This window comes from Lissotriton vulgaris, chromosome 7 (assembly GCF_964263255.1).
Source record: "Lissotriton vulgaris chromosome 7, aLisVul1.2, whole genome shotgun sequence".
In the NCBI taxonomy this organism is placed as follows: Eukaryota; Metazoa; Chordata; class Amphibia; order Caudata; family Salamandridae; genus Lissotriton; species Lissotriton vulgaris.
In genome coordinates, this window is record NC_141695.1 from 1,740,511,486 (window position 1) to 1,740,655,664 (window position 144,179).

The following is a 144,179-nucleotide window of genomic DNA, read 5'->3' on the forward strand; positions in this document are numbered from 1 at the left end:
CTCCAGCCGCCCAAGGAATTAGGAGGGGTTAGTGTTCCTAATCTTAGACGTTACCATTCTGCATTCATCCGGAAACAAGTTTGGACCTTTTTATCTGATTCTTCACATACACCTTTACTGGTTTGGAGCTCTTTAGAACAAGCCCAATATGCATCATTCTCTTTTACTACAGCCACTCGGTTATCTCAGCCACCCAGACGTTTCTTATCGCCTACTTTTACACATTCTACAGCAGTCGTAACTTCCTTGCTTAAAATTCATCTTTCTCTTTCAGATAATTTTGCACATACTCCTGTCTGGTATAACAAACACTTAAAGATTTAAAACAGAGCTCTATTTTGGAAGGAATGGATTAGTAAAGACATTATGACATTTGAACATTTGTTAAAAGATGGGTCTCTTATGGACTTCCTGATATCCAAAGGAAGTATGGTATATCACTCCTACATTCTCCTCATTATTCTCTTCTTAGATCATCTATAATTCACCTCCACTTCCAGAGCTCTACCTTAGTCTCACTCGATCAGACATCCACTCTCTCACTAGATTTCTCTACTCAGTTCAAGGCATCTGATATATACAAGATATTATCTAGCTCCACTGATCCTAGAACCAAATCCAATATAGAACTTCTTTGGGAAAAAGACTTGGCACAGGAATTTTCGTTTCAGACCTGGGGCTCCATCTGGACATGTATTCACACCTCCTCACGCTCAGCAAGTACAATGAAGACCTTATACTATTTCTTATAATAGACTTTTTCTCACCCCTACAGATCTGCATGAGTTCAACTTGTTGGATTCCACGAAATGCTGGTCTTGTCCACATGTAAATAGTGATTAACTTCACATGTTCTTTGTCTGCCCTCTGGTTAAGAGTTTTTGGTTACTCATTTGGAAGAAACTGAATGACATTTTATCTATCAATGTTCCTTTTGAGATTGTGCACGCTTTTCTGAGTGGCTTCTCTTCTATATGGGATACCCAGGGAAATGTGGGTACATTTATTTATCTCTCATTTTTGGGTCCCAGTCTCTGGAACAATCTGCCTGCTATCCTCAGGGTATGTACTAATCATTTAGCTTTCAGGAAATTATTGAATACCTTTCTGTTTTAATTCCAGCGTCTCTTTCTTATTCAGATCGTGAAAGCACTGTTTCTCCTGCCTGTTGGTGAACTAAGCGCAGAGATACTCTTTCAGGAGTCGAGTCTAGCGCTATACAAGCCTATAACTAATAAATAAATAAATATATCACCTGCGTCCCCCACACTTCCTACACTCGTGAGTTAATGCACTACACCAGATGAATTCTGGTTGGTGCAATGGAGAATGGTGACTTGTGTATGTTCAGTGCTACGTGGTCCCAGTCTGTGACAGAAACACTTTAAACACATGTCATTATCTTACACTTGCATCACATGCAGCATATGACAGACTGCTACTAAATGCACAAGATTTAGGATTACAAAAGTTCTGATAAAATATAGATTTTAGTAACACCCAGACTGTACATAGTGCAATTTATTGTAACTGTGTTATAAAAACGCACACTTCAAAGGTTAGCTGGCAGCTCCCTTACAGTAACTCTCAAAAAGAATAAATGTGTGTCACCTGAAGCTTCAAGTGATTCCATCAATCAAAGCCAATACGGGCTTCCAAGCACCCTCTACATTTGCAGATTAACCAGTTGCACACATTTACTTTTCTTTCCTGCAACTCGCACCCTGGCAAGAAGGCTTGTTTAGCTGTCTGCCCCTCCTTCGGTTTCACAACACAGGAGCCTTACACTTCAGCTGAAGCTTTTCAACTGTCTGGGGATGGTCGTCTTTTCTCAAAAAATAGGGGAACTGTTTTTCTAAAATTAAAAAAGTATGGGCATGTTGTGCCCCTCAGATCCCCGCCCCACACTTCGACCTCTGGGGGTACAAATCCTGTCACTTCTAGGACTGGAGGGTCAGAGCGGACTTGCAGAAAATGACTGACCCACTCAGATCCGGGACTGCAGCTGCTCAGGGAATGGAAGGGGTGCTATAGCGTTTCTACGGAGCTTCTAAGCGCTGTACTAATTCAATTACGATACAGAGTCTGTCGCCGGTAGTATTGGATTTGCTCAGCGGGTACAGACATTGCCACGTCTGGATATGTGTGTGGTCAGTGGAATGTCATTCCACTGAGCCCACAGATGTCACTGTAACCGGAAGCGGTTCCTCTGAGCCCACACGTGTCACCTCTTGGTCAGGAATGTGCCTAGAAGCAGTGGGGGTGGGGGTGAGTTCCTCCGTGATCCTGCCCCAGCCCCGCCCGTCTCTCGGCCGTGCCGGAGCTATGACAATCCAGCCGGTGCACCCAGGCACTTGGCGAGGGGTTGGGCTGCTATTGTGTGTCAGGCCGGTGGGGGTGTCCAAGCCAAACCCAGGCAGACCAGTCTAACAGGTGTGAACACCACAGACACACCTGCCAAGCCTCCGAAATATGATCGGAAGGAAAGTCCCGGCCGCGCGGCGCAGATCTCAAGAGCGGGTCAGGGAAGAGAGTGAGCAAGGAAGCCGGGCGAGGGGGGCAGAGTGTGGGGAGACATCCCCAGGGGAGGGGGGCAGCCAGCGGACCCTACCGCCCCGTGGGAGAGGGGCGTGGGGGAGACACCCACAGGTGAGGGGGACAGCGGAGCTTACAACCCGCGAGAGAGGAACGCGTCTAAGACATCCGCAGGTGAGGTGAACAAGGTACCCTCCAAGCCTGGAGTGGAGAAGACATCCACAGGTGAGGGGGACATCGTACCCTCCCAGCCTGTGGGAGAGGAGCAGACATCTACAGGTGACGTGGACAGCGTGCTTTATAACCTGTGGAAGAGGAACGTTACAACACGTGGGAGAGAGGAACGTGTCTAAGACATCCACAGGCGAGGCGGACAGCGTACCCTCCCAGCCTGTGGGAGAGGAGCAGACATCCACAGGTGACGTGGACAGCGAGCCTTATAACCTGTGGGAGAGGAACGTGTCTAAGTCATCCACTGGCGAGGGGAGGGCAGCCCAGAAGAGTGGTGAAGATACCCTCAGGTGAGGGAGACAGGCTGGCCGGCTGCAGAGGGGGCTGTCAGGACCCACCCCCGGGTGAGGTGGGCTGCCTGTCCCGTGGAAGAAGAAGGTGTGTCACTGCGGAGCCTCCTGCCTCGGCGAGGAGGCCGCGGGAGAGCGCCCCCCTTTGATCTGGGCATCGAGGCCACCCACGGTGGTGACGTGGAGTTCACACTCGTGGAAGGGCCCGTGAAAGGGACGCGAGCGCAGCAGAGCTCACCAGCGGAGCACAGAGGCAGCAGGACTGCGCCAGGTGAGTGAGTGTGCGGGGCGGAAGTGGGCGCCAGAGGCGGGCAGGGCGGGGGTCGAGCGGGCACACAGTGCCAAGGGGCACAGCACCAGCGCGATCTCTCATTCAATGGATACACAACTTTTAATTAAAACAATTCTAACTAAGATTTGCTTTTAATGCATGCCCACTTGTCCAGTTATAATCGTCCCACAGTCCGTAGTGCAGTACTTGAAATACCCCAGCATGGCCCTATCAGCTACAGGACAAAGTTTGGTCCCGGTCAGAGTTCCTAAGTGGTCCCTCCAGACCCAGGAATGAACCTCCACGGACATTTGCCACCCCCACCATTTCTAAATCGATAATTAGGTTTAGAAATTATTATTTATTGCAATTTAAATTGGTCGTTTTGAAATACCAGCCCAGGGTAGGAGGCAGTGGTCCCACGAGCCCCTGCACGCTCTGACTTAAGTTTTTCAAATTTAAAACACATTTTTTTTTAAAGCTGCCTGTTTCTTTAAAAACAAATCTGTCTGTTTAAAAAACATCTACTTTCAAAATCTTTCACAGGGACGGTGGCTTGCTGTCCCTTTTAGGCCACCATCAATTTGGAGGGAACCAATCAAAGGAGCCTGCCCAGTGAATATTAATAATGTTATTCCTTGATAGTGCCTCTCCCCGATATTCAGGGAATACAAGTGTTACTAATTCTGCTCAAGATGGGATGTAACAATTATATAGAATGTTATGGTATGGCCTTGCAGCAAAACAGACGTAAGACAGAGCAGACAATGGACTGAATTTTTAAATATTTTTTAATAAGGAGGCGGGTAGAGAGCTTGTAAAAAAATAATAATAGATAATACATAAAATCCATTACATATTTAGATAAACCACAGTCCAAAGTGATTAGCAGCATAAACATGCGATCAAACACAAGACCAGAAGAACCCTATTACCAGTACGAGAAACTTTGAGTATAAAGTTTCAAACTTAAACTGTACTGCAGGCTCAGGTGATCAGATGTCGCTAACAGCGATAAAAAAGTAGGAAATTAGTTGAAACTTGCCTTCTTCCTTTGTGATATGTCCCAGCAAATTACATCCCCATATTCCAGCAACAGGGCCATAAAAGGCCAGTTGAAGCCAGAAGTTGTGCCACAGCGGGGAGTGGACCATGTTACTAGGGTCTTCCAGAAATTTTGAAAAGTCCTAACAAACATGAACCAAAGATGTGACCAGGTTTAGATTGACTGTTTTTAAATGGACCAGCTGAAGTCAGATTATTAGTAATTTTAACGTCATGGCTTCATCTGAAAATGGAGAGGAAGGCGCTCCCAGTCCTTGTGCATCTTGGCTGCATGTTGAAAAGAACGACACGTTGTTTTATAGATACGTTATTAAATTGATTAGTGAACTCGCAGGGCACGGTTACAGCCAGGATTCCATGTCTTACTGAATGAATGAATGAAGGATCGCTGTGAGAAAGAATTCTTTCCACTGCATTTGAGATGAGTCTGGAAAATGCATGTATTAAAAAGCTGTGATCACAGAAAAATGCGGCAAGAGTCTCGCCAGCAGCCACCAAGGAGTTGAACCCCCTTATCAAGGCATGGCAGACATTTATAACAAATGCTGGAAGCTCTGGAATAGTGTCACACGATTAACTTGTTGATACTCTAAAATTTTAGAATGAGATCTGAAAAGCAATCAGACTCAGAGCAAATGTCTTCAGTTGTATCGAAACATGAAGCTCTCCCCCATCATTTTGCAAACAAAGCAGTTTTTGGAAATAACTCATCTCAGATGCAAAATACAACTTTGGTCTCTCTGTGAGGAGAGGACTTCCGGCTCATACATTCATGAGACCTAGAGAAAAAGATGTCTGCTGCAGGTTATGATTAAACTTGCCTTGATTTGAGTTCTACACAATTTCTGTGGCACCCACGGGGTGCTGCAGGGCTCTGCGATTAGCCCTATTCTTTTTAATATCTATCTGCGGCCCCTGTTCCCCATTATTAAATGCTTCGGAATTGACCTGGTCAACTATGCTGACAACACCCAATTGGTGTTTTCCCTGGAAGGGAAACAGGCGGTGTCCATGGATACGTTCCAGGAATGTGTGCGTCAGGCCACTAGATGGCTCAGGAAAAATTCCTTGCAATTCAATGGGGGAAAAACAGAAGTGGTATACTGTTCCACTACCAGAATGCCTCAGCTTCTACAGTTGGAGTTCAAGCTTACCCCCGAGGATGAATCCCTGGCTCCTGTCAAGACGGTGCGCGATTTGGGGGGTCTTGATGGATGATAAGCTCCAAATGGAGTCACAGGCTAACAAAGCTGCTAGCGTGTGCTTCTCCCTGTTGTGCATGCTACGGCAGATTCTTCCGCTACTGCCTAAGGACTCTCGATCCTTTGTAGTAAGGTGTATAATTCTGAGTAGACTGGACTACTTCAACTCCCTGTACTTGGGAGCACCAGAATACATCCTTCAGGGGTTGCAGAGAGTCCAGTCCATGGCAGCAAAGCTGGTGTTAAATAGGCAAAACAGATCTTCTACAACCTTGGCCTTGAGAGTCCTTCACTGGCTGCCTATTATGGAAAGAGTCTGTTTTAAATCTCTCTGTATTGTGTACAGAGGAGTGCATGACCTGGGCCCAGTCCCACTGCAGGAGAAGCTTACCCGGTATAATCCCAAGAGGTAGCTTCGCTCCTCTAGTTAAAATCTGATAATGACCACCAGATGTAAGCGATCGAGGATGGGGGGCAGATATTTCAGTGTGGCTGCCGCTCGCCTATGGAACGAGCTGCCCCAGAACATTAGACAGGCCAATTCCCGGACCGTTTCAGGAAGAGTCTGAAAACCTGGCTGTTCCCGAGGGTTGAACATTAGACTTCCACATCGATAACCTGGTCTGCTCTTGTGGTGGCTATCTTTAAGTCTAAGCACCAGGATACCCGTAGGGTGGCAGTTCGGGCTATATAAGAACCCAATACAATACAATACAATACAAGCGTTGACAGCAAAGTAACAAGTGCATCTTACGAATTAGGTAACACACTGTACACACGTCCTTTTGACTAGAATGTCAATGTCACAGATTTCCTGTTTTTGTTGCTTCATTCGGAATAAGCACCTAAACACACTCTTAGTCGAATTACGAAACACATTGAAAAATGTATTAAAGCAAACGCGTTTTTTGGACGAATTGCTTCCCTGAGGTAGGAGTTGGAGGGGTGTTGTTGACTTTTAAACTTCTACCTATTTGTGTGTGCTTTCTGTAGGCCTGTTTTCAGGACACAGCTACTTTGGGGGATGTTGTTGCTGATTTGCAGCCTGGGGAAGTGGGTTTGTGTGCTCCCCTCTAGAGGCAGGGCACATGTTGGGGATACACAAGGGTAGATGGCATCCACCCAGTATTTTCACAGGGTGGAGGCAGTCCTCTCTGCCAAGAAGTTTCGACTCACTGAAATATACTGAACTTGTTCCAGTGTAATTTTCTGACACCATGACACATTCAGCAGCGGACGCACACTGCCTGCTTCCCTTCCCAGCAGCAATGTGCAGGCAGGCAAGGGGGGTTTCCTATTTCAGATTCTAGCTGGGCCCAAGTTTAAGGAACCATCAGGCCTCCTTTAGGTTGTGTAACCTTGCTGGGAGCTACCTGGAGCCTCATAACTAGATGCAAGTGCCATGGAGGGGAGACAAAGGCGCCCAGCATGTTTTCACTTCACCGGTGGTTGAGAGAGGCATTCTTTAGACTTTGTTCAGTTCCTCAATATAAGAGATATACATGCACTACAAGAACGTTGGGTGTGTCGGTCTGTCCTAGTATTCATACATATAACAATTTAAATACCACCATTTTGATTTATTTCTTTTATAGCACTACTCATCTCAATGTAGGGTCTTCAGAGTGCTTTTCATCACTCATACATATTATACTCATGTATGTATGTTAGGCTTTTCAAAATCAAATGGGAATTAATCACTTGACCTGAGTAACCAGGGTTTGTAAAGTTTGCGTGGTACACCCATAAAACAAACCCTCATTTATGGGTATACCACGAGAACTTTACAGACCCTGGTTACTCAGGTCAAGGGATTCCTTCCCATTTGATTTTGAATATTGTTGTAAGGAACCTGAATGGAAAACAATTCATTCGTTCCCCCTCCTTCTGATTTGATATATGTGTGTTACTTTTGTCAACTTGAACCCTTCATTTTATGTTTGGTCAGTACCACAGATTGATGCACACTTATTTGCCAACTTTTAGAAATCACCTGTTTGCTTAAGCTCTCATTTATGCTGTAACTGAGCATTTTTCTCTTCAAATAAGGGCTATCTCCTGTAACCCTGCTTGCTTCTCCATGACCCCAAATATTTCAGTTTTGTGCAGAAGTATCTAAATCCATCATGGCTCAAAAAATATTTTCCAACCATTTGAAATTATGTGCCTTATTTATCAGTTCCCATCACTAAATGCTGAAGAGCTGTCTTTCTTGGAAAAAGACAAGTTGCTTTTTTTGTAGCTCTGGAAATTCGAGAGTGCTGGGCATGGCTGTGTTAAAGTTTGCCAAGTCATTAACCTGCCGGGGTATGGCTGGTCTTGATCTTTGCCCTTCTCACACTGACCTACTGCAGCAGTGCTGCGAAATTTGTAAGGTACTGTGCACAATAACACAGGGTAGCTTAGTTGTTATGATGCTCTCAGGTCTGACAGACTGATGTAATTCAGAGTTATGGTATGTATGAGATGAAAGATCATATGTGCTTACCTAGGATTCGCTCTTTCGGGATGAGGGTACAGTGACTATGCAGCACCCACCAAACAAGAATATAGGAAGAGTATTAAAATCTATCAAAGCGAAATTAAAAAGGCACAAGCTCGTACTAAGGAGAAAAAATCGGTCTTGCAGCTAACGCGCCGCAGGAAATTTTCCGTATTGTTAAAACTCTCGCTAAACCCCTGCGCCACAAGCTATCACAGACAGCGCTCTCACTCATTGCAATAACCTGGCAGAATTCTTCTACAAGAATATTCAGGACGTATATCTTACATTCCCGTGTTCAGAAGATCACGTTGACCGGTATACTTCGGATACGCATTCCCCGCTGGATCATATCCCTCTTCTTGATCCTAATTCTCTAGAAGCCATTCTGGTCCAGGTTAAATCAGGATCACCCAGGGATCCAGCCCTCCTGCATGTTCTGAAATTAGCTACTGGTACAATTCTCCCAGTGATTCAAGAACTCAACAACACTTCCATCTCCTCGGGAGTGGTTCCCTTACTATGGAAATGTGCCATAGTAAAAGCATTGTTAAAAAAAACAATCTGGACCCAGGGACCTTGGGGAACCATTGGCCGATTTCCCTACTCCCAGTAATTAGCAAAATCTTTGAAAGACATGTAAACTCAGTTTTATCTGAGCTTCTGGAATTAAATAACTTGTTTCTCCCTTCTCAGACGGGGTTCTGGTCCCTTCATGGAACAGAGACAGCACTTCTAGCGGTGGCTGAAGAGTCCAAGAGGATCCTGGATCAGGGAGGCGTGGCGGCCATCACCCTCCTGGATCTCAGCGCTGCATTTGACACTGTTAATCATGAAATCCTAATCCACAGACTAAGGAGTTTGGGAGTCTCAGGAGGTGTTGTCACATGGCTACAATCCTTCCTAGAAGACAGATCCTTTCAGGTCTTCGAAGGAGAAGTGGTGTCTTAGCGTATGGCCCTCAGCTACGGTTTGCCTCAGGCATCTTCCCTGAGCCCCACGTTATTCAATATATACCTGAGGCCGCTAGCTGAGATAGTCCAACCATTTGGTATAAAAATTGTCACATACGCCAATGACACACAACTTATCAGGGCCTTAAACCTCCCAGAAAATACATCTGCAAGCCTAGGCCCCTGCTTAGAGCAGGTCGCCAAATGGATGGAGCTCTCATGTTTAAAACTGAACGGAAACAAGACGGAGCACATGCTCCTAGGCAACTCCCCAACTTCTAACATAGGGTTACTGTGGCCAAATTGTTTTGGCCCTGCCCCACCACAAAAAAATCAGATCAACAGTCTGGGCATGTGGCTGGACCGCTTCTTGACTTTTGGATACCAAACGGCCAAACTGTCTGCGACATGCTATGACATCATGAGGATGCTTCGGAAAGTTCTTCCTCTCCTCCTGTTCCTTGCAAGAAGGATAATGGTCCAAGTGCTCATTCTCTCACGAATGGACTATGGAAATGCACTTTATCTAGGAGCTCCTAAGGCCACGATAACCAGCCTACAGATTATTCAGAAATGTGCAACCAGTTTGCTCCTGGGTTTCCTTTATCGGCAATCGGCCAAACCTGCTTTGAAAACTCTCCCCTGGTTACCAATATCAGAAAGAATCAAATTCAAAGTACTCTGTATTACCCATAAGTCTCTCGGGGGAAGGGACTGGTGATCAACCAATCTATGATCATCCCTTATCAACCAAACAGAGGCCTCCGCTCATCAAACGTTGCTCGCAACAGTGCCAAAAATGAAGAGAGTAAGAAGCGGCGGCTGCTCCTTCTCCTATAAGGTGACTAGATTGTGGAAAACCCAGCCCGCCCCCCCTCCCCCACATACAACAGGAAACCAATCCTCTGTCTTTCAGGAAATTAGTTTAAACCTGGCTCTTCCAAATCCCTGTTCAGTAGAGGTTTTCTCTCAGTCTACTTCCGCAAACAACACTGGAATGCTTCAGGGTAGCTATGCGCTCTATAAATGTCTAATTCATTCAGTCATTCAGCACTCAGGTCAGTATTGTTGCGAACAAGTAGGTCAAGTAGGCCTTCTCCAGTGCTCCATGTTGACAGTGCAACAAGTCTAGGATGTGCAAAGTTCTCGTAAGCGAGCATAGTCTAGTGTGGATTCTGATTACTGGCCATCGTTTGTGGCGGCTCTTGCTGTTCCTACATCTCCCCCCATAGTAGCTTCACTGTACAAGCTACCCGTTTTTCTTGTGACGGCCAATATTATATTGAAAGTGCTAGTTGGGCTGGAATTTTTGTTTTCTTTGTTGTGAGTGAACTTTATCACCATTTCCTTCTCATTCTTGGGTACTGGGTGACTTGCACTTATTTTGATGTGGATCTGATGCCTCTTACTGTGAAATTTATGATTCATTCTTTGTGTGGGTATTCTGGTTGTGTTGATATCAGTATAAGTTGTCATGTTGGGCTGGTGAGTGCGAGGGTGGTTTAGATATACTTATTCCAACAAGAAAAACTTGCAAGATGTATGTTGCTAAATGTTGGAGGTGACATTTTGAGGGGCAGTGAGTGATTTGTAAAAACAACTTTGCCCCAAACATTTTCTTAGGGCCCAATCACTGAATACCAGGGTTGCCATAACATTTTTCTTTCTCTACCCTACATTTTCTCATTCTTACAGGTTCTTTTTTCACTCCCTTTTCTGCTTTCATCATTGTTTTCCTATCTCTCCTTCTCCTTTCTTCCTTACCTCTCTTTTCCTCTTGCTTTGGCCCATGGCCTGTTGGTGAAAATGAGCCCCAGTCTCCTAAAATGAGTGCAGGTGCCCATCACAGACACATTAAATGGTTGGTAGGATGAGTAAGCATACTTCGCATCGGAGAGCGGTCTCACCTTTGGAGAGCACAGGCAGCCAAAGCAATCACATCTACAAGGAAATGTGCTGCATATGAAATATTATGATTATTGGAGTAGGCTGAAGGTGGAGTTAGTTAGTACAATCCTTGGCTAAAGAAAGTTTCACACACAAAAGGCAACTTTGTTTTATTTGCAACCTGCAAACGCATCAGTCTTCTACCTAAAACATAAGTGTTTGCGTATACACTTCTTGTCCCTTGGCTTTCTAATCCACTTCACAATCTCTGCAGGTGTGCTGGATGGGTTCGAAACATGGCAATGATGGAGCTCAGTTCGTGTCCCATGCATTTGCCACTGATCTAATTGACACGTTCAGCGCTGTTTTCTACAGTTACTAGGGCCTCGCTCCAGTCAATTATACCTATCTCATAAAAGTAGATGTTCCTAATTCAACTCTGTTTATCATTACATCAATTTTCCTCAATGGTGAAAGTTTGAGGTGATATGGTTATGATAAAAAAAACTTGAATGCTGCACATAGGTCTCTTTTAACTCAAACAGCTAAACGATCAGTTCACCACTATAAGCCTTTTAGGGTTTTAAAAATCCCCCACTGTTTTAAAGTGTACTTTTTTTTACTGATGTTGACCACTTGATTCTTGGAAGCAGAAATCTTTTTCAGTACTCTTTTACTACTTGTTCTTATGACATTGTAAGGTGTGGGTTTAAAACTGAAGGAGCCGTACCCACAGAGCATGTACGAGCAACTTATGTATGCACGACAATTGCTGGCTGTCCATGTCCGTAAGGTCCCCGGCTACACTAATGGCTGCAGAAACACCCTTGTAGCAGGTCCCTCAAAGAAATTAATAGGAGACTAGTTTTGAGTATGTGTAGTTTGTGTTAGTGTATAGCCCTATGCAGGAGAGTTTCTCTTAATGATATCAGAAGGTTTCAAAGACTATATTGACAATGATGGGAATGAGATTACAGAACAACTGCAACCTGTTATGAGGGCAATAAACATATTACAACTGCCTTCAAGCGACTGTGAAGGAGGTTTCAGCACCATTAGATCACCCTTACCGTCTGGACCCCCTCTGCCTCTTTGAAATCCATTGCCATATGTTAATAGAGGGCGGACTGCTCCTCGTGGATGATATTCAGTCTAGAAATGTAGATCTCACTGCCCATCACAACCAAAAGATAGCTGATGTGCAGGATTTTTTAAATACATGTTGGGGAATCAGTGATGTAAAAGGTCTTACTAATTACTTGTTTCTTTTGGGTAAACAGCCTGTGATCGTATAGCATGACCCAGAATGTCGGAATTAATACGTGCAAAATATTCAGTTATAACTGTACCGTTCTCAGGGAGTTTAGTTTGACATGATCAGAATACCAAATTCAATGAGCAAATTTCCTGGGTTTTCCTTATCGGCAATTGGCCAAACCTGCTTTGAAAACTCTACACTGGTTACCAATATCAGAAGGAATCAAATTCAAAGCACTCTGTATTACCCATAAGTCTCTCTGGGGAAGGGACCTGTGATCGGCCCTTACCACCCAAACAGAAGCCTATAATGGTGGTATGTTAGTTAGGTCAATATATGTTGTAGTTTTGATATTCACAATTGCGGTTTCAAGTATTTTTAATGCAATGTATGAATTATGCTTTGTTCTTGATGTCAAGTTTAGTATGCCTAGCTTGTAGCACTTAGTGGTTTGTCTACTGTAGCTAGCCAGACACCAAACGTCAAACACTATTTGGGCTGTTAATTACTGAAGCAGGGAACTACAGTCACATGCTTAAATACTCATCAGCTTTCATTTGTTAATTCTCAAAATGTGCTCAAATGTACTCATGATAGACCTGTTAAACATATGTGTGAGGTATTACGATCTAATGGTACTTCTTGTGATGACACTTCCTGTGAGGTAATGGTTTGTGATGTCACTTCCTGTGATGTCACTTCCGCATGCATTGTCACACTCTCTGATGTCATGGACCGTGATGTCAATTGCATACTGCCTAACTTGGTTATTCGCCCCACCTATTTTTCTAAGACTTGTGCCGTGGCTGGGGGTGTGTTCCAGACTGGACATTGGTCAGTAAGAGAGGGTGGTAGTGTGAGGGATTTGTGCACACTGTTTGATGGGTGACACTATCATCTTTAGGTGTGCACGGAATGAACGCTGGAGAGTGAAACAGTATTGTATGTACGTTTGTGTACACAGGGTGAGCATGACAATATCCTCCATGTAGCACTGGTGTCTGAGACCCATTTAGTTCTGTGAGCGGGTGAGAGGTTTGTGAGCCCACTGGGTGAATGGTGAGCCCCCGGCGGTGTGAACAGACTCCTCTGCTATCTCTCCAATCACCTCTTACCTCTATCTTTGCCTTCGACACTGCACAGCACTTCACTGTCTTTGGGCTATTTATTTATTTGAGAGTTTTATAAAGCAATAGCTAGACCCAAAGGTGGGAAACAGCCTCAACAACGAATCCTTAACAACAAGTGTATTAAACAACGAATCCTTAACCACGACCTTTACCAGAACCGGATGTACCATGTTACAACGCATACCATTACGACTACCTACTGTTACAACGCGACCATTACAACGCATACCATTACAACGCATAGCGCTTTGAGGTGCTGGATAGTGGTAAGTATAATTTACTATTCTAACTCCAGTCCCCGTGGACACTAGGGAAGGTGTTGGATAGTAAATTATACTTATTCCCTATCCTAGAGCGCCCCCCAGCGCAATGCGTTGTAATGGTATGCGTTGTAAAAGTTGCGTTGTAACAGTAGGTAGTTGTAAAAGTTGCGTTGTAACAGGTGTATACCCCAGAACCACAAACTCACTATAAGCGAATATCACCAGGGCCCAGCTAGTAAAACAAGTGTGTGGAAGTTTGGCTGTAAAGCATTATACTTACTACAGGCATGCAAAGAATGAGTGCCGGTCACTGAGGCTTAGTCAGCACTGTGAGTGTGGGAAATGTATGCACACAAAGAAAGGTGTGTATGGTCCACGGAGCGCTGGCCAATGAGACCTGGTTAGTACTATGAGCGTGAGAGATTTTCACTCACACCTTTTGAGGGGTGACCCTATAAGCTCGTCGAAGTGTGTGCTGACCACTGAAGCTCTGAACTGTGAGTGAGCTAGAGGCTTGTTACCTTTTGTGCACACCCTCGATGAGGGGTGACACCGTCTTTTCTTGGGGTGGGTGCAGACTAAGTGCTTGTTTCTGACAATAAGTTATCCCTATGAATGAGTGTCTGAGTGCACACAGAGTGAGGGGGATACACTGTGTCCTTTCTCTATGGTACTGTGGAGGTGCTAAATGTTTGTGCACACTCAGGGTGACGGGTGACACTATCTTCTCTGGCGGTGTGTGTAGGCTATGCGCTTGTTACTGATGTTAAGTTAGACCTATGGGTGTTTGTTTGTGGATGTGGTTTGTGCACATACAGAGGGAGGGAATATGCTGTAGGTTTCTATCTGCTACTGTAAAGATGCCAGAGCTTGGTGCCCAGTAGGATGAGGGTGACACTGAATCCTTCTACAGGTGTGTGACCTCAGCCCTGCAGACGAGCTGCGAGTCATTTACCAATGGAAGGAATGACTGCATTGTAAGAGGAGAGGGGAGATGGAGAAACAACAAAGGCAGGGCACTGGTAATGTGCATTCCTCACTGCGCGAGGTGTGGTGTGGTGGCTGTGAATTGAGTGTATGAGGCCAGTGTGAGTGAGTGAGACTCTATGAAGGATTTGAGGGCTGCAATGAGGGATGAGTGACTCCAATCATGTGAATTTAGATGTACCATGTACAGCATGAGTTATGAGAGAAGTTGATGAAGTAACTAGCTCCACTGGCCTGCTATACCAAAACAACTTAACTTGGGGATGAAATAGGTTTCTTGAAGCGTGACAACATCCTATGATCGGGGAGTGTCTACTGTAACACAGTACAGAGCAAATATTTTCATTCTGTGTTTTTCAAATGCAGAGAAGTCACACGGTGTTCACATCCTGGTACATGCAGCCCAGTGTTTGCTCTTGGCATGATTCCACTGACAAACCAGGGTAAAAAGACACAGTGAGAGTGCACAATTGGCCTCTCTAGAGCAAGCCGATATGAGAAGAGAGGAGTCTGTGATGTTGAGTGGGAGGCCGTTCCACGCTTTAGGAGCGATGTAAGAGAAACTCCCGTCCTCCTGATCTGGTTCTGTGCATGTGTGGAATGTGTGCGAGTAGGAGTCCTGTTGTGCAGAGGTGTCTGGGTGGTTGGTTGAAGGAGATGCAACTGTTCAGGTGGATGGGGCCTAATTGTGTGTGTGAGGAGTTCGAATTGAGCACATATGTCTATCGGGAGACAGCGGAGTTCCCTGAGGTGGGGTGTGATGTGAGTTCTTTGTGGGAGTTTGAGGATGAGCCTGGTTGCTGAGTTCTGAATGGTTTGTAGATGTCTAGTGAACCGTTTGGTGATTCCAGCGTAGAGGGTGTTCCCATAGTCTAACTTGCTGTTGACAAGGGCGTGAGTGACATTTTCTCTAGTGCTGCTTGGGAGCCATTTGAAGATCTTCCAAAGTATCTTCAGGGTGTGGAAGCAGGATACATTGACTGCATTGTCTTGTACGGGCATGTTTTCTGTTGAGGATTATTCCGAGGTTCATGACGTGATTTGTGGGTGTGGGTGCACGTTCGTCTAGCCACTAGTTGGAGCCCCATAGTGAAGTGTTCTTGCAGAAGATCTCTACTTCCATCTTGTGTCATTGAGCTTGAGACAGTTGGTTTTCATTCAGGTTGCGACTTCAGTCGTGCAGATGGTGAACATGTTTCTTTTGTTCTTTTCCAAGAGGGAGGGCATAAGCTGTTTGTGGTTGGTGTAGGAAAGGATCTTGATGTCCTGTGAGCGATGACGTTGCCCAGAGGGATCATGCATGTGTTGATGATGGTGGAGCTGAGTGATGAATCTTGGGGCACTCTGCAGATGAGTTTGCGGACTTGCGAGGAGTAAAATGTCAAGCTGACACCTTGTGCTCTGTCTATGTCCTTTGCTTAACCCACACTTTCCCTTCAGGTGCTAAGTCCAAACGTTCAGTCTCTGACATGGTGTGTAGGAGCTGGCGCTTCTACCAAGGTTCACGCCTTTCTTTCTGGAAACTTACATGAGATGCTATGACACGGCACTTCAGTCTTTGTCTCTGCATACCTGGCTGGAGCCAATAGAGCACAAGGAGTCACAACAAAAACAGGCTGGAGTTAAAGAGTGCAAACAGCATTACAACAGAAGTCAAGCTTTCTCTTTTACATATCAGAGGTCAAGAACTACACCCTATCAATCCAGCCTTACACCTTCTGTCCTGCAGTTTAGAAAGCGATTGAAGACCAGCTCTCCATAGAGCAGATCCCCTCATCAACCTTTGACAAAGGCCTGTAACCCAGCACCAGAGCTCACACCCCACCCTTCCAGAGCTGTGTACAGGATCCTGTTTCATTCACCCTTCTTGGCCAGTCTGCTGCTCTCTGATATGTACAAGGCTCTGTTGCTTCTCACCTTGTCTGGTGCTATGTAAATAAAAATGAGTACAGATATAAATAGAGAAGGGCTGAGGAAAAGAAAAGCATGTATATATTGACAGTTAATAGAAACTCACATAGCAAGCAGATAGTGCAGAATAGAGAGCCAATGACAAAGACACATACATTCGGTGCGTATTTAGACATTGGCAGGCTGTAGTTCATTGTGCCAGGGTAGCAATGGGCAAGGCTCCTCTGCCCTGGTGGACTTTAGCCCCCCAAATTAAGGGTTCTTTGCCAGGCAGGTCTCTGTGCCTTCAGAAACCTCCCTGTGCGTTCAGAAGAGGCGCCGCCTTTGCCACTACTCTGAAGGAGCTGAAGATTTGCTCTGCAAAACCGTGATCAGTGCACCCATACAGCTGTTTTTTAAAAACAAAAAATAAATGCCTCTTACATGCTAACGGTTTACTCCATGCATGTGGCCATCTGCTTTATGTAGGGGAAGGTGGGCAGTAATGTCCATCTGGAAGTCAGTCAAATGTATCCATTGCCAATGAAGGCTCTTCTAGCAGAAACGTGGTGATTCTCCTGACTCTGATACAGTGGGGGAAGTTCAAATTTGATGGACAGGATATACCACCATGTTTGTGATTGACTACCCTGTCCTTCAAACTTCAAATAAGGCCCATAGGGCCATATGTATCATCAAACCAATTTGCATTTCCAAAATAGCGAATTTTAAGGAATCGCTATTTTGGAAATGCAAAATGGTATGTATGAACAAAATCGCTTTTATATAGCGATTCCTTACCATTCCTAATTTGCGATTAGCAAATTGCTAATCGCAAATTACCCATTCATTTCTATGGGCCAGGAGGCCCATAGGAATGAAGGGGCAATTTGCGATTAGCAATTAGCTGATCGCAAATTAGGAATTTTTTCAAGGGTGAAGGGGTGTCTCAAGAGCACCCTGCTGCACCCCTGAAAAAGACATTTGGGGGCATATGGCGCACATACATGCCCTAAGGGCATGTATGGGCGTCATATGGCACCTTTGGTTTGTTTGAAAAAAGCATTATTAAAAGAATTTGCAACTTACCACCAACTAGAAGTTGGTGGTAATTTGCGATTCCTTAATAGCATTTTTTGCATTTTTTTTCTTTGATACATTGCATTTAAGGAATCGCAAAATTTGCGATTCCTTAAGTGCAATCGCAAAATAAGGAATAGCAAATTTTGCGATTCCTTATTTTGATGCAAAAATGTTTGATACATACCATTTAGGTATTTAGCATTCGCAAAGGCCGAAATTCACGAATGCTAAATAACTTGATACATATGGCCCTTAGTCTTTTGGACTCCAGGGCAAATCTGCGATCTCAGAGTGTTTTGTAGGGTATGGGGGATACAAGGTGGGTGTCTGGGTGCACTGCTCAGGTTTGACGTGTTCTGCTGATTTTTCCGTACTGTATTCATGCCTTCCCATCCCACTGTGAATGCTTCGCTTACCGTAGCATGATAACGACCCATTGCCCTGATCCCGGTACTCCTACCTTTGCCTTACAAGGCATGACATTTTTCGATTTTTATTTTAATCCACAATTTCAGGCTACTTTTGTTTACTTCACACCAAATTCGACACTTTTCTCAGGCAAAGCCGCCATCTAGAGTGAGCTCAGTAGCAGTGTGTGTAGAGATTGCGATAAGTAGCAAGTTTTTATTGTGCTATTAATTATGAAGGTTTTCTTGTGTAAGAGTTGTGGGTCATTGAGGCATGTGGCATGCGAAATAGTTATCAACTGCTTGGCTTTGGGAGATGATTTTACCAAGGGATCCAGCTCCAATATCACTAATATCAGAGCACTGAGCTTAGGGAAAAGCCGACAGACATGGCTGTACCCTGATTGGGCACTGCCAAGATTTTAAAAATGACTTCCAAAACCGATTGAGAGGTAGACCCCTGTGCATTTCCCAGTCAGTGAATACTTTCTGTGTCTTTTGGTTCAATGTCTCATGATGCTAATGAGGTCCGGCTTTCCTGAAGGACTTATGTGGCGCCCCACAAGTTGTGAAAGAGAACCTATGTGTCCATTTCCTACAGAGCTAGGGTCAAGCTGGTGCAAAGCTCTGCTCAAAGGACAGGTACATTCTGTGGTGCTTGCAAGTAGTACAGTGGTAGTGTAGAAAAACAGCCATCCAAAATACAGAATTAGGGAGGGGTCAAGTTGAATGTACTGGATTGTTGAGTGGCACTCACTTGTGCTCCTTGTTCACAGATGCAGCCGTAAGTTGGATCTGTGTAGATCAGGGGAGATTGAATGGTGGTGCGTGCCTCATAGTTTGGCGAGCCTGGGTGGATACCTCAGTGTTGCTATGTTGTCTGACAGTCTGTTAGACCTCTCTGAGTGGCTGAAACATGGGGGAGGAGCTTAGCTTAGGAGCTTCCTGACTGCAAACAGGCGTCCATTGACTGGATATGACGGGGAATGTTTTCTAGTGCCTAGCGCATCTGCTATCGGTGTTAAGTTTACCAATAAAGGGGGGGTGGCGGGGTTGTGCTAGCTGCCAGCAGGAAGAACTATCTGTTTATCGAAGTCGGCATCTCAAACTGGGAGTGTTTTATACCTGCAAGATAATCACGTTTATCTCTGTGGGTAGAGCTTCCTGTTTTGCAAAGATATTTCAGTTTAATCCGAGACCACGTTGTATTCATATTCTGCGTTAATGTGGGCTTGTACTGAGCGAGATGACTTGTGGAGTAATGTTGTGGCGAAGTGTGGTGTTATATGTACAAATAGAATCATAGTGGTATCAGTTGCTTTTTAAAGAGTTTTTGATGTACAATTACATATTTACCTAATACAATCACAATATTACACCTCAATTGTATATCAGATCAGACCACTAAATGATTAGGCATTCTGCAGTTATAACTAAATGTTTGAAGATATTTTTTAAAGAAATAATTTGCATTTGTACATTTACTCCTGGCCTAAAAATGATCCACAGAATTAAAATATGTATGGCGTATCGTATTAACAAGTCCAGTCGCCTCTACTTGAGTGTGCAGCTCTGTTCATGATTGCCAAATTGGGCAGTTCATTCTCCCATTTTTCCATTGCACTTTTTTCTTTTCTTAAGATAAGTTTCGCAGCAGTCATTAAGGCCGTCTGAATCCACAGTTTCTGTATCACAGGTGGCAGTCAGTTTGTGTACGGTGGAGAGTTGTACCGTGGTGCCACCTGGTCAGTTTTCTTTCAGGTGTTGTGTGTGGAGTTTCGAGGAGGGTCAGACTAGCCTATTGGTCACTCAGGCAGTTCCCCAAGAGCTGGTATGAGAGGACAGTGCGTGGGTCGGTCTGTTTTTTGGTCTGCTTGGCCGGTTTTTACTGTCTTTTCCCTGATATTACCACAAACATTGCCTGCAGCAAACCAAAATCCAGTCTTGCGTACCTTGCAAAACACGCATACAGCGTCTTTACAAGTTCAAAACGGACCCAATTTGCAAACATGGGGCACTTTTTACCTTTCTAATTCATTAATGGAGGCCACTTATATGTTGGTGTCTGGGTCTATGATCTGTCTCAGTCAGACCCTGGTTCGAGGACAGTGGTATGAGAGGGTTTGTGTGGAAAGAAAAGGCCTGGAGAGATGTGGTGATGTGTGGAGAGTGCTGGTGTGGCCCAGGGTGGGGTAATCTGTTATGCTTGGGTATTTTAATGCAGGATGCATTGGGTTGAAATTTGATGCTGTACTGTATTTTGGTATAAATTGTATTTGCTGTGGAATATGTGGTGTGATGCGGTAAAGAGATGATATGCTATGGCTTAATCTGATGTTATGATGAAGTGAGGATTAGTGAATGGTGGATGGTATGGCACACCACATTGTGGTGTTGTGTGATAAAGTGTGTGGTAGGTATGTTATTGCCTGACGTAGAAAAGGGAGTATTATGTGGTTCCCAGGATGTCATATTGTGTGCTATTATGTGGCAAAGGGATGGGAGCACTGTACTGCATGCTTTGATATGGTGTGGGGTTGGATGCTGTCATGGGATGTATGACGGTACAACGCGTACCGTTACAATGCGTACCTTTACTATGCAGGTTTAACAACGCAAGTCGTTACAACGACTTGCGTTGGGGTGCGCTGGATAGTGAATAGTTTAATTTACTATTCCAACTCCAGTCCACGTGGATATTCGGGAAGGTGTTGGATAGTAAATTAAACTATCCCTTATCCTAGAGCGCCCTCCAGCGAAAGTCGTTGTAACGACTTTCGTTGTAAATCCTGCGTTGTAACGGTACCGCGTTGTAATGGTTACGTTGTAAAGGATGTTTCCCCTATCATGTAGTGGTAATGGAATTAAACATGGTGGATTGCTGTGAAGAGGAGTGGTGATGTGTAGCCTGACCATATGGACGGGTCTTCTGGGCTGCCACAACACACCAGATTCTCTTGCTGGTTCATACCTTTTGTGATCCTGGTTCTAGGCTGCAAAGCTGCCCCATCTGATCTCCTCCTTTTATTCTGGATCAGGTGATGTGCGGCTCACTAGTTGAACTAGGAGTCAGGTTGAGGGTGGAATGGTTTGGGGCTCAGGATCACCTCAAAGCCAAACAGGAGCTTAACGCATAGAGCCTGGTGGCTTATTGTGCCATCTGTGTTGACAGCCGTGCAAGGAAGCCGCGGGCCCATTAAAGTCTGCATACATGCCAACATTTTAGAACAGGGAAGTGGAAGGTTTTGGAAACAAAAATAGGGGGAATATTTTTAATTAAAATTTTAGGCATCAGACAGCTAGAGGTTGACGAGCAAAGAAATTAACAAAGAGAGCTGAGGCAAGGTTCTGGCTTGGGTCCTAGAGCCGGGGTACAAGTCGAGTTCTGAAAATGTTTGCTTTGTGAATCATACAACAAACATCACTTAAAATATGGTGAAGTCTCTTCAAAAAAGCATTTTTTACCAATGGGAGCTTTGACATTAATACGTCACATTAAAGCACTGCATTGAGAAGAGCTTATTAAAAATGATTCCTTTTAAACATGAGCGTAGAACCGTTCCTGTCCCCATCTCCACACTGAAGACTGCACCATTAGTGAACTAAGAGGCGAGATAGTTGTCATGTAAAACTTGCTGTGGGCCAGATAGTTAAAGAACAACATTATAGTCTATTAAATCAAACACAATAGGTTTTTGTACAGCTGGTATTCTGAATCCATGCATTGAAAGAGCTTTCATACACAATTTTGCCGAAAATGTACTTTCAGCTAAATTAACTATTTTCCTGAGATAATACAATTTAAGCAGGAAAGTCGCGATTCATCCAGGTATTCTGACCTCTCTGAAGAAACTGGCAAAACCTTTTGGAACCCAGAAAGAAACTCCGTCACAACAACGGAGTGAAATAAAGAGATGTATTACATGCACTGGAACATCAGTTGAGTGCTGAATGCTCGAATAAGCAGAAATAGAATACAAGAATATATAGTTGCAAAGCACATGTTTACATTACAATATCTCATGCTTAACAGGACATGGGCGGGGCCATCATATTCCGCAAGGTGGTGAAGAAACACATTATGCTTGGAAATTTACAGTACAATGTTACACAATAATCGATATGGAAACCACCTAACATGCACGTGACAAGTCCCTTGTCTCTGAGGGCCCGATGTAGGAGCCCTAATACCGGTCGGAAACGGCCGAATTCGGCTTACAGATTCGGTATTTACTGAATCAGAATTACCTACATTTCCCCCCTCTAATTTACCACTTCTTAAATACTGAATCGGTATGATTCGGTATTTTAGAAGTGGTAAATTAGATTTACCTACATCGGGTCCTGAATCCGAACAGTTAACAGTTACATTACTCCCAAGTCCAAGCAATAGAGGCAGGCAAACCAGAATGGTCTACATTATCTTCTGTGTGTGTCTGGATATACTTCAGAGGCCTCCAGGGCCTGCTGCTAAGGCAAGCAGGCAGAATGCAGTAACATGGAAATGTACTCTTTGGCGCAAGCCTTGCAATGTGTTGCGTTACCTGCAGTTTACTGTCAGGCAAAGTGCAAGCTGTCTATCAGCGCTGCCACAAAAGCTCAAGCAAGGATTATACATTTGTCTACAGTTTCCATCATCATTGATGTCAAGTTAAACAAAAGGGATGCCACACTTGTTATCTGAACTTAACTTCCACACCACTTTGCACAAACCAGCCATTGAAGTGATACTGTCCCTCTTTTATTTTATTGCTTCATTTTTACATCTATGTACATTTCTTTTGCAGTTTTTATGCAGCACAAACTCGGCTTAATGGCATTGGAGCACTTTACAGAAGCACCATTTTTATAACACATGGTCACTTTCATTTTTCTTTAAAGAACACAGAGATAAAGTGATTTGTCCATACTCACAAGAAATTCAGGAGGCGCCGAGACTGGAAACCAATTCCCCCCAGTTCCAAAGTCAGCAGCTGAGGCCATACCATCACTCCCTGGGAAGAGGAATGATGGCAGGCAGAAGACACATGAAAACTTGGCTTGGTATGGGCTCGAAGTTTTAACAGGACCTTGAGCTGAGCCAGAGCCATGCTTCAGGCTCGAGCCTTCCTCAAGCTTTCAGTGGCTCCCAGCTAAAATAAAGCAATTTTTGGCGTAAACAATCGGGTGTCTTCCGCCAGAATTGGATTAGTTGGTATATATGGGTGTTGACCCTGGCCAGGCAATACTAGGGTTCCTGATTTCCAGGCGTTGTGGGAGCAGGGCAATAGGAGTTGGTTGGTAGTTGCTAAAGAACTGACGAGTAAGTAGTGTCGCACATCGATGCCAAAGTTGCAGATTGCACATGGCTGCCAAGGTTGCAGATTGCACATCGATGCCAAGGTTGCAGATTGCACATGGCTGCCAAGGTTGCAGATTGCACATGGCTGCCAAGGTTGCAGATTGCACATCGATGCCAAGGTTGTAGATTGCACATGGCTGCCAAGGTTGTAGATTGCACATGGCTGCCAAGGTTGCAGATTGCACATGGCTGCCAAGGTTTCAGATTGCACATCGATGCCAATGTTGCAGATTGCACATGGCTGCCAAGGTTTCTGATTGCACATCGATGACAAGGTTGCAGATTGCACATCGATGCCAAGGTTGCAGATTGCACATCGATGCCAAGGTTTGAGATTGCACATGGCTGCCAAGGTTGCAGATTGCACATCGATGCCAAGGTTGCAGATTGCACATCGATGCCAAGGTTGCAGATTGCACATGGATGCCAAGGTTTCAGATTGCACATCGATGCCAAGGTTGCAGATTGCACATCGATGCCAAGGTTGCAGATTGCACATGGATGCCAATGTTTCAGATTGCACATCGATGACAAGGTTGCAGATTGCACATGGCTGCCAAGGTTGCAGATTGCGCATCGATGCCAAGGTTTCAGATTGCTAAATGTGACACTTTCATAATTTCAGTGTCATTATGAGTGACATTATAACGACTGAGTGACACTTTCTCTCATGTAAAATCAAGCAACGAAGTTGAGGGAAACATATAAATATCAGAAATGACACCCACTTGAGCAACAGGACTCTGCCAGCAAAGTAAAAGATCGTAGCATAGCAAGTCAGTGCAACAGTAGGAGCTCCTGTTTTAAACTCATTGTTGCCAATAAGCCATCTTGTAGATTTGGGTTCAGTGCTTCTCGTGAATCATGGCAGGCGGTAGCCTTCATGTCATTTGTGTAGGGTCATACTTTGTGTAGGGCGTGGGTCTCTAACAGGCAGGACGTGCCTGTCGACTTCTGCTGACGGCCTCTCATCAGCCCCGGGCACCCAGCTCATGTCTCCGGCTGTTGTGGAACGAGGCGGCGGCCTTTCTGCCTACGTGATTGTTTTGAAAATCTTTGATATGGCAAGAGTAAGGCAACGGAGGCAAGAGCGAGCCCGAGGCAACACGCAGAAAGTTGGGAGTCAAATGAAAAGCGTCGAGGGGTGATTTTGGGGCTCCTCTGCATCAACTATGAGTGGGGCCGCAGATATTCAGCAAATTGAGTTGTGATGCTCTCTGTCAGTGACTCTTTGCATTGGGGGTGAAAATGTAGCACTACCGTGAAGGGTGAGGAACGAATGATCCGCTCTTCAGCCATTTGTTCCACTCGGAAACAGGGGTCGTGAGGCGATAGATATCCGGAAAGAAGTGTTTCCAAGACACGAGCCCTTTAAACAATGGACAATCTGTCGTGGCATATCACACGATTGCACTGGTGCGTCTCTTCATACAAATGATATTGGCGCTATTAAAATGATCCTAAAAAAAGAACAATAAAAGAATGATACCTCAACTGCCTTTCTCCTTCAGTTCGATATAGTGCCAAATAACATTTGTCCTGTCCCACAGGGCTCCCAGCTGGTATTAAAGACACATGCTCAGGATCACACACACTGCCCACGTGAGAAGCCGGGAAAAGAACACATTTGCAGTCCCGAGCATACTCATGCTTTTGGAGCATCAAAGAGCCTCAAATATATTATTTAAAGTTTAAGTAGGTATATGTATATGTGCGTTGGCAGCAGGCTGTCACCTGGCTCAGAACGTTACTTACTGTTTATTTATTTTTTAATGCGCTATGTATTATGCGTGACCATGCATTGCAGTGCAGTGATGCAACCGCCACAAGGAAATGCCTTAGTCTAATGCATGATGTGTGGTACTTGGCAGGGCTGGTTGCATGTAGGAGAAGGCGGGCAGGGGGGTACCTGGCTCGGACTCTAGGCGTAGTTTCTTGTCCCTTCTGCCCACTTTCACCCAGCCGTTGTACACCACCTATTCTCCCTCTCCCACCTCAGAAGAAGTGCTGGCGTTGACGCCAGTACGGTGTTTCGTACCTTTCATGAAATGAATCCAATGTCTTCGGGCCCCATGGCATGACATCTGTCAGTGGTCCCTGCTTCCTCGAGTCTCTGTTTGCTTTGCTTCCTCACGTGCAGTCATGTCTTTTGTCCTCAATGACATGACATAATGGCATTTTCTGCAAAAAAAAAATAACTGCTACACTTATGCTGTTGTAGTATGATTGGCCCGTGCTCTGTGATAAAATCACAGGCATATTCTTTAGTAGTAACCGAATGTCCGTTTTCTTTGGCTCTTTTGATTAATTTTGTAGGTCTCGCCTGAGCATGCGCATGCGCCGCTCTGGCAAAACATTTAGTAACTAGGTTTTTTGAAAGTGCTGCCAAAGGCTTTTCCTGGCCTCAAGCGTGCGGTTACGCGCGCGTGAACGTGCACAGCTGCCATTTGGCTTTCTGTAATGGCTCATTAAGCCTTACAGCGCGTGAATCCCCTCCCCTACCCCCTCTCTTCTCGCACTCCCACCTTGTCAGCTTCATTTTCCTTTTCATTCTGCCTCCACCCCTTGCTCTTTGATGTTTCCTGTTTCTGTTCCCCTTCTTCCCACCCCCCTTTGTTCATGTTTACTTGATCGCTATCTGTTTCACTTTTACGGGCGGCACTCCGTCTGAGCACGCTGTCCTTTTTGATGGGCACGCACACATGGTTTCAGCATGTTCATTATTGCGGCCGCACCACCCATCCATTGCTTGCTGCCCTCACCCCATGTTACTTTGGCACTGCCCCACCCCGTCGTGTGCACGCGGCCAATGCTTGTTGTGCCATGAAGTGAAAACGGGTGATGCAGTCAAGACTGTATAAAAGAAAAGACAACGTTTCACACATAAATGCGTGGAGTTTGTAGCTTTCAATGCATCATATTAAAAAGGTTTCTGCCATTTTCTTCAACAATAACAAAAAATCAAACAATAATCCCCAGTCCAGTCAATATATGTTTCGCCAAGGATTTATTACTACCCCCAAATTATATGTCCTGTGTCAGGTCCTGATTTGCGGTCACCTTTTCCTCACAGCTGTCTTCTTTTCTCCTCTTCTTTTCTTCTCGTTCCTTCGTCTTTATCTATTTCTCTTCCTAACCCTGTTTCGTATTCCACCTCACCCTCGTCGCCTCCACCCCCCACCCCTCTTCTCACCTCTCTCCTCCTCTCCTTTCTCCTGGGCTCTCGTAAATGCTTTCAGCGTGTTCATTATTGCAGCCTCACCACCCCCTCCGTTGCTTCCTGCCATCTCCCCTCCTCGTTCCTCACCCCTCACTCCTGGTTACTTTAGCACTGCCTCGGACCATCGTGTGCATGTGATTTTACTTTCTGCCGCGTTCATCATTGCGGCCACACCACCTCCTCCATTGCTTGCTGCCCTCACCCTTCCCTCCATGTTACTTTAGTACTGTCTCACCCCGTTGTGTGCATGCAGCCAATGCTTGTTGTGCTATGAAGTGAAAACGGGTAATGCAGTCAAGACTGTATAAAAAAAAGACAATGTTTCACACATAAATGCGTGGTGTTTATAGCTTTCAATGCATCATATTTAATAGGTTTCTGCCATTTTATTCAACAACAACAAAAAATCAAGCAACGCTCCCCAGTCCAGTCAATATATTTTTCGCCAAGGATTTATTATCACCTCCAAATTATATGTCCTGTGTCAGGTCCTGATTCGTGGTCACCTTTTCTCACAGCTGTATTCTTTTCTCCTCTTCTTTTCTTCTCGTTCCTTCGTCTTTATCTATTTCTAGCCTCTTCCTAACTCTGTTTCGTATTCCTCCTCACTCTCGTCGCCTCCTCTCCCCCACCCCTCTTCTCACCTCTCTCCTCCTCTCCCTTCTCCTGGGCTCTCCCCATCCCGTCCCAGCCGGTGCGCTCCCTGGCTGCCGCTGCTGGGCTCTGTGTGTGTGAGGTCACTTCCTTCCAACATGGCGAGTGCAGGTCGCTGCTGATGGTAGAGCCGGCCATTTCCATGTACCATAAATGCCCTGTGTAGCCCAGACAGCAGAGGCTGTGTTTTTCCCAACTGTAGTGAACCCAGCTTTGGCACTTGTGCACATAGTGTGCACAAGTGCCAAAGTACAATCGTTTCGATTTCCATACACACATTTATCGGCAATTATATTTATTATGGAGGGCTTTTGTTAGTCCCAAAATGGTTTTATGCAATTTGAAATATAAGTGTAGGGAAGAGTTATGGCATACGGGCCAAAGCTGCCGACTTTGAACCTGGGTAACCAAGTTACATTCCTAGCGCTTGTTCAACATCCTGTGATTTTGGCCAAGTTATTTAATATCCTTGTGCCTGAAAGAAAACTCGGACCTTGTGTAATGTAACCGGTGTTCATGTAAAGCGTCTCAATGTCCAACACAATTCCTGATATATAAAACTCCCCCCACAAATGTATTCTGATGTGTACAGAACCTTCCTGTAGACTCTTGCATACTTTATGTATGTCGTAGCCTAATTGCATGGCCTGGCTTTGTCGATTCGAGAGGCGTCAGGGAATCTTTCTGTATGGTACACGCATATAGATGAGAAAAAATATTCAGAAAAATATACAAGTCTATTGGAGGCATTTTGTTTATTTAGAGGGCAAATACGGGTGGCACACTCCAAATAAGGGTGAGCGGAGAAGTATGAAAATAATAAACAAATGAGACTGCCTGTGAGAAACGGTATTTCTAATGACTAATTCCCTATACCCTCGGGCAGCTTTAAACTGATCGATACAGATGATTTCTAGCAGGGAGAACTAATGGAGAAATCCCTGCCTCCATTAAATGCATCATTCAACTTCTCAGCATGCCGCACAGCAGTCACACTTCTCTACAGCACAGCTTAGAAACATTGGCAAAGTCAATAGCTCTAACAAAACACTTATAAGGCCCCCACAATGCATAGCCAATAGGTCTTGCCTTTGGGACATTAGAAGGGTTTAGTTATCCAACACAATATCCTTCATTAAAAAACATCAAGTGTTGCACGGCTAATCACTTATAAGGTCCCACAAGTGAGACCTATTGGCTATGCCAATGCTTGTTTAATCTTCCAATTGCACCAGAAGAGGGCAATTTATTTTTTGGTGGGGCACATGGGCAGGCAGTGCAAGTCATGCTTGATCGGACTGTAAGACATAGGAGCCCCCTTAAATCATTTCTGAAGGGGCACTCTTCCTCTGCAGCCTCCATCACCCATTCTTCGCACAGTCCACCTTTTTTGGGAGGGGGGGGATTGCACCTTGGGGTGGTTTAGTCTCGGCCAATAGAGAAGACTAAATTGTGTACAACCAGTGGGTTTGAGGGAGGAGAATACTTAATTGTGTTCTACCAGTGTGCTTGGGCGGCGAATAATGCTGGTGATGTTTTTTTAATGTGTCTGTTGTGCAATAGGAGGATGTGAAACATCTCTTGCATTCCGTAGGGCTTACAACCGGGCCAGGGCGTACCATTATGTTTTTTCAGGGCGCTCTATTTTTAGCTCTCGCCTACACAGAGAATGCTCTACGCTTTGAAGTATATTGTTTAATATTTCGCCTCCAGCAAACCATTAGTTGTTTTTGTTGTCACTCTCATTTGCGTTCTTTCAATTGCTTAGCTTCCGTAGGCTTTCATTCCTTTTTGTGTTAGCTCCTCCCTGGAGCGAGGACCAAGTATGCGTTCTTCCTCGTCTTTTTGCAATGCACTATTTTTTTTTCTAAGCGTTTTTGTGTTATTCCTGGATTTCCAATGTGCTTCTCCTAATTTTAACTCAAGCAAGTGGCTTCTTATTCTTATTTATGTTGCTTTCAGCCTATCTTCCATCTATTCTATACCACTCCATACAATGGCACTCCACTCAATGCCTCTTCACTCTATAGCACTCCACTAGCGCCACTCTCCTTTACACCACTCTGTGCCATGCCACTCTACTCAAAAACAATCCACACGTGCCACTCTACTGCACTCTACTCCACTTGACGCCACTCTACTTATGCTACACCTCTCACACCAATCCACTCTATGCCACTCTACTGCACTTCACCCCACTCTATGCCATTCTGCACCAATCTATTCTACCCCACTCTACGCCACCCTGCTCTACGCCACGCCACTCTACTCTATGCTACTCTATTCCACTCCACTGAACACTATGCCACTCTATACCACTCCTCTCTGTACCAATGTACTCTACACCCCTCCCTTCTACGCTACTCCCCTATTTCCCACTGTACCCTACACCACTCGATGCCACTCCACTCTACACCCCTCCACTCTATGCCACTCAATTCCATTCCACTTTACATCACTCCACTCTATGCCATCCCGCTCTACTCCACCCTACTCTACGCCACTGCAGTCTATGCCACTGTACTCTATGCTACTCTACTCTGTGCCACTCTAATTTACGCCACTCTACTGTACGCATTCCACCACGGTATGTCAGGCTACTGTACTCCACTCTACCCTGTGCCACTCCACTCTACGCCACTTCACACCACTCCATTCCACGTCACTCCACACCCCTCTCCTTTATGCCACTCTACTCTACGCCACGCTGCTAACTTTTAACCATGCGGAACAGCAGCCACACTGCTATTCAACATGGCTAAAGAACTCACAAATCCCCCAGCCTGTCAGCCTCCGCCCACTGAGTCCCAAGAATGGGTTAACTCTCTTTCATCTTTTTTAATGACAAAATTAACGACATTCACAAAAAATTCCTCCAACCCACTGGCACAACCTTAACCAACCTCTCGTCAGAGCAGATAACGAATGAGCCTTCTTTCCCCAGTCACTGCTCTTAAAGAATTTCACACATTCACAGAGGTAGAAGTAGCCCTCACAATTAATAGAATTAAGCCATGTTCCCCAGCTGACCCAGCCTCCTCTCAATATCTATCTAAAATTGCGCCGGCTCTGCTTCCCGACCTGACAAAAATCCTTAACCTCTCATTGTCTCACTATTGCACCTTCTCACTGGAAAGAGGCCATAATCAGACCGAGTCTAAAAAAAACACTGCTGACCCTAAACAGCTACTCAGTTATCGCCCAATTTCCCTTCTGCCATTGTCCGGCAAGGTCATGGAATCCTTAATAAACCGACAATTGTACAAACATTTTGAAGAAAACAAGCTGCTAGATCCATCCCAATCTGGATTCAGAGCGTTTCAAAGCACAGAAACTGCCTTACTTGAGATCGTAGACAACATAAGGCTGGCCCTTGTCGCAAGACAATCCGCCATGCTGATCTTGCTCGACCTGTCGGCTGCCTTCGACACCATCTCACACAGCATTCTCTTAGGACGCCTTGCTGAGGTTGGTGTTGAGTGCTCAGCCCTACTTTGGATCAAGAGCTACCTAACTTGCCTGCGCTCTAAGGTCCAAATAGGACCTTCTTCTTCAAACAGCCAGGAAATTGACAAGGGTGTCCCCCAGGGATCTATACGGAGTCCAACACTCTTTAATTTATACGTATCGCCACTGGCAAAGGTAATCAGAGCACACAGCTTTGAAACCGGGTCCTACGAAGACGACACACAGCTGCTAATTACCCTCGCTCCTGACCCTACTGACACTAAATTAAGATTTCAACAATGCATGCTGTCAATAAGGGACTGGATGACCAACAACTATCTGTTGCTCAACGCCAGCAAAACAGAGATACTGCTCTTTGGAAATGCTCACAAATACTTGACAGATGAATGGTGGCCGCCGGCCTTGGGACCCTGCGCCTCACCTAAGTCCAGAGCCCGGAACGTAGGGATTACAATAGACTACAAACTCTCCATGACTGACCATATTAACAAGGTAGTGCACACCAGTTTCAGACTGACGCGCAGCCTTAAGAAAATCTTTAAATGGATCCCCCTTCAGTCCCGCATGCCCTTAGTACAGGGCTTAATCATAAGCCGTCTGGATTATGGCAATGCACTGCTCGCCTCCATCAACAAAAGCCTTTTGACAAAACTCCAGGTCTTGCAAAACACCGCGGCCAGGATGGTACCTAATCTCCCCCCGCACCCTCTCTGTACCCACTCTTAGGACATTATACTGGCTTCCCATTAATAATCTAATCAACTTCAAACTGTGTTGTATAGTCCATAAAACCCTTAACGGTCAGGGGCCAAAAATACCTAGCAAACAAACTTACGGACTACCGCCCGGCCAGAACCCTCCGATCCACCAGCAAGCACCTCCTAACTATCCCCAAAGTCTGCACAGTTAGGAATGGCGATAGATCCTTCTCCAAAATAGCCCCAGAAACCTGGAGCACTCTGCCTCTTTACATCAGGTCAGAACCCAATCACCAGAGATTCCGAAAGAACCTAAAAACCTGGCTCCTGTCCACCCCCCCTGAGTATCTGCTAGCGCTATGAGACCTACAGGTGATTTATGCGCTCTACAAATACCAAATACAAATACTGGGGGGGCTCGTTTACTCAGAAGCCCCCAATAATCCACCGGTATCAGTGGTGGTCGCGCCTGTTCTGCTGCTCAGGGCTTTTAGACAAGGACTGATAATGTTACAGTGAGATTCACCAACCACAGAGGAACCGCTGCAGTTTAAACTCTTGGAGCCCTGGAGTCCCCGTGCTGTGGCAGACACAGCTTCATCCTAGTAGCCTGTAAGTGAAGCAGAAGGCTATACATATGCCCCCACAGCACCCCCGGGTGAGGCATATACCCTTCATGCTCTGGGCAGGGATGCTGGAAGCAGCCTGGAGCTATAGCCTAGGGCGGATGGACCCTGGGCCCTACCAGGACGCGCCAGGCTGTGCAGAACAGGACCACAAGGAGCATGGAGGAGAAGGCCTTCTCTGTGGCCAGGAGCCCTTGGCACGGACCGGTGAAGCCAGGTAGTGCTGGAGGCCTGCTCTGCAGCCAGGAGCCCTTGGCATGGACAGGTGATGCCAGGTGGTGCTGGAGGCCTGCTCTGCAGCCAGGAGCCCTTGGCATGGACAGGTGATGCCAGGTGGTGCTGGAGGCCTGCTCTGCAGCCACGTGCCCTTGGCATGGATAGGTGATGCCAGGCGGTGATGGAGGGCTGCTCTGCAGCCAGGAGCCCTTGGCACGGATAGGTGATGCCAGGCGGTGCTGGAGGCCTGCTCTACAGACACGAGCCCTTGGCACGGACAGGTGATGCCAGGTGGCGCTGGGGGCCTGCTCTGCAGCCAGGAGCACTTGGCATGAACAGGTGATTCCAGGTAGCGCTGGAGGCCTGCTCTGCAGACAGGAGCCCTTGGCATGGACAGGTGATGCAAGGTGGTGCTGGAGGCCTGCTCTGCAGCCAGGAGCCCTTGGCATGGATAGGTGATGCCAGGCGGTGCTGGAGGGCTGCTCTACAGCCAGGAGCACTTGGCATGAACAGGTGAAGCCAGGTGGTGCTGGAGGCTTGCTCTGCAGCCAGGAGCCCTTGGCATGGACAGCTGATGCCAGGTGGTGCTGGAGGCCTGCTCTGCAGCCAGGAGCCCTTGGCATGGATAGGTGATGCCAGGCGGTGCTGGAGGGCTGCTCTGCAGACAGGAGCCCTTGGCATGGACAGGTGATGCCAGGTAGCGCTGGAGGCCTGCTCTGCAGCCAGAAGCCCTTGGCACGGATAGGTGATGCCAGGCGGTGCTGGGGGCCTACTCTGCAGCCAGAAGCCCTTGGCACGGATATGTGATGCCAGGTGGCGCTGGATGCCTGCTCTGCAGCCAGGAGCCTTTGGCACGGATAGGTGATGCAAGGCGATGCTAGAGGCCTGCTTTGCTGCCAGGAGCCCTTGGCACAGATAGGTGACTGATACCAGGCGGTGCTGGAGGCCTGCTCTGCAGCCAGGAGCCCTTGACACAGATAGGTGATGCCTGGTGTTGCTGGAGGCTACCTAAATATCTAGCTGATGGCTGCCGAAAGGTTCCTCGAAGGCAGAAGATGCAGCAGATGGCCTGAAGCAGTAGCTTGTATTGCAGCCATGGACCCCACAACACCTGAGATTTGTGTTTATGGGCCTTAGAGCACTGACACGGTCGGTCAAGGCTTTCACCATGCTGATAACAGCGTTCAGTAGGATAACCGGAACTCACCGCGTTGTTGGACTAGAAGCACTGACCGGTGAAGCCAAGACCCCCTGAGAGGGGCGGAGAGGCAATGGTGGCTGTAACGTGGAAGTATAACTGATGGTTGAATGAATGCATCCTGAGGAGTGAGTTCACATGAGTATGCTCTGAAAAGTCAATGAGCAGTGTCGGCTCCTAAACTTAAGAAGCCGCATAAGATAATACGAATGCGTAACTTGAAGAATACGGTGCATATGTAAGTGAGCTTACTATTAGACTTGCAATGTATTTATGAGTAAAATCATTTTCGCATTTTTGATGTAACATTCTTTAGAAAAAAAATGTTTTCTTGAAAAATAGCACCTGACATGCATATTTACTAGATCATACCTCAAACAAAGATCTCGTTGCCATGTAGAAGTAGTAGCGTTAGAAGGGTAACTTTTAAAATGCCTTTTTCATTCAATCAAGTAACCTTACCGCCCCCGCTTTCTGTTGCTGCTGAGAACGGGCTGAAGACGGCTGGAATGCCAGAAACCGGTCCTCGGAAGCTTGTTTCCGGTCCAGGGAAGGCATGGCTTGGCAGTTCGGGCTGGACAGTTCCCATGAGGCACAGGGTCAGACTGATTTGCATATAGCCATGTCTGAACTGGGGTGGCAGAGTGGGCTAAAGAACGGTGATGGATTAAACCCAGATCCTTTGACTGGGTGTGAGTGTTTGATTGATTCAGATGCTCCGTCCATCACCACCCCCTTTTGTACCGCTTTTGGCCGCCATAAGTGTGGCAGGGTATGCTCAGACGTGAGTCCCTTGCTCACTTTGCCACTGGATTCGAGCAAGCCGTCCTGAAGATGGCTGGAATGCCAGAAACCGGTCCTCGGAAGCTTGTTTCCGGTCCAGGGAAGGCATGGCTTGGCAGTTCGGGCTGGACAGTTCCCATGAGGCACAGGGTCAGACTGATTTCCATATAGCCATGTCTGAACTGGGGTGGCAGAGTGGGCTAAAGAACGGTGATGGATTAAACCCAGATCCTTTGACTGGGTGTGAGTGTTTGATTGATTCAGATGCTCCGTCCATCACCACCCCCTTTTGTACCGCTTTTGGCCGCCATAAGTGTGGCAGGGTATGCTCAGACGTGAGTCCCTTGCTCACTTTGCCACTGGATTCAAGCAAGCCGGGCTGAAGACGGCTGGAATGCCAGAAACCGGTCCTCAGAAGCTTGTTTCCGGTCCAGGAAAGGCATGGCTTGGCAGTTCGGGCTGGACTGTTCCCATTAGGCACAGGGTCAGACTGATTTGCATATGGCCATGTCTGAACTGGGGTGGCAGAGTGGGCTAAAGAATGATGATGGATTAAACCCAGATCTTTTGACTGGGTGTGAGTGTTTGATTGATTCAGATGCTCCGTCCATCACCACCCCCTTTTGTACTGCTGCTGAGAACGGGGCACCTCTTGCATTCCAATGAAAGCACTCTCTCTGGGTGCACCTAATGCTGAATCAGATAGTAGAGTGATGGTGAGTGGACATATTCATCTGAGCTGACTGAGAGTGTGAAGGGCACCATTTTCAAGCTGACGAAGGTTGACCCAAACAAACCAATGTCTTAAAGGGGTTACCCAAAGCCCTCTTCTTATAAGTTTGTTTCCTCACAAGCTGCTCCAAACCTAAATAAGGACCCAAGGCCACTGGTGTCTCCATCTCCAAGAGGTCTTCTGATAGATACTAGAAAGCTTACAGGATTTCCTCAAGATGATGCTATTTTCAACCATCTTTTTGGAAACAATACTGATTATGACTTGTAGGGTGTGATGATAGCAAACGAGGTGAACGTTTCTTAAAACGGTGCCTACTTCAGAAAGTTAGTGACATTTCAAAATTATATGGGAACCACTAACAGGTTTTGCGGTAGAAAGTTTTCCAAAACCTTCTTTTTGAGAGAGAAATTTGTAGGAAAATGTACAGAATATTTTTGCAGCATATTTCACCTGCAGCTGAAATGTTGCATCTGTCACAAACCTTGCAGCATTATGAAGTTGCAAAGGTTGTCAATTTCTCAAATATATGTTGTACAGAATGATAAGTTCCTAAGACCCAAGTTATTATGATGTTTGTGATAAAACGTTTTTTCTCGAAAAGAGCCTCGTTCTGGCTTGGTGTGGCATGACTGCAAACCTTAAGTTCTCCTTTTCGAAATAAGTCTCTTTGAAAGTGATTGATCTTTTTCATTTGCTCTGATCACTTTTGAGGCGATTTATAATTTTCTTTTGCCCATGGCTCCCCTCTCTGGCAGTATTATTGCAGTTTCAGTTTTTGGAAGGGATGCAGATGTCTAAGTGTTCCTACACAAAAAAGACACAAAGAACTCTGGGGCATATTATCAAGAACGGCGATAAAAATGATCGCCGCGTTAGCGGCAGGAGACCACTGCTAAAGCGGCGATAATGGGCTTGATAATATGCCCTTGTGAATTCCCATAGAAGCCCAGGTTAACACCAGAACCTGGGCTTCTATGGGAATTCACAAGGGCATATTATCAAGCCCATTATCGCCATTCTTGATAATATGCCCAGAGTTATTTGTGGTTTTTTTGTGGCGGCGATCATTGTTATCACCGTTCTTGATAATATGCCCCTGTGTTTTAAGAGTTTGAAATCTCTCGCGTCGTCTTCGCAGTTGGCTGATCCTGGCCTGGAGCCACAACCCGCTCTGCCAGTCTTCCGCATGCCATCCTCGCCTCGCCTTTTACCACTAAACCCGGAAAGACCGGATCCTAGCTTGGGTACAACACGCCCTGTCCATGAATGGCATTGTGACCTGCCTGCGGTGCTGGTCTCTGATTCAGCCTCTGTACAACTCCACTCCAGGCAGACAAACAAGACAAGTTGTTTGAAGAAGCCTGTGGTCTCTGAGCTATGGTCTGCAGGTATGCTGGCTCCTGTACCTCTTGCGACACCATCGATGCTTCGACACACTGGACCAAAACAAAACACCTTTGAGTTTTTGAATTTTTAAGTTGGATATTGTTATCTGCTCATTTTATTGTTTTGAATTGGTCCTGTCCCCAATGAGTAGTTACTAGCACGTAAGAAGCAGTGCCCGAGATTGCCAAAAATACAGATTAACTTAAAAGCCTGTATTAGGTGGCTTTGAACGCACCATTACCTTTCTGATTGGTAACTGTGCAAAGGTTTATTGGTGCTTGGAGCGCCACCACGATACCAAGATCAGCATTAATTATAGAGCCATGCAACCCAAGGCCTTGAGGGAGTGGTCCCTCAAGCTCCTCACTGCTCGATGTGAGACGCCGCAATGCTTGTGATCTTGGTGGAGTTGAAGGTCCCGGGATCGGTCTTGGAGCCACTCCAAGCGCTCATAGTCACAGTCAAAGTAAAATGGGGTAAATCCCACAACCATAAGATCAAGAAGTGGAAGAGATTTTCGACTCCGCCACATCTATCAAAGTCATCTGACGAGATGAATGGACAACGGCACTCGAGGTATAGCTCTGTTGTCGCGACTGCAAATGTAAAATGTACTTGTATAGCGTACTACTCACCCGCAAGGGTCTCAAGGCGCTTGTACGAATACCGCTGTGGAACCCATCCTGGCTTTCCCTGTGAGGCGTCCACTCCTGGGCACCCCCAAGGTGGAGGCCAGGCATCCTTAGCGTTGTGGGGGCCGTTGTGGAGATTAAGCAAGCTATTGCCCAGAGTTGCAGAGTGGGACTCCATGATTGGAATAGGCACCGAGGCGAGAATGATCAGGTCCGTGGAATTTTGAGCCCAAGACCCGCCGAGGCAGGGAATTGAACCCTGGTCCCGGGCTAGACCTCTGCATCAGGCTCTGCCGTTCTAACCATTGAGCCACACTTCTCCACCTCTCCACTTCTCCACTTCTGCGCCTCTGCCTTCTCCATGCCTCCCAGAGTTTCCAGGAGCATCCCTTGCCCAGTTATCCCACTGTAAATGTGTCCACTTTATCCTTTTGGAATACTTACATTGATTAAATCAGTGTCCGGCTGGACACGCTTTTGCTTATAGCACACATTGTTGTCTATAATTGATTATTTGCTTCTTGTTTATCATGTTAAATTAAGGACCTTTGTTGCCTTGTAAAACCATCACCCCTGGTCCTTGATTACCTAGAGGGTCCCTTGTCTCTTTAAAACTGCATTGGAGCTATGATAGGGCCTCAGTAACTCACAGCCACAGTTCACCATAGCCTCAGGTATTGAGCAAAATGATGGGCAAACATTTGTCTATTTGCCTGAAGTCTAAAATTGTTTTCTTTCAGAAGCACCATTCACTCATTTACATGACTGTCTGCCTTTTCTTTTAGAGGCACAAACGTGAAAGGTGACTCATTGCTTGACTCGGCCTGTTTTCTGAGGCACATTCCTACCCGTGACTCCCTCTGCCTCAGCCCTTCACGATTTTTAGAGGCATAAACGTGAGGTATGACTGAGTTCCCTTGATCCTGCCAAACTCTTCTGAGGGACACACCTAACACGTGACGGGCTCTTCTAAAGGGCCAAGCTTATCATGCCACGGGTGTGACTAATAAGTGCCGCCTTTCACATGCCCACTTGGCATCACTGACTCTCCCCAAACCTCAGTGGCCTTCGGAGGCACACGCCTAAACTGGGATTAGTTCCGGACCATGCGCTGCCGCCACTGTTCAGCGTCACAAGTTGACGTGTTTTGGGCTGCGCCCTACATGTGCCAGACCGGTTGTGCAGGTGAGTTGCTTTGGGACCTTGACACTTCCAAAACGCATCTCTTTCTGGTGTAACAGGGGAAGGAACCCATAAGATCAGGGCTTTATGTGGGCTGGGTCCTGCCGGTACTTAGCACTGGAGGTTCAAACAAGCATTGGCATAGCCAATAGGTCTCGCTAGGGACCTTATAAGTATTTAGTTATGCAGCACAATATCCTTGGTGCAACAACATCAACTGTTGCATGGCTAAACACTCATAAGGTCCCAAAGGTGAGACCTATTATCTATACCTTGCTGGGGCAAGGTCACCATGGACCAAATGACTACCACCCTCGCCCTGAGACCACCCGCCGACCCCACCAACCCAGACACCGCCGCAACCAACCTCAAACAGTGGATCAACGACTGCGCCAACACCCTCGCCCCTCTCAAAACCTCCACAACCAACCACACCAGCAAGAAAGCCGCCTTGTTTACCGGAGACCTCCAGATCTCCAAGCACACCTGTCTGAAGCTGGAGAAGAAATGGCTCCACGACCGAACACCAGACAGCCACACAGCCCACAAAAGCGCCACCCGCAGACACCACCAACTCATCAGGACCGCCGAGAGGATCGCCTTCAAGGACCGCAGAGACAACAACGCACACAACACCAAAGAGCTCTTCAGCATCGTGAAAGAACTCTCCAACCCCAGCTCCAACACCAACGACATCCCACCATCACAAGACCTGTGCGACTCCCTGGCCACCTTCTTTCACCACAAGATCGCCGACATCCATGACAGCTTCAACTCCGACACCCCCGCACCCACCACCGAGTCCACCACCCCTGCGATCACCACCTGCACCAGCCGCCTGACCGCCTGGTCCAACGTCAGCGACGAACACACCATCAAAACCATGAACTCCATCCACTCCGGATCCCCCTCCGACCCCTGCCCTCACCATGTCTTCAACAAAGCCAGCACAACCATCGCACCCCACCTCCGGAAAACAATCAACAGTTCTTTCGAGACAGCAACCTTCCCGGAAAGCTGGAAGCACACCGAGATCAACGCCCTTCTGAAGAAGCTCAAGGCGGACCCCAAAGACCTCAAGAACTTCCGGCCCATCTCCCTGCTCCCGTTCCCGGCAAAAGTGACAGAGAAGATTGTCAACAAACAGCTAACCCACTACCTCGAAGACAACAACATCCTGGACCCTTCACAATCCGGTTTTTGCAGCAACCATAGCACCGAGACCGCACTCATTGCCGCCACTGACGACATTAGGACCCTGATGGACAAAGGAGAAACAGCCGCCCTCATCTTCCTGGACCTATCAGCAGCCTTTGACACAGTCTGCCACCGAACCCTATCAGCATGCCTCCATGATGCAGGAATTCAAGAGAAGGCCCTGGCCTGGACCACATCCTTCCTCTCGGGCAGGACCCAGAGCGTCCGCCTCTCACCCTTCCGCTCAAAAACCACAGAGATCATCTGCGGCATCCCACAGGGATCGTCCCTCAGCCCGACGCTGTTCAATATCTACATGGCACCGCTCACCCACGTCGCACCACAACATAACCTCAACATCATCTCCTACGCCGACGTCACCCAGCTGATCATTTCCCTCACCGAAGACCCCCACACCACCAAAGCCAACCTCTACAGAGGAATGAAGGCCGTAGCCGACTGGATGAAGGACAGAAGACTGACGCTGAATTCAGAAAAGACAGAGGTCCTCATTCTAGGACCCACCCCATCAGCCTGGGACGACTCTTGGTGGCCCACATCGCTAGGCACAGTCCCGGAACCCACAGACAACGCACGCAACCTGGGGGTCGTCCTCGACTCCACCCTCTCCATGACCAGGCAGGTCAACGCCGTCTCCGCGTCCTGCTTCAAAACCCTCAGCATGCTCCGCAGGATCTTCAAATGGATCCCCCCTACACGAGAAAAACCGTCACCCAGGCCCTCATCACCAGCAGACTCGACTATGGAAACGCCCTCTACTCAGGAACAACAACCAAGCTCCTGAGACGACTACAGCAAATCCAGAACGCCTCGGCACGACTGATCGTCGACGTCCCCCGATGCAGCCACATCACACCCCACCTGAGAGGCCTGCACTGGCTCCCCGTCAACAAGAGGATCACCTTCAAACTCCTCATCCACGCACACAAAGCACTGCACAACACCGGACCTACATACCTCAACAACCGACTCAGCTTCCACACCCCCACCCGAAGCCTCCGCTTAGCAAACCTCGCCCTCACCACAGTTCCTCGTATTCGGAAATCCACCGCCAGCGGCAGATCCTTCTCCTACCTTGCCGCCAAGACCTGGAACACTCTCCCTACCGGCCTACGACAGACCCAGGACCTGCTGGCCTTCAGAAGACTTCTCAAGACCTTGCTCTTCAATCAGTAGCAACCCCAATGCTTGTTTAAAGGGGGCCTCGAAACGGGTCTCTATCGGGCTCTGTTTTGAGCCCTGGCACAGGCGGTCCGTTTTTTTTCCGGACTGAAGTGACAGCAGTTTGCTCTCACTGCAGTCCTGAACAAAGAGCCAGGGCGCAAAACAGCCCAATAGAGACCCGTTTCGAGATAGCAGGCACATCGATGTGCGCTGCCCACACAAGTTACGTCATGACGTCATGCCAGGTGAGCGTTGTGAGGGAAGAGAAATCCTTTAAAGAGAATTTTTCTTTCTGGATTTCCCGTCTCTTCTGAAACGCAAGAGCAGCACCATTGTGGTAGGGTCACCAGGGCTTTAATTGGAAGCTTTTTCAATATTATATGTAACAAGCCATAGTTGCAGCTTATTTATCGTATGCAACTAATAACCATTGACAAAGTCAATAGTCCTTACTTGTTGTAGGAACGATGTTACTTGTTGTATCACATATCTGGATGCAATGACAGAAACAGCAAAATGCAAGTTGGGCGGCACACTGTGCTTAACACAGATTTTTAGCGCAAGTGTTTTAAAGCCAGGCGCCTAATTACACTGGCCATACCCCTTTTAGAGACCCCCCTCCCCCGTTTTTTCATCCCACTTAAAGCCCTGACCCCTAGTAATGGCGGTCATGAGGTGACACCACTAGTGATTACAGAAACGCTTTGTTAGATCCTCCTTGTCAGCAGGGACAGCTTTTTGGAACTAGAAAACAGGAAAAGCACAGGCAGTAGTAGAGTTTTCTTCAGTCATGCCTGGAACAGGCGCATCACAATCAGCAGTAGGAACTGTCTGCTTTCTTCCAGGAGAGTACAAGTACAACACAAGAAGCAAACCCGAAACCTTTACAGACACAGATAACATGATATCACAAAGAGAGCAAAGAAAAGGGGGCGTGATACCGTGTGCGAACTTAGCCGTGCTGTATATATGCCTAACAATTTCTCAATCGACAGAAGAAGCTTTTTTGAGGTTTTAAAAAAAAGTATATAAGGAGTGCATATCACCAGGTGTTTGTTTGAAGATAAGACTTCCGATAAGAGTAGATGCTGCCCTGAAGAAGTCCCATGTGAAAGGGGACGAAACGCATAGGCTGTTTCTTTTTGGAATTGTCCACCTGTTTTATCACGAATAAAGAGGATGAAAAACAATCTGATTGTCAATTGAATTTTTGTATTGTATGACCACTAAATACCTTTTATTGTCAACTGATTTACATATGAGCAATGTGTAAACTATACAAATTCTGAGAAGATCAGTATAGATCCAGTAGAAAAAGAACCTTATTGTGCTCCTCAAAATTGTTGAATTCTACTGGGAGATACATGTTTTGTTTTGTAATAACAAACTCCGACTTTGAGAGTTTGTTTTTAAAAACAAACAACCGTGCTAAGCATGTCCTTGAACACGGCACCCACTCAGCAAAGTCCCCGTGCCTTCAGTGGCGCCACCACGATGGCAGCTCGACGAAGTCTCACCGATCTCCACCCGCCTGGCAGAGCTCGGTAGCCATGGCGGTCATTCCGTGGCATACACCCTTCTGCTGCCCGGACAGACTCATGGACAGGAGGCCATGCTGTAACTTAGACCTTAAGTACTGTCCATATCTGGCTGTGCAGTCTAGATTCAGGAAGGCATGATACATGTCAATTTAAGGATAATCGCAACGTGAATGTTTTTAATCTGTAGTAATTATCACTACATTTACCCCCGGGTGGATCTCCTGAAAATCTGTCACGAATCTAATCATTTTACTGAACTCTGTTGAACATCTCTGATCTGAAGTGATGTAGCAGTCCCAGGAAAAGGCAATCGTGGACTTGCTTACATTCCACTCATATGTCTCATCTGTGAGTTGTAGTGGGTTGAATGTTCCGCCTCTTTCCCTGCTCTCTCTTCCCCCTTGCGGTTCAGCCTGCGTATGTTTGGAATATTGATTATGTCATGGAATGTTGAATGTCTGATGTGAGTCAGTTGGCGTCAGCAGGCTGAGCAGCTAGGAGGCTGCTCCTGTGGGGCGTACTTACAGGCCGACTTACCATCTTGGCTTGGATGGAAAATGGGTCCATTAACTGAGCTCTTGGACCTCCAGAGTAGACCCATGAAGGCTTCATTCATGCTCCAGCTTTGCAGTATAACCTCAGACTGCATGAATGCGTTCCATGTAGGTCAACCGCTCTGGAGATGAATCCTATTGTGAAATCCTAAATGTTGGTGCTGATGCAGCCAAGTAGACTGTGTTGGTATTGAAACCAGCATGAAAATTGCCACACTAAACAACACATCTATTTAGATTTATACAATGTATTCATGTTGTGAGAGCAAACAGAGACCTGGAGGCAGACAGAGAACATGGTGTTGGGGCATGCAAACGACTGGGTAAACCAATGCCCAGTCTAACCACTGTGGCATGCATCAACACACAAACACAATCTGCTCTAAAATGCCAATCTTGTTAGCTGTGTAAGCGTTTGAAGAGTGTTATCTGTTCACTGCCATAGTTCTCTGGTGGATTCCCTGTTTATATATTCATTTCTAATTACTGGTAAAGGCACTTGACGTTTGTCATCTAAGCTACCAGGATTTGTGGAATCTGGCCAACAGGATACACACTAAAAAGACCCAAGCACGCCCTGCTGCACTAGGGCAGGGCTGGATCCAGCAGAACCCGTCTCGCGGCTTCTGGCGCGAGAGTCTTCCTGGCAGCATCTGCACTACACCTGCAAATCAACACCTTTTCATTGTTATGATGACCAAATACCTGTACTTGGTCTTGAGGAAGAGCACCCCTTCTTTGTCCTGCAGCTCTGAAAGTGATATACCCAAAAATAGTTTTCTGGAACTCCTCTCAGTGTCAATAGAGAGAGCTCTACCAGGTCTACACACATCCTAACAGTGCGGTTTCTTGTCATACTCAGGCGAAGGGGAAGAAAAGCAAATGACGAAAACTAAATTCTGGGAACAGCGGAAAAAGTGAACAACTTCATCAGGGAGGAACCCTAGTGAGGCTCATTGCACAGTAGAGGTCTCAATTCTCTTCCTCGACGGCCACAACAAGTTGCTTCTAAAAACAGCACTTTTGTGGATGGAAATTTGAACTCTACTGTTGGAAGCAGCCCAATAGAAGGGTCTTAAAAGGTTTGAAAGACTAAGATTTAATCCCATGAACGGACAGAAGAGTGTACAACTAGATGTCTAAGGAAAAAACACACACTCTAGCAGATAGTTCTTCAATGTACAAAATATCTTCAGGTCTTGGTCTCTGGCCACTTTGTAGCCTGGCACAGCAAGGCTAGAAAGACCAGATCCAGAATCAGGGCAGGATTTAAAGACGATGGGAACACGTTCTTAATCTGCCGCCATTTTCAGATTTTGCGCAGATGCCTTTCATAGACGTGTAATGTTTCTGAGCTCCTGGACTGTAGTAGCCATACATCTACTGACCTCTAGGTCTAACCTCTCAAGAGCCAAGTTCCCGTCAGGGATGGCCGCGTGCTGTCTGAGTGATGGACAGAATTGGAGATAGAATGGGAGACAAATCCGTGGAGGGGAGCCAGACATTTGTATCAGAAGGAGGCCCCACGGATGCCAGTCCCAACTCGAGCAGCCGCAGGAGAGTGGGTTTGTCCCCTGTAGGGCTGGACATCAGGTGTGGGCTGGGACCTGGCGCCGCCCGCCCCAGCAAGTATCCTAAACCTTCTTGTGATTGTTTGGGCCGGGACATCGTCATAGTTCCCAAGTGCTGCCACGTCATGTGATACCTTCACACAGCCTTGGCTTTGTATGCTGACAACAATTAGGGGCAGATTTACAAGCCCCTTGCGACACTTTTACGTTGCTGTTGTGCCACTTTTGTGACGCAGCGGCGGCGTAAACAATAAGCCACGTTGCGACTTATTTACAACATGACGCATCTAGGCAGATGCGTCACGTTGTAAAGCCCTGCGCCACATAAAATCTGCGTCAGGTTTCATGTGGTGCATCAGGTTTCATGTGGGCGTTCTGTCGCAGGGTGGGCGTTCCCTCTCAGGAAAGCCCCGTAAAACTGACGCAGTGAAATCTACAAGATTTCACTGAGTCAGTTTTACGACGCTGCTACGTCAAATCCTTACGCCTGCTTGAAGCAGGCGTAAGGAGTGACGCACCACGTTGAGTATGGGCGGCCCCTGTGCATTGCAAGAGTTGCATCGTGCTTACGACGCGACTCCAGCAATGCGCCGCCATACGCCACAAGATGCGTCACGCATCTTCCCTTCCTTGCACCATGGTGCGCCGCATTGTAAATGCGGCGCATCTGTGGTGGCGGAAGGAGGGGATTGCATGTCGCATCTCTTCTGGCGCATCCCTGCTGATTTGCAGAGATGCATCTGAACATGTAAGTATGCCCCTTAGTGTTTTGGGACTCGCAGTTTCAATGTTATCAACATGGGCTCATAAATCCATTGTGCGGAGAACTCTTGGTTAGATAAGGCCTGGTGCTGCTGGACTGAAGGTGTAGCTGAAAGGGGCCCCCTCAGGAATGTGGCTTTTGGCGGTCCATACTTTGTAGCCAACTAGCAAGGAGTGTGCAGTGTGCTGGAACCCGTAGGCCTGTATTTACTATGAAAAGCGTGACACTGCATGTCTCTGCCTGCAAATGCTGTAAATTGAAAGCCAAGCTGTGATGCAAGTCGTGGTACGAGCCTGGCATAGCAGCCGAGTTTCTTAGGTCCCATGAGTTAGCGGTTAGTCCAGTCCTGCTTTTTTCTCACAATTCTGGGACTTGTATTCCTGGTTTGACGCTGCTTTTAAGATGACTGCAAGTCCCACAATTCCAAGAACCAGCACAGGACCGACCCATCTAGTCACACATGGATTTGGGAATCTTGGCAGCTGCGAAAAGGCCTCACAATAGTGACAATGAGGAATAAGCGTGTATTACTGTGTTGAAAGGCGCTGCTTCCGATACCGACCTCGCTTGTAGGTGCCTAGTCGGCACCTTCAGCTCGTCCTGTTGTTTTAGTCAACAACCTTGTATATACTGGGATGTTTGAGTGAATACGCACATATTTAAAAATAAACCTACAAGTCCCAGAATGCAGTTCTGTTTCAGATAAATTCAGGGCTGGTCGAAGGGGGTTGCCAGGTGACGTCACGTAAGCCCAGGCGGCAGCTCTGCTCACTGGTGGTTATTAAGTCGACCCTTGAAGAATGAAAGGGAAGCCTCAGCGTGACCCCACGTCACGTGCAACGCGCTGACTCTTGACCCAGCAGCAGGCCCTTTGCATGGTTTCTGAGCCCACATCACGTGTAGTCCTGGAGAATGCAAATTAAACTGCTCGTCCCAGAGTGCACGTGCCAGGATTTAGTGATCGTATCCCACGTGACTCGATGCAACTCGTCACACCCGGGTCACCTCGTCGTCTGGCCTGTAACTAGTGACATGTCAGGATCGTGCGCGCTGAGCGCAGGTGGCCCAACCCGCTGAGCACCTTCTCCGGCCTCGCTCTTTAATGACATCTGACGGGGCCTCGCACACGGTGATAAAGCGCCTCTTTCACGTCCTGCGCGCGAGTAATTGATCCGCTGCCAGCTTCAGGAACTCGATCCTTTGCGCCACACCCTGCGCTCCTCTGAAGCCTGGAGAGGGATGCGCGGAGGGCCCGGCTCACCTTTCTGCTTTCGCGCCCAGGGCAACTATCCTTCGAGAGCCTGGAAGGGTGCGGTCATCTGAGCCCTGGAGGTGTAGTCTCACTCTCGAGACGCCATGACGCTTTTAAAGAGACCCTTTGCAGGAGCTGATGAGTGACACGTATGTCATGTTTGACACGGTCTGCTGCAACTTTCTTTTCAGAGGACTGCGCTTACATCTTAGATTTGGGCCCGCAATTATGTTGGAAACATAACTACAAGTCCCAGGATGCAACATTCTGTCAACTAAACCCCCGGAGTGACTGACTGCAGCGCATTTGACATGCCACCGTTTGGCGGAGTTGGTAAGTGATTTATTTGGGGATGTGAAATAATATCAACACAGGGCTCTGAAACCCTCCATGGGGTAAGAGGCTCTATATAGAAGCGAATACTGCAAGGCTACATAGAAAACAAACATTGGCAAAGTCAACCGCTCTGGTTTACGTGTTGAGACCTGTCGAAAACAACAAAAAGCCTGTTGCAGTGGATAAAAAACAAACACGCGTTGGGAAAGCCGATAGCTCTCTCTGTCCTTGAAAGCTAGCGCAGATGCTATTTTCAAACACCATTTTTTTTGTGGTGGGTGGGAGGAGGGGGGATTTTCGGGCTACAAAAAGAAGATAGTTTGCTGCCTAAACATGATGACCGCAGCGTTGCAGTAAAAAAGAAATAGAAAATAACTATTGTTACCTATTTGGCTTGTGTACCTAGAACATTTAATTAAACTTTCCCCATGATTCTTGCACAAAGCAGGAACAATTGATTCCGATGGGTACAAAGAAAATATCCTATTGCCATTGAGTTTCTGTAACCTGAAGGCCAAATGTAAACTGGGGGGTGGGTGGGGGGGGGGTCTCTCAAAGGGGCGTGGCAAATGTAATTAAGGGTGTGGCATAAAAACACATAAGCTAAAAATCCGTGCTGAGCATAATGTGCCGCACAACTGGTATTTTGCTGTTTTCGTCATTCCATTAAGATACATAATACAACAATTAATAAATCCACCTATAAGAAGGCAGGACTATTGACTTTGTCAAGGGTTGTTAGTTGTGTGAGATAAATAAGCTAAATCTGTGGCTTTGTTGTATAGAACATTCCAGCGCCTTGAGACCCTGACGGGTGAGTAGTGTGCTTTATAAACCCCTGATTGATTGATTGAACATTGGAAATGCCTGAGTCCTGAATTGATGAGACTGAAAGAACTAAAACGAGTCTCTTGGAAGTTACATCCCAGGCAGTGAAGTGTGGTCCTGCTGCAGAGATCAGGCTTTTCTTTCCACCCTGAGGTTGGTGGCAAATTTGGAGACATCTACTTTTTAGAACTGCCAGTGCTGAGCACCAGCGGGACCCGGCCCACTTAAAGTACTGGGCTGACCCTGTGTTCCCAGCTTTATGCTGTGCTTGGCAGACACACAATGTGACTGGACGCTGAACAAGTCAGTGGATGAAGAGGGTTGACCCAAAGCCCATCTATATATTTACAGCTGTATGGATATTTATTTCTGGTGGGTTTTTTTTAAACATTATTTTTAATCTATTACAAGGCTGGTGAGATCGCTAGGCCAGACCAAAACAAACGATGGCCTTCAGCATACAATGCATTCATGCAATAACTAATGTAATTTATGAGTCACAATATGTATTCATTTGTAAAATCGTCCACATACACTGCAGTACGAGCACTCCATAGGAAACAGAATGATGCATCACACAGACCATAGCATGACGTGAGAGGGTGCACTCCTCAGGGAGTAGCCAGAGTCCACCATGGACGTCGATTCACCAAATGCAACATATACCCTTTGACCTTAATGATGTCACAGGAAGTGACCTCATATAACCTTTGACCCTACATCATCCCAAGAAGTGATGTCACGTAACTTAAATCCTGTTGACAGCACAATAATTAACATTGTTGTAGTTACATAATTGCATAATTAATATTATATATTCTTCTAAGGGAGAACAAAGGGTGGGGGTTTCCCTTCCTGAGAAAAATTTGAAAAAATTGGCTTTATTCGTGCATTTTAATGCACACTTTTCAGATGTATTTGCTGATAAGCCATAGGCTCTAAGAAACACTCACTAAATATTCAAGCCCTTTTAATGGTGTTCTAAGCTACTGAAATCTGACCGTCCCCATGAGCTCACCAAGTTTTGTGTTTAAAATGTCCTGTGGGTGCCCCCATCATGCCCAACGGCCTTGCCACAGTTTTCTTTCCATATGCCAAGAGTTTTCTCCGATGTGCCATCACCAGCAATTTGCCACAGGTGCCAACTATGCCAATAATTTCCTCCAGGAGTCCAGCGCCTTGCATTTTATTTCATGGGTCCTCCATGCCAAAATTGACCTCCAGCGTGCCAGCAGTGGCATTTTGCAGAGGATATCCCATTTGCAAGTATTGTCTCCAGAATTCCAGTGCCAACATTTTGTCAAGGGTGTTTCTATGAGCCAAGAAGCATGTCCTGTCCAACAGCGGATCTGCACCCTTAGCAACATATGCTCACATACATTCACTTATTCACTCATTCTGTCCTTAGCACTGACTTGTACTCATTTATTTTCACTCACTCTCACACCATAAACCACTCATTCACACTCCCTCTTACTCACGTATACTTACTCACTCATTTTGACACACACACACGCCCACGATCCCATATACAAACGTCCTTGCTCACACATTTGCACGCTGTCTCACTAAACTCACTTGCCCACATGCACGCATACAACATACATTAAAACCAATTTATTTCTCTTATCTGAGATGCCAGTGAAGGTCTAGACCTTGCTGCTCCACTTTATATTACAGTAATAGTGAATAATAAACTATTATTCACTTTTAATGTAATAACAAGCATTGGAAATGCAATAGGTCTCGCAGCATTAGAGTTAGTGCATTTAGAATTGTTTATGGGTTTTTTTGTAAATCTTTAGCATTTTTGTTTCCTGTAGCCAATGCTAAAGAATTAAAAAAAAAAGCCATAAACATTTCTAAAAGCTCTAACTCAAATGCTCCGAGACCTATTGCACTGTGTGAGGGTGAGGGGTTGAGGGTGAGGGTGGGTGAGGGTGAGTGAGGGTGAGTGAGGGGTTGAGGGTGAGTGAGGGTGAGGGTGAGGGGTTGAGGGTGAGGGGTTGAGGGTGAGTGAGGGTGAGGGTGAGGGTGAGTGAGGGTGAGTGAGGGTGAGGTATTGAGGGTGAGTGAGGGTAGAGGGTGAGAGAGGGTGAGGGTGAGTGAGTGTGAGGTGTTGAGGGTGAGTGAGGGTGAGGCGTTGAGGGTGAGTGAGTGTGAGGTGTTGAGGGTGAGTGAGGGTGAGGTGTTGAAGGTGAGTGAGGGTGAGTGTGGGTGAGGGTGAGGGAGGGTGAGGGGTTTAAAATGTTACTCAACAAGTGATTAAATTGCATCCTAAAGTACGTAACAGCTTTTTACTAACAGAGCCCCTTCTATCACTCAGAGTAAAATATTTATTGAAAAGTTGCAATTTGCACTTAGCACAAAAAAGTCTATGTGCACACTTATAATAAAAGGTGCCCCTCTTTTATTATGTGCATTCCGGTGATGATAAGGTTTTTTTCAAGCACAGACAAAAAGCCAGTCCACATTTCATGAATTTGGGGCATTATTACTGCCTATGTAACTGTTTAATCTCATCGGCAACAGCTTGATATCAGGCTGTAACGACCAAAAGATAACCAACTAATATTTGCTATGGGTCTGCCATTGTGTTGCAACTGACTTTGAGCTGGAAACATGTTTTGTTGAAATCTGTAAACTATGCAGCAGATGGCGGAATACATTGGCTAGTATAAAATAAATCCAGAAGATTGAAAATACTGCAGAAACAATAATTTGAGAGGTCCTGCTTACAGTACATAGTGTTGTGCAAATGTTATATTGAGAGATATATTGCTTATCCGTGTTGAGACTGAATACGGTTGTGATATCTTGTTTAGCCGTGGGCGTACCAAGTTGTGAAAGTTATCCCCAAGATTGTTCTTTGGCTGTTTCAGGACGGTTTGCAGTTTGGTGACTAAGTTGAGGATGGTCTGGCCACTTCCTCAATGAGTCTGTGATCCGTGCTATTTAGTTGTCTATTCTATGATTGCAGGAGTCTGAGCTGGACGTTTTCTTGCAAAATTGTTGGTTTATATGTGTGGCGTCATTACACTGGCTTGTAAATTACCGTTATTTTCTCCTCAAGCGAAAGGATCGGAGACACGGCGACACGGCAGGCAGGGGAGGGGGCGGAGCGGGTAAAATAAACAAAAAAGACGGAGGGAAGAGAGGGGAGGGGGGAGGAGAAATGCGACTCGGCGGGAAGGGGAGGGGGCGGAGCGGGTAAAATAAACAAACAAGACGGAGGGAAGAGAGGGGAGGGGGGAGGAGAAATGCGACACGGCGGGAAGGGGAGGGGGCGGAGCGGGTAAAACAAGACGGACGTGCACGCGCTTTTAAGCTCAATGCGCATGCGCATTGAGCTTAAAAGTCACGGGCACTGCAAGGAATCGCCACGATTCCTTGCAGTGGATAAAGAGTGGATAAGCCCCCATAGTCTCGCTTGCTCGATGCGCATGCGCATCGACAGGCGAGACCTAAAAATGAGCAGGAAGTGAGGTTAGAGCCTGACTCTGATAAGGCGAGACCCCCTGTACTCTTGCTGTTCCATTAAGATACATAATACAACAATTAATAAATGCACCTATAAGAAGGCAGGACTATTGACTTTGTCAAGGGTTGTTAGTTGCGTGAGTCGCAAAGGCAGTGCCAGGGGTAGCAAGGGGCAAGCTAGCGGTCTCAACTCTGAGCCATGGCGCCCCCTAAATGACATCCATGGAATCCTCAATGCATACTTTAAAGAATTGGCAACAAAAGATCAAGTGAGCACTGCTCTATCAATAGAGACCTCAAATGTCCTGCTTTGGTTTGGTGCTGATTCAAGGCATCAGGAAACATGAAGTCGAGGTCATCACGTTTTACGTAAGACTCGCCTCGTCATCACGTTTGTGCTTTTGACGGTGGATATTCACGCTGCGGCTCCTTGAGGGCAGAGGTGGTGCTGGCGGCTGCTGGCCAGTTGTGTGTTGCTAAGGGACACATGCTTTCAGTGTCGAGTGATTTTTGTCCTATTGGATAGTATTCCCCAAAGGTTCATTCATACTTAATTGGTTGGTTCTCCCGAATGTCGTGGCGTTGCCTCACCCCATGGCGTATGCCATTGCCTTCTTTGTTTTTGCAGGACTCTATAGCATGTGCAATGGTAGTACCACATGTGCAGCGTTTGGACTTCCTGTCATAGGGTACGGAGTTATCCTCTTGAGGGTTCATAAGAGGATGGGAGGGGGTGGTGGGGGGGGGGGGGGGTTTGGTTCGGTATAGACTTATTCTCACATGTTGCCATATTGGTCAATTCTTAGAATGGGATGCGAGCTACTCACTGTTTAATTCGTTTTATGCAAGCATTACCTTATGGCCAAGTTAGGATTGCAGCTCGGACCTTCTGAGCTATCGATAATGTCCTGGAATGTTCGTAAGCTGAATAACTCTAAGAAATTTAAACAGGTCCTTAATTATACTTCCAGACACAGGATTGATATAGTTTTTTCCCAAGAAACGCATCTGTCCCCTGCGAGTACCACACAGGTTAAAAAAAGTATGCTCTGATTAGGATGTTTAGACTGAAGCCAGAATGTTGGGCCATGGTCTGGTTCTATGGTGCTAGTGCCAAAGCAAGGGTTTGCTGACTTGCAGTTTTGTGTGACACGACATGAAAATGCACAAGCATAGATGAAAAGATCTAGACACGTATGACTCTCTTAAAAATCCATCTTGAAGGTTTTAGCACATCAGTGGTACTAATCACTGGATTTGAAGGATGGCTCAGTGAGATAATGCAGGCAACTGCCCTTTGAGGTGATCTGAAGGTCACATATTTGCATGCTGACAAGGCCATCTCACCTGTCCACCTTCAGAGATTGGTAAATTGAATACCATTAAATTTGGTGATAGTATCACCTGGTACGTATGGCTGAAGCATCAATCTATATGTAAAACACAGTCCGATATTTTGCAGTTTTGCTGTGTTTGGTGCTGAAGAGCAAACAGCCTGTGTAATTGAAAGCAGGGAAGCAATGTGCATGCACTTTTCACAATGTTTGTCTCTCCCAGTGAAAAAGTACTCGGTTTTTACAAGTTCTATTGTGAAATGCTGGGAATCACAAATACTGTTGAAGTGAAGCTAAGTGATCTATCACCAAGTATTGCCCGGTACAAATATCCACCCATCGCTGTCTGAAGAGAATTTCCTTGATGTTCACATTTATGTGGACACTCTTTATGACGAGTTGGAAGGTTTATGGGTGGCAATTCTGCCTCGTGCCCTATTATAGTAAAAGGTAATGGGTGCCTACAAGGGAATTTATTTGCAAAAGACTTAATTGAGTATGGAATTACTTATAGGATTAGTCCATCTGGAACAAACCCTCATGTGTCATATGACAACTTCATTCAATGAAACTGATCAGCACAAAAAACACGGTAAATCCTAGACGGTTAGAGATACAAAATTATTTATATAAAGCACTAGTTAAAAAGGAGTACAAACACATGAATAAAGTCAGCAAAAGATCATGAAAAGAAAGTAAAAATAAATTATCCTAACAATTCATGACTAACAACTATTCCATAACAATACAAAACACGACAAATCTCATAATGAAAATATATGTCGCAAGAGATTTGACACAATTTCTCCAGAATAGAAGAGTAGGTCGACGTTTCGGTCTTGTGGCTTCAGTCCTTCAGACCATCTTCAGGACAATAGTCTTTGCTAGAGCAAGACTCTTGTGTAAAATAGTAAGATGCAGCCAAAAACCAAGGGACAGATCATTGGTCGTAAATGCCAAACTTAGTACTGGCGTCTGTGGTGCGCATATATACTTTTAAGGTCAGCAGAATCATTTGTTATGGGCAGGAGAGCAATCTTCCATGCGTAGTGTTTCTTAACGTTCTTTAGTTTCAAAAGTCAGTCAATAGCGTGGCGTGATGACCAGCGTGCGTCCGGCAATCAGGGCAGCATATTACAGTGTCGACTCTGTGGTGGAGTAGTTATAACTGGTGCATCGGGTGCAGTGACTACAGCTCCCAGAGGTATTTCAGGCCCATGCACCCCAATTATGGCTTGTACTCCATAACCGTGTGTGGGGAACAGGATTTTCTTATATTGCACAGGGCCCATGGGACAGCCCGCTGCTGCTGTGTAGAATATGTGAAACAGACCTGTCGGTAGTTGTTTGAGGAAGCATGGCAGCCCCTCCACCCCTCTTTACTGAATATAATCAGTCGGTTCTTGAGAATATGCTACCAATGCAGAAGCTCGGATGTTTGTGGATGTATAACTGTGCCTCTCCCATGCTTTTGGAAGTTTGGTCGTTTAGATGCACCCATGGTGCCAGCATCTCTTGCTTCTTTGCAGGGTTGTCTAGCACCTGGGTTGTGCTCCTCTTTGCATGCACTCAGCTGGCGCGGGCTCCATGTATGTCCCACTTCCTGCTGCTAATAGCTAGCTACCAGGCATGACACTGCAACCCACCTGCCAGGGTGTCCACACGTCTCACTGTTTCAGCCGAACATGAGCCGTGAAAGAGGTGTCTGTCTGTAGCTAGGAGGGGGAGCTGCGCCACAGGAGGATTCCTGCACAATGTAGCTTCAGCCACAGGTTGTTTCAAGCAATGCTAATTGGGAGTGTAGCTATCTGCATCCAAGCAATCCTGAATGGGAATGAAATCCATGCTGGGGGAGTGGAGAAAAGTGGGGTACGGACATATGCTGGGATATACCCTTGGTGTTTAGTTCTTTCATTAAACCTCCTTTATGTTGCCAACACAGTGACAGTTCAGACGGGCACCGGGAGAGTAGGATTTCCTCCAGGTCAAACACTTATTTCTTAAAGTTGGAAACCTGAGATTGTAATGCAGTGCTGCTTGTTCCAATGGCCATTATTTACCACTGGTCAGATTGGTGATTAGACCAGGAGAGCGTCTACCTCTCTTCAAAGTAATATTGAGTCAATTTTTAACCACCAAAATGAACTTCTTTGCCATTAGATTAATTCTAAATACTGCTAACGTGGACACACATCTGGGGAGATGAGAAATTTCAAAAGGTGGTTGTCCAAGACCACCTAGTTTAGCCAAGTGGTGCGGAGGCTGGGATTTAAAACATGTAGCCTGGTTCCAAAGTTTCCAACTAGATAACTGCTAGTGGCACCATTTATCATAGAAAGGAAAAGGACTACCATGGATAGGACGCTATGTTTGGCCCCGCCGAAATCTATAATTCACAGTTTATTTCCAGCATATTTAGCCAAAGTGGTAAAGCCTGGATTTGATGTTAAATCTAATGGTGGGTTACTGGGCAGTACTCGTGGTTGGTGCTGTTGTTTAATATTAGTGTTTTAGGTCTTAAGACTTTTTCATTCCATTTGGATGATGGAGTTATTCATTTTGTAAACTTCTCTCTTCAAAAATGCAAGTACAGAGCAGTCGTGGCGCACTCCAGGAAGGGGTAAAGTGGTATGTAACTGAAATACAGTAAAACGCAGTAAGGAGATTCGACAAGCTGAATATCCATCCTATATCCATCCCATCTTTTAAAATGACTTAATTGAGCATAAGCGGATTTGGAATTGACTCTCAAAAATGCATGCTGGGACTCATAACCCCTTCCTAATGAACGTCTCTGTTCATGTGTCTGCGCTCACAGTGTGATCCTTCTAAAGCTAAATGTATCCTTAGATGTCCTCTGTAGTTGCAGTTTCCACTTTTTACCACTTGAGGGCAGACCTCGCCTATGTATATCGCGGGTGCGCGCGTGATGTTGCTGCTCCATGTCACCGCGGTAAAAGTGCATAAAGAAAAGATTGGGAGTGTGATCCTTACTACAGTGGCAGCGTGGTCAGCGAGTGGTGGGTGGGCTCAGAAGGATGAAGAAAATAGTCTATTACTATTGGCTTTTCACTTACAGGTAACTGCATATAAAATATAACCAACAATAAGTGCAACTTAAATTTCTTTTTGAGAAATGCATTTTTCTGGTAGGACGTTTTGTCTGTTTGAAGCGAACACTTCAGCTGTTTGTGGGTGTAACTTGGGCCGTCACGGATTTGTATCCAGGTCAGGGCCCTGGGGAAAACAATGACGTGCATTGTGACAGGCAGTACTGTGGATAAACAAGTCATTAGTTTAAATATATATTTGCAACATTATAAGATAGGGTGCAAACAGTGTAAATAGGTTGTCGCAAAATGTGCGAAAATATTTAGTTTAAATGTTTACCGTGCTATCAGAACTTATGTTTTTTAGTAATATTTTGATTGTACCTGGTGCACACCTTTTTTGTTAAGTTTCTTTTCAAAGTACACATTGATAGTTGTTTCCATAGTGACAAAATGTTAATAAAACTACTTTATCAAAAAAAGTACAAATTTCAAAATCTATCAATTAAGCCCTATGTTAACTCCTAGTACAAAAGAGGGTGGTGATGGACGGAGCATCTGAACCAATCAAACACTCACACCCAGTCAACAGATCTGGGTTTAATCCATCACCGTTCTTTAGCCCACTCTACCACCCCAGTTCAGACATGGCCGTATGCAAATCAGTCTGACCCAGTGCCTCATGAGAACAGTCCAGCCCGAACTGCCAAGCCATGCCTTCCCTGGACCGGAAACGAACTTCAGAGGATCGGTTTCTGGCATTTCAGCCATCTTCAGCCAGGTTTGCTTGAATCCAGTGGCAAAGTGAGCAAGGGACTCACATCTGAGCATACCCTGCCAACTTATGGCGAACAAAGCGGTACAAAAGGGGGTGGTGATGGACGGAGCATCTGAACCAATGAAACACTCACAATCAGTCAACAGATCTGGGTTTAATCCATCACCGTTCTTTAGCCCACTCTGCCACCCCAGTTCAGACATGGCCATATGCAAATAAGTCTGACCCTGTGCTTGGGAGTTAACATAGGCAAAAACAACAGTTGATGGACAGAATGCAGAACAATGTCATACATTCACCCCAGTACAGAGATCTGGGCCTAAATCCACAGTTTTTTGCTCACCACACCACCCCAGTTCCGACATGGCCATATGCAAATCAGCCTTGACCCTGTGCCTCATGGGAACAGTCCAGCACGAAATACCAAGCCATGCCTTCCCTGGATCGGATTCAAGCTTCCTAGGACCGGTTTCTGGCATTACAGCCGTCTTCAGCCAGGCTTGCTTGAATCCAGTGGCAAAGTGAGTAAGGGATTCACGTCTGAGCATACCCTGCCAACTCATGGCGAACAAAGCGGTACAAACTGTTGTTTTTGCATTTGTCACCCCGAGTGGGACGGGTATGCTCAGACGTGAGTCCCATGCTCTCCACGCCACTGGAGTCAAGCTATCCTGGCTGAAGACGGCTGATAGCCAGAAACTGGTCCTAGGATGCTTGATTCCGGTCCGGGGAAGACATGCCTTGGCAGTTCGAGCTGGACTGTTCCCATGACGCACAGGGTCAAGGCTGATTTGCATATGGCCATGTCGGAACTGGGGTGGTGTGGTGAGCAAAAAACTGTGGATTTAGGCCCAGATCTCTGTACTGGGGTGAATGTATGACATTGTTCTGCATTCTGTCCATCAACTGTTGTTTTTGCCTATGTTAACTCCCAAGCATCCTCTAGATTTACTGATTAACCAATCATACACATTTACCTTTTCCCCATTAGTAGGCACTCTGGGGGAGAACTTGTTTAGCTTCTTCTCCCTTCTCTAACCTCATGGTAGAGGAGTCCACTCTGCTCCCTTTTCAACCTGCTGCAGGTCAAGCGTGCAGGAGCAGTTAAAAAAAAAAGTATAGGAATTGTTTCGATCAAATTATTAAAGCTTGGAAACGTCGTTGCCACGTCCTCCCCAACTGTGTCGAATGTTGTCTTTTTCTTTGGCTACACTTTGTGTCTTTTTGGTGCTTAAGTTGAGATTTCCATTGATTTCCTTGTTTGGTTGCTATTTTTGTACTCCTTATAATAATGAATATGTATTTTTTAAAAAAAAGATTTGTCGGTGTACATGTGGGGTCCATTGCTCCAAGGGTGCCCTTATCAGAACATCTCTTGGCCATTAACCTGGCTAAATTACTTGGACTTTGAGGCTTGGGTGTTGGATCACCCCCATGGTCCACAAGTCGTAGGACTAACGTACAAGAAAATACTGTTCAAATAGGTAATGTTACCCAGAAGGATCATGCAGCAGCAGGCGCGGTACCTGGCTCGTCCACTCAGGTTATCGGAAGTCTTGTAGCCTCACTCAATAAGCTCCAGCCAGCGTGCTGGGTTTATCCTTCCATTTCAAGGCCTTTCTCCATCCCTCAGCGGATCACATTCATGCGAAGCTCAAGGCTGGATAGTCACTGCAAAGTTTCTTTAGATTATTATTTGACAAAAAAAACAGAAACCTATTGTTTTTTCAAGCATTTGAAATTTGAATCGAAAACCAAATCTGCTGCGACTTCCAGGAGGGATTCTCAAAGGATTGCTTCCTCGCGACCAATGGGTTCCGATTCTCAAAGGATTGCTTCCTCGCGACCAATGGTTTCCTATCGCACTCTTTTTCCTCTTTGTCTCCTCAAATTCCACATATGCAAAAAAATAAGCTGACCCTCAGTTAGTTGGTGAGGAAAATCGTCACCATAGTCAAACAACACAAATTACTAGTTGGCCAGTGTTTCCCAGCGGCTCATTCACTGGATTTTACAAAACCCTCCACAAGCACATGGAATTTTTATGGATGCTCTTTTGATGTTGGGTTTGGGGAGTGCAATATGGTCTTGCGCTCAGTGTTAGGCCTTCGCTGTTTCAATACGTTTCTCCCACTAAGATGCTTAACGAAGGTTAACCATTCCCAGATCCTGCTGCTCTTCAGGTAAGGAGTCCACAATGGTTAACGCCAGTTTTAGATATGATCGACATTCACATCTTCGTCAACAATACCTTTGGTTTCTGGCGGGGGCAGAGTGTTTTAATATGGAGCCTTACCGTTTGGTGTCAGCTTGGCTTCCATTGTTTTCAACAAAGTCATGGCAGATGCTGTTTTGTAGAATGGCCGAGACAGCATAAAATGCGGATTTTGCTTTGTCTGGATAATTCGATGATGAGCTCCTTATCCCCCAAAGTCTTTTCAATGTTCAAGTACAAGAAGCGTTTGTGACCGGAACTGGAACCTACTCAACAACTTCACTTTAGTGGATCGATTCTGAAACATCATGAGAGAAAACATATTCTCCTCCCCAAGATCATGTTTTGGCATTGCAACCACCAATCCAATAATCTCCTTAGAAAAAATAACTGGTTGGGTGGTGATTTCAGAGACTGTTAGGTCTCATGTCTCTATATCCCTTGGCGGGCCCGTGACTTGATTGCTCAATGGTACCATGCAAATAACCCTAACAAATCTAGTCAAGAGAACTTCCCTCTGTTGTGCCGGGAAATGCAACCCTTTCACCGTAAAAGGAAAGTAACTTGGTGATTGTTGAATTTTGACCTTCTGGAAGGATCCTCCTCATTCGTCTGGATCCAGAGGTGTCTCTGGCAACAAGCTCCTGATTTTAAATGTGTGAAATTTTGAAAGATGATCTTAGCAGGATGATTATCTGCATATGAAAACGTCTGTTACTAAAATTGCTCTTTGAAAATTTGAAGGCCTTCCAAGCATCTGTGCAAGACTGCAAGGGCTAATCTATACGGTCAACTCGGCTACTATGTTCTGCATCAGTACGTGGTGAGGGGGGATGGTACCCACTCGTACCGCGTGTGTGACCTGGCATTTATCCCATGGTCCTAGGTGGAAACAATTACATCCCCATGCATGACGCCCATTTAGCCAAAGACCTGGACCCTGCAATGGAGAGCTTGAGCAGGCTGCGATCAACTCATCTCATAGATTGATCTTATTCAACCAAGCAGCTCAAGCCATCTTCCTGAAGTGGGTCTATCAAACCGATGAATCTGTTGGTAGCAGATACGATCTACCAATATCCTGAGTGTGTTTCTCGATAGAGACGGGTTTAAGTTTTGCGTGGAGATGTGCTTCTCCTTCAGGGTAAGGGGCATTGCTCCAGAGCTTTCCTCTTCTCCCTTTTATTCCAAGAGCGGTAACAATTTACAAGTGAGATCTTCATGATAATGATGCTGGTGGTTGCATTTAAATCAAACCGTATTTGTTTGACGTCTGAGCTTGCAACAGTTCTCTCTGGGAATCTCCACTTTTTTGGAGAATATTTCAGTCGTAGGCAGGGCCCTGCTGTGTATCCCTGCTTTCTGGCTCATTATTCCTGAGAATTTGACTTCCGCACCGTTTTGTCTTCTAAATGAAAATTTGAAGATCTAGACGGCTAGGAAGCTGTCTCTATAGAATTCAGGCTAGAGCAAACGATCTAGAATTTGTCACCCAATTCTTGGAAATTAGATTAATCTGCCATCTTGTCCTTTCTAGATAACATGATTTAATCTCTAAACTCAGTCGCAAAAAAGGGAGGGCCCCTTTGGATTGATACACTTCTCACATCAGTCATACGCAGTTCATACACAAATCTGCTCTTCACCAGTACGAAGTCACTAGACACAGGGGATGCAGTCAAAAAGAACAATCTAGAAGAATACAAATCTAGAAAAATACAAATGTGTTCATTAAAAAAAGCACTATACATATCCTGATACATTAAAATTACTGACATGGACTAAATCATCAAAATCAGACCATGTAGTCTGTAACACAATATAATCTAAAAACACATTTGTGTACAAAACTCATTTATACATATAAATACTCGGGAACATCAGAAGGAAAAACGAAATCCTATTTCCAAAAGAAAGCCGGCAAATCATACGTGCATCAGTTGTAACAGCTATAAGTGATTTGTAGAAAATGATGAAATTTGAAACCATTGTCACCCCGGATTTTACACAGTTTTCTTCAAAGAGCATCGACGCGTTTCGGCGGGCGCTTATTTATGGCCAACGCCTTCTTCAGGAAAATCTTTTACACATAAAAGTCCCAATCCCAGTAAACATCTGTAAATTCTGGGAATACAAAAAGTCTCCAGAAAAAACTGCCACCGGGTGCTCTAAATCATCAGTACCTGCAAGCAGATAAAAAGCTCAATATCATGTCTAACGGTCACTGGATACTGGTCAACCGTCGCTATCTCATATCAGGAAGTATGCCAGAACTGCAGAGTTGAATACAATCTGTCGCTGTTAAATAATAGCCACCACAAATTCGTGAGTTGCCGGTGTAGGTTAAAATATCCCACATGGGGATCACGACCACTGGCCCTTTGTGCGCGGTACGTGGCAAACAACGTGGACACAGATTGGTGGGTAATCCTTTACTCCGATCTTTCTTTTAATAGTCAAACCCCCATTGGAGTTGTACTCCAAGAATCCCCAGTGCACGGTAGGCAGCAGGTACCGATAAAAAAACAGTTCTCGGCTTAGATCTGTTTGTTTCCAACTGCTTTACTCGGGGCAGGTACCCCCGACTATCAGCATAAAAAAAAAAGCCTCTAAGCTGGCATGGCAGGGAAGAATATAGACTCGAGTCTACCCGTCTACCATTAGAACTTAAAAAAAAGCCCCAAGAACAAAGCTTAGCTGTGCAAAAATGAACTGCTCTGGAGAGACACTTTGAGGGGCTGCCCCTTCATCCTGCAACTAGAAAACTGCACTTGGTTTCATCAGAGCCGTTTCAAAGCATGGTCAAAGTGGGCGATTGCTCGCAGCCTTTTAACTCCAGAGGTGCCCAATTGTAAAGGGATAGGACCATCCTAAATCCTGCTCTAGTAATGCTGTTTTTAAAATTGATGGTTTCATTTGAGCTTGGTGGACCCTCTGGTAAAGTGAATCCTGTTGTAATAATGGTGTGTATACAAATTGGCTTATTTTGACAGGTCAGTAGGTCTGTCCTGCCCCACCACAGCCCTCACCTTCTCAGGCAGTTGGTAGCAATCAAATTACAAGAAGTCTTTGTCTCCAGTCTCTCTCCCTACGTCACCACCTTGTGTCTTCCACCTCACCCATCTCTCTTCAATGGTCTCTCTTTTGCTAAATCTCTGTGTACGTTCTCCCTGTCTCTCGATCTTAGTTTTCTCTCCCTAGCTGAACACTCCGCTCTCTCATTACACTTGTCTCTACTGCATCTCACACCCCCACGAGTCTCTATTCCATCGTCCTTGTCAATCTCCACCTCCCCTCCCCTCTTCTTTACTTTTCTAGTACTGTTTCTCTCTTCCTGTCTAATTCATATCTCTCTCATCCTCATCTCGTTTCACCTCCACGTTCTCTTTTCACTCACTTCTCTATTGTGCTCTGTCTTCTCTTTAACTCAGTCTCTACCTTATTTCACTACCTTTCATCTCCCTACCTACTTTTGTACCCCACCTATCTCTATTATTATTAAACACACGGTTTGCGCACTTCAAAATAGATAAATGGCTGCACCATATGGAGGTCTCATAAGTGCTGGTGTTGAGAATTAAGTGCTGGTGCTGAACCCCACCAAACACCGGCTTGTACTAAGCACTGGTTTGCTCCTGTCTGCCTGGCAGTTAAAAAAACAAAACACTAAGGTAAATAAGGGGTTTCTGGGAAATATTTATAGACCAGCGCGAACAGAATCCCCATTCTAACAACAAAGTCTGCGGGTCTGGCAGGCTCTCCGAAAGGAGAACAAAAGCACAATCCGTGCAAGTAAATGACTCCTACTAAAACATGGAGGGAGTCCTATGTAAGAGGTCCCATCACCCACCGAAGTGGCATGCTTCATCATCTGGGATCTCCTCTTGGTTGCAAACCTTAGTGCAACCAAGGGCTACACCCCCCTCACTGCAAGGGAGGAGCTCAGGGATGGTTTGGTAGATCAGATTGTTGGAGCTCCTAAAATCCGTTTAGATGGGGAGCAATTGCAGTGCAAGGAATAATGTGAAAAAAGTGAGTTTAAAATTGGCTACCAAGAGAATTTATTTTTTATTTTTAATGATTGACTCTTGTTGTCAATGTTAAAAGACAACAGTGCAAGCGTGGTCTGGAAAGAATTATCTAGCGAGCAGGTCTACACAAAAGGGTCTAAATGTGTCGGGCATGTTCAATCAATCAGGAAATTTGTAGCGGGCACTACTTACCTGTGAGGGGCTCACGGCGCTGGGGGGTGGGGTGGGGGGGGGGTTGCTGGTACTGCTCGAACAGCCAGGTCTTGAGCAGCCTCCCGAAGGTTAGTAGGTCTTTGGTCTGCCGTAGGAGGATGGGGAGGGTGTTCCAGGTTTTGGCGGCGAGGTAGAACGATTTGCTGCCGGATGTCGCTCTTCAGATGCGGGGGACGGTAGTAATGGAGCGGTCGGTGGAGCGGAGCTGGCGGTTCGGGGTGTAGAAGGTGAGTCGTTTGTTGAGGTATGCTGGTCCGGTGTCGTGGAGCGCCTTGTGTGCGTGGGTGAGGAGTTTGAAGGTGATCCTCTTGTTGACGGGCACCCAGTGCAGGTCTCTTAGGTGGGGTGTGATGTGGCTGTGTCGCGGGATGTCGAGGATCAGGCTGGCAGAGGCATTCTGTATGTGTTGCATTAGTTTCAGCAGTTTGAGTGAGGCTCCCTGGTAGAGGGTGTTTCCGTAGTCCAGCCTGCTGCTGACGAGTGCCTGGGTGACTGTTCTTCTTGTGTCGGTGGAGATCCACCTGTAGATCATGCGGCGCATGTTGAAGCAGGAGGATGAGACTGCATTGATTTGCATCGTCATGGAGAGAGTTGAGTCGAGGGTGAACCCCAGGTTGTGTGCGTGGTCGGTGCTGCTCCTAGGGCAGTCGGACACCAGGAGTCGTCCCAGGCTGAGGGTGAGGAGCAGAGGATGAGGACCTCCGTCTTGTCCAAGTTCAGTTTCAGATGGCTGTTCTTCATCCACTCTGCAACAGCTTTCATTCATTCGTGGAGGTTGGTTTTGGCGGTGAGGGGGTCCTTGGGGAGGGAGAGGATTGGCTGTGTGTTGTCGGCGTAAGAGATGATGTTGAGGTCATGCAGTCTGGCGAAGTGGGCAAGCTGGGCCATGTAGATGTTGAACAAAGTCGGGCTGAGGGATAATCCTTTGGGTACGCTGGAGATGATCTTGGAGGCTTTGGAGTGGAAATGGGGTAGGCGGATGCTCTGGGTTCTGCCGGAGAGGAAGGTGGTCTATTCCAGAGCATTGTCTCCAATCCCTGCGTTGTGGAGGTGTGTGCGTAGGGTGCGGTAACAGACCGTGTCGAAGTTAGCTGATAGGTCCGGGAGGATGAGGGCCACGGTTTCGCCGCTGTCCAGCAGGGCCCTGATGTCATCTGTGGAGGCGATGAGGGCAGTTTCGGTGCTGTGGTTGCTGCGGAACCTGGAGTGGGACTTGTCCAGGATGTTGTTCCCCTCCAGGTAGCAGGTCAACTCCGGCGGAGTGGGTGGGAGTTGTGACAAGCTGTCTTGAGTCCTAGGTTGTCGATCAGGGTGGTGGAGTTGGTGGTGGTGTTGTTTTCGGGGTGGAAGTTCAGGTCTCTGAGGAGGTTGTAGTCCGTGGAGGAGAGGGCATGCGTGCTGACTAATTCGGTGATGGAGTCGCTGAACTGAGTCCGAGGGGTCTGTATATCAGAGTTCCTCTGAGGGTGGTATTGGGATCAGTGTGGATCTGGAAGTGCAGGTGTTCGGTGATGCTGAGGGTGTCGTCCGAGTTGGTCAAGACCTTGAGGGTGGACTTGTGGATGATGGTGATTCTACATCCTACTCCGTTGGTGCGGTCTCTGCGGGGGATCTTGTAGCTATCCAGGATGGCTATGGCGATGTCGGGTGCCGAGGAGTCGTTCATCCAAGTCTCTGTCAAGAAGGCTGACGTCCGGGGGGGATGTGTCTAGCAGGTCCCAGAGTTCGATGGCGTGTGTGCGTGTGGAGCGGGTGTTCATTAGTATGCATCTGAGGTGGTTGCGTGCTGTCCTGGTGGGCGGTTTGGTGGCTCAGAGACTAGTGAAGCTGCAGCTCTAGCAGTAGAAGGATCCTTTGGTGCGCTTCGGGGTGGCCAGGAAGCAGGAGTGCGGTCGTCCGGCGTTGAGTGCGTAAAGGGTGTTGGCGTTGTAGCTGCTTCTGGTGTCATGGCGTTCGCGGGGGCCAGGGGGTCTGGTGCTGGGTGCAGATGGGCTTGTTGCGAGGCCGCGCAGCTGCCGCCATATAAGGGGAGGTGGGAGGGAGGAGTAGCTGGGAGGCGGGAGCGGGGAAGCAGGGGACGCAGCAGTGGGGAAAAACTAGCGGGTAGAGCGAGTGGGGGAAAACAGAAGGCAAAGGGCACAATATCAGAACTACAGTACAAAATGAAAGAAAAAAGGGCGAAAATACAAACCTAAAAAGCTAAATCAGACAGCACAATTACGGCAGAGCTATCAGGGGGAACCAAAAGGCAAAGGGCACAATAACAGAGCAACAGTACAAAAGGGGCAGAGCGAGCGCAATAGCAGCAGCCTTGAACCTACAACAGCGGCAGCAGCGGGCTCAGGGACAGCGACACTCAGGTGGTGCTGTGCGGCGTGGGGAGCGACCTGCCTGAGAGCAGGGTCAAGGGTCGATCAAACAATGATCGCGGCCTTTTTCAGGACCTAGATGACAATTACTACTTCAGGTACTATGTGATGAAAATAATAAAGTGTAATTAGAACGATACACTAGCCAGTTTTAAACTCACTTTTTTCACATTATTCCTAGCACTGCAATTGCTCCCCATCTAAACGGCTTTTAGGAGCTCCAACAATCTGATCTACCAAACCATCCCTGAGCTCCTCCCTCACAGTGAGGGGGTTGTAGCCCTTGGTTGCACTGGGGTTTGCAACCAAGAGGAGATCCCAGATGATGAAGCATGCCACTTCGGTGGGTGATGGGATTCTGTCTTCTTAAATAGGGCTCCCTCCATGTTTCAGTCGGAGTGATTTCCTTGTACTGGTTGTGCTTTTGTTCTATTTCGGAGAGCCTGCCAGACCCTCGGACTTTGTTGCCTGGCAGTTAAGCCAGAACCTGAAGCAGCCTTAGCATGGATGCTGTGTCTTTCTGTTGCAAAGTATGTCTTGTTCATGTATCTCGGACTCCATAAGTAGGCGGTGCTTGTACTTGCATGTCTACTGCCTGATCTCTTTACTAAGGACACTACAGAAGTTTAATCAGCCTAGATCTTTTGCATGGATCAATTTGGCTATCTGGGGCAACTGCCCTTTTTATTGATATTAAGCATTTTACGAACACGAAGAAAGAAGTGATAAACTTCTATAACTCGTGGAACGCTTTCTTGTGTTGAATAAAGCCGTTCACTTTGAATGCTTCCTCCTCCGAAGGATATCCAAGCCTATGCAATTATGGGATAGAGCGGCTTCCATGGTCAGTCACAGGCACACCAATGGAAGTCCTGCAAGACGGCCACCGGAGCTGCATCACACACCTCCTGCAGGCATCACATATCAGCTGTTCCACCAAGGCTGATCCTGGTTCAGGACAGGGCATCTCCGTTTAGGGCCGGATAGCCCTTTACATTAGACTACTTCTGCCTATTGCGACTGGAATCGACCCTTATATAGGATTGAAAGGGCCAAGATACAAGAATACGTAAATGTCACTATCTATCCTTCCAACTAGAGCCCCTTCAGTCCTACTACTTACCCAATCTACCCCGACCACATGTCCCGTACTGGCAATGTGTTAAAATGAAGGGATACCGCATTATTATTACTGAAAAAGCTGTAAAACAAAGGAATACAGGAGTCCCTCCTAAACTACCCTACGTTTCCTCCAGTGACAGCAGCCACAAAGCTTAAGCCTGGTGCGCATTCCATGTGGATTTCCTCCACTCTCTTGTCGCACTGAATTCAATAAGGCTAATCCCGTGTGCGGGTCCCAAGGAGACGCTACATCTGGTGATGTCTTGCAGCCAGCTCGCGAAACCTGTGTAGGCCCTTCCCATGTAATTTCTGGTTGACGGTGGTAGGTTGCAGCCAGTACGTAGCTTGTATCACAGGTGTGCAGCTGACCTGTGCATGAGCCCAGATGAGAGGCCTGCATTGATTTAATTTTAGAGTCTTGGTTTTAACCAGTTTATATCTTCTCTCCATAGATCTGCGAGGCCTGCCGAGTTAGGGAGCCATGGATGGGGAACCAGTGGCGCCAAGCCGCTCACTGCTGGCCTGTGCTACCAACGACACGCTCTGCAGTGAGTATAAACCTGATACACCTGGCGAGGCCACCGTCTGATTCTGTTGTCCACAATCTATCAGCAGACACACATGTCAAGGAAGCAGACTGTCCCAGCTTTGATGGCTTTTAATGCCTGGTGCCCCCTCTCCCTATTTCTAATGACAGCTGCCTGATTCTGCTTGCACTCAGTTTTCTTTCAGTTGTATCTATTTGCTGATCCATTAGATCCAGTGTCTGTAGGATCCTCCTATGTTGGCCATGTTTTCACCTGCTTAAAGTTTATCAATATATCAATGCTTAGTCCCGTCCGTAAGTACCCTCCTTGCTATCTGAGTCTCGCTAACTTTAACTCTTTCTTGATCTGCTCTTCTTTCTTCTTCCTCACTTTCCTTTTTCCTACCCGACTTCTTTCTTCATGTTCTATTTTTCACCCTTTCTCTAGTCTGCTTTTCTTTGCTTTTCATCCTCGGTCATCCTCGGTCGTCTCCGGTCATTGGTTGTTCACTCTATAGAGTCTTCCCTTCATCCACACTCTGTCCACTCTTATCCACTCCCTCTGCCTCACTTGTCACTTTGAGTTTTTGCTATAATCTTTTTTTCTCTAGTTCTTTTAAAAAAATGTTTTTTATTGACTTCCAATTCTCTCACATCTGTCCAAGATTTGACATGTCAGTTTCTGCAGTTATGGGAGATCTCCCTTCTCCAGATTGCTTATCTTATCACCTTTTATTAGTTATCTCTTCCTGACCCTGCTTGTATCCTTTTCAGTGTTCTTCTGTTTCTTTATTACCCATCTCACTCCTTCTCTGTGCGCAGTGTAAATGGTATTCTAAATGTATTATTAATCTTCACAATAGGCATAATCTCTTGAAAGTAGTATAGATAGTTTTTCTAAAAGCATTCATAATTATAGCTGGATACATAGTTGGATTCTTAAACAATATGTAATTTTGAAGTCTAGTCGATGCTATTTGTTTATCTACCAATGAGGTTACATGTTATAGTTGGTCCTAGCACTAGTCGAGCTCAGAGCCCCCGCACTAGCGAGGTGCTCGGCCAGGTCAACCTACCATGCTATGGTAGGGGATATGTTTGAACATCCATTTAATTCGGTCTCTTTTCCGCTCTGCCTTCTCTCCGCTGCAGTTGTGCGTGAGTACCAGTACGAGGTGATCATAGTGCCCGTGCTCCTGGTTGGGGGTTTCCTGATCATGTTGATCATCGTCCTCTGCCTGCGCTACCGAAGTATGAAGTCCAAGGACCAGGAGATAGCGGAAGCAGGTAAGCCGTGTGGGTGCCTAACGTTTTTTTTTACAAACAATATCTGCAAACTTCGCACAGTTGAGAAGGTTCACGGTTTCCTGCATCATGAACTTTGCGACAAACCCCATGTATTTTACAGAAGCTTAATTTTCAAAAAATATAAAGCCTAGGTTGTAGATTTCCTGGCAAGTAATCTGCGTACACTATCCAACTTAGATGGGTGTTGATTAGAGTACAAATTGTCTGGCAGTGCAGTAAATATTGTCTTTGAATCTGTTAAAAACTTTGCAGAAGTAAAGACTGACTTAAACAGGAACTTTTTGAAAAAAATTGTGAAGTGGGGACATCACTGGTGTAAAAGAAAGCATTGTACCGCTCTGTCCATCAACAGTAGATGCTCACACTCGTCTGTGTAGTATGTGACAGTTCTGCTCTTGAAAGGGGACTTGCCCCAGTATTGACACAGGTGTGTGCCTCCAAATCAATGAGACCTTCTCTTCGAAGGAAATGCTTGTTATATTGTACTTACAAATACATTCATGTTATCGATGGTAGCTGCTTCTCTTTGTGAACCGAACTTAGAAGCTACTTTTCCGCCAGAATCACAAATGTTGGGTTAAGTTGTTGCCCAAAAAATTCTCCCATGATTTTCCTCTTTCATAAGCAAATTGCACCCTCTAATCTACTTTTTCCCCAGATTCCTGTCTGCTCAAGCTATTTGGAGATTAAAAATGACCCTACGCATTTACCACTCTGATTGTGTCATGCTTTCGTCACCAACAATGCCTGCCAATAAGCAGATGGTCTTTTATCTGACCAGTAAGGCAAATAACAAAACTGCTCCGCCCCACCTTACTCGGTACTTTTTCAAAGGGTTTCTAGCTGCATGGCTAGGCCACTTGGGTCGCAGAGAAAGAACATTTCTAGGACTCTATGGTTGCACCAAGCTGCCTTTTATTTCACATGGGGCTGAGATCCATGCACAGGTTCATAGATGCTCCGCAGTGGTGGCAGCGTGATGTTTTTGAGTCCATAGTAACAGAAATGCATTCTTACTGTCCGTGGTAGCGAACCAGAAGCCTGCCAGCCTAACTCTCTAAATAGCCACTAAACTGCCATGACCGAGTTCCTTTGCTGGCATCTGGAGTATCAAGGGACTGGTGTTCTGAATCTAGGGCTTGCAGGCCTGTGGTTATGAGACCATTCTGATCCAATTTGGACATCTGCTGATAAAGCTTGACAGCGGATGGAGGGAGAATAACGCCTCCCGAATGAGCACGGTGTGTTGCTGGCGTTCCAGAATCTTTTGTGTTGCACCAGACATTGGGGCGTGGTAGGATGGAAACTGGGCTCACGAAAGAAATGTAGCAGTGACCCTTCAGCCTGATAGTTCCTTCTTGGGTGCTCCCATTAGGATAGATTTAAGAGACTGAGAGAGGGGAGTTGGAAACAGCTGTGCCATTGTAGGTGCAGGATGAGTCATTCTGTCAGTGCCTATCTCTGCCTCTCCCAGAGGTTCTACACCAAAGGGCTGATGGCTGCCAGCTGCAAGGACTTCAGTCCTGCTTGTGTTCTTGGTTGGGGTGCTCTCCCTGGATACATCCCTCCTCACTCCTGTTGAAAGACTGGGTATACACCCGTTACAACGCATCTTTTACTCCGCACTACCATTACAACGTGACTTTTACAACGCATACCATTACAACGCATTGCGCTGGGGGGCACTCTAGGATAGGGAATAAGTATAATTTACTATCCAACACCTTCCCTAGGGTCCACGGGGACTGGAGTTAGAATAGTAAATTATACTTACCACTATCCAGCACCTCAAAGCGCTATGCGTTGTAATGGTATGCGTTGTAATGGTCGCGTTGTAACGGTAGGTAGTTGTAATAGTATGCGTTGTAACATGGTACATCCGAAAGACTGTTACCTGATAACAGAGACTGTGTCTGCTCTGGACAGGAGGGATAACCAACTGAGTGAACCACCTCAGACCAGCTCCTGAAATCCACATTCCCTGGATAGAAAGACTAGAGCAGAGAAACTGAAGCTTCTTCAAATGGATCAAACATTTCTCACTGACCAAAGAGGGGGACGCGATGCAGAGAATCCGGGAAACTCTAGAGACCAAGTGCTGGTTTCGCTAACTGCTAGTCTCTCAGGGGTGAGGGGACATCACAGCAAAGTCCACAATCTCAGGCTGGAGGAGAGCTGAGGGTCAGCTTGGAAAGCAGCCTATGTGGCTTGCTGAGAGAGAGAAGCAGAGGGCACCCCTGCAGGAGGAAGGTCTGCCCACAGAGAAGCCCAGCTGTGGTGTCCTGGAAGGGAAAACTGACTGGAAAAGCCGCCTACCCGGAGAGAGATGGATGGAGCTGACCTGAATGCTGGAGTGGGTCTTCCTGGAACCCCCTGTTTGATCTTGGTGTGCTGTGCTGAAGACTCCATGCAGGACTAGAGCCCATGGTAACCACTAACCAGGAGCTGATCCCTCTCCAGCGGGGGTGTCTCCCTGCATCCCTTTATTTGAGTCTGGCACCCGAGTTGAAGATCCCAAGTGTGGATACTGATCCTGGTCTCATCAAACCAGGAGGGACATCGCAAGACACGGTCGGAGTGGGTCTCCCTGTCCTTTCCCTGTGAACCGAGCCCGCTGATTCAACAAAGAGAAGTCTGACCCCCCTAACGTGGTCTTCCTCATGGTGTGCCATGCCAACTGACACCACCCTTGACCCCCCCAGGCCCACAATGGGACTCACCAGTGAACTATATATCTGGGTTCCCAACACTGTTTGATGGTGCAGGATTTTATTGGCCTGAATTCCACCAACAGAGATTGCAAGTTGGAAGTGGTCATTCTCTCTAGTCACACTAATCTAATAGATACATATCTCATCATAAATAAGAGGGGCTGTGTGTTTTAGTTGACCTGTTTGTTGACCTATTTGTAAAGAGATCATTTCTTGGAGTAAATAAATGGCCAATGCCTATTAGCTTCCAATAATTCTCATATAAGGGTTCTAGAAAGCTTGCCCTCCCACGTTGGGTGTAATTCTATTGATTGACCTCCAAGTCCTGAGGATGGTCTCCATGAATCGCTAATATTGCAACCCGAAACGTCAACCCAATATGAGCTCTGGAGGGTGGTACTGTATTTGTATGAAAGAGGAGATTCAAGCTCTATTTTGTAAAATCATCCGGGCTGGACCACCAGGATATTCTATCCTTTAGTCCTAAAGCATGGAACATATACATATTTTTTGTTACTTTCTCCACATGTCTTGTATTTTTGTATTTCTATTTTTAGAAGGAAGTGGGGGACATGAATAGGGCGCTTGTATATCAAAAGTTGAATAATCAAAATATTTCTCTCTCCTGTTTGAGAATTGTATAGCATAATTTTTTTACATTGATATATTTAATAAATGCATGAGGGACACTGTTGTTGATCTTGATAGTGTTTTCCCAAGTAATCATCATATTGAACATCGATCATGCAGTTAGTCTGCGATTGAGTATGGATCTCAAACCAGCCTCGTCTTCTTTATCCTCCACCGTTCTGCCCCCTACAGCAGGAGAGAAGGAGCAGACCAATGTGCACGGCAACTCCTACATCCCCTTGAGCGAGGCCACGGTGCAGAGTGTCCTGAGCTCCAAAGATCCATCCCTGAAGGAGCTGGAGGTCTCCCGGGACAGGATACAGGCCCAGGCTGAGCAGATCCAGAACGGCAGCTACGGCCCAATCTTCAAGGCAGAGTTGGTGGAGGAGAACCCCACCCGGCCAAGGGCTATCGTCATCAAAGCCTTGCGAGGTATGGAAACCGTGCTCTCTAGAGCTCCTCTCAGACTTCTGCCCTCACGATCCTTCATCAGAACTTTATTTTAGGAGCCTTGCTTGATCCAAGGCGCGCTTTTTAGAACTTATTTTCCCTGGCTCGCTTGTTATATTGTGCATGGGGCAGGTTCTCCTTATGTATGCATTTATCTAATCGTAACTTGTTGTGCTCTTGTTTTTCCACAAATACGGTTGAGTGTTATAAGGGCAGATGTTTAAAAGTTTGTGCCTCCTCCATAAATGTTATTCAAATTAAAATGAACTTAGGTGTAGTGTAAGCCAACGCGTCTGCTACTCTTTTCCAGGGTAGACCTTGTGAGCATGATTTTTTTTTTATCCCACTTAAAGTCTTGCCTCTGTCGTTAGATTCCGCCAGTCTGCAAGAGATTAAAGACTTCCTTGGGCAGATGGCCTTCCAGTCCCAGTTGGGCCACCATGAGAACATTGTGCAGCTGATCGGATGCTGCACAGACCAGTTACCAGTCTATGCCATCCTGGAGGGTGTTGACCATCGGGACCTGTTGACCTTCCTTTGGACCTGCCGCAGGGTGAGTTCTGAGAAATGTTATAATTCTCAGGATAGACCAAAAAGAAAGACTCGGTACCCATGTCATTAGGTTGAGGCAAAGTTATAGTGCATCTGTCATGTACAGATAAAAGTATTTGCTGTGGTTGCACTTTTTGACACAAAGTGCAGACCAGTTTGGGGTTACGATGCTTGATAACTCATTTGTTTAGCAGTCGACTGGTATCCAGTCCTCTGGCTTTCTTACTAGAAGTCAGAACTGTGGGCACTTCTCGAAGTTTTAACTCTCTCTAGAGAATAAGTTCAACAATATGGATGCTGTCTGTTTGTCCTCGCTTTCTTGTTTCCGGTCTCATGTTTTCTTACACTCTCTCACTCTGTGGATGTACTCTTCTTGCCTGCCTCTTTACCATCAACCAACTCCTTGTTTTTATTCTTGGCCGCTTGTAATCACATCTAACCTTATTTTCTCTTCGGCCTTCCTCTAGTCTTCTTTTCTTACCAACAGATTGTGTCTTAATCTTCTTCTTGTCCCCATATCCTTTTACTTTTCCTCCCTACTTCGGCTCTCCTATCATTCATAGATTTTGTTTTCTCTCATTCTCTCCAATTTTTTTATATCCCCTCCACTTTTTCTTCTACTTTTGACTAACATTTGCCTTGTCTATTTCTGGCAATTGCCCCTTCCTTGCTAACTCCCTTGCTTCTGTATATTCTATCTCTCTGAAATTTCTATCTTGTCACCCTCTCACTGGTTCTCTTTTTTTTGTATCCTAGATGTTTTCTTCCCTACTATATAGTCGTACTGTTTTTTTTAAATCATCATTTGTGTTCTTAGAAATTCTCGGGGTTGTTTTCCTCATTTCATTTTCCTCCGTTCTCTCCTTTCACTCCTCTTTCCACTTCAGGATGTAATGACCATAGACGGTATCCCCTTCGACCTCACGGAGCGCCAGGTCTACAACATAGCCCTGCAGGTTGTCTCTGGCTTGGTGAGTCCAATTTTCATGCCCTCTTGATGCTTGTTGGTGCCAGCTTGCATGTTGTCCTAGAACGTGTCTGGTGAGAAGGGACATTTATCGTGTACCTGTGAGGTGGTGGAGAGCTGCTTTGGGCACAGGCTGTAAGGTTGCCACCCTTGCACCAGCATGGAGTGGAAGTAGAAAGGGCAGATGACAACAGTGTGTGAGACAAGGGCAAGATGTGTTTGTATTTGTGTGTTTGTATTTTACATAGCGCCTTCTACCCAGAGGTCTCGTAGCGCTGTATTCATACCGCTGTGGAACCCTTTCTGTCTTTCCTGTGAGATGCCCACTCCTGGGCACCCCCAAGGTGAAGCCAGGCATCCAAGCGCTGCTGGGGCCGTTGTGGAGATTAAGCAAGCTATTGCCCATTGTCACAGAGTGGGACCCATGATTAGACTAGGCACCGAGGCGAGAATTATCAGGTCCGAGGAAATTGAGCCCAAGACCCGCCGAGGCGGGAATTGAACCCTGGTCCCAGGACAGACCTCTGCATCAGGGTCTGCCGCTCTAACCATTGAGCCACGCTTCTCCAAGATCTATGCACAGCACAGTGGAGTGTTGCCCAGCATGATGTAGGCACCGATAAAATAGTATCGCTTTTATTGAAAGCTGCTATGATACGTTGGAGAGCTGCCGAGTTCTCGAAACTGAGTCGGATGAACCTAGTTGTACAAACAGTCAAGTGGATGACCAGTCAACATGTTGTGTGCCTGGGTGCGCTTCACCTCAGGGCTCAGAATACCTGTGGAACAAGAGGAAGGAAAGAGTATGGTACCTACACAGGGAGCATTTGGAGAGGTTCTGCCAGTGCATAATGCTTTAGCACTATACTAGGCGTGTGATAGAAAAACTAATGGCTGCATTCTAACTTCTGAGCAACCCTGCATGGTAAATCTCTATACTACCTGGTGCAGTATTTACCAGGTGCACAATTACTGCACCATTCCAAGTTTTGGACCCTGGAGTAATGACGGTGGCTTACTACTGTAGGCTGTCACGTTGCACAGACTCCAAATGTATGGTGCTTGCCAGCACAATTGTGCCAGGTTTTCCCTTGCCAGAATTGTGTGGGCAAAAACATGTGGGATGCTGTATTACCAATTTGGGTGCACTCTCACACGTGTGCCTGGTGCAGTACTTGCATGGAAGTAGAAATTGGTGCATGGTACCATGGAAGTGCAACACATAATATTTTGTGCTTGTGATAAAGAATGAGCAAACCTAGAATAACATGTACCGGGTCACTGAAGGACCCCGCAAACCCAGCCCTCTTCCAGCTTGGCTCACCCAGACCAGCCCTTTTCCAACTTGGCCCACCCAACCCCTGGTAGCATGCAGCTGTGCCCTTTGAACAATCAGCTAGTGCCTTGGGTGGCTGGGTAAGGGTGTAGGGCTTTAGGTCCATATGGTGGCAGATGAAGTATGGACATGCCAGACCATGGCTATCGGGGGTTGGTTCGACTGTGCCCCAATTGCTAGACACCTGGCAGCCAGCGGTGGGTCCAGGAGCCAGAGTTGGAAATGTGCACTGTGGTAACCACAGGATGAATGTTAAAGATTGCAGGTTGGGCACCTGCAGCAGAGTAAAAACCAGGAACAAAGATAAAATGCTACACAGCTGTGTCAGTGACCATCCAACTAATGATCTGGGTAAACCTTGGAGTTTGCCAGTCTCTGGGCATTTCTCCCCGGGCAGACCGATCCGGTAATGGTCCCCTTAAGGTCATTGCAGTGCTTAATTTGTTTAAAAACAAAAGAAAAAAGCATTTAGCGCCATGACCCTTGCAAAGTAGCCACTGCAGTTTGCACCACACATAGCCACTGCCAGCACTGCTAATGACCGGACTTACACAACTACTAACCATCACACTGCTACAAGTGTGACATTTCAGATTGTTCAAGGCCCCCAAAGCTGTAATAAAGGCTTGGGTGGCAGGTATTAGTAGTTTTTAATGTATATTGAATTAATTAACAACTTGTTGTGCTTCTCTTTAAATTACGCAAATGGCACCACAGCGATCGTAAGTGCTGGTGTTCGCAATTAAGTGCCGGTGCCGAGCACCGGAAACCACCTGCTAAAATTAAGCACTGGGTCATTTGTGATGAAGAATACATTTTCTGGTTCATCTGTGACAGGATGAGGGTTGGATTTGCAACAAAGAATTCCCTAAAGTATATACTGGATGGGGTAGCTGCTGACCTCTGACCTTTCCAGCTGAAAAGGTGCAGTAGTTCCCATCCAGTCAGTCTAAGGAAGGTCTTGTACTCCCCTGGCACCCTTCAGGCTTCTGGTTAGCAGTACGAGGTAGGCAATGAGTCCTATAAATCAGTGGTTCTTAACCTTTTGACTTCTGCAGACCTCCACTTAATCATTATTAGAACCTGGGGATCCCAAATAAATCCTTTTTGGAATCTGGGGAACCCCACTGAGTCAATATTGGAAGCTGGGGATCCCAGCCTAAGCATTTTCAATTAATTGAACCACAAAACAATACACAAAAAAATACAGAAGAAAACATTTATCAAACACACAAATGACTAATATTTTATTTAATTCTCAAACATAAATAAATTGAGGCTGCTCATCCATACTATATACTTTTAGATACACTTGCACTGCTCCCATGAATCAATCCGAGGCTGATAACTTAAATTTAGCATTCAATTTGAAATTCCTTCATATTTAACGAATGTTTAGTTTTACACTTTGCTTCTTTATTTATATACACTTCATTAATCTGTTAATCTTATTTAATTTTCTAAGTAGTTGTGAACCCCTTGCGTAAGCCTCGCGGATCCCGGACACAGGTTGAGAGCCTCTGCTGTAGATGAATAGTAGGTTTGCCACCTTTCCCAGAAATATTTCAGCCATCAGTACACGTTTTAAGATTCTGCACAGGTCCAGACATGATTCTTAGGTAGACGTTTTTATGAGATCATCTCTGTCCGTTTTTAACATGCCCTTTCAGCCTTTGTTTATTTTATCAGTCCAGAGTCCTTAAGGCAGCTGTAGAACACATTTTAAAGTGTTGTCTTCTAACCCATTTTAAAGTATGTATTGATAAGGGAGAAAAATACTGACTTTAGATGATTTTGCAGATTTTTATATCAGCTGGAACATTAAAATTCCAGTCATGCTGGCTTAGAACCAGCAGGTGGCACCCTAACGAACAGCCTCCCCCTGAATGAATTACTGGAGTGTCCCTGCAGCCTGGCTGTGTGTGTCTTCTCCCCAAGGCGACTGTCAGTCAGTAAGCACAGTAGGATTCCCTCACACATCTGACCAAGTACTTGTCGGGTCGTTTCCTCCCCCGGGTTCTGCATTATTCTGATAATGTCCGGGACCACCAGACGGCAAAGGTCAATCGGGGTCATCTCCCCTGTCTCCTTTGTCCATGTCCTTAGGCCCAGTGCTTTAAAAGGGCAGGTACTGTCCGGTACTGAGTACCTGCACTTCTTTAATTTGCAAGGGAGAGTACCTGCACTTCTCAGCGCTCCTGCAATTCATTTAACGGGAGTGTACCAACACTTTTTGATCACAATCAGCTACTCTAAATGTAAGTACCTGCACTTCTATAATTTCATTTAAAACACTGCCAGGCCTCAGCTTTCATGTATACAAGAAAACGTCCCCTCCCAGGAGATATCTGGGGGGAGCTAGTCTCTAAGACCTTGAAGATTCCCTGAGTAGAGGAGCTGTGCAAGGGAATGAAGCAAGGGGAAGGGCAGGAGACTGGGGCATCCCTTACAATAGGCAACAGAGCACAGCACCAAAAATCCTTTCTTTTCTGATCAATTCATGTCGGCTTTATGTTTTAATGTCCCATATACTTTAAACATAAGAGGGACCCTGAAATCTCAATAGGGAGGAAGAGAGCAGGGCGAAACACAGGTTAAAGAACAAAGTCTTCCTCCATAGGATTATACTGTAGTGGGTAACTCATCCACACTATATAGTTAATTGTCCCGCAGATTATGAAAAATTACAACATAATATCAGTTCACATTTTATTAGTTTCAAAAATTAAATAAGGTGGTCACATAAAAACACGTTAAAAATTGTTTGCTTTTTCTTGTGGCAATGTAAACAGTACAAAAACAGAGGCCCATGGTAGAAGTACAAGGCAACATACACAACATTACATCTCTGACAGTGACATGGGAAAAATTAACAATAATAAACACATGACAAAAACAGCATATGCAAACATACAATAAACAACAATACAAAACAAGACTAAACTGTAAAAACGCCTACGCACGTTTCGGTACAAAAACAAACATATACATAGTTCCTTCTTCAGAGCGAGAAAATCGTAGCCGGTATCTGAGGGGCCATCTGTATGCAATCAAAGCAACCACCGGATATGTGGTATCACAAGCCGCTAATTATGCAAAAACAATGCGCCAATATAGTCCAGGGGTCCATGAAAGTAAGCATCAGAAGGGTCAAAAGATCCACAGGAACCACAATGCAAGACACTCACAGGTAGGCCCTAGATCCTAGAGGGCTACAGGCAATAGGAGGACTAAAGGTAGCTGTCCCCGTCCAAGATTCTTAGAGGAACAAACAACCTGACGGAAAGGGTGGGTAAGCAGAGGATGCAGCTTTACAGGTCCCGGATCAGAAATGATAGGTAGGGGAATGGAGGGAGCAGATCACAACCTCGATATAAAGATAGAGGTGCGAAGTCCTCAGGGCCATAGACTGACCTGGTGGAGGGTAATGATCGGTGGAGGGGGCTATCCTGTAGAGCGTTGTAGAAAATACTTCTGAATAAAGTTCTAGTAGTGGGATACAGGGATCCGTGTCGGCCTCTCTGGTCCTGTTGTAGTAGCAATTAATGTCCCATATACAACATAACATGTTCAAATCCAAATAGCAAGAATTTAAGTAGCAAATATTTGTGAGAACAAGTTGACACGATGTTGTTGAAACTCCACAGCTGACACGTGTTTTGTTGCAGGAGCGACTTTTTCAAGGCTTTATAAGATAAGCCTGTATAAATATTACAAATGTATTCTCAGGAGCCACGGAACGTGCTTTGTCTTTGTCACGGCGAAGGCAAAAAATCTTAAAATGTATTTGGTAGTCAAGATCTCCAAGTATACACTCAATAAAAATCTCTGTCATTTCAGTCATGAGGAGCGTAGCTAAGGCAAATTTTTTTATATTTCCGAAAGGGGTCCAAGTGGTATTCGTAGTCCTAAGTGGTTCACCCAAAACTGTCATCCACGGTTACTAAGTATGGAACATTCAATCCATTGCCCCATACCTGATTTAGGTGCCACGCTGATCCGACGCGTTCTGTCGACTTTTTCTCACAAATATGTGCTGCTTAAAGGATGTGTTGAAATTCTCTGCGTGTGACTGTGAAATCTGTAGCTTGTTGTGGATCTCAGCCCTTCAGACTGCTGGTCTTGGTGCCACAGACATTGAGGGAGGAGCCTGGTGTATTGCTGTCTTGCATCATTGTGCTTTTGCTTTCTCTGAGTTACCCCAATGGGCTGTTTCCTACCACTGGTGCCCTTAGTGATGGGTAGAACATGTTTCATATTTACTGGTAACGGGTGTGTTCACAGTTTCCTTCATCACTCCACAGGACTTCCTACAGCAAAACAAACTCATACATGGCGACATAGCAGCCCGCAACGTTCTCATCCAGCGCAACTTCACCGCAAAGCTGTGCGGCCTGGGCGCAGCCTATGAGACGCGCACCTATGGAAATGTGGCCACCCGGCGCCAACTACCCGCCAAGTGGATGGCTCCAGAACGCATCCTCAGGCGGCCGTGTGGTGTGAAGAGCGACGTGTAAGGTTTACTTTTTTGTTTATTTGGGTATGAGCGTTGCATTCTAGCTCACACTGTCACCCAAGCGCCTTGAGACGCAGCTGGGTTTCAGTGGATGGGTCCACATGGCTCTCATTTTGATACAGCCGGTTACAACTGCAGGCTCTGTTTTAAGCCCACGGGCTAGGCTCATGAGTTTGGGTGGTGTAGCACAATATTGACCTGTGCTTCTGATGAGCTTAAGGAAGGTGCATGGAAGTAGTAGAGGCAGGAAAGGCGGTGGGGGAAGTACTGAGCGAAGGGATTTACAATTTAGAAAGACCGCATGGTGGAGTATGTTGGGTGACTTACACCATTCTTAAAACACCCCCAGCGTGTTCATGTTAAGACTTTGGGCCACATTTATGGCCGAGTCCCACAGCGCAGCACAGGGCAGCAAGTCACCATTCCGCACTGAGTGACCGGGAAAGGGCAGGAATGCGCAGTATTTAAGTCAATACGGCAAATTCCTGGTTTTTCCCCGTGCCCTTTTGGCTGCCTCGCGCCAATGTGGACACCCTTGCACCATGGTGCAAGGGTACCTGCGCTGTAAAGAGGATTGCTTTTGTGCAGGAAGGGGCACTGTAAATGTGAGACGTGTTGTTTCACTGCCAGGTAGATATTGAGACCTTGGATCCCATATGTGTCAATTAGATTAGTGGTCATTCTCTTATTAACCAAATTGAAAATGCAGGAGAAAGATGGACACCTTTCTACCTGTGTACCTGTGTACCTGAAGTTTACACAGATTTCACCACCAGTGCATTAACCATCTGATTACCGCGAGTGAGAGGTTGATTTTTGTATAGAGAATTCTTTTTTTACATGCTCACACGAATGTGGAAGAGGAAAAGGAAAAGGAAAGAGTGAGTTAAGAAATTTCCAACTTTAAGAGATCCTTCATCTCGTTTATTTGCAGAAAGTTCATTTCTAGGCCCAAAATGTATAGTTTTTACTTTTGATGAGTAGTGCAAACTTTTAAAAACTTAGTTTATTCTGTTGCATTTAAATTAACAAACCCCTAAATCCAAATTGTTTCTATAAACAATCTCAAGATTTTTGAAAATTGCATTACTTTTTTAATTGGTTATTCATGTGTTGCAAGTTATGAATAATGTCTATAATTACGTTATATATATATATACTTGTGCTTGGACTAAAGGTTTTGGAGGTCCTGGGGACCCGAGGCAAGACTGTCTGTTTCCTTTTGCGGGTAACGCTTTGCAGAGCTCCACTCCCACAGCGATTCCACATACCGTCCCCCAGCATTACTTACCTAGGAGCCACTGTTGCATCCTGGGCATTGGAGTCCTTTGATTGCCTCGGACCCTTAACACTTACACCTGTGATACTTTGGCTGAGGGGCGGAGCTGTCATTCTCACCTATCCGGTGCGGAGTGGTGCACTTTAAACTGCAGAGCGGTAGGACTCCCGTTTTTACCACCGCAGGCGCTGAAGAGGCCACACCGGCCGAAATGCATACGCCATCAAATTGGGAATAAATTGTTTTGCCTTACCCCGCTGAGGTTCCTGCCTTTCTTTCACAAGAGGGACTGCTTTTTTCATATATATATATATATAATACGACCTTATTAAAGATCTTAAATTCCTTTTCAAATGTCTCCTTAAGGTATTTTAGTCATCAAAAACACTTATTAACTTCCTCATACGTATATTGTTGAGTCTTTATTACATGAATTTTATTTTTTAAGCTGGAACTGAACGATAAATTTAAGGTTAAACTTGGATCGCCGATAATGTTTTTTTTTCATGTAATTGAACATTTGGTATATGCACTTTGTTTTGACTCTGTGCTCCTTTGCCTGCTTGGGTAGCTAACTCTTGTGTTTCTTTTGCTCCTTCCTGGCAGCTGGTCCTTCGGCATCTTACTGTACGAGATGATCACTTTAGGTAAGGAAAATGGCGACGCGATCTTAGGGAAAATCTAAAATGGAGGATATGTTTCAAAGTTTCACGCAATCGGCATGGAGCTCAGAGGCAGGGTGGCATTAGCCCAGTAATGGCAATAAATCCCAAGGATCCCGGAGTGTTCTTTGCCGGTTGTTGGGAATTTGACAGACGACGGCGAGTGAAAATTTATTATTTGCTTAATTTTCCCTCTTGGTCATCTGTCAAATTTCACCCCCTCCCAATCCCGCCCAACTGCTCTTACCTGCACGGGCTGTGCTGATGTTCCGGGCAACCTAATACCCCAAAGGAACCGGTGTCCAATTCAAGAAGAGACATAGGTGATCCCTAAGAGAGATAATGTAGGCCATACTTTGTCAATCTCTTCTTGGTTTGACTTAACGTCTAAAGAAAGAGCTTTAAATATAAACAAATAAATTAATCCTGAATCAATGAATACTGAATAGCTCAGGAAAATAGTTCTACCAGAGGTACCAGTAAAGTGAGACTTTAATTATATAATGCAGATTGATATTTTTAATACACGTAATTTTCCAAATGACACACAGAACAGTGTAGTGGTGAGATACGTAAAATATTCAGTGCTTTAGTACAATTTTAAATGCAACCAAATGAAAAAGGTCATCAGACATTTGCTGTCTGCTTCTCCAAAATCACAGAAAAAGAAGCCAATTGTTTTAGAATGGATAATTCTACTCTAGGGTGTCGGTTCTACTGCACAGAATGCTTTGTCCCTCATAAGGCAAATTAAAATAAAAAGAATTCCCCTGATTTGCACAGAAATTAGGCAACATGTAAAGCATAAGTGGGTTTTTAGAAAACACGTTTTCTGGTTTGTCACTGAGTAGAGTTTGGCTAGTAAATGGACTGTGCAAGAATTGAGTGTATACATTAAAGTTTGAGCACTTGCAGAAAGAATCCATATACTGTGGTACAATACAGTCCACAATAGACTATGGGGCTGATTACGATGTCAGTCTGAAAGCCTCCGAATGCGGTTGGAAGCTTTTCAACTGACCGACCGATTACAATGTTGGCGGTCAGAATGTAAACTGGCGGGTCATTCTGACTCGGTTCCAACCGGCTCTGAGCATCTTCCAGCCAGTCGGAACTGCACAGTAATCCCCTGTGGACGGCGTTTCCGCCATCGGGATTACAATGTCGGTTTCCCACAGCCTTTCTGTGCTGGCCTTTCCGACACTGAAAGGCAGGCGGAAAGTGACTTTGGGGTCCCCAAGCAGGGCCCCCTTGCCTCTACGGCCCGTGGTCGAGGGGGCACCTAGGGTACCCCCTGTAAAACACTGCACTGTGTCGCAGGCACCACGGGGTGCCTGCCACAGGGTGCAGGGTTTTACACACACACCCATTTCTCTATAGGAGCCTGTATTACGGTCGGTTTACGGCAGTGACACAAGCTCGCATAGAGAACCGTAAGAATCGGACCGAACAGTGTTCGGTCACAATGTAATCAGGCAATCAGAACCGCCGACCTCAGGATGGTCGGTCTCGAGTCCGAGATGGTGTCGGTCAAAGGCAACTCTGACCTACATCGTAATAAGCCCCTAAGTCCACAGCCCTCACTGGGAGTGAATGATGAGACGTATTAAATACACCTAGTTGTTCTACTAGTTGATCTGCAGCTTGCTATTCAGCGTCAGGTAATCAAACTTTAGATCATGACTTTAGAACCATGTCTGTTTGCTTGAGGGCATTCTAAAATATAGCTAAAAAAAGTGGCTTTAACTGTAGAGATTTGACTGTTCTCACTGACAAAGATGGTGTCCGAATTTTGGGAAACAGAAACCCTCCAATTGAGTGATTTGATCTTGCATGAAAAACCCACGGTTTTGAGGACTGCAGATAGAAAGTGGTCTTTGGATAGCGTGTAGTAGTGCCTTGTGTAAGATTGTTGTGAGGTATAGGTCATGATGATGAGTGTAATGAGTCCACTTTGCCAAGATTCAAACTTCGTCCACTAAAGAATACAGAAAAAATATCTGCAGCAGGAGTCGAACTGCCTTTCTATCTCTTTGTTTTATAGGGGCTCCACCGTACCCTGAGATTCCACCGTCTGACATCTTGCAGCACCTACAGAGAGGGAACATCATGCCCAGACCCTCCACCTGCCAGCCCTCCCTGTAAGTGTAGTCCTCCTTCCACCCACAGGGATGCACCTGCTTGTCTGTCATTAACACGCTTCGCCCTCCCCTTGCAGGGGAATTAAGAAAGCCTTGAGCGCATGTCTTTGGGGGTCAATTGTCAATCATGCTTGGAACCTTGCTGGGGTATCCATTTCTTTGGGGCCATTCTGTATGTTTCATTATATAATCAGTAGTGTTACAAGACACTGTCAGCTTTGTGATCAACCTATATCAGTTTGCTGTGCCCCCCGCAGTAGTCGTTCTCACCAATGGTAATATACACACATAGTAAACAGAAGCTGGCTTTGCTCCTAAACCAGTGTGTGCGTGAAAATTCATATTAATGGTCTCTTCCATTCTTCATTGCATTCTGTCTTCATTCAAGCGAATCTAGTGTGCTGTTAGGAATATATATTTACCGATATTCTTTTATAAATGTAATTTGTTTTCATATAGTGTAAGCTCTGTTCATTTTGGGCTGATTCATTCCTTTTCAGGAGTGATCATACAACCAGATTCCAAAATGTACAGTTTTGGGGGAAAATGCCAACCAAAAAAGAAATGACGTTTTGAGCTTGGTTTACGAAGAGAACTAGGATACTAAACTTCACATACTGTGTCTTAAAGTGAACTGAATTTCATCTGAATATTGTTTTCAGTATTTTACACAAATCATATTGTTTAATGAATCCTAAAGAAGTATGAAGTGACCTGAAATGCATTGAGTTTACACAAAAAAACAGGGAATTTGTATTAATAAATGAACATGTTATGATAAAGATCTGAACAGCCACATTGGAGGGAAACAAGCTCCTGGTTTGTATATGCAAATTGTATGATTGACAGTCTCTGCTAAGTCTGACCTCCTTGTATCGCATCTCAAGCCTTCTGTTTGGTCCTCTCGTAGGTACCACATCATGAAGTCCTGCTGGCCCTGGAAAGAGTCCTCTCGGCCCTCACTCCCAGACCTCCGCAAGCGCCTTGAGGCAGGGAAGAAGCATGCCAATGATCGCATGGTACTACAGGTGCCCGATCTTGTGGTCCCAGAGTTGTACGCACGTGTGGCAGGAATTGATCCCACGAGCTTGGCAGCTGATTACACCGTGCTTTGATCTGGCATCGGGAGAAAGACTTGACTAGTTTTTCAGCACTAATGCACTTTTTGTTCTATGCGTTCCATGCCTTCTGGCAGGACAGTGAACTTTTCTTTTTTTCTTCTGGTGCTGTCTTCTTGCTTCTCTTCTCTCTACTGCTGGACAAAAGACATCTTATTGGATGCTACACAAGAAGGGTGTCTTTCCAAGCTGATTAGACAGTTATTTTAAGTCATGGTTTCTCATTTTAATGTGCTACTTAGTTTGCAAGAGAGAAGAGTTGCTTTACTCTGTATTTAACATAAAAAACAATGCCACTGGGGGCAAAGGAGTCTTCCACATCAAGGATCCATTGCAATGAATCCAAGTACTTTTAATACAGAATAAGAAGCAGCTTTAAAGAGATTCAGGTTTAGAGGATAACCCACAGGTAGGATATATTTCCAGCCACCACAAACTCCGCTACAAAAATGAAGGATTCATTTCCAAGAGAAGATCGTTCTTCTAATCTAGAAGATGAAGAACTCTCCTCCATGGTAAGGATTCTGGTGTGGAGTTTGACTTTGCACTAAGCAAGCAGAGCATCTCAGCAGTGGAGGATTCGTCTCCAAGAAGAACGAGCAGAAGGATGGGGATTCTGGGCTCCTCTTACACTTGATTTTAGCGACGCTAGCAAGTTTTTCTGACCACAAATAAGACTCCGGAAAAAACAATAGAGAAATGAAGGATTTTTTTATAAACCCCCTGGGTTGGAGGGGGGTTAGTGTTCCTTTTTAGCATTGTGAAACAGCCTGTCAGTAGTTTAGACACATTCCCGTAGGGTTAGAGGTACATTTCCTTGGAAGGTGGATCAGTCCGCCTGACGTGAGCCATTGTGTGCTACATTATGCGCCTCACCTGAGGACTTTGTTGATAAGTAAATGTTCTGTAATGTTGGTATTTATTTGTGTTGTCCGTGTTGGAAATATATTGTTACTTTTCTTCTGGAACCGTGTTTTTTTGTAATGAGGGACATGCTTCCGTATAATCGGTGCGAGGGAATACAAGTGGGAGAATTAAAAGGGATGTTTTGAAAATAGTGCAGGGATGGTGAAACAGATAGTGCCAGAATAGCAGGGAGTAAGGGCACGTCTATTATGATGTGACAGGAAAATGGATACAGGTCATTGGGAAACGAACAACCGGAATGGACACAGCCCTTATGGTGACAGCGGGGACTGGACACTGCCCATGTGGGCTAGTAGAAATTCATGTGGCTAGCAGGAGAAGGGACTGGACACTGTCCATGTGGGCTAGAAGAAATATATGTGGCTAGCAGGAGAAGGGTCTGGACACTGGCCATGTGGGCTAGTAGAAATTCATGTGGCTAGCAGGAGAAGGGGCTGGACCCTGCCCATGTGGGCTAGTAGAAATTCATGTGCTAGCATGAGAAGGGACTGGACACAGCCAGTTTGGGCTAGTAGAAATTCATGTGGCTAGCAGGAGAAGGGACTGGACACTGCCCATGTGGGGTAGTAGAAATATATGTGGCTAGCAGGAGAAGGGACTGGACACAGCCAGTGCAGGCTAGTACAAATATATGTGGCTAGCATGAGAAGGGACTAGACACTGCCCATGTGGGCTAGTAGAAATTCATGTGCTAGCACGAGAAGGGACTGGGCACAGCCAGTATGGGATAGTAGAAATTAATGTAACTAGCATGAGAAGGGACTGGACACAACCAGTGTAGGGATTTGGAAATCTATGTGGCTAGTGTGAGAATAAATGGAGGACTTGCATGGTGCAGTCAGGGTACCAGTGACTGGTAGCTGGACAGAGCCACTGTCAGAACTGCGCACTGTGACATTCAGAAGTGGACATCATTGCTCCACGGTTACCCGCATCAAGGCACTAACGTCAGGGAGTCTGATATGGTCTAGTGTTCCTATGAATGTGATGGTCTGAGGGCTCCATCACACACTGTGTATGTTTATAAGCCATTTGTGACTTACTTTTTAAATAAAATATTTAAATGTGTTACATGTCTTATTATTTTACTGTACGGAAGCATCTGTAAGGCGCCACATACCCCAGATGAGGCCATGAACCACTTTCAGAGGGTCCAGTGAGCGGGTTGTCCATTCCTTCTACTTTGAGTTTATAAACGGCTGTGTGTGGAAGCGTGGTGGTGTTGCGCATGAGGTCTGCGGTGGTGCCCTGAGCATTGAGTGAAGCAGAGAGATGCATTTGTGTATGTCTACCACCATCTTCTTACCGATGGGCAAGTAGCTATCCTGCTGCACATTTTAGGAGTGCATTTTGCATCTGGCCCTCGGCTAGCGACATGATCATGGTTTCTGGTTTCATGGAAGGGTAGATTATGTTACTGCCATATGTACAGTGCTCAGTCTGCCATTAACCTTAGGCCCTGGCACTGCTGTTTGTCTGACAGTCAAACATGTCCACCGCAGGCAGGATCTGAAGATTCCTGTGGTGTGAGGGTGTCCAGGGTGCTCTGGTCTATGTGCCCACCGGTTGCTGCCTTGCTTCATGTCATCAGAGCACGGGTATGTTATTAATGTGTTCAGCCTGCAACGCATCTTGTCGCTATAAATACTGACAGAACCAACAAGTACTAAAAAAAGAATTAAAAAAATATATAAGAAAGGAGCAGTGCTCGGTTTGAGCTGGTGGTTGCAGATGCTTTTACTGACACTCAATTTTGTGGACCGGTATTTTTCTTCAACAGACTTTGATCCAGAGCGAAAGAGAGAACAAGCATTGGCATGGCCAATAGGTCTCGCCGTTGTGACCTTATAAGTTTTTGGCCATGCAACACTTGATGTTGTTGCACCAAGGATATTGTGCTGGGTAACTAAACACTTCTAAGGTCCCAAAGGTGAGACCTATTGGCTATGCCAATGCTTGTTCTTTATTGCTGGTGGATGGGAGGGCGGGCCAGAGGCAACATGGATAATGGATGGTGTGGCAAAAAAGCGCCATAATGAGACCAGCACTGGCGTGTCACACTGTACTTCATGCTGCTTAATATGTTCAAATACAGTGGAAGAGAAAATGCTGACTGCTGAAGATGATCGGCCTCAGCGGGCAGGTTTTTTTCCACTTCGCATAGGGACGTCCGATGAGTATGAAGTTTTGTAATTAGCTGTTTCAGATAGTGAACGAGATTACAAAGCTATCATTGAAGACCGAGCTACTAATAGCTCTCCGTGGATATGTGAAATTAGTCTGGAAAAGTAGTAGAACATTTGTAGGTATTGCACGCTAATGGGGAAGTGTAGGGTGGACATGTCATGGGAAAGAGGAGTAGCCCCCCTAAAGGAATGAGTGGCAGAAAGACCGCCTCATGCAAAACGCGCTCTGCATCTATAGTACATTGTTGAAGGAGACATCTCGCCCACAAGGCATTTGGAAATCCCTTGGGGCGATATCTGGAAGACAAGGAACCTGACTGATGGATCACCGAAAAGAGTTGAAGATACCAAGATTGCTTATTGTTAAGAAAATTAGCTAAAAGTTGTTTTAATATGTCACAATAGAGATGGATCTATTTGGGCTTTGAAAGGTTGAATGATTGTTTATCTATGGCTATTGTACTGGTTCAGATGATTAATACCTACATATAGATGCTATGGCTACAATATTTAATACAATGCGATACAAAAAATGATCTCTGAAAAAACAAGCAATAACCACTAAGCTAGCAAAATAAAATAAAAATCTGTAACCTCTGTTACACACTATGCTGGGCAGCATGTACATTAACACGGGTGCTGTGTTTCAAGGAGTCAGAATTCGATAACTATACTGCACATAGATCGCTCCAGCAATGCATAGCCGCCAGAGTTACCTTACAGTTATTACAGCATGGGCGCCTTGACGCCCACCGGGCTAAGTTGCGCATGCATAAATCCCACTTCATTCATTCATTCAACATGTGGGGTAAACAAAGATCTCTGCTGGAGGTGCCTTAACCCCGAAAAGTATTTTAAAATGCAACCTGTTATCAAGTAAGCTAGAGAAGACTAAGCGTCACATTTGTCCTCTTTGACAATTTTTTATGCCCAAGGTATTTAGAAAATAAATGTATATGATGACCGTCAGACTCTGCTCTCTTTCTGCTGTCAGCCCTTGACCCTTAATTTAATAAATTCTGGATTATTATTTTCCCTATTTTCAGCACCAAAGTAACTACTCTGGTGCAAATCCCTAATATGCAGAGTTGCCGTTCCGGTGATAGAGGGTTCACAGTAAATACTTTACGGGGGAAAGTAATCAGACCGACAGCTCGGAGGTGTAAGGAAATTGTCTGTGCTGAAAGTGGGGCGCAAAAGGCAGTTCTGAGAATTAATGGGCGCACAGTGAGAAGCCGAGGAAGCGCACAGTCAAAATTCGGGATCGGAGGTAGCGCAAACTGTCTACTGGGCATTGGGGAGACGGACAGGCGTGCAGGCCTGATGGGACGCACTGGATAACAACTCAGGGTGGTTGGGAGTGGCTCACGTTCATGCCGGAGGGGGGGGGGGGGGCGAAACACAGTAACAGATGGAGAGAAAAACTAAATGACAGATCAAGGGGGTAAAGGGTGAAATTAAGCAGTGAGTGACAGCTCCAGAAGGTTATGATAGCAGTTCTGCGGAACCAACTTAACACCCAAAACAAATAAGAATGACTGATGGCTCCAAAGCAGGACGCACTTGTCAGTTCGGGGGTTGCACACTGACAGGTCCGATAGATGGAGCAAACTATCAATTCCAAGGGTGAAGACTACAGGTTATAAAAGTGGAGGAACAGGATGACGGGACTGGGAGGAGGCACCAGACAAATGGCTACATAAGGATGAAACTGACAATATCTGTTTCCTCGGCTGAAAGTGACGCGGCAGTGAAAGTGAAAAAAACAAGCACGCGAGTGGTGCGTGCATGCGCACGTGCCCATGACGAGAGCGGTAAACCAGATGGCGCCTCTGCTCGTACCTGTTTGCATAACCGCACGCTCGAGGCCACACAAAGCATGTGGTCGGATTTTTCAATGCCCACTCACTAAATGTCTCGCCAGGGCAGCGCATGTTTCAGGCGAGACCTAAAAAACACAAAAGGAAGAAAGGAATGAAGAAGACAGGAAAACAGTGAAAAGAGAGAAAGCTGGAATAAGAAGAACCTGCAGAAGTGAGATAAAGGGTCAGGGGGTGTCTGGTGGTGGATTAAATAGGCCTGAGGTGGCATCAAGACTACACAGATGCGGGATTCGGCCCCCTGACAGCAAGATTTTGAACAAAACTTTGGGCCCCTGCACTTATTATTTATTTTTTATTTTTTTACAAATTAATCCTTGAGAAAGCATGAATCATAGGAGCAGTATTTCCTGAAAAGCAATTGTTTTTATAGCTTCCTGATTTTCAGTAAGGTTTGTTCCCTGCTTGAAGGAAGGGTCTGACATTTCCAATGTTTTGTCACTGAAAGCTTTGTCGTCATATGCCCCAGTCCGTATTCACGTCACTTGCAGTAAAGATAGCCATTTAGAAGCTATAAAAAGAAGCAACTGTTTTCATTCGCAGAAAGCAGAACTAGCAACTTTAGAAACTTGTCTTCTTAATGACCGGTCACCCCTTAGCAGGACCTGGTGCACAGCCCATATTCTGGGTCCAGACTACCTTGTTATAGTTATCTAAACCCTTGGTGTCTAGAAGAAATTCCATTTTAATGGAATTTAACTTCAAAACATTGTCATCCACCACCAAAGCCAGGCTAGAGAACCTGGCTTATTTTTGTCAGCTGAGTACCCATTTTCCTCTGCTTGACTTCCAGACACCACCTGAATATCTTGAGCCTCTCCGGCATCTGGGTATCGCCAGCATGGCCTGAATATTGCCGGCATAGCCTGGATATCGCCGGCTTGGCTGAATATCACCGGCATTAATTTTTTCTCTTTCTTATCCAATTTTAAATTCAAAATAAAAGAATGACAATACAGTAAAAAAAAAAATACAAATAACGTACTCAAAGATCCGGCCGTGTAACAACATCATACATTTCAGAATGTGGTGTAAAATGAATCCGGTTCAGAAAGCGAGTTGAATATAGGGTGATCACATCAGAAAAGAAAACCCCAAAACAAACTGCAAACACACACATTATTCAAAAGAAGAAAAAAAATAGATCGAATCAAATCAAGTAAGGTGGGTTTTGCTCCGTAAGCTGCACAAAACTATGATTAAATACCAGTGATGGCGACGGTGACGCATAAATGATGCAAAATGCCCCCCCCCCCCCCATAACCGGATGCCCTGCCAGACCCGGGCAGGCAAGGCAGAAGCTTTGTTTCTCTGTTCTTACTGGCTAATTCAGACCCATTTCTTTATTAGACCTTGCGCTGGTTTTAAATGTTATCTTTTAATCCTTTTAGAAATTGGGTTATGTGTCTATTTTATAAAACTATTTTGCACTTACTTGCGGGGTGTTGACTGCTGTTCTCCTCTTGGTTGCCCCTCCCCGGTCCACGCCGGTGTCGTCCCATTTGTGTGGAGGGAGGAAAGGTAACTTCCGGTTTGAGGGAGGTTAGAGCTCCAGCACTCGCGCTCCCCCACCATATAACCGGATACCCTGCCAGACGCGCTCAGCGGGTGCGCCAAAGGCAAGCCCATCTGCCCCCTTCCGCGCCTGGCCGGGACCAGGGGCCACAACCCCTGCCTGTTCTTTGGTCGGATCCATCTCCTATAGCCCCCACCTTCTCCATGCGCTTCATACAGTCGCCATCGAAGCCTGCCGGCATTCCATGAATGCGCTGAATGGACATGTGCAATGCCCCCACTGCGACTTTGCTCTCTCACCCTCTACCAAAGTTCCAGAATGCTCTGATATCCCGCCCACGCTAAAGATGTTTTCCCTTAACTGTAGATCTTTCTCTAAACCCGGAACTTGCAATGTTATTGGAAGACTTATAATCAGACGCCCTCTTTTTAACCGAGATATGGCTCCACAACGAGTTTGATCCCATTCTTGCACAAACCCTTCCTCCTGACTATTCTATAAATCGGATTGATCGTAAGATTGGTAGAGGAGGGGGTATAGCCATCATCTTTAAAAATACATTTAACTGTTGCATCATTGCAGACCCCTTGCTAGACTGTGAAAGCCTGGCTTTCTCATTAGAGGTCTCTTCGACCAGCACCTTCTCCGGCCTCCTAGTTTACCGCCCCCAGGTAGCACTAGACAATTCCTTCATGCACTCCCCACCATAGTTGCCGATGTAGCCTTGGGACCAGCCAACTTCACTATACTGGGTGACCTTAATGTACACTTAGACAATTCCTCTGACAATATGGCTAAAGAACTGATTGAGAATCTTCCAGCACTCCAGCTCACGGAGAAAGTGTTGAAACCCACTCTTTGCAAAGGTCACCTACTGGATCCAGTCTTTTGTAATTGTAGCGAACTTACTGTTGGACTTCCCACCCCCCTCCCCTGGACTGATCACTTCTTGATCCCGTTAACCTGGGAAATTCCCGGACCCGTTTGCTCCCCCAATATAATTTCGGTCCGAGAGCGGAATTGGTCAAATCTTCCAATTGATCGGTGGAATTCGGTTCTGGAAACTGATAGACCAACCTGTGAGTTAACCTTTAATCTGGCCAATGCTAACGAGAAATGTAATTCTTGGATCCAAGGTTCCTTGGACATAGTACTTCCTAAGAAACTCTCCCATATAACTAAGAGGCCGAAAAATGCGCCGTGGTTTACCCACAAACTGAGGGAACTTGAACAACGCTGCAGAAGGCTTGAAAGGCGATGGAGATTGAATTATTCAGATCTCAGCAAAATAGAATACAGGGAATCTATCAGACTCTACAAATCTGAAATTAAAGCTATCCAAGTTGCTTTCTACGAACAGAAAATCTCCTAAAGAAATGTTTTAAATTGCTGAAACCCTCATTAATTTACCTCGGAAACCTCCTCTGCTGGATCGCACTTTTACTCACTGTAACAATCTGGCGGAGTTTTTTCACAAGAAAATTCAAAATACCTATCTGGCGTTTCCGTCGTCCCAGCCCACCAATTCTTTAACTGCCCCCTCTGAGCCAATTACAGGAACTCAAACCCCACTATCACAATTTCCTCTCATGGATCCAGCCTCTCTGGACTTAATTATGGCAAAAGGGCCCTCCCATAAACCCTACTAACCCCCAAGCCCTTACCTTGGTCGCAGATACTATTCACCCTGCAATTCTTGACCTGGTGAATTCCTGTCTCTTCGGGTGTAGTGCCGTTGGCCTGGAAATGTGCGATGGTTAAAGCCCTTTTGAAAAAACCTAATCTTGATCAGGCTAATCTGGCTAACTACCGTCCCATCTCCCTCTTGCCTTGGGTGAGTAAGATTCTAGAGAGACACGTAAATAATACTCTTGTAGCCTTTTTGGAATCTAATAATCTACTGCACCCTTCCCAGACTGGGTTTCATCCTCAGCTTGGCACTGAGACTGCTCTCCTTGCTGCAACAGAGGAATCAAGAAGGATTTTAGACCAAGGGAGCACTGCGGCTATTATCCTTCTTGGTCTCAGTGCCGCATTCGACACTGTTAAGCATACTACTCTGCTCCTCAGACTCAAGAATTTGGGAGTGTCCGGCTCGGCAATAGAGTGGCTGCAGTGTTTTATCAGTGAACGTTCCTTTAAGGTCTTTGAGGGAGATGCCATTTCCAACCAGTTCCCTCTCAGCTGTGGGGTTCCCCAGGGCACTGCCCTGAGCCCCACTCTGTTTAATGTATACATGAGACCCTTGGCAGAGATCGTCCATCCATTTGGCATAAAAATTATCACCTATGCAGATGACTCTCAGCTCGTGGTGGCGCTCAACCACCCCAAGGGGTCATCTAGCATCCTAGGCTGATGCCTAGAGGAGGTCGCCAAATGGATGGAACTCTCTTGCATTAAACTTAATGGGGACAAGACGGAGCTTATGCTCCTGGGCAACTCCCCTTCCTTCAATCCGGCTTCTTTTTGGCCAGATTGCCTAGGCCCGGCCCCTAAAGACTAGATTAAAAGCCTTGGTATCTGGCTTGACCATTCCCTTACGTTTAGTCATCAAGCAGCGAAGCTCTCAGCAACCTGCTTTGACCTACTAAGGATGCTTCGTAAGGTTCCTCCTCTTCTCCCTTTCCACGCTAGAAAGATCGGAGTCCAAGCTATGATCCTCTCCCACTTGGATTATGGGAATGCCTTATATCTGGGAGTTCCACAGTATACCATCAATAAGCTTCAAATCATTCAGAACTGTGCCGCCCGCAGACTCCTTCAGATTCCTCGTCAGCAATGTGCCTGCACTGGCTACCGATCAGGGAAAGGATTCAGTTCAAGGCTATGTGTTTGGTCCATAAAGCCTTCTGGAAGAATGACCCACCCATTCTTCAATCTCTGATCACTCTCTATCAACCGAAGAGAGACCTTCAGTCATCTGCCTCTTTTCTTGCTCTTCAACCCAGAATAAGGGGGGGGTCAGGTGCGGGGGCGCTCCTTCTCACATAATGGTGTCATCGATTGGAATGCCCTTCCACCTCAGTTGCAGAAAGAGCCCAATTTCCTCTAATTCCGCAAACTTTTAAAAACGTGGCTATTTTAGATCCAAATTCTTCTCCTACTGTTCTGTCCCCTGTACCCGTCCGCAGCGCTGGGTGGCCTCCGGGTAGCCATTGCGCTTTATAAATAACATTTCATTCAATCATTCATTCATAACCAGACTGTAGCCATGGGGGACACTCCCAAGGGAGATAGCAACCTATGGGATGCATGGGATGCAACCGGAAGTCTAGCGCTCACCCTCTCAGGCTGGTGGAGGAGTTGGCGAGGCAGAACCGGTGTGCGAAGTGTCCGTTGTAGGAATGTGTGATATATGCACCAAATGTCACGAGGCCTGGAGAATGGAGGCTGGAGCAAGGCGTAAATCTCGGCTCTTGAGCCATGCCGCCCTAGTTGGTCGAGCATTAGCACCCCACAGATAGGCTATCTTGCATTTCGCAAGCAGGAGCGCAATCGCTGTGAAGCTTCAATAAAATTGAGTCGATGAACCATCCCCAGCAGACCCAATTCAGGAGAGGAAACCAAGGGCGTCTATTATTTGAGATAATGGCACAAATATATCCTGCCAGTAAGGGAGGACCTGGGGGCAGGACCCGAACATGTGAGCAAAGTCAGCGTCCAGGGCATTGCACTTGGGGCAGTTCGTTGGCTTAGAGGGGTCAAATTTGGCCAGTTGAACCGGTGTCACATAAATTCTGTGAATTCATTTAAAATGGAGTAACTTGTGTTAGGGGATACCCTATGTATTTGCTCCAAACAGTAGGCCCATTCTTTGTCCGTCAGAGGACATCCAATATCAGATTCCCACTGTTGAAGCGCCCCACCCCGTTCGAAGTGCCATGCATGCTTTGTATAGTTTTGTGACCAAATGCGATCCAGTGATATCAGCTATAAGGAGGGTGAGCGGGGGGAAGTCGTCATGAGGGGCAGGGTAAGTCGAGAATGTGGCACGAAGTGTCCCATGGAGTCGAGCAACATTAAGAGTATCCACACCGGTAAGCCCAGGAAGTTGTGTTAAGTCAGACGGCTTACGTGCCCGACCATCCTGTAACAAGGAACCGAAGGTGTCAACTGTCAAGCCCCAGTTTGGCCCCAGTTTGGCAGAAGTGCCCAGCACTCCTCTGTCAGTTGTCAATGGCAGGTAGGGGTTATTGGCAAGCGGAAGAGTGGGCGAATACACGTAGTAGCCAAAGGCTGAATGTCATGGGCATCAAGGGGGATTCCCCTTGGGAGTAGGGACGCCAAAGGTGTTGGGGCAGCTAGCTCTTTGTCCGTTTTCGTGTAAGGTATTCTGGCGTCAGGATGAAACCAGTGGTGGGCAAATTGCGCCTGCGCTACCAGAAAATATAATTGAGGCTCCGGAACAGCGAATCCTCCCCGTGCATATGGGAGGGTAAGTGTCCCAACCTACGCCGGGTCTACGACCAGCCCACACCAGACAAATAAGGAGACCGTGTAGATGGGCAAAAAACGTATTGGTTAGCGGGATGGGTGTAGTGCGGAAATAATAAAGAAAACGTGGTAGTACTTTAATTTTAATAAGAGCAATACGGCCTGTCAAAGAGACAATTGAATCCACCTGTCTATTTGTGAGGAAAGCTGGTCAACAGCCGGTCCTTAGTTCAGCTGTATGACCTGTGCCTTATCTCGGTGTAGTTGTATCCCCAGGTATTTGGTAGTCTCCCGGTCTACTCGCAAAGGGTATTCCGGCTCGTCGTCCGCTGCTGCTTCGGTAATTGGAAACCATACCGACTTTCCCCAATTAATTTTAAGACCCGAAACGGAACAGAAACGTTCTATTTTGTCGATCAGTGGTTGGAAATTGCTTTACGGGTCCTGCACAAAAAGCAGGACGTCGGCTGCATACAGGGACATCAATAGCGGACCTGCGGGGAATTGTAAACCGTGAAACAAGTGTTTTTTTTGGAGATGTCAGACCAAAGAGTCCATTGCGATAATGTACAGGAGCGGGGACAGTGGGCACCCCTGTCGGGTGCCAAGGGTGATGGGAATGGAGGGGGAGAGAGACCCATTAACCCGCAGGTGGGGAACAGGGGAAGAGTACAGCAGAGCAATTAGAGCGATGAAGTTGGAAGGGGGGCCAAGTTTTCGAAGCGTTGCCAGAAGGAAAGGCCACTTGAGGGAGTCACAGGCCTTTTATTTATTTATAAAGTTTTATATAGCGCGAACATGACCCACGAGGGTATCAGAGCGCTTTACAATATAACATAATTGAACATTAGATGGTTGAAGTGGTGTACATACATTTGGTGCTCGCCATAATACAAAGGAGGTAGGTTATAGTAAACAAATAGCTTAGGTGACTAGTAGTTAACAAAGAATGATCCACAAGGGGATCAGAGCCATTCATGTTACACAGTTGTTCAGCTTTAGGAGGTTGAGGTGGTAAAGGTACAATTGGTATTTGCAATGCAACACAAAAAAGTAGATAATAATATATATGAATAGCATAGGTGCCTAGTAGTCCGTGGTGAGAGATCCACGAGGGGATCGGAGCACATCACATTACACAGCTATTCAAACTTAGCAGGATGAGGAAGTATACATACATTTGGTATTTGCAGTTCATTACAAATGAGGTAGACAGTAATAAATGGATAGCATGGTCACTAGAAGTCAGCGTAAGGTATGATGCCTTGGGATGTGAATTTGTTCATTGGAAGCATTCTCACTTTAGGATGGGTGGCCGCTCGTTTAGTGTAGCAGCGGCCAAACTTTGGAACTCCCTGCCACTCTCGCTGAGAAGCCATAGGGAATACCTCTCGTTTAGGAAGGCGCTAAAAATGCATCTCTTCCCTAGAAATGTCTGAGCAGTGAAAGCATGGCTGTCTGAATCTAAGCGCCAGGATGCCCTTTGGGGGACAGGTCTGCGCTCTATAAGTACACCTACATACATACATACATACTTCTTTTTTGAAGGAGGTAAAGGAAAGGATTCCACGTACAGCTGGAGGAAGGGAGTTCCAAATGTTTGGTGCGAACCCTGAAAAAGCTCTGCGCCCGGTACTCATTTTATGGAAGGACTGTGGTTTCAGTAGTAGTGAGCTCTCACTTCGTAATTGTCTGCATCCTCCCGATTGTTCTAGCTTTAGTGCTAAGTAACTGGGTGTATTGCTGTGCAGGGCTTTATGGGTCATGCAAGCGATCTTTAGGTGTATTCTTGCCACGTAGGGCAGCCAGTTCAGAGCTTTCAAGGTAGGGGAAATGTGGCTATTTCAGCGGTGCCAGCTTGTATCTGAGGAGACCGCAGAGAGTGGTGCTTCCATAGTCCAGTCTTGATAACAGTAGAGCTTGTACCGCCATTTTTAGGTCGGTCTGTGGGAGGAAGGGTTTAAGTTTCCTTAGTAAACTCAACTGGTGATTGGCTCCCATGGTAGCTTTAGAGATTTGAGCCTGCATGTTCAGGTGTTTGTCTATGGTGACTCCCAGGAATTTCGCAGAGTCAATGATGAGGGGGCACAGTCAAAGGAAGTTAGCTGATTCAACCATACGTCTATCTTGGGTGTGTGATTGGGTGGTGGGATGAAGAGGAATTCCGTTTTTTTGGTGTTAAGCACGAGGTGGCTGTCCGTGAGCCAGCTTTGAGTACTCTGCAGGATAGTGTTGAGGGAGATGAAGTCTTCTGGTGAAGAGATTTTCATATACAGTTGGGTGTCATCCGCATATAGGTGATAAAGAATGTTCGCAGAGTTCAATAAGTAGATTAAAAAGGATGGGTGAAAGTGCTGATCCCTGTGGAACCCCTATGGTGACCATGGATGGTTGAGAGAGTGAGTGTTTCGTCTTGATTCTTTGAGTTCTGTTGTTTAGGAAGGAGGTGAACCATTGTAACACTGGGCCAGTAAGACCCATCCTTCGTTCCAGTAGGGACAGTAGGTTGTCATGCTTAACTGTATCGAACGCGGAGGATAAGTCAAGAAGTATCAATAGGCATGATTCCTTCTGGTCCAGCATTTTTAGTCTGTCATCCATTATGTGGGTGAGAGTAGATTCCGTGCTGTGACCTTGACGGAAGCCGGATTGGTGTTTGTCTAGGAGGTTGTAGTTTATGATGTGGTTGCAAAGTTGTATTTGTACACATTTTGCCAAAGTAGGTATGTTTGGTATTGGTCGGTAGTTGTTGAGATCAGAGGAGGGGGAGTCGGGTTTCTTTAGTATGGGAGTGACCTGCCCGATTTTAAGACAGTCCGGTATGGAGCCTTGTCTCAGCGAGGCATTTATAATCTTTGACCATAGGGGTAGAATAGAGGTTTTTATCATTTTTAATACAGACGGCGGTAGGGGGTCAGAGGAGTGATTGGAGGGATTCATTGCTAGTAGAGTGTTATAGATTTCTTGTTCAGGGATGGGCGAGAAGGTGTGCCAAGAGGCATTGTTCTTTGCGGTTTTCGCCGGAGTACTGAAATGGACCTTGATCTGAGAGTAAAACTTAGTATCATGATCGATCGGTTGTGGGAGTGCCTTCCTAGATTGTATGTCAAGTTCAATGGATTTTGTCTTTTCTAGGAAGAATTTGGCAAGCCCATTGCAATTTGGTGTATCCGAGTTGTTAGGTTCCATAGGTTTAGGCGTGTTGCGCGTTTGTTGTTTGACGATTTCGAATCGTTTTTTGGGGCGGTTAATGGCTTGATTCAGCTGGGTTTTGAAAAAGTGTAGCTTGGCCTTTAGGATCTTCCTTTTGTATGAGTTCCTTATCTTTCCACGTCTAGCAGCACGATCGCAACTGGTGTGGTGGGCTTGATACGATTAACGACAGAAAAAAATGTACGGAGGTTGAGGGCGGTAGATCGGTGAGGTGTAAACCCTGATTGTACCCGGGAGAGAATTTGGTCCATCAATTACGACAATCTCGAGGAGAGTGTCTTGGCCAGAATCTTGTTGTCAAAGTTTATGAGGTATATCAGGCGATAGGACGAGCAATGCGTGGGATCCTTGTGTGGTTTAAGTATCAGGGAGATGGCCGCCTTGCGCATGGTAAGAGGGAGTAAGCCCGACTCCAACGCCTCAGCAAACACCTCCAGGAGCTGGGGCGCTAAACACTCCTTATAAGCTTTATAAAACACTCTGGTGATGCCATTGAGGCTGTGGGCCTTGGAGCCTGAGAGTTCGTCAATAGCCAGCGCAATTTCATCAACCGTGAAGGGGTGTGCCAGAAAGTCCGCCTGGCCCTTGGTCAGCCAGACCATAGCTACCTCCTCAAGAAATGAAAGGTGTTGTGAGAAACCCGCAGGCAACATGGTGAAGTAGAGCGAGCAGTAATAGGCCACTAATTCTGCCATAATGTCTGAGTCAGATGTGGCAGCAGTCCTGTCCCCCGGCACAATAGACATGATATGTCCAGACCCTTTAGGGGGGCTCACCAAACAGGCCAAAGTTTTGCCGGGATGCTCGCTCTCGCCGCATCGCCTCGCCAAGCAATATTTGCCAAGTAGATTTGACTCCCTGTCCGCATTGTCATTAAAATCTAGTAATAGTGCATTGCGTTTGGCCTGTACCATCGGGTCGGGGGAAGATTCGTCCAGAAGGGCCAGTTCAGCCTCCACCCCTTCCAGGCTGCCACGGATCGACAGCAGCACCCCAGTCTAATTGGAGATAATGACTCCCCGTATGAACGCCTTAAAGGCATCCCAGAGGGTGGAGTAGTGCATCACCGATCCTGTGTTTAGGGCAAAATACTCTGTAATGGCTTCCTGGACCTCAGAACGAAAGACCTCATCAAGGAGGGCCGAGCCTGGGAAGGACCAACAATGCTCCCATCCCGCTGAATGTGGGATCACTAGGCGTAAAATAAGGGGGGGGAGTGATCGAATAGAGTGCGAGGCAGTATGTCCATCCCCGCAATCCAGTGACAACCAGCCGCCGTAGCAAACACATAGTCAATACGTGTGTGGGTGGAATGGAGTGCCGAATAAAAGGTGTACCCAGGAGTCAATGGGTAATGTTGCCGTCATGTGTCCCTGAGGTCCAGCACACCAATCAGATCAGTAAGCATCGCAAGAGACTGACCCTTCGAAATGGCGTCAAGAACACACCTGCATAAATAAGCATTTAGATCTTAGTACATGGAGCATTTCTGTCCACTCTGTGAATCCATTTGTTAGAGAGAGCGTACAAAATTGAGCGCTGTGTTACATGAAACGGTACAAAAGGGGGTGGTGATAGACGGAGCATCTGAATCAATCAAACACTCGCACCCAGTCAAAAGATCTGGGTTTAATCCATCACCGTTCTTTAGCCCACTCTACCACCCCAGTTCAGACATGGCTATATGCAAATCAGTCTGACCCTGTGCCTCATGGGAACAGTCCAGCCCGAACTGCAAAGCCATGTCTTCCCTGGACCGGAAACAAGCTTCCGAGGACCGGTTTCTGGCATTCCAACCGTCTTCAGCCCGGCTTGCTTGAATCCAGTGGCAAAGTGAGCAAGGAACTCACGTCTGAGCATACCCTGCCACACTTATGGCGGCCAAGAGCGGTACAAGAAAGCCATTTTTTAAGGATTGTTGGTAAATGGAGGGCTTTGCCTGACTGAAGTCTGTTCTCAATAAATTACATTAACTCCGCCTGGACCACTCCTCCAAGCCAGCTTCTATCAAACCTTATAGTAGGATGGCCTGATCAATAGTACTGAAGGCGGCAGATAGGGTCAATAAAACCAAGGTCCCAACACCACCTTCACCCATCAAGAAGCGAAGGCCACCCAGTTGTGCCAGCACTGCTCAGTTTGTAATGTGACCTCCTTGGAAACATGCTCGAAGGGGATATAGAAAGTAATGCTTGATAGAAAAGGTTTTGGATGCTGTAGCATGATTTTGTCCAATAATTGACCCCTGTAAGGCAGCATTGATATAGGGTGATAGTTGCATAAAGAGGATATAAGGTGAGTGATGTCACAATGCATTTCAGAGCTCCAGTAGGTCTCGTCAGACAAATCAATAGTTTGCTTGAAGAGTTTAGTTTTTCTTCGTTACCTCTCTGTTTGGCGAACCTTCAAATTGAGCTTGGCAAGGTCATTTGTGAACCAAGAGTTTCTTTGTGATCTGGTAACTACTGTTTTTCTTGAATTACCTAGAGAATGCCGAAGGATTAAGTCTACTGCATCCTCCTGGCCGTCTTCTGAGATATGTAGTGTGAGAAGTTGGCCTGATATGCAGTGCTCACTATTCTAGTGATCACTATGCATCAGTCCAAACGACCCTTATGGTGATTGGTTGTAAGTCAACCTTAGACCAGCTATCCTAGAAGCGTGGATACGAGCAGTCTTCGGGCTAAACTCTAGAGGGCGTGTTAAGCCAGCTGTTATACCATCACATATACCCCTTGAACACCAAGTGAAAGGACACCACACAAGTGTTATGAAAATAAACAGTGTATTTATTTTAAGTCACAACAGCCCTGTACTCTTTATGAGGACAGGGTACTAAGCACACAACAAAACTCTTAGAGAAATACTTCAAGTGCACAATCTACACAAATGCCCGAGGGCACGGAAAGTTAGTGTTCTCGGGCGAACCCGATAAGGTAAGTCGGAAGCGACAGTGACTCTGGACCCTTAGATAATGAGGCTATGCTGGGGCACCGAAATGCCGAAGTTACCTAGCCCAGGGGCTGCGGCTGCATAGGTCTTTACAGACGTCGGGAATCCTCGCTGACGAACCAGGGGCCTGAAGGAAGGAGTTGCTGGCAGGCGACCAGTGAAGAAAAGTTCGAAGAGATCCAAGCCTGGATCGAAGATGGATGACACCTGAAAGCAGAGGGGACCAAGTTCGTAACTACTAGCCAGTAGTCAGAGGGCACCAGGAGGGCACCGGATGGTAGTCACCTCGACTAGGTGAGTGGGCGACGCTTGGCTCTGCAGTCTCACGGACCAGGAGGCGTTGTCGGCAACCAGGATGTAGGTGCGAGCTGTCCCACGATGGTTGATGCTGTCGGCGTCGCTGGGCCCAGGATTGGGGCAACAAGCCTTGGCAAATTCAGGGCCACGTGGTGGACCTAAAATGGCGTCTTGAGTGGACCAGGAGGGTCCGGGGTGCTCCTCTTTCAGAAGGGAGCAAGGGCCAGTTTGGAGCAACCAGACCAGCAGCGTTGTTGTCGTCGGGCGTCGTCGAGAAGGCCACAAGCCAGCGGGCTAGTAGCCAGACAACGTGATGAGCAGCAAAAAGCAGAAGGGCCTCACGCAGATCATGGAGATGCTGGGAGGCTGAACTTCGGTGCTGGAGCTGCTCAGGGTCGGTGCTTCTCGGACCCCAAAGCACTCACCAGAGGATCCCTCGGCGGTCGTGCTGGATAGAAGTCATGCAGTTCTGATGATGGCCGGTCCCTCGAAGTCTCGTCGCACCCACGCTTCTCAGCTGGGCTGACGATGTGGGTAGAGGTCCGAGGTGCCAGGGAAGCCGGGTCTCGTCGAGCTGGTCGGTCGGATTCCTGAGGAAGGACGTGCAGCAAACCGCAGAGTTCTTAGATGGTGCCTGCGGATGCAGGGTGACTACTCCTTAGTCACAAGGGAGAAATCTTGAGAAGAGTCGAGAGTTCCTTTCGTAGGAAGTAGTTTCTTGATTCAAAGATGATCTAATTTGGAAGGGTCTCCGCTCCTGCCTTTATCCTAAAGAAAGGGGTGGGTACGCGACTAGGTCCTGCCCTAGGGGTGGGACCAGGAAGGGGGGCGGTTACACCCCTCTCCCATGCCGGACTTTCCCCAGGCCAGGGGCTGGTGTGCCCCTGGAACTGGTTCTAGCCGACAGATGCGTAGTGAGCACCGGGGTGCCACTCCGCAGTCACCTTCCTGTAAAGCCCTGCCTACCCAGGATACACAAAACCCTGTCTGGGATGGTGCTAGCACCGCCCCTGACAGGAAACCCTTTGTCCAAGCTCTCCTCGCTGGAAGGACTCCCAGCAGCAGGAGGTCAGACTCGTGTCTGTGGTGGCAGCATCCATTTTGTGGAGCTGAGGCTTCAGTTAACTTTAACCGGGGTTCACAGTTACATACATGTCGTGTCCCTCTAGAAGGGTGGAATGCTAACCCCGTCACCAGAATTGGTGAGGGGTTAGTATTCCAATTCGTATGACACCTTACTCGACATGTTTTGATAAAGCAATACCAAAGATAGCATTTAACCGCGAGGATTATAATGCACTTAAGAGTATATGGTATGCGTTATCATGGAACAGCTATTAGGACTTGGTTCCGCAAGCTGCAACGGGCTCAGCTCATGCCAGAGCACCATTTCACACGATTCCAAGCACTCTGCCTTCAGGATTGTCAAGGCCTGCCATAGGAGTGACTGATAGGAATCTGTGTGTCCATTGTTAGGGTTAGATATAGGTATACTATATCTAAAGCAACTGGTGATTACACCACCTTGCCCCAGCTGTCGTGCAGCCAGTTGTGTCAGATTTATATGGCCATCCAGGGGTGGCATAATACATGCTTCAGCCCCTGGTAGGCCCTGGGTACACCTATGCCCTGAGTTACAGGGTCTGATAAGGTGGCCCAGTACCAATTGGAAATGTACCTAAGGTACATGGAATCCATTTTAGAGAGAGAGCAGTAGGCCTGGGGTCCTGATTGGCAGGGCCCCAGGTCAACTAAGTCGGAAAACCAGCAAAACACCAGGCAAAAAATTTGGGGGTAACCATAGTCAGGTATCCACCTTCCTACACAACCCCCCCCCCCCCCCCCCCCCCAAACGAAAGGAGATAAGGCTATCCTTGACCAGGTAAGCCTATATTGCCTGAGTGGCCATATGAGGTGGTACATGCGCTGGCATGGTTACCCCCTGTATCATGGTCCACTAAGCAACCCCTCACCCTAAGGGTATCTGAGGGTCTCCACCATAGGGAATCACTACCTGTGGTGTGCTTTGGCAAAGTAAAAGGCTGGTGTGGGAATGGAGTACTGAAGTGAGACTCCACTACCGTTGGGCTCAACTCCCTCCAATCACTATCCACCATATGTGCCTTTCTTTCCAGTACTGAGTTGTTATGAGCTCTCTGGGTCAACCTCTGGCTACCTAAAGCTGGAGGCTGAGTCCCTCTGTTTGGCTTACTGGAGGGACAGGTCAGGTTTGGGATTTTTAGGCCCCGGGTTTGGCTGTGCCCAGCAGTGTCCAGCTGTGGGAGTTCCCTAACTAAGTTTAAGGGGGATCCCTCAGGAGTGTGTTTTATTTTCACTTGGCTAGGACTACTAGCTTCAGTGATCCTAATCTGCTGATTTGGGAAATTCATTTGGACAGGGGGCCCTTTGGGGTCCACCACTGGCCTCCCTGACCTCTACAGCCCCGGGCTGATGGAGGCAGGGTTGAGCGGGGCAGGCTACCTGCTCCAGACTGGGTCCTACCTGGGAAGGGTCCACTGCCATCAGGGGCTCTGCCAGGCTAGGCCTGGCTACCTCTGGGGCAGTTCCTTCACCAGGGGTAGAGTCAGTTCCCTGAGGAGGCTGTCTCTCACCTAGTGTCTGGGAGGGGGAAGACTTTTCTTCCTCCTCAATGCTCTCAGTTTGAGTGGAGTGATCCATTGTTTCAGGCTTCACAACACTATTATCTGTCTGAGTTTGAGCTGTGGCCATCACAACTCCACCAACCTTTTCAGGAAGGGACTCAGTTTGGGTTTGGGCTGTGACCATCATAGCCTTGCCAACCTGTTCAGGAAAGGCATCTTTCTGGGATAGGGCTGTGACTGGCACAGCCCTCCTGACCTGTTCAGGGAGGACTTCTTGGACTGGGGCTGTGGCTATCACTGCCCCACTAACCTTACCATGGAGGTTTACCATTTTAAAATGGGTTTCTTGCGCTACCTCAGCCCAGGCTGAGGTCTCTAAATCATTCCCCAGTAGGCAATCTGCAGGCAAGTTTGGTGACACTGCTACTCTCTTGTGACCAGTGACACCTCCCCAGCTGAGATTTACCACTGCTATGGGATGATCTCTCTGCACTCCATCAATGTTCACTACCTGGTATGTGGCACCAGGCATAAGTTGCCTTGAGGGGACTAGGCTCTCAGCCACCATGGTGATGCTAGCCCCTGTGTCTCTGTAGGCCTCAACTTTTGAAACATTGATGAGGGGCTCCTGTCTGTACCTGCCCAAAGTGCTGGGACAGGCTGTGAAGTTGGCAAACCCCATGCCAGTCTCACAGACAGGAGTATCTAAGTCAGGGGACCTGGTTAGGCCAGAGTCCCCAGGCACTCCCAATGAAAATGCACCCAGATTCTTGGGGGCACTCCCACCACCTGGGGGATTACTACTAGTAGTAACAGGAGGCTGGGAAGCTTTATTTGGGGGTATGTTCTCCTTATTGTTGTTGGCCTTGGGACAACTGTTGTCACTTTTGTAATGGCCTACCTGTTTGCAGGTATGACAATAAGGTTTCTTTTGGGTTTTGGGAGAAGTCTGGGACCCACCCTTTTCAGAGGAATTTTGGGGCCCTGTGGTTTGATCAGAAGATTTATTCCCACCCTTCTCTTGAGGCTTGGTTGATTCCTTCTTTTGGTCACCACCCTGGTTCTTAGGCCTGACCCTGGTTCTGACCCATTTGTCTGCCCTCTTACCCAATTCTTGTGGAGAGGTCAGATCAGAGTCTACCAGGTGTTGGTGTAATAACTGGTTCTGACAATTACTTAAGATTTGCTCTCTCATAATTAGATTGTACAATCCTTTAAAATCAGTAACCTTACTTCCCAGTAGCCAGCCTTCAAAAGCCTTAGTGGCACAATCAACAAAGTCAGTCCAATCCTGAGACTGAGTTTTCTGGGTATCTCTGAACATCAACCTGTACTGTTCAGTGGTTAAACCAAACCCATCAACCCGTGTATTCTTCAGGACTTGGTAATTGTTAGCATCCTCAGCTCTAGTAGTGAGGAGCTTATCTCTACCTTTGCCTTCAAAGGAGAGCCACAAGATAGCTGCCCACTGACTCTGGGGAACACCTTGCACAGTGCAGGCCCTCTCCAAAGCAGTCATCCATTTGTGGATGTCATCCCCTTGCTTAAAGGGGGCACTATCTTACTCAGGTGCCTAGTATCTAAACTCCTGTTTTCCCTTGGGGGAATGCTGCCACCAGTGGGGTTTGTCCCACTCAATTCTTGCTCTCTAGCAAAGGCAAGTCTCTCTTTGGCCAGGGCAAGTTCTTCCCTTTCAATCCTCAGATTGACTTCCCTCACTTTAGCTTCATACACTCTCCTCTGAGGGGATGTCATCCCTCTTTGAGAAGAGCCCTGAGAGCCATTGGTTTGAATGGATCTGTTAGAGCCTCTGGATAGAGACCTAGCTCGTCCATTCCCAATGTTAAGCTGACCTGAGTGGGGCCCCAGGGATCTCCTAGTACCATCCTCATGCCTGCTTAAGTTGGACCTGGTGAGTCTCCTGACTTCTACCTGTCCCTTATCTGCCTCATCCCCTGACAACTCATCCTCATCCTCATCCTCAGCATCATCTGCCTCCTGGAGGGGATGGTCATGGTTATCAAAGGGACCCTGTAAGGTGGGCATATTCCCTTCTGGATGAGAAGGATCTGTGTTAGCAGCCCTCCTAGCATCATAAGTCTCTAAGAGACCAATCAGAAAAGGAATGGTAGGGTTTGCACCCTGTTTTAGTTTCCTGGAGGTACACACTTGTCTCATCTCCTGGAAGCTAAGAGCAGCATATCTGGAAGTGACCTGTGGAGGGTCTACTGACACAAGGGGAGACTCAGAGTTTCCTCCTTTGTCTGACATGCTGATTCTAGTGTGGTGTAAGTGATGCACCTACCTACACTATTTGTTTGCCTACTAATCCCTTGCTAAGAGTTGCAGCCAAGGTGTGCTAAGCCTTGAGGAGCTACAACAGCTGGTTCAGTAGAACTCAGAGTATTCTAAGCTAAGTTATATGTACCTGGAGTACTTATGCGATCTTTCACAAGATATTCTTAGGATACGTGTGGTAAAACAACAGCAAGCTCAAATCCCAACCGCTGCTCACCAATGTGAGAAGTTGGCCTGATATGCAGTGCTCACTATTCTAGTGATCACTATGCATCAGTCCAAACGACCCTTATGGTGATTGGTTGTAAGTCAACCTTAGACCAGCTATCCTAGTAGCGTGGATACGAGCAGTCTTCGGGCTAAACTCTAGAGGACGTGTTAAGCCAGCTGTTATACCATCACATATACCCCTTGAACACCAAGTGAAAGGACACCACACAAGTGTTATGAAAATAAACAGTGTATTTATTTTAAGTCACAACAGCCCTGTACTCTTTATGAGGACAGGGTACTAAGTTGGTTGAGTGCGCTACTGGGATGTAGGCGCATCCCTGCACTTGGGCACACTGGTCGGGTTCATAAAATGAAGTGAATGACTCCAATAGATTCGTAGCAGTTTAGTTTCCGATTTATTTATTTCATAAATGCGTTTTCTTATGAATTCATGTATCGGCTTTCATAAGTTCAACTCAAAGACAATTTTATGCAAATAAATGCTCCAATGCATTTCGAGCCCAACGGCCCTTCCTCAGGGAGCGCTGCGAAGAAACAGGATATAGCGCTAATCAATTATCAAAGTAAATGGCACAAATGAAAAACACATACTTCGTTTCATAATAACAGAACACATCAAAATTAGGGAGAGAAAATATTATCTGGGCATTAGTCATTTTCTTATAACGTCAACGTGATGTGAATGGTGCATGGGGATGGTGACTGTTTCTAGACAAACGGGATCAGTGAAAAACAGACGAACAAGGTGAGGGCTAAAGGTGGTGGCTGGTCACTCACGCAGTTGGTTTAAAACCGGAGTTCATGCAAAAGGATAAAAATGCATTAACGTGACAAGGGAAAAGCTAGTTACCGCGGGTGCAGTAAAAGTATAAACATGCTGCTCGTTCATAACGAGACTTACGTATAGATTTAAAGTTGATCCCCTCATGGAGTCTGAAGGAACAAAAAAGGTTATAAGCATAAATTAATCCTGAGGCAAGGAATCACGGAGTTCCTCAAAGTTGCCAAACGGTGAGATCAAACTTACTGAGGTAGTTGAAGCTCAGTGGCGTCTCAGTGGGGTCTGAAGCGGAGTGTCAGAAACTACGCGAGGTGAACGCGGAGTTAGAGGGTGGTGCTCAACAGGGATGACGGACTACAGGGAAAGTTAAAGGGGCGGCCATCTTGGAATGGGGTATGTGTAGTGTACAGCGAATGATATGGAACACAATATAAATAAAAAATGACATCAACAAGCAAGAATCAGGACACAGTGTATCAATCATGTACCCAGGAGGGTACTATAAGTAACAGCTCAGTTCAATCCGGTCGTTAAGACCATAAGGTTTCAAAGACTGCAGTCTATAAATCCATGCGGTTTCCCTTTGTAGGAGAGTTTTGTTCAAGTCTCTCCCTTCAATGTCCGGTACCATTTCAAGAACAAGGAATTTGATTTGCGACACATTATGTTTGGCCTCATTAAAGTGGGCGGCCACACTGGATTTCATGTTAGTTCGGATATTTGATTTATGTTCGTTCATCCTGATCTTTATTTTCCTGAGGGTTTTTCCGACATATATCATGCCACACGGGCATTTGATAAGGTAGATTAAGTTCGAAGAGTCACAGGTGGCATCTACATTCAATTTGATTTGGAAACCTCTCATGGGGTGGTTGAGGCTATTCCCTCTGATAATGTTATTGCAATTGCTGCAGTGGTGACAGGGACGTGTGCCCGTGTGTTTGACTGGTTCCTTTGTTGGGCTTGATAAAATTTCTTTAATGTTTTTAGAGCGAGTGAGAGCGAAAATGGGGGGTTCTTTGAAAAGATCACCAAAGTCTGGTTCCGAGGATAACAGGCGCCAGTGTTTCATCACAATGTTTTTAAATTTTCTGCTGGATGTCGAGTGTCTGGATATTAGTACCATTCTTTTGTCTTCTTTCCTGATAGATCCTTTGAGGGCTTCTGTGCGAGGAATGATTGATGCTCTTTCAATGGCATTCTCTACTATTTCCTCAGGATATCCTCTATTCAAAAATCTGGTGGCCATGATTTTAGTTTGTTCAGTGAAGGATATTGGATCAGATACAATTCGTTTAATTCTGAGCATCTGGCTGAACGGAAGATGTCTTTTCAGAGAGTTTTGATGAAAGCTGCTGTATAGTAGTGTGTTATTGCGGTCTGTTGGCTTCCGAAAGAGGTTTATTTTCAGTCCATTTTCAGTTATTTCGATGAGTACGTCCAAAAACGTTATTTCTTTGTCACTGATGTTCCATGTGAATTCAATTCTGTCGTCTTTTGAGTTGAGATCCATAAGGGCTGATTCCAAATTCTGTCTGGAGCCTTTCCAAATGAAAAGTAGATCATCTATGAAACGAACATAGAGTTTAAGATCGGTCATCCAGGTTTGATTCATATAGATGTTGTTGAGTTCAAAATTGCCCATATAAATGTTTGCGTAGGCCGGTGCCGCGCAATTGCCCATGGCCATGCCGGACATCTGTAGGTCCCATTTTTGATTAAACACAAAGTAACTATGATATAGGGTAAATATCATAAGTTCCAGGATAAGTGTTTTGAGGGGTTCCGAAATGTCACTCAAAAGTAAGGCCTTTTCAATTGCTTCGATTCCTCCTTCATGGGGAATGCAGGTGTATAAACTTTTCACGTCGGCCGTGCATAGTATCAGTTGGTCATTCTCCTCAATCTTCATGGAAGATAGTTTGTTCAACAATTCTGTGGTGTCTTTAATATGGCTATCCAAGTGTACTAAGCACACAACAAAACTCTTAGAGAAATACTTCAAGTGCACAATCTACACAAATGCCCGAGGGCACGGAAAGTTAGTGTTCTCGGGCGAACCCGATAAGGTAAGTCGGAAGCGACAGTGACTCTGGACCCTTAGATAATGAGGCTATGCTGGGGCACCGAAATGCCGAAGTTACCTAGCCCAGGGGCTGCGGCTGCATAGGTCTTTACAGACGTCGGGAATCCTCGCTGACGAACCAGGGGCCTGAAGGAAGGAGTTGCTGGCAGGCGACCAGTGAAGAAAAGTTCGAAGAGATCCAAGCCTGGATCGAAGATGGATGACACCTGAAAGCAGAGGGGACCAAGTTCGTAACTACTAGCCAGTAGTCAGAGGGCACCAGGAGGGCACCGGATGGTAGTCACCTCGACTAGGTGAGTGGGCGACGCTAGGCTCTGCAGTCTCACGGACCAGGAGGCGTTGTCGGCGACCAGGATGTAGGTGCGAGCTGTCCCACGATGGTTGATGCTGTCGGCGTCGCTGGGCCCAGGATTGGGGCAACAAGCCTTGGCAAATTCAGGGCCACGTGGTGGACCTAAAATGGCGTCTTGAGTGGACCAGGAGGGTCCGGGGTGCTCCTCTTTCAGAAGGGAGCAAGGGCCAGTCTGGAGCAACCAGACCAGCAGCGTTGTTGTCGTCGGGCGTCGTCGAGAAGGCCACAAGCCAGCGGGCTAGTAGCCAGACAACGTGATGAGCAGCAAAAAGCAGAAGGGCCTCACGCAGATCGCGGAGATGCTGGGAGGCTGAACTTCGGTGCTGGAGCTGCTCAGGGTCGGGGCTTCTCGGACCCCAAAGCACTCACTAGAGGATCCCTCGGCGGTCGTGCTGGATAGAAGTCGTGCAGTTCTGATGATGGCCGGTCCCTCGAGGTCTCGTCGCACCCACGGATCTCAGCTGGGCTGACGATGTGGGTAGAGGTCAGAGGTGCCAGGGAAGCCGGGTCTCGTCGAGCTGGTCGGTCGGATTCCTGAGGAAGGACGTGCAGCAAACCGCAGAGTTCTTAGATGGTGCCTGCGGATGCAGGGTGACTACTCCTTAGTCACAAGGGAGAAATCTTGAGAAGAGTTGAGAGTTCCTTTCGTAGGAAGTAGTTTCTTGATTCAAAGATGATCTAATTTGGAAGGGTCTCCGCTCCTGCCTTTATCCTAAAGAAAGGGGTGGGTACGCGACTAGGTCCTGCCCTAGGGGTGGGACCAGGAAGGGGGGCGGTTATACCCCTCTCCCATGCCGGACTTTCCCCAGGCCAGGGGCTGGTGTGCCCCTGGAACTGGTTCTAGCCGGCAGATGCGTAGTGAGCACCGGGGTGCCACTCCGCAGTCACCTTCCTGTAAAGCCCTGCCTACCCAGGATACACAAAACCCTGTCTGGGATGGTGCTAGCACCGCCCCTGACAGGAAACCCTTTGTCCAAGCTCTCCTCGCTGGAAGGACTCCCAGCAGCAGGAGGTCAGACTCGTGTCTGTGGTGGCAGCATCCATTTTGTGGAGCTGAGGCTTCAGTTAACTTTAACCGGGGTTCACAGTTACATACATGTCGTGTCCCTCTAGAAGGGTGGAATGCTAACCCCGTCGCCAGAATTGGCGAGGGGTTAGTATTCCAATTCTTATGACACCTTACTCGACATGTTTTGATAAAGCAATACCAAAGATAGCATTTAACCGCGAGGATTATAATGCACTTAAGAGTATATGGTATGCGTTATCATGGAACAGCTATTAGGACTTGGTTCCGCAAGCTGCAACGGGCTCAGCTCATGCCAGAGCACCATTTCACACGATTCCAAGCACTCTGCCTTCAGGATTGTCAAGGCCTGCCGTAGGAGTGACTGATAGGAATCTGTGTGTCCATTGTTAGGGTTAGATATAGGTATACTATATCTAAAGCAACGGGTGATTACACCACCCTGCCCCAGCTGTCGTGCAGCCAGTTGTGTCAGATTTAGATGGCCATCCAGGGGTGGCATAATACATGCTTCAGCCCCTGGTAGGCCCTGGGTACACCTATGCCCTGAGTTACAGGGTCTGATAAGGTGGCCGAGTACCAATTGGAAATGTACCTAAGGTACATGGAATCCATTTTAGAGAGAGAGCAGGAGGCCTGGGGTCCTGATTGGCAGGGCCCCAGGTCAACTAAGTCGGAAAACCAGCAAAACACCAGGCAAAAAAGTTGGGGGTAACCATAGTCAGGTATCCACCTTCCTACATGTAGATGATGGCGTCTAAGTGCCTCACCCGAGAGCAGTCATTCTGGTTTCCCGTCCCTGCCTCTTGGAATCCTGAAGGTGTAAGGTGTGGGGCTTATGCCCCCTTCTTCCAGAGCACCCTCAAGTCTCTTACCTCCAGTGGGCCATTAAGGCTTCCCCATTCCTTTCAAGCAGGACATCACTTTTCACTCTTGACTTTACGCCCTTTGTGTTTGTTGGTTAATGCAGGAACACCCCGAGTTCCTGTGAAGTAATGAGGTTCGCGTAGAGCAGGAACAGGCAGGAGGCATAGTGGTTGGAAAGGAAGGTTTATTTCCAAATCAACAGAGTATCACAGGAGCACGTCCGCACACAGCAACCTCCAACTGTAGAAGTACGCAGACCCACAGTTGGAAACTACAGGTGAGGAATGCCACGAGAAACGCATCTCTTGAAGATAAACATTCTTCAAGGGATGCGCATGTACATGTAAGAACATGAAGCACGTGTGTGCAAGTAAAAGAACTGTAAACACTAACGCTCTAAGAACAGTGAGACCTCTACATCTCCTCCCTCCCACAAAGTAAGGAAAAAGAAAGGAAACTTAACTTAAATAAAAATCTCTAAAGCGCGTGGGAAAAGGGCAATTCCTATGAGCTCTAGATGTCACATCTGAAGAGCGAGTAGGGAAGGAAGGACAAGAATTTTCAACATTTTCCAAGGTGTTCTGAAGGGGAAGAGAAACATCATGAGAAGATGAAGCCTCCTCATTTAAAACTGGAACATCTTGAATAGGTAAAGTAACATCATTAGAAACTGGAGTTTCCAACTGGGTTGGTAAGTCAAGAAAGGAAGAGGAGGAGCTCTCTTCCCCATGCTTACTTCTAAGAATAATCCTTGCTTGCTCAGAAGTTAACTTTACAAGGGAACGTTTGTTACGCCACCCTCTCTTATCTAAAAACAGAGATCCTTTGGATACTTTGAGGACCTGAGTGGGAAGTGAAAACTTAGACAAACCCTTCTTCACTCTATCCATAGTCTTGAACATGACCCAATCACCTACTGTAAACATTTCAGGAATTGAAATCACTTTAGAATCAAAATTCCGCTTTTGCACAGCCTGTTGTTTGTCCACATTACTTTAAACAACTAATTTGTCTGAACAAGCTATACATTTAGTCTTTTCTGAAGTCAAATCCTTAATCCAGGAGGGGCAGACAATAAGATGTGGGTTCCTCTTTTTCAGTAGTCTGAAAGGTGATATACCCGTAGTCAGTGGCGTCACTAGGGGTGGTGTCACCCGGTGCGGGTAACTCATGGTGTCACCCCCTCTCAACTTACCGGATGGACCAACTCACCCTCTGCTGCACCATGTCCCCTCTGTCTGCACCATCTCTCCCTCTGCCTGCACCATCTCTCCCTCTGCCTGCACCTTCTCCCCTCCGCCTGCACCATCTCACCCTCTGCCTGCACCATCCCTCCCCCTCCGCCTGCACCATCTCTCCCTCTGCCTGCACCATCTCCCCTCCGCCTGCACCATCTCTCCCTCCGCCTGCACCATCTCTCCCTCTGCCTGCACCATCTCTCCCTCCGCCTGCAACATCTCACCCTCTGCCTGTACCATCTCCCCTCTGCCTGCACCATCTCGCCTCCGCCTGCACCATCTCTCCCTCTGCCTGCACCATCTCCCCTCTGCCTGCACCATCTCTCCCTCTGCCTGCACCATCTCCCCTCCGCCTGCACCATGTCACCCTCTGCCTGCACCATCTCCCTCTCTGCCTGCACCATCACTCCCCCTCCGCCTGCACCATCTCTCCCTCTGCCTGCACCATCTCCCCGCCGCCAGCACCATCTCCCCTCCGCCTGCACCATCTCTCCCTCTGCCAGTACCATCTCTCCCTCTGCCTGCACCATCTCCCCTCCGCCTGCAATATCTCACCCTCTGCCTGCACCATCTCGCCTCTGCCTGCACCATCTCCCCTCCGCCTGCACCATCTCCCCCTCTGCCTGCACAATCTCTCCCTCTGCCTGCACCATCTCCCCTCCACCTGCAACATCTCACTCTCTGCCTGCACCATCTCCCCTCTGCCTGCACCATCTCCCCTCTGCCTGCACCATCTCCCCTCTGCCTGCACCATCTCCCCTCCACCTGCACCATCTCCCTCTCTGCCTGCACCATCTCCCTCTCTGCCTGCACCATCCCTCCCCCTCCGCCTGTACCATCCCTCCCCCTCCGCCTGCACCATCTCCCCTCCGCCTGCAACATCTCACCCTCTGCCTGCAACATCTCACCCTCTGCCTGCGCCATCCCTCCCCCTCCGCCTGCACCATCTCCCCTCCGCCTGCAACATCTCACCCTCTGCCTGCACCATCTCCCTCTATGCCGGCACCATCCCTCCCCCTCCGCCTGCACCCCGGGGCACTGCGAAACACAGCCGATATTTCAGAAAGCGATTTCTTTTAACTACAGTATTACTTGGAATTTGTCATCTGTTTTTGTCTGTGGGAATTTCAATCTTGGGAGCTTTCTGGGCAATTTTAGTCCATTGCCTGCCTGAATTCAGTGACTAGCAATACCGAACCCTCTCATTACAAGTAACCTCTTCCCTTCCCAGAAAACTGTTTTTATACCCGAGAAGTGTTTCCCTTTGACTTATATATGCCCATTCAGTTTAGCACTTCGATCTCTGCACTGCGATGATTTTTTTTTGTGCTTGCTTGTGGTGTTTTTCACGTGATGGTTGGAAAGTGAATTGCTTTCATTTACATAATTAAGCTCCTGCCGGCCGCAGGCTGAGCTGTGTTACATACACAGCTTAACTGATTGATTGATGGTGTCACCCCATGTCAGGGGTGTCACCCGGTGCGGTCCGCACCCCCCGCACCCCCCTAGTGACGCCACTGCCCGTAGTGGAATGAGGGATAACTAAGTATGCCCAAACCTTTTCCCTTAGAAAATCCTCAACATGCATGTTACAGGAAATAGCAGTCTGAATGCCCTCTTTCAAAAACCTGTTCATACGCTCAATCAAACCATTTGACGCGGGAGAATAAAGAGCAACTTTCAAATGTCTGACATCAAACCTCTTCAAAAATTCTTCTATAACGCCAGAACAGAAATGTGAACCATTGTCACTAACAATTTCCTTTGGAGGACCTTCCATTCTAAAAACTCTTTTCAAGAAACGCATTGCTGACACTGAATCTGGGTTTGTACAAAAATCAAAATCAAACCACTTCGAATGATAATCCACAACAGAAACTATGTAGCGTTGAGATTGTGGAAGAATCTCAAAAGGTCCAGAAAAATCAATGGCCAACTTGACCCAGGACTCTTCAGGAATAGGAACATTATGTAATGGTAAATTCTGTAATTTCCAGTGTTTATCTGACACCAAACAAGTACTACAAGTATCAATCCATTCATTTACATTTCTCTCCATGGCAGGCCACCAGAAATGTTCCTTCAACTTACGTGAGGTCCCGCCTACACCTAAATGACCCTGATGAGCTGCAAAAAATAACTTCTTACGCAAGGCTAAAGGAGGAACACATCGATCACCCCTAAAAATAATTCCATTAATAATTGTCAAATCCTCAGATACCTGTGCAAAAGATTTCAAAGAGGCAGGAAGAGAACGTATTCTGGGCCAGCCTGAAACTATCAAATTCTTCACAGCCACAAGAATTTCATCATCAGAATAGCATTTAAACCAATCTTCGTCAGAAATAGAGAGTGGAGAAAAAACCAAATCTTCTAAAGAGGCTACAACACACTCAACATCATCCCCGAGTACATCATCATCATTTTCCAAAGGCAACCTCGAAAGTGCATCAGCTCTCATATTTCTACCTCCAGCAATGTGGTGAATGCTAAAGTTGAAATCATGTAATTTTGAAAGAATTCTTACCAACCTCGAAGAGGCTTTTCCAGTGCCATTTCCGTTCAAAAGATGTAATAAAGGCTTATGATCAGTATAGAGCAAAAAATGAGAACCGCAAATGTAGACCTTAAACTTTTCGACTGCCCACGCACAACCAAGAGCCTCTTTCTCAATGGTGCTATAATTGCATTCGGCACTGTTGAGTGACTTGGAAGCAAAACCAATGGTATGTTCCACAGAACCATTCCACTGACAAAGAATGGCGCCAAGGCCTTTCTGACTTGCATCCACGTAAATACCACACTTAAGACCTGGCGTAAAAGATGATAAAGCCGGCGAATTCACAATAACTTTCTTAATGTTATTGAAAGCTAAATCTGCTTCATCATTCCACAAAAATGCAACATCTTTTTTAATTAACATCCTAAGGGGTTGAATCAATTGGGAATAGTTCATGACAAATCTGGAATAATACTCGGTGAGACCGAGAAACGATCTCAAAGAATCCTTATTGCCTGGAACAGGTACATTAGATATAGCTTGAGTGAGTGAGAGTTTGGGTTTGATACCCATGGTAGAAATCGAATGACCCAAGTAGTCTAATTCTTCTACAAAAAACTTGCATTTCTTTTCACCAAGGGTGATTCCAACATCTCTGAAGCGAGACAGCACAATTCGTAAATCCTTAATATGTTCATCAACACTCTTTGAATGAATCAAGACGTCGTCTTGATACGCCTGTTAAAAAGGGTTCCAAAGACAACCGGTAACCAAAGACCCTTTTATGTTGCCCGGCGGTATCGCCTCTATGACCCACCAATATTAATCAATGAAGAAGCAGGCGCTGGAGACTGGAAGGCAGGAAACGAGGATTTTATTCTCTCCGGAGGAGAACACATCAATTCAGACAGCAAGTATCGTCACGAGGTGCTCTAACCACATCTCTGAGGCCTGGCCTCTTATACTAGGGTTTATGACCTTTATTGCACATAACACATTCTCGCAATACTTTAGTACTTGAAAGAACATCCTCGGGATCTCCCCTTCAGACCCGTTCCCACATACATTTACAGTTGGATTCCCCACCCCGGTCACAACAGGTGATGGTTGTCGCACAGCAGGGCATTCCGCCGATTCACGGAATGCATGGGGTTGATCGGATCTCATGGGGTGGGGGCTTTGATCGGTTCGGGGGTCTTTTGATGGGGAGGGGAAACTTCCTACTGTACGGGGTAATAAACAGTATCCGCAGGGCCAGGTGGCGGCCTGGGAACAAGGAAGACAAACGGGGACACAGGAAAAGGGGGTTTGCATCAGAAGGGTTTGAGGCCATGAAAGGAATGAGGGGAGGTGTCGCGCTGGGAACAGGATGGGATTCCGTGGTGAAGCTGCGCTGAAGAGGGGTTTATGACCCAAGGCATGAGAGAGCGGGGGTTGTCAGCGTGCGGGGGAATGCTTGCGAGGTTAAGAGAGAGAGAGAGACGCGCTGGCTATCAGCGAGGGGCAGGGAGGCCATGGTGCTCAAAATGGCTGCCGCTTACGCGCACGAATGGGCTTGGAAAGGGGCAAGATGGCGCCGATAATGTTCACCCAGTTTGTATTTATTTTCCACAGTCCTCCCTTTAACATTTCCAAGACATCTTGCTGGCCTATTTCCTATCTACACCTATATGCAGCGATCATAAGTAAGGGAGAGGAGACTTAGGCGAAAGAACTGTACATAAACATCACATTATAAACATCATATTGAAAAATCTCATCATTTAGTAGGCGGGTTCATCGTTAAGTTGGTTGCAGAAAAAGTCATCGTAATGCAATATCAGACTAGAATTATGTAGCGAGGGCGTTGGGTACAGATCATAGAATAAGAACTGGTAAGTTATCATATAAGTAAGTCCTTTTTGTATACGGCGGGTGCATAGTCAGTCCAATGGTGGTTGGGAGAGAAATGAGATACAGTAAAAATATATATATCAGAGTTCTCGTTGTCCTTTGTCGTCTTCTGTCGGCACTGTTGAGCACCTGGATTACCTATCAACAGAAATGTTCATGTGGATTGAGTCGTTAGGGGTCTGCGGGTAGGGGTGCATTTTGTTTGGTTTTCGTCAGACCTCGTAGGAGAAATGTGTTACGGTTTTGGAGCAGGTGCATCTTCTCCCGTAATGCAGAGCATAGATTTTGCAGTGGAAAGTGCAATTGTTCCAGAATTGTGAGATCTGTTCGTTTCTTGAGTCTCTGTGGTGGGCATTTCCTGTTGCTTCCATCATCTTCAGGGTGCTTGGTAGCGGGCAGAACCACAGACTTTGTTTATCTTTTCTTCGGGGGCGACCCTTGGTGGAGTCGTAGGTCATCGTTCTGGGATTTAACATAGTTCGTGGTCTACTTAGTCGGAGCTCCCCCCCCTTCTGACGCAGGGAGTACTCTTCTCTGGGTAGCTCAGTAGAATTTGGAGGAACTTGGGAGTTCGGGTGGAAAGGTGCGGGTGTGAACAGTCCTTATGGTAGGTCGGAGGAGGAGGGGATGGAGCAAGGCCAAGTCGGGAACAGATCAGGGGGACGGAGGGTTTGCGACAGGCGGGTCCGTAACCATGTTCAGAGAGCGGGGACTTTTTGGCACACGTTGATCATAGAGCAGGGGCTTCAGGTCAGCCCTTTCCTTAGTTTTGTTTGAAACAGTGCCCCGTCCTGCGACTCCTTACTGCTGTGGTCTCGCCTCGGCCTCCGTCGCTGATGTTCCACAATCCGCAGTCAGGCCGCGTGCTCCCACATCCGGTCTCTTTCCCCTCCGACAGTGATACCCTTAAATGAGTGTTGAAAAGACAGTCTTTAGAGATTTTGCAGAAAAAGGTAATTACATAAATCTATTTTCTCTCCCAACACCAAGCAACAGGGGTAAGCACTCGCTACATTTGAGATTTTTGCGGCTTACGTATAAACAATTGATGATGGATTTGCTGGATTCCTTACAACTTCCTTTTGTTGGCTAATTCTTTGACGCTTTGATGATTATAACGTTCATTTGTCATATGTCTATTATAGTAGATGTCAGTTCTTCTGGCAGAGACCCATTTCCCTAGTACGAGTCTTGCAAGGCTAGGCTGGTCTTCAGGGCCTTGTATTTTACAAAAAGTGCAACGTGCTATTCACCATAGTCTGATAGGCATCCTTCTGAGGGATGAACATAGGCTAAACAAGTCTTCATCACATCAAACATCTTATTTTCAGCAAGGCTTACAGCAACAAGGTCTTTCGATTTTCGATCTAATTTTTTTTTTAACTTTGCATACATCTTTCTAACTTTCTATATAAATCCTCGCAACCTGGTTACTACAAAAACTCGGGGGGTGGTTTGCGATAATTATTAAACTTATCCTCGGGGAAGGTGGGATCTTATGAAAAACGATTCGTAACACAGCGAATCGGAGCAAGGGGCGTTTTTCAAGTTCTCGTTCAGGGCAGCTGATACCAAACTGGGGGCATTTTGGGTAGATGGGGGTGTCTCGATCATTTCTTACAGCTTGGGGTACGGAGACAATTTTCAATGGGGATGGTCGCATTACCACAGACACATTTTATCATAGAAGCCACTGACAAATAGTTCCCCGAGAGTGGGTCAAATTTAGGGAACCTTAGTCGTCTTACCTGTCCCTTTCCTATCGGCCAATTTAAATTTCATCCATATTTTAGTAGAAAAGGAGAGGTAGTAACGTGGTACCAATACAATTTTATTTAGGACAAATTTGTGCAAATACTTGTGGTATTTGGGGCCAATCAGGAGGTGCACCAGGTTCGCCAATTAGGTGCCAGTTGCTAGGAAGAGGGAAAGTGTGGAGGGGTGGAAGAGTGAGTGAGAGAGAGAGAGAGAGAGAGAGAGAGAGAGAGAGAGAGAGAGAGAGAGAGTAAGAGAGAGAGAGAGAGAGAGAGAGAATAGGCAAAACAGTACACATGGGACATAGAGAATGACCGTGTATTGTTTGGGCTATTCAGTGCGTTACCCAACGTTAGACGTTTCGGGTCTGTGTTAGGATGTAAAAAAAGCATGCAGTTTTGGGACAGAAAAGCATTAGATCTAGTACAAAAAGGTCGTGCATTGGGTAGGGCGTCCTTTTTGTGTCGTCTTGCAGCGGTGGTCCGTTTTCATGCATCGGGCGTGACGTGGTTCCAGATCCCTTATGATACTCCAATCGGGATTCTAATGTAACCTGCAGAGGGAAAAAGGGGAAAAAGGGGAGGTAGGGGGACAACATTCGAACACATCAAATGTATGGGCACGAAAGTCCTTTACTTACCACATACTCGTACTTATCTCTTCGGGATATAATCTCTTAGGGTTTTGGTTTCCTAAAGTCATGGGGGCAGGCAATGCGATAGGTGGTTCATGGGGAGGTTCGAGGATGGCATTAAGGATCGTGTGTAGTGAAAACGCTTATAAAAGAGGAATCAGAGGTGCCTAGCGTGAGGTACCCGGTTTTGTAGATGTATCCGGCCATCGGGATCCCTAAATCATTCCCAAAGCTGTGATGTTCTAAGGCATATCAGTTCTTCGTTCAACCCTGTACTTTAGTACCTTCGACCACCATATCTTTATAACATTTTATCGATCACACTGTTTTACTTTACCCATTCTCAGAAGTCGAGGTCCTTCTTCATACGTCAGTTCCTGAGCTTAGTCGCATATCTTGGAGGCAGCGTATCATACCTTCGATTCGACCATCAACCCAGGGCCGAACAACCATTTCTCGGATAACCTTAAAAAAAGAGCAGAACAGTTGCGCACAGAAAAACCCTCCCACCGATACCCGTATTTACAAAAGTATGCGATGCCTATCCATAGCTTTTTAAGACCTTTATTTGTAGAATTATTCAGTACGTAAAATGTGAGAGCGCAATTCATATTTTGGTCTGACATGTCGTCGATGGAAGCACATACAGTAGGGGGTTATTTTGTAGCACAAGAACATGTAAAAAGGTCTAATTAATTATTTGCAAGTAACCAAAAACATTTCATTGCGTGACGAAGGAATCAGGGGCATTTCAGTTCATAAACGGAAACACAGTCAAGCTCATCGTAATCACATTTCCTAGATGTAAACCGCGGGTGTGCATCATGAGCGACGTTATGTATCAGTTACAACAAATACCAAAAATAAATTGTTCATTGAAATCAACATTTTACGGAACCCTTCTTAAATGTTCGCCAAGTGAACCCTCCTCCCTCTAACATCGAGTGCGCAATGGTTCGTATATATATATATATCTTAGTACATCAAGTTTCATTTGCTAAGGAACACCACGAGGCATCCGTTAGTTTCCATTGATACCAGCGCCATTTTGGGCGAGGCCGGTTTAGTCCGGAAGTAGCATCAGGGGCAAAATATCCCCGACAATTGGCGGTTGGACCAGAGTCCCTTTCGGCAGTTCAAAAGAAAACTGTGCTAACAGAGGGGCTGGTGGTGTGGACCGTCAATCAAGAGAGGGAGGGGGTAGAGTCTCTCTTACCGGGTCATGTTGATGTTCAGCCGGAACTTGCTCGAGTTCGTTAGCCCATAATGTTCCTGGGTGGTTCAGACGGAAGCTGATGCAGACACGAGAGCACCGCCATCTTGTTGCTCTGCCGTGGTTATGTCATTTGAGATCAATGCAACTGTTCCTCACCGGAAGCCTGAAGGGGCCGAGGGCTCTTGGGACTTTGGTAGAATCTTCAAAGTCGAGGGGATGTTTGTCGATGGTGGGGGCTTGCGCCCAGGTGGGCAAGTGCCCGAGTTGCAATTTCGGACAAAGTTACTCCAGCGGCCTAGACCCGCCTTTCGAGGGCCCAGACGCCATTTTGAGACCCTGCAGCAACCACCCTTCGTTGTTTCTATCAGGAGAGGAAGAAACTTCTTGTGATGGCGAAAGACGGAGTATCATGTTGCTGGAGCAGGACATTTTGGTTCGGGGCGCCAGGGTGCAGCAGTGGAGCCTTCATCTGGGGAGGTGAGGGAGGCTCGTCCGTGCCGCCTTCCTCTCCCGGCGCATCCTACGCCGTCCCTTTGAATCAGGGGCGCACATGATGACCACCCTACACCCCTGATTCCGACTCTTGGGGGACCACTGTACATCCGGTGCTCCGTAAATATGCCCGTCGGACATTGTATGTCCTGTACTACGCAAGTATACCAGCCGGGTCTTGTATGTCCTGTACTGAGAAAATATACCAGTTGGGCATTGTGTGTCCTGTGTTGCGGAAATATACCAGTCGGGTATTATATTTCCTGTGCAGCGTAGGTATATGGCCGTCGCCCGGCTGGAGGACATCGGCGCCGGGCCAGGGCAGGGAAGCCTCCTACCTGTGGAGGTGGAAGAGGCTCGTCCGCGTCGCCTCTTCCTCCCTGCCCACCCTGCATCCGTTCGATGGAGAAATTCGTGATGGCCGGACCAGGAGATACGAGGGAGGGGGTCTTTTTCATCCGCCCCCTCCCTACTCGCGGTCCGGGGGACGCCATCCCTGGAAGGGCAGTATGGGAAGACCATTTCATTGCCTGCTGTGTGGAGTCTCCAGTACCTTCTCGCCAGCGATCTCTTTTTGGCCCATGGTTGCTGGCAGGCCCCGCCCCACACGTGCTATGTGTTTCGGATGGGCGGGACCATCGAACTGTTACATTGGAAGACTTCCGGAGTGAGCATAATATGTTTTGTATTTTTCCTATTAGTAAAGTTTTTTTTTTTTTTTAGAGAGTTCTACTAGTTATTCTATTTACTGTTGGTTGTGTGTTTTACCGTAATTAAATCCTTAAGTTATATAATAGACGCTTGGCTTTCTTGAGTCTTTTCTCTAACGGGGGGTTGTTTACACTGACCTGCAGTTGTGTTTGTTTTTCAGAGTGGGGGAGCAACAGAGAGCAATCAGTCCCAGAACTCTAACATGTCGTTAAAATTGGTCTGACGAAATCTGTGCCACCGAGCATAATCAAACGTGGTGGTCCTATCTGTCCTGTCCATACTAGTCTGATTGGTTTTTATTTCGTGCCTTTTCCCTTTCTGTCGGCCTGTCCTTTCTGTCGACCCTCCATTCTTACCTATGCTCTGCAAAGTCGGACATTGGGCTTTCCAGTGTCCAAGACATTTACAGAAAGCACATTGGTTTTGTTTTACATCTGTTCGTCCTGTGCATAGTGCCGGGGGATTACCTTCGGGTCGTTGTGTTCCGGGGTTGGCTTGTCGGCACATCCCTTTACACCGTTCGCTTTTCATGTCTACTCCTCGGGACTGTGCCATCGCTGGCCCTTCCCTTTGCCTACTAGACGTTTGGAGGGTTGTCCGTCGTGTCCCTTCACCTTTTCTAAATTTGTCGCCTTCCCTTCGTCGTGCAGCTTCTTTGCGCCACATACCGAGACTATCGAGCATAATAGGTGTTGTTTCATTCCTACGAAGGGCTATTTCTACCGTTTCTATTTTGTCAAGATCAAAGGATCCTCTCAGTGGCCACTGACTTTCTCGATCCTTTTTCGTATATTTATGCCATAGTTCACTGTAGGCTATAGCGATTAATCCATGTTTCATGAACATGTCCTTATTAGGGGTGCCTTCCAGCGGAGCCGGATGGTTCATCTCTAATAAGCGGTCCGGGCTAAACAGGCTACTAACCAGTGGGGAGAAGACAGGCATGACGGATCGCAATGGGATAATAGTCAGCACTACCTATCTTATCACTGCGCGCAAAGACTAGACAGAATATTTCTATTCTACGTTGTTTGCACGTAGTGAATACCTCATGAACCAATTCTGAGCAATCAAATGTTAGGTCAAAAATAAAAAATCAATATGGTCAATGGGGAGAATAAGTAGGCTCGCAAAAGTTCGCGTCACCTACCCTTTCACTATCTGCAAAGAGGGGACCTATTTTTCCCTGTTTGCAGACAGAGAATCTCCAGAAAACAATCTATAACAGTTAATCAATGGGGGGAAGGGGCAATTGTTCAGTGGGGGAGAAAGATAGGTCCGACGGGTGCGTACCTATCCTTCGCTGTTTATAAAGGGAGAGCCTGTTGTTTCTCCGTTTGTAGACAGTGAATCTCCAATAAATTAACAAAAAGTAATACTAGTATTTTCTCAACAATTATCAATCACTTTCAATTATCTATCACTTTCGCAATTTGTCGTGTTTACACGACCTTACCCGGACCGCATGGACAGTTTCTCGTCTTCCGAATCCAGCGCCCGATCGTCCTCTTCTCTTCGTACTTCTCGTGGCACTCCTGATGGTTCCCAGTCAGGACCGCAGATCACTCGAGAGAGGTCTCTTCGGAACCAGTGAAGTTCGGATGATCGGCTGTCAGACGAGGGTCTATCGGACAGGGTACCTTCCGATCGTTGCAGTCGTTCACTCTGTCGTCGGGACCTCTCCCACTGGATCCACGAGTCGCTGATGGGCCCCACGTTTGGGACGCCAATTGTTAAAAAGGGTTCCAAAGACAACCGGTAACCAAAGACCCTTTTATGTTGCCCGGCGGTATCGCCTCTATGACCCACCAATATTAATCAATGAAGAAGCAGGCGCTGGAGACTGGAAGGCAGGAAACGAGGATTTTATTCTCTCCGGAGGAGAACACATCAATTCAGACAGCAAGTATCGTCACGAGGTGCTCTAACCACATCTCTGAGGCCTGGCCTCTTATACTAGGGTTTATGACCTTTATTGCACATAACACATTCTCGCAATACTTTAGTACTTGAAAGAACATCCTCGGGATCTCCCCTTCAGACCCGTTCCCACATACATTTACAGTTGGATTCCCCACCCCGGTCACAACAGGTGATGGTTGTCGCACAGCAGGGCATTCCGCCGATTCACGGAATGCATGGGGTTGATCGGATCTCATGGGGTGGGGGCTTTGATCGGTTCGGGGGTCTTTTGATGGGGAGGGGAAACTTCCTACTGTACGGGGTAATAAACAGTATCCGCAGGGCCAGGTGGCGGCCTGGGAACAAGGAAGACAAACGGGGACACAGGAAAAGGGGGTTTGCATCAGAAGGGTTTGAGGCCATGAAAGGAATGAGGGGAGGTGTCGCGCTGGGAACAGGATGGGATTCCGTGGTGAAGCTGCGCTGAAGAGGGGTTTATGACCCAAGGCATGAGAGAGCGGGGGTTGTCAGCGTGCGGGGGAATGCTTGCGAGGTTAAGAGAGAGAGAGAGACGCGCTGGCTATCAGCGAGGGGCAGGGAGGCCATGGTGCTCAAAATGGCTGCCGCTTACGCGCACGAATGGGCTTGGAAAGGGGCAAGATGGCGCCGATAATGTTCACCCAGTTTGTATTTATTTTCCACACGCCTGCACACCCTTAACACCACACAAAACACTGTCCATAAATTTTTGAAAAACACTTGCGGCACTCGCCAATCCGAAAGGAAGCCTCAGATATTTAAAAGCCCCAAAAGGTGTAATAAATGTGGTGAGTTCTGACGAACATTTGGTCAGGGGAATTTGGTGATATGCACTCCTCAAGTCTAAAAGAGTAAACAATTTGGACTCTGCAATTCCAGTGAGGAGCTCTTGTATCCTAGGCAAGGGATAACAGTCGATTAAAATATTTTGATTTAATGATCTAAGGTCAGCACACAAACGAATGCTAGAGTCTTTTTTCTTCACGACCACAATCGGACTGACCCACAGAGATGAATCCACAGCTTCAATTATCCTTTCATCTACCATCTTCAACAGCACTTTCTTCAAGTCATCTCTCACACTAAGAGGAACATTCCTCAACTTGTGTATCACAGGGACAGCATTAGGCTTAAGGCGAATGCGATGTTCATAGTTTTTGATCATGCCAACAGAAAACTTCTGGAAATTCAGAAACAATTTTGTTAACAATCCCTACATCAATAGAATTGATAGAGGAGAAATCACTTTGTTCATTTATCTGAACAGGAAATTCAGAACCAGGAACAAGTTTGAGACCCATTTTGGCAAGGTCTTGCCACCCTACAATGCATTTCCCATCAGTGGCAACATAAACTTTTGTATAAATACACCTGCCCAAACAAGTTACACTGGTAATGAAGAAACCCCACATTTCAATGTGTTTCCCCGCATATCCCTTTGGTATGATGTCCAAAGGTTCAAGTGTAATTCTGGAAGACCAGTGAGTATTGAACAAAAGATCAGATATAATAGTCATGGGGGCACCAGAATCTGCCATCATGTCAATTGCTATGTGATCAACAATTACCTGACAAGTGGGATCCTTCACTCATTCTAAAACAATGGAATCAACCATTAAAATGGAAACTGAATGAATAGAAAGAATTTCCTTTTTAACTAAATTTCCTTGAGAAGTATCAATGTCAACAGAACTAATAGTGGCATTTTTCATTTCAGAGTCAATAAATTGAACATCAGCGTCTTCACCTGTAATGTAAGAAATATTATTAATTTGAGAACTTTTTCTGTTACGACAAACAGATTGAAAATACCCATTCTTTTGACAAAAGGTGCACTTTTTCCCTTGAGCTGGACACACAGGGCTGTTACTCAAGTGTGTTTTAGATCCACAACGAAAACAAAAAGAATTTGTTCTCCTCTGAAATGGTCTCTGAAAAGGCCTATTTCTTGAATAAACTGCATTTACATTCAAGTCAGTTTGATGAAAGGATGAAATGTTTTCAGTAATGCACTTAGAGGATACAATTGACCTTTCAATTCCTTTAGCCATTTCTAAAACCTCAGATAAAGAAGGGTCTCTGCAACTTAATATTCTCTCTTGAATTTTTTTGTGACAGCAATTGTACACAAATTGGTCTCTCAGAGCTGTGTCCAAGTAAGCCCCAAAACTGCACTCTGCAGCGAGATTCCTTAAAGCAGAAATGAACTCTTCGATAGTCTCATCTTGTTCCTGGCGTCTTTTCATAAAATTAAATCGTTCAAGAATAACACTAGGCTGGTCAAGGAACTTTCTATTCAACTTTAAAATTGCAGCAGAATATTCATTAATTTCATCCCCACTGCCAGAAGCTGGAAGAGGATTAGGTAAATTGTTAAAAATCTGTCTTCCCTCTTTCCCTAAATTACTGTAGAGAATTGCCATTTTTCTCTTTGGAGAGTACTCATCCGCTCCTATGGCAACCAAATAGCTTTCAAAGTTTTGAAACCAATGTCTCCATGGTTCTTTAGGTTTACCAGGGACTGGTAAAAAGTAATTTAAAGTAACAATTTGCTGATTTGTAGCCATACTGCTTGTTTTAAAATAAGTTTAACGAAGACTTTAATTAAAAACAGCAAGAACTTGTAATTTCAATATCGAAAAATGAAATTCACATGAAAGTAATTTAATTTTAAAAGTTTCTCAAAAAGGGATAAAGCTTGAGTAAACCGCTATGAGTTTACTTAAATCCTTTTAAAACCGCTCACCGTTAATGCTCTGCAAACATTCAATCAGTCATTTTCTTTCCGATCCTTCTGATCGGTAAATGGTAACCATGGTAACTCTGAGATGCAAAACCAAGATGGCCTCGAAGCGTAGCTACGTTCCTGCACGCATGCGCGTGATGACGTATGCTCGAGACGAGATTATGATCTCGCTCACGTCATAAAGGAAACACAGATGAGTCCGAGGAAATCGGGGAAAAGGATTAAAATATCCGGTTTCTTGAAGAAGTAGTCAATTTGAAGCGGATTTTCGAGAGTATGAAAACTCAGAGTACCTTTGAAGCAGATGGTGAGCTTAATTCAGATCGTGCAAGGTAGGTGATACGCTGTTTTTGTTAAAAATAGAGTCCCTCATCGCCAAATGTGAAGTAATGAGGTTCGTGTAGAGCAGGAACAGGCAGGAGGCGTAGTGGTTGGGAAGGAAGGTTTATTTCCATATCAACAGAGTATCCCAGGAGCACGTCCGCACACAGCAACCTCCAACTGTAGAAGTACGCAGACCCACAGTTGGAAACTACAGGTGAGGAATGCCACGAGAAACGCATCTCTTGAAGATAAACATTCTTCAAGGGATGCGCGTGTACAGGTAAGAACATGAAGCACGTGTGTGCAAGTAAAAGAACTGTAAACACTAACGCTCTAAGAACAGTGAGACCTCTACAGTTCCCCATCTATTACTTGTCATACTAAGGCTTCAGGTGGGACTGCAACTCTCGGGCAGTATGTGGAAAGATTCATAATGCTCCTGCGCCCATATAGAGACTTCTACGTAAACCTCTTAGAGGCTGGTTATCTCTCAACCTCGTCTCCTCTGAAACAAAGCTCACTGTGCAGTTCCCAATCTCTGGAGAAAACGTTTATTCCCATCTGGAAGGTGATGGTGAAGGGAAAGATAGAGGTCTGGACCCTGATAGTAAATGACCTTGCACATTCCAGATTGCCAATAACCTCAGAATTTTGCCTCCCCTTCTTTCCTTCAGTGTTCAAGAGACTTCCCATGATCCTGGGACATAGACAATTGACTTTATATTATTTTTCTCCTCTGACAAGGATCTTGGGGTTCTTAAAGTTAGCAAACAGAAGCAGCCTCTTAATTTGAACGTGAAAACGGATCTGCTAATGTGGACGCCCTCTTAGCCATGGTGTGGTTTGGGAGTAGGTTGTTATCATGGAGCTCTTACTGAAGGGATCTTGCTGGCCTTTGCCTGGCAAGGTGCTTGGAATCAAGCAAGATTGCCTCTGGTAGTTCATTACAACCCTGGGCTATGGCCACAACAGCAGACTCTGGTACTGGTAGCCTCCATCGGCAGTGCAGCTTGTTTACATTTCACAATGCTGTGGAGGGAAACCTGGTGGGAAGTTCAGGTTCTCAGCTCATACAGATGGGATCTCTTCGACTCTTCCACACACCAGTACTTTTGTGGCTTGCTGTAGATTCTATCTGTCCTTGCCAGACTTCCTGACATATCTGAATTAAGGACTTATCAGAGAGGAGTCTTTGGACCCCTCCACTTCTCAACTTGAAAAGTTGACTTCTACAATTGTAAATGGAGCCTGTTAATACCCCTTAAGTTGCTTCGCCTGTTTCATCAGGATGAGGCTACTTTGTTCGCGGTTGCATGGCCTGGCAGGCTGCACCTCTCGGGAGTTCAGAAAAGAGTCGCTGTGGGACTTACTTCACACTTTTTTGGAAGGATTTAATAAAGTTCATATTCCAATTGTAGTTTATTATTAAAGTCTTAAATCTCATTGGTCTCATGCTCTTCAATGGAGTCTCTCTCTTCTCATAGACTTCAGTGTAATCTGTTTCATTCTCCAAGCACAGACCTGTACCTTTCAAAGGAGTTTCATTTCACAATCACTAGCCTCCTAGATTGTGATGGAGTCTCAGCCCTTCTTCGTCTCTGGCCTCATAGACTTCAGTGGAGCCTGTCTCATTCTCCCAACACTGGCCTTGCACCCTTCAAAGGAGTCTCATTCCTCTTTCACTGGCCTCCTAGATTTCAATGGGTCTCACTCCTTCCCTGTCACTGGCCTGTCACAATAAAACCACGCCAACCATGCTTGATAGTCTCGGCATGTGGCGCAAAGAAGCAACGTAACGCAAAAAGAGAGACAAAGCAAGGTTCGATAAAGAACTACGAAAAGCAGCTCATCTAGCCGGTAAACAGCTAGAAGAGGAAATCAAAGAAAGAGAAAGAGTTAAAAGAGAACAAGAGTCAGAAACCTCGGGCCAATGCCCTGTTAGAACACCCTCAGTGCTTTACCCTGAGCTCCCATCAAAACAAAGAGCAGATGATTATTTACTTTTAGGTCCCCCAATCATCTAAATGCCCCCTCCTTATGCCCCTACCCATCCTTTAGTGCAGCCCCTACAACCCCAGAGCCTAAATAAAGGTAGTGCCAGGGCCTCGGTATCCACGGCCTCCGTGCCGACCGAGCCTCACGTACTAAATATTGTATCAAAGGAGGCCTCAGATAAACCTGAAACGAAAGAAAAAGTACCAGCAAGAATTCCCCGTTTGAACAAAAATGAACGAGTGGGCATTGATAAAATAGTTAAAACGCTAGTGGACCGAAAAGAAACGGAAGAGTATATATCGGACATATGTAACTCATATGCCGACAACCATAAACAACACTTTATTGTACGTTTTTGCTACCATACCCTCACAGCATACGAAGAAGGGTATAGAGATAAGGGACCCGAACGCCTTGCAGCTCTGTACAGGAAAATAGATATTGGGGATGAGAGTGAGTGTGATGTGACGGAACTTTTCTCGCATACGCTAGAGGTCTTCCGCCACCTCACAGAACAACAACCAATAACCAAAGGTGCAACTACGGTAACAATCGTACCCCCGATAGAAAAGTTAGACACTATGATGCCCATAAAAGAAGCCGCTCCCTACTGGGTCCCCCCACGAGGTCAGGGAACTCATGATGATATCAATCACCAGGACGCTAAAGGTAGGGTGGTGTACAATTGGGTATACCAACCCTGGGATCGGCAAGATATCCTGACCTTCCGTAAATCCTTGCCGGATTTGCGAAAGAACCCCACTGCCTTCTACACAGAATTAGGTACTGCCTTGGGATCGACAATCATGACCCTAGCTGACATAGACTTGTTCTTTGGACTATGTCTGCCTGCTGATGTGTGGAAGCAAATCCGGAAAGTCGACCACCTTGAGCTGTTCGGACATACCTGGGGACAACTCGATGTCATAGATAAACAACGAGATCCTGGAAAGAAACCCCTGAAAGCTATAATGGAACTCCCAGACAAAATCGTGCAGAAAATAAAGACTCTAATCCCTGAGAAAAAGGTAGACTGGTCAACAGTAACAGCTTGCCGCCAGAAACCCCAAGAAGATGTCTCCGAATATTTCTCACGGTTCGAAACGGTGTTCTCCGATTAGAGCGGTCAGGACATGACTACTGCAACCGGACATCACTTCTTCGTGCAAAATTACGTTAAGGGTGTGTTGCAGGAAGTTTCGCAGAAACTACAGGCTAGCGAGAGTAATTGGGCAGCCTCAAAGCCTGCGGCCATCCTTCAGATGGCCCAATATTATGAACATCAAAAGAACGAAAATGATAGAGCCTCAGAGAAAAAGAAGAAAGACTTAAAGGAATGAGTCATGGTAGCTCAGTTGCAAGGAGTAAATTTAGGGAAGGAACCCTACAAAGGAAACTACCAGCAAAATGTCCCCAGAAATCCACCTCCTAGGAATAATACACCCGCACCCTACACTGGACGTAGAGATTTAGGCGAGAACCAATGCGCATTTTGCAAAGAGTACGGACATTGAAAATCGCAATGCCCGGTCCTGCCAGAAATAAACAGAAACCAAGAGACTAGAGACTAGAGACTTAACGAACGGACCAAGAAATAGAGGACGTGGGCGAGACACTAGCGACGAAAAACCCGGTAGAGTGAACACCTTTGACCGTCCCCGACAGAACCAATACCAACAATCCGACTATGATAACGCTTACGACTTTGCATAGGACTGCCTAGGGCAAGGGAGGGATCCAGTCGAGCTCTATTTTGACCAGCAAGGCCTTATGTCACCGTTAAGGTCCTGGGCACAAAGTCTCCATTTCTGGTGGACACGGGAGCAACACGTAGTGCATTATCCAAACGACTGATTCCAAGGGCACCCTTGTCTGGCTCACACGTAACATCAATAGGTTTTGATGGTACGCCCTCCACTAATCCCTTGTCCAAACCAATCCCTTTTGATCTGGAAAATAATATCACCGACACAACATTCTTTCTCTCCTCCAATACCCCCGACGCCATTATGGGTCTTGACTTGCTGAAACATTTTCGAGCAACTATTAGATGCTCAGCTGACGGAGCCCGAGTCATTTTGTACGACAATCCCAACCTGCTCAGACCTTGTCCCTCACGACACATGTACTCCATAATAGATGCCGACATGTCTCTGCTTGACACTTTACCTTCATACTTATGGGTAAAGGCCGACTCAGACGTAGGACGAATGATGACAGACCCAGTGCATGTGACTGTACGACAGGACGCGACGCTACCGAAAATACCGCAGTACAAAATATCACCCGAAGGCGAGAAAGCATTGGTAGAAATTATCCAGTCCTTAGTGAATGCAGGAGTGGTAGAGGAAGTAGTCAGCAACATTTGCAACAGCCCTATCTTACCGATTATCAAAAGGCAAGGAGAGGGAGATGAGAAAGCGTACCGCTTCATCATTGACCTACGAGAGATCAACAAAATAGTTGTGCCACAGTACCCCGTAGTCTCTGACATCACCACCATTCTAACCCTGATCCCGTCCACTGCCACCACATTCACCGTGATTGACCTCAAAAACGCCTTTTTCTCCATACCCATCCACCCAGAACGCCGCTACCTCTTTGGATTTACCCTAAAATCCTGCTCATATAGATTTTGTAGAGCACCCCAAGGGTACACCGAAAGTCCGAGCATTTATTGCCAGGCACTCAAGAGACAGTTAGATGCAGTTCAGTTACTGGACGGAGTGATGTTGATACAGTACGTAGATGACATCCTTCTAGCAGCCGACACCACTCTGCTCGCAGTCACAGCCACCATCCAACTCCTACATTTCCTTGCAGAGAATGGTCACAAGGTTTCCCGAAAGAAATTACAGTTTTGCAAACCCCAAGTGACATACTTAGGCCACCTCTTGTCTAAAGAAGGAAGGAGACTCACGCCCGACAGAATGCAGACCATTTTGGAAACCCCCATCCCTAAGAACCAGAAGCAAGTCTGCTCTCTGGTAGACCTCACCTCATTCTGCCGACAGTGGTTGCCGAACTTCAGTCTCATTGTTAAACCCTTACTTTCCCTTCTGGCCAAAGATACTCCCTTCCCACTCCCTTGGACCCCCGAATGCCAAACCTCCTTCAAAGAGTTAAGAGATGCCCTCTGTTCAGGACCCGTTCTAGGAACCCCAGACTACTCCAAACCCTTCTCCCTCTACACCCACGAAAGGGAGGGATGTGCTTTATCTGTCTTAACACAATCCATTGGCCCCAAACAACGCCCTTGTGCTTACTTCTCTGCCACTCTTGACCCCGTGGCCAGAGCTTTACCAGCTTGCCTAGGAGCTGTAGCAGCTGCCACCGTCTCAATACGACAGAGTGAAGGAATTGTACTTTTGAACCCCCTTACAGTGTTAGTACCCCATGCTGTCGACACCCTCCTGAACCAGACCAAGACTCAACACCTGACCAGCGCACAACTGACTGGATACGAACTGACACTATTGGCACCACACATTACCTTGAAGCGATGTACCACTTAGAACCCGGCTACTTTGTTACCACCACCTGAGAACGACCCCAATGTCACTCCCCTGCATGACTGTGTGACCCTCACTGACAAACAGACTAAGAGTAGGGTAGACAGCCGAGACACTGCCTTCCCAGAACCTGACGGAGAGCTATGGGTAGATGGCTCATGTATCAAACTCCCTGACGGCACCACCTCAGCTGCATATGCTGTTACCACCGCCCGAACTGTTGTTGAAACCGCCCGCATTACCTAACGATCCGCACATATATACGGACAGCCAGTATGCCTTCGGGGTGGTTCACAATTTTGGGCTTCTATGGAGGGAACGGGGATTCCTGACCTCACACGGCACACCGATCTTACACAGAGATCTAGTCTCTGCCCTGACAGAAGCAGTCCTCCTCCCCAAACAACTGGCCGTAATCAAATGCCAGGCACACAAGAATGTGACGGACACTGTAGGACAGGGAAATGCACTGGCCGACATCACTGCCCGAACCACAGCCGAAAACAGAACGACAACACAAATGTACGTGACCAGGTCACAAGCAGAGAAATGGACAGATGCTAGGGAGACTATAAAAGACATCCAATCGACAAGTACACCACATGAACTGACTGAATGGGCACGGGTGGGACTAAAAGACGATGAAGGCTGCTGGAGGACGAAAGACACGGACAAATGGTTGCTGCCCAATGCTTACCTGATCCCCATACTGACCATGGCACACTCACCTGCACACATAGGATCTGCCCCTATGACTGAGCTAATCACCAGAGTATGGCACAATGACAAAATATCAGACGCCGCAAAATGCCTAGTTCAGCAGTGCATGATATGCCTACAACACAATCCAGGGAAAGGGACTGTAGTACCTCGGGGAGAGTTTGGGGTCCCTGACCATCCCTTCGAAATCATCCAAATGGATTACATTCAGCTAGAGAGGTGCCATGGTCTAAAATACGTGCTAGTGATTGTGTGTGCTTTTAGCAAATGGGTGGAAGCTTACCCCACCCGAGACAACACCGCCATCACTACTTCCAAGGTGTTGTTGAAGGAGTTTTTCCCACGCTACGGCCATTGTAGAATTTTGTGGATTGACAATGGCCCCCACTTCGTAGCCGAAGTTATCCAACTCATACTGAAAGAGTTGGGTGTAAAACAGAAATTTCACGCAGTTTTTCACCCCCAATCTGCTGGCCTGGTAGAACGACACAACGCCACACTAAAACTAAAACTAGCGAAGATAGTTGCCACCACAGGACTGAAATGTCCTGATGCCCTCCCACTGGTGTTGTTGTCAATGCGCTCCACCCCAACCAAACACCACCTAACTCCGTAAGAAGTCGTCTTCAGCCGGCCTATGAATATTTGGGCCGCGCCAAAGCCGACATCCATCCATGATGACCGGGACATCCTAATGTCTGATTATCTGCACAATTTAACGAAAACACTAACTGTTATCCACCAACAGGTGCAGCAAGCCATACCAGACGCATCCAGGGGCCCCGGACACGACATCCGACCTGGGGACTACGTGTTGATCCGAAATTTCCAAAGAACGAAAAGCTTGGAACCCAGGTGGACGGGCCCCTGGCAAGTCTTGATCACTACCCGAACCGCATTCGAGTAGAAGGAAAACGAAATTGGCTGCATGCACACCATTGTCGAAGGATATCCTCAACCCTGACAGCAACCGAAAACGTGGACACCCAAGAAGAGCTCCTGAAGAAAGACCGACCAGCCCTGAGTTGTTACCCAGAAACAGAGACCCTTGAATTGGCAGAATTTCCAGATCCCACTGTGCCAACCAGAAAAGGGTACAACTTGCGACGAAAGGAGAGTGCTTATGCCAAGCAGACCACTAACTAAGTCAAAAATCTGAGCGGTAGCTAACACTACAAAGGCTACCAGGAGAGACGCCAGACAAAGTATGTGGTCCTGTCCGTCACCGAGCCTCTTGAAGGTGATGGAAGATCCCGGATGTCCGAAGACCCACCGTAAAGACCCCAAGACTGCCAAGCTGCATAGCACAAGAACAATCGCACTCTTCATTGCCTCCCTCATCTGCCTCTTGCTCATGGTCACAGTTTGGATCATGAAAGAAAGTGCTCCCGCTCACAAGACAATGATACCGACTGTGCAGCCCACCACCAAGAAAGAACATTATCTCGTTTCACTTTCACCCCAACTCCAAGAACGGCGCAAAGAATTTTGGAACAATTCATTTGTACAATTGCTGCATCAACACAACCTTGCTGCCAATGCCATGAACTGCTGGATCTGTGGGCTGCATCCTCATGCAACTGCACGCTCTATCCCCTTCATCCCTTTACCTTTCTCTGTGCATGGATCCTGCCTTGCCTGGCTGATACTCCTACAGGGGAGCAACAAACACAATGCGACATCCGATGAAACAGTTGCACAGTTCCACGATGATTTCTGGCTGAACAAAACAGGAAAAACTTCTGCTCCCTTTTGCCCTCTGACTTCCAATACCACTTTTCAAATAGACATCCCGGATAAAGAAAGAATCGAAATGCAGGTGTTCAACAATCCAGCCAGACCCACCTTCTCCTACCTTCGGAAACGGACAGCCGCAACTCTGACTGTGGCCCTATCTGTGGTGAACGTCTCAGGCCTTGTCTGCATTGAAGGTCATTGGACGAAAATCGTGGGCCACAGCTCCTGCCCCATCACAAGGACTCTGAACACTGCTGATCCTCCATCTTTCGTTGCCTGTCCGAAAATGTACTTTGTCTGCGGTACAAAAGCCTACACCTGGCTCCCAAAGGGCTGGGGGGCACCTGTTACATTGCCTTTGTCCTCCCTCCAACATATGTGGCACCAGCAAATCACCACAGGCAGAAGCGAGCAAAAGATATAGAACAACCAGATTCCACCGCATCACAGTTTCTAGATGCAGCAAAAGGACTCATTCCTCTCTGGGGTCCGATGGCAAACAGTCGAGCCATCCATCATCTGACCCAAGCAGTCGAAACAGCATTGAACATCATGGCTGGCATCCTCACTAATAATACAGCCGAGCTACAGGCGGTCCGCCTGGTGGCTCTTCAGAACCATCTCGTCCTAGATGTGGTGCTAGCGGATCGTGGAGGAGCATGCCGCATCATTGGATCTAGCTGCTGCACCTTCGCACCGGATAACTCATCATCAGTTTTCAAAGCAATTGAACACCTCCACAGACTTTCATCAGAGGTCCATCAGGAACAAGAAGGCTGGTCGCTTGGGAGCTGGTTCTGGAGCACTTTGAAAGACTGGGGTTGGAAGTTATTAATGATAGTATTGGTACCAGTTTTCATAATATGTGGTTGCTGCTTGGGGATACAATGCATACCACCTCTGTGCTCTCTTCTCGCGAACTCTATTTGCCCTAAGACTTTGGACTCTAGAACTGAACATATGAAAGCCTTATATGATCTAGAAGTACGGAATATAATGTGCATTAATACAGACTAACAAGTTGGCTAGGGATGTTCAAAAGGGTGCACTGTTAAAGTTTAGATTTCAGTATGAACATCACCGGCGCCATCTTGTCCGAAACCTGGGTCCGTACGAGCGCGTAAGCGGCAGCCATTTTAGGCACCATGGCCACTTCATACATTGCCGATTGCCTGCACGTCTCCCTGACCTCGCTAGCATCCCCCGCGCACTGGCAGCCCCCATGCACACATGTCTGAACCATAAACCCACCTACAGCGCAACCCTGCCCCGGAGCCACTTCCCATGCCGGACCCACATTCTCTTTCATCCCTTACATTCGAACAGCCCCCTTTGATAACCCCTTCCTCTGTACCCGATTATCCAACCCGATCCCAGGCCGACACCTAGCCCTGCGGATGCAGTTTATTGCCCCCCTATTGTAGAATCTCGCCTTACATCAAAGAAGCCGGGATTAATCAATGTCACCACCCCATGAGATCTGACCGATTGCACACATTTCGGTTCCCAACGGAATGTCCAGCTGCGCGATAGTCATCACCTGCTGAGATTGGGGTGGGGGCCTCTACTGTGAATATGTGTGGGAACGGGCCTGAAGCGGGGATTCCGGGGATGTCTTACTGTACTTCAAAGTAATGTTAAGAATGTGTCTTCATGCAGTAAAGCAATAAACTACAGTATAAGAGGCCAGGCCACAGAGATGCAGTTAGAGCACCTCGAGACGATACCCTGTTTGTCCGATCTGACGTGCTTTGCTCTGGAGAAATAAAAACCCATTTCCTGCTTTCCAGTTCCCAGCGCCGCCCGCCTCTTTATTTGATAATTATTGAATGGTTCAGAGGCGACTACCGCCAAGCAGTACTTGAAGGTCCTCTACAGAAAACTGCCTTTCCACAGGCAGGGCATGGCAGGGGGGATGACTGAATAGATATATATTTATTTAATTAGGCCTATTCTGTCGGCTTCCTCCCTCCCTGATGTGCCCTGCCCTGCCCTGCCCCGCCCACCACGCTTACCTGAGCCAGCCGCCGCTGCTTCAGTTGAGCATCACCCCCCATCACTGTCCTCAGACATCAGTGGAGTCTCCCCTCCATCACTGTCCTCAGACTTCAGTGGGGTCTCACTCCCCGTCACTGTCCTCAGACTTCAGTGGGGTCTCACTCCTCCGTCACTGTCCTCAGACTTCAGTGGGGTCTCACTCCCCGTCACTGTCCTCAGACTTCAGTGGGGTCTCACTCCCCGTCACTGTCCTCAGACCTCAGTGGAGTCTCACCCCCTTCACCGTCCTTAGACTTCAGTGGAGTCTCACCCCCTTCACTGTCCTCAGACTTCAGTGCAGTCTAACTCAGCCCATCAATGTCCTCAGACTTCAGCGGAGTCTCACTCCCCCGTAACTGTCCTCAGACTTCAGTGGAGTCTCACCCCTTCACTGTCCTCAGACTTCAGTGGGGTCTCACTCCCCCTACACTGTCCTCAGACTTCAGTGGAGTCTCACCCCCTTCACTGTCCTCAGACTTCAGTGGGGTCTCACTCCCCCTACACTGTCCTCAGACTTCAGTGGAGTCTCACCCCCTTCACTGTCCTCAGACTTCAGTGGGGTCTCACTCCCCCTTTACTGTCCTCAGACTTCAGTGGAGTCTCGCCCCCTTCACTGTCCTCAGACTTCAGTGGGGTCTCACTCCCCCTTCACTGTCCTCAGACTTCAGTGGAGTCTCACCCCCTTCACTGTCCTCAGACTTCAGTGGAGTCTCACCCCTTCACTGTCCTCAGACTTCAGTGGGGTCTCACTCCCCCTACACTGTCCTCAGACTTCAGTGGAGTCTCACCCCCTTCACTGTCCTCAGACTTCAGTGGGGTCTCACTCCCCCTTCACTGTCCTCAGACTTCAGTGGAGTCTCACCCCCTTCACTGTCCTCAGACTTCAGTGCAGTCTAACTCAGCCCATCAATGTCCTCAGACTTCAGCGGAGTCTCACTCCCCCGTAACTGTCCTCAGACTTCAGTGGAGTCTCACCCCTTCACTGTCCTCAGACTTCAGTGGGGTCTCACTCCCCCTACACTGTCCTCAGACTTCAGTGGAGTCTCACCCCCTTCACTGTCCTCAGACTTCAGTGGGGTCTCACTCCCCCTTCACTGTCCTCAGACTTCAGTAGGGTCTCACTCCCCTGACACTGTCCTCAGACTTCAGTGCAGTCTCACTCATCCCATCACTGTCCTCAGACCTCAGTGCAGTCTCACTCCCCCGTCACTGTCCTCAGACTCCAGTGGGGTCTCTCTCCCCCGTAACTGTCCTCAGACTTCAGTGGAATCTCACTCCCCCGTCACTCTCCTCAGACCACAGTGGAGTCTCACTCCCCCGTCACTGTCCTCAGACTTCAGTGGAGTCTCACTCCCCCGTCACTGTCCACAGACCTCAGTGGAGTCTTACTCCCCCGTCACTGTCCTCAGACGTCAGTGGAGTCCCATTAATCCCTTGTGATACGCCTCATACAGTTGAAGGAAGTCCCACTCACATGTGACTTCAGTGCTTCCTTTCCTCACTGTCCGTGCTCACCTCGCCGAAGTCCCTCTACAACCCCATCTCTGCGCTTGTGGTCTTCAGGAAGGGCGCACTGGCCTTGAAACGAGTGTGCTGTGCTCTTGGTGTTGCAGTGTCAGGGGTCTTTGTAGTGGACATAGGGTGACCAACTGGCATTGGTGCAAATTCAGGACGGTGAGTGTAAAAATTCAGAACAAAGGGTCAAAATTCAGGACACAAATTCAGGACAGGAGGTCAAAATTCAGACAAAACTTCAGGACAATTGCTAAGTTTTACAGACACATCAGCGGTCGCGTAATGGTATATAAGTAAACCCAGCCATATCCAAACATATTCAACCATTTGCAAACCTATTCATCATGTATCCTTCCATCTTACATTTCACTCATCCATCCTTTCACTCATCCATCCATTATCCATCCATCCACCCTTTCACCCTATCCATCTGTACACTCACCCACCCACTCTTCTAGCCATCGATCCATTCACTCATCCATCCAGCCATTTACCCTTTCACCCATCCAGCATTCCTTTCACTTACTCATCTATAAAACCAGTCACTCATCCTTCCACCCATCCACCCTTTCAGTCATCCATCCATCCTCCATCAACTCATTCACTTAGCAATCCTTCCTTCCATCCACCCACCCATCCATCCATGCATCTATCCATTGGCCCTATCACTCATCAGTCCTTTCTCTCATCCATTTATCCTTTCACTCCTTCACTCATTTATTCATCCTTTTGTCCAATTACCCTCCCTTTCACTCACTCATTCATCATTACATCCACCCTTTCACCCATCCATCCATCCATCCTTGCACTTATCAATTCATCTATCCACGCACCCTTTCACTCATCCATCCATCCATCCATCCTTACTTATCAATTCATCAATCCATCATCATTTCACTTATCCATTTATCCATTCACCCTTGCACTTATCAATTCATCAATCCACCCACCCTTTCCCTCATCCATCCAACCATTCACCCTTGCACTTATCAATTCATCAATCCATCCATCATTTCACTCATCCATCCACCCACTCACTCATCATCCACCTTTTCACTCCTCCATCCTTTAACTCATCCATCCACCCTTTTACCCATCCAGCTACTCTTCCACCCATACATCCAGCTATTTACCTTTTCTCTCTTCCATCCTTCCACTCAATCATCATTCCATCCATCCTCTCATTTTCCGTCTATTCAATCTTTCATTCATTCACTCACCCTTTCACTAATTCATTCAGTCATCCACCCATCCCTTCACTTACTCACTTGCCCACCTTTTCATATTAATTTTGAGCTGAGCCTTTTTGAGAAGAGGCCCAGCAAGAACTTCAACCTCCCTGCAGAGGCCATTCCAGGACTGGGACAGAAGCCACCAAGGGCAGAGACAGGATCCATCACTGGGTGGAGGGGGGGGGGGTAGGGGGGGGCAGGAGCCATCACAGGCGGGGGGAGGACAGGAGCCACCACATGGGGGGACAGGAGCCATCACAGGCGGGGGGGCAGGAGCCACCACAGGTGGGGGGGACAGGAGCCACCAAATGGGGGACAGGAGCCATCACATGTGTGGTGGGGGGCAGGAGCCACCACAGGCGGTGGGGGGGGACCCATCACAGGCGGGGGGACAGGAGCCATCACAGGCGGGGGGGCAGGAGCCATCACAGGCGGGGGGCAGGAGCCATCATTGGGGTGGGGGGCAGGAGCCATCACAGGAGAGGGAACAAGATCCACCAGGATGGGCACAGGGGTGGGCATGCAGTATCCTAGTATAATCTTGGTCTCTTCCAGGGTGGTGTAGGGCTCCTCAACCCCTCCTGGACAAGACAACAAGAAGACAGGCTCTTTCCAAAATGTTTGTTTTGCCAGCCCCCCCTGTGATGTACAGTACTTACAGGAGACACTCCAAGAGAACTGATTTTGTAACTGATTGTCCCCCAAACTTTGTTAATCAGTGTGGGGGCGATTGTGCCATTTCTTTATTTTATTACATTATAGACTGCATGTTTGAAGAACCGAGGTTTGTTTACAATTTAGTGACAGTAATCAAGCTCTGTGAAGAGAACCATGTGCTGCCTCAGTGTAATCAGGATTCAGAAAAGGGGGTGGTGATGAACAGAGTTTCTGAATTAAGCAGACCACTCTTACCCAGTCCAAAGATCAGGGCTTGATCCATCACCGTTTTTTAGCTCACTGCACCATCCCAGCTCAGAACTTGGCTATATGCAAATTAGTCTGACCCTGGCCCAGTGCATCATGGGAACAGGGCAGACCAAACTACCAAGCCAATTCTTATACTGGGAAGGAAACAAGCTTCCGGGGACCGGTTTCTGGCATTTCAGCCGTCTTCGTCCCGGCTTGCTTGAATCCTGATGTTGCAATGAGCAAGGGACTCACATCTGAGTATACCCTTCCATGCTTATGGTGGACAAAAATGATTCAGAAAAGGGGGTGGTGATGAACAGAGTTTCTGAATTAAGCAGACCACTCTTACCCAGTCCAAAGATCAGGGCTTGATCCATCGCCGTTTTTTAGCTCACTGCACCATCCCAGCTCAGAACTTGGCTATATGCAAATTAGTCTGACCCTGGCCCAGTGCATCATGGGAACAGGGCAGACCAAACTACCAAGCCAATTCTTATACTGGGAAGGAAACAAGCTTCCGGGGACCGGTTTCTGGCATTTCAGCCGTCTTCGGCCCGGCTTGCTTGAATCCTGATAGTGCAATGAGCAAGGGACTCACATCTGAGTATACCCTTCCACGCTTATGGTGGACAAAAATGATTCAGAAAAGGGGGTGGTGATGAACAGAGTTTCTGAATTAAGCAGACCACTCTTACCCAGTCCAAAGATCAGGGCTTGATCCATCACCGTTTTTTAGCTCACTGCACCATCCCAGCTCAGAACTTGGCTATATGCAAATTAGTCTGACCCTGGCCCAGTGCATCATGGGAACAGGGCAGACCAAACTACCAAGCCAATTCTTATACTGGGAAGGAAACAAGCTTCCGGGGACCGGTTTCTGGCATTTCAGCCGTCTTCGGCCCGGCTTGCTTGAATCCTGATGGTGCAATGAGCAAGGGACTCACATCTGAGTATACCCTTCCACGCTTATGGTGGACAAAAATGATTCAGAAAAGGGGGTGGTGATGAACAGAGTTTCTGAATTAAGCAGACCACTCTTACCCAGTCCAAAGATCAGGGCTTGATCCATCACCGTTTTTTAGCTCACTGCACCATCCCAGCTCAGAACTTGGCTATATGCAAATTAGTCTGACCCTGGCCCAGTGCATCATGGGAACAGGGCAGACCAAACTACCAAGCCAATTCTTATACTGGGAAGGAAACAAGCTTCCGGGGACCGGTTTCTGGCATTTCAGCCGTCTTCGGCCCGGCTTGCTTGAATCCTGATGGTGCAATGAGCAAGGGACTCACATCTGAGTATACCCTTCCACGCTTATGGTGGACAAAAATGATTCAGAAAAGGGGGTGGTGATGAACAGAGTTTCTGAATTAAGCAGACCACTCTTACCCAGTCCAAAGATCAGGGCTTGATCCATCACTGTTTTTTAGCTCACTGCACCATCCCAGCTCAGAACTTGGCTATATGCAAATTAGTCTGACCTTGGCCCAGTGCATCATGGGAACAGGGCAGACCAAACTACCAAGCCAATTCTTATACTGGATCAGTGTAATCAGGGCCGGTTCTAAGATATTTGGGGTCCTGGGTAGAAAGGGAATGTGTGAGGCCCCTCTAAATTGCAAAGACATGACGCATTCAGGGCTGTTTGCATCTGAATAGATGCCCCTGCTCCTGGAATTGCAGCCCCTCCCTCTCAGTCACCTTCAAGCACCTTAACAGCTCATCAAGGGCTGGAGGTGTGAGGGTTACCATCCCGCTGTGCCTCTCTAATACTGCTGCGTATCTGAGCTTTCGTACTGCATCGGAGTCTGTTACACCCGACCTCAGCAGCATCGCAGTCAAGAAGGGAGGTGGGTGGAAGCTGTGCCAGCTTCAGGGTGGTGCGACCAGTGCCCGGTTAAAATTACGGACAAATGGCGTCCGTTAAAGAACCCTTCACGGACAACGGATAGACGGCCGAAATGATGGACTGTCCGTGAAATTTACGGACGGTTGGTCACCCTAACTGTGGACACGTTCAAAGTGCAGCTCTCAAGAGTTTCCGCAGACTGAGCATGCGCAGACCCCACCATGGGAAACATGGGAGTCCCCCTCCCCCATGGCCAACAAACCCTAAAAGATGCAGCGTGTAGTAATGTTTCAGCATCTTTGAGGTGCCCTGTGAGTGTCGCGACTATCGGTAATAGCGCCCGGTATGGTGCAGGCTTTGTACTTAGCATGTTCACCACATACACTTCTGTCCATGGCACTCCAAAGAAGTAGCATGCTAAGTGCTTTATCAGGGTTTGGAATTATGCGGTAGGGGAGGACGAAATTATGCGGCAATGAAATATAACATGCGTATATGTAAAGCACACGTTCACCGGTAGGCATCCTGGCGCTGAATAAAAGATGTTTATTGTTACCCAACTCAATGGTACTCATTTTGACAATGGATGGATGAAAGGCTGAGTAGACACGCCGGGATTTGAACCTGTGACCATGAGGTAGCACACAGTAGTGGATGCATTAATCCACTGAGTCACCAGACCCAGTATTTAATATGGCATATGGCAACACATTTTGGGGCAGATTTATGTCGGACTTGCAGCACTTTTGCGCCGCCGTTGCGTCACTTCTGTGACGCAGCGGCGGCGTAAACCCTGCACCACGTTGCGACATACTTACATCTTGACGCATCTATGGAGATGCGTCATAATGTAAGGCCCTGCGCCACATGAAACCTGTATCAGGTTTCATGTGGGCGTTTCTACGCAGGGGGGGGCGTTCCGTCGCAGGAACGCACCTGAAAAGTGACTCAGTGAAATCTACAAGATTTCCCTGAGTCACTTTCCCAACGCTGATGCGTCAAAACCCTGCGCCTGCTTGAAGCAGGCGTAAGGCTTGACGCACCACGTTAGAGATAGGGCAAGTTGGAATAGTGCTGGAGTTGCGTGCCGCACCCAACACAACTTCAGCACTGCACCAACTTCACCCCCTAGATGTGACACGCATCTGTTCATTCCTGCGCCATGGTGCGTCGCATTGTAAATGCCGCGCATCATGGGTGGTGCAAGGATAAACTTGCCTGCCGTATCTTTCCTGGCGCATCTCTGCCGATTTGCAGAGATGCGCCAGGCAACATAAATCTGCCCCTTTGTGTTTTTGCCTCCATGTTATTTGGGCATTTGTTAACACGTTAATACTTTCTAGGCAGAGGCTTCACCTCGTTAGTTCCACTTTGACGCCCAAATACAGAAATGAGCAACAAAAAGGTGGCCAGTCAACCTTTACGAAAGGCCTTCCCCTGCGTGACGTGTTGCTGCGTTTCTAGCAACTTTTGATCCATTTGA

The 144,179-nt window shown here is 46.7% G+C and overlaps 1 protein-coding gene across 3 annotated transcripts; it reads left to right on the forward strand.

The window, feature by feature from the left end:
* Positions 1–2,583: 2,583 nt before the first annotated feature.
* Positions 2,584–86,084, forward strand: STYK1 (STY kinase 1). 3 transcript variants are annotated; one of them, XM_086933003.1, is made up of 10 exons: positions 2,584–3,327; positions 66,346–66,441; positions 67,572–67,706; positions 71,261–71,500; positions 71,890–72,071; positions 72,958–73,041; positions 78,678–78,886; positions 80,775–80,815; positions 82,875–82,971; positions 83,882–86,084. In XM_086933003.1, the coding sequence occupies exons 2-10, from the start codon at positions 66,375–66,377 to the stop codon at positions 84,084–84,086; spliced, it is 1,260 nt and encodes a 419-aa protein (XP_086789129.1). In that variant the 5' UTR covers positions 2,584–3,327; positions 66,346–66,374; the 3' UTR covers positions 84,087–86,084. The 3 variants fall into 3 exon arrangements, with proteins under 3 accessions (XP_086789129.1, XP_086789131.1, XP_086789130.1); XM_086933005.1 differs by lacking the exon at positions 2,584–3,327 and adding an exon at positions 15,061–15,107; XM_086933004.1 differs by lacking the exon at positions 2,584–3,327 and adding an exon at positions 46,033–46,470.
* Positions 86,085–144,179: the final 58,095 nt, after the last annotated feature.

Excerpts from the sequence above, each read along its gene's own strand:
- STYK1 (XM_086933003.1), top strand. The coding sequence starts at position 66,375 with ATGGATGGGGAACCAGTGGCGCCAAGCCGCTCACTGCTGGCCTGTGCT. Across the intron at positions 73,042-78,677 it reads TGCAGGTTGTCTCTGGCTTG|GACTTCCTACAGCAAAACAA; the intron begins GTGAGTCCAATT and ends ATCACTCCACAG. Across the intron at positions 78,887-80,774 it reads TGTGGTGTGAAGAGCGACGT|CTGGTCCTTCGGCATCTTAC; the intron begins GTAAGGTTTACT and ends CCTTCCTGGCAG.